Here is a 144,179-nt window from a genome sequence, read left to right as displayed (position 1 = left end):
CTGCAGCTAGCACCTCTCCCACTCTCCCCTCTCCACCGGCTCCAATAGCCAATCCACCTCTCCCCCTGTCTATCATCCCCTATCTCACCGCTCTCTCCACACCCCTATCTCCTCTCCTCGCTCTACCTCCCTGCCTCCCTCTGGCTCCTCTCCCTCGTCCATCTCCTCCATCCTCTCCATCATCATCATCATCTCCCTCTCCCTCCTCCTCATCCGAATCAAAAGCTAGCCTCATCTCATCAGGATCAGATATCCTAGCCACCGCCCACGCAGTAAACAATCGGTCAAACTCATCAGTCATGCTCGCATCCTGAATCTGAGGGGCATAATCCCATATCTGCCCGACCAACCCGACAAACTCCTCCACCGCCACTGCACTATCAATGGTCGGCCCCCGATCCGCTACATCCTGTCGCTGCCATGCATATAGGCACGCTCCCTGTGGAATACCCTGTTGGCACCCAAACTGCCTCAAAACTCAGGGCACCACAAACCTCTCGATCACAAACGGGGTCCTCCCGATCAGGTATCTGGTCATGAAAACAAAGGGCATCTCTAGCCCATCCTCTGCCCACACCTCGCATCTTGTATACAGTCGCCAGGTGACCGTATCTATATCATCAAACACTCTCCTCCAATGCTCTAGTTTGCCCAGCTTGTGCTGGACAACTAGACCCCTGTATCCATATGCATATGCGCATCCCACGGGCCTATCCCTGTCTGCTAGTGGCCTCGCCGCTGGAATGTGCTCCTAGCACCATACCTGTAACAGTGTCACGTCAGCTGACAAACTACTGTAACCAAGGTATACAACCTCATGTAGACCCCTGTATAGATGGGTCAGCATAGCTGATCCCCATGAAAACCGTCGGCCCTGTGTCACCATCTCCTCCAATACCAGCCCCCATCCCACCGAGAATCCCTTTGACCTGCGATCAGGACAAAGGAATCCACCAATAAACCCTGCTAGTACAGATGGAAGTGGTGCATAATCCAGGTCCAAAAACTTCTGCCACGGGATCTCATAGCCACAGACTGTCTCGTCGTGGAAGATACGGCGCAGTGCCTCTGTCCCACCCTCCTCTGACTGCTCATATGGTAGTAGTGCACCTACTACCGGAATCCGCAGAATCCTGTAACAGTCCTTTGGGGTGACTGTCATCTCTCCAGTAGCAAAATGAAAGGTGTTTTTGTCGCTATGCCATCTCTTCGCCAATGCTATCAGTAGCCCTCAGTTCACAGTTAACCGAGGCATATCCAAAAGAGAGGTCAATCCACATCTCTCAATAATATCAAGATCGGCCTGAGACAACCACGGTATCAATCTCCACGGTCTGGGAAATCTCTCTCGCGACTGCACCACACTCAATCGCTCCTGTCAACAAGTAAAACAAATCCAATATCAGTTTCCACATCAAAACAAAGATATCAAAATCAAACTCACATCAACAACATGAAACAATTTGCTCATCTACATCAAGTTCAAAATCCTATCATTTTATATCAACTTGTAACTCAACTCAAGTTATCAAAAACCATATCAAAACTTGTAACACAACTCAAGTCTCCACAATCACAAAAACTTGTAAAACAACTCAAGTTTCCCACCCATATCAGCTTGTAACACAACTTAAGTTTCCAACCCATATCAGCTTGTAACACAAATCAGACTTCACACATTGAACTTGAAACACGGTACGCAAACAAATCATATTTTGATCAAAACACCACATTGATATCTATACATAAATTGAAAAATCGCAAATCAAAACAAGTTATACCGACACTCATATTGGACAAATCCATAAAATCATGACAGACAGACACAACAAATTTACCACTCGGCTCATCTTGCAAAGATTTTTCAGATGCGCTAAAACAGACTCCCACTGCGCTAAACTTTACCCACATGCTAGGTTGTTTTTCCTATGCGCTAATCTATTCACCCTATGCGCTAGACTGACTCTACGCGCTAAATCTTTCCCCCCATGCACCACCTAACCCACCCTATGCGCTAGACTGACTCTACGCGCTAATCTATACCTCCCAGGCGCTACCCGTTTGACCCTATGCCCTAGGTTAGCCCTACGCACTAAACCCCCTTACCCATGTGAACCCCTGTGACCCCTATGTGCTAGGTCTACCCTACGCGCTAACCTGCTGACCTGATGCGCTACCCGACTATCACCATGCGCTATTCTGCGTCTATGCGCTAACCTCTATTTCCTATGCGCTACCCTATGTTATTCTGGATGCACCCCCTAAAATAAACTTGATGCGCTACTTAAAACTTCGTATGCGCTAATCTATGCTTTAGACGCGCTAAAACGCTAAACCCGAGTTCTAAAAATCAAAAAATGACTAAAAACGATCAAATCCGAAATCAAAAGAGGGTCAAAAATGTTAACTTACTGGTGGTCCATACGCTGCAGGTCTCCGGTACCTTCGAACGCGCTCGAAACGGTGTCTGGAATACGGAATACGCATTTTCTCTTCAGACCAAATTCTCTTTCTCCAAAGTCAACAAAGCACAAATGAATCAAATCAAAGCTATTTTCCCCTTTTATAGGAGAAAAATAAAATTAGGGTTAGTCAAACGGACCTGTAATATGGTCGCGGTCTCCCCTATACCTTACACGTTGTACATTATCGGGAGATGAATCAATTTACACACATTTTACATCAACGAAATCCTACACATCACAAGCAACTCATCCAATCAAATCAAAAAATTTCAAAAAAAAATTAAAAAAATTGATTCATCTCCCGAGGGGGCATCACCATCAAATATCGAATCTGGGGCATCACGCATCAAATCAAATCTAGGGCATGACTTGCAAATCAAAAGAACGACACAAAAATTGCATTTGATCATAAATCATGATAAGGCATCATTTTCTTTGAAATAACATGTGCACACACGTCACTTCAAAGAGGGGCAAAATGTAGACGTATAAAAATGACCATATTCCTAAATGAATATTTTATGTTCATTTCTCTATTTAATTAAATCCAATTTAATTAAATTACCCACATTCCTCTGTTTAATTAAGTAAATTACTCAATTTATTTAAATTAAATTCACTATACCCATTTAATAGATAAATCATTTTATTCAATTAAATCCCCCCTATCCACTTTTAATTAAATTCAAATTTAATTAAATAGTTATCCTAAATTGAATAAATTTAATTTATTTAATTTCCCCAAATTGCAACCAAATTGAATTAAATCATTTAAATCAATTAAATCCTATTATCCCTCCATCCACTTGCAAAATCCTACATCTCCCACTTGCCTTCCTAAACCCCTTTCTAAAACCTTCTAGACTCTTCTAATCATTTCTAATTAGCCTAACCCATCTTCTAAACTTTGTCACATCCCTAAGCAAGGGGAAGTCACTTCTCAAAACCTTAAAGTCTTTGATAACCATTAAAGGCTTCAAGCCTTCAACCACTTAATTCCCCAAAGTCTTCATAACCATTAATGGTTAACTCAAACCCTCCTACATGGTTAAAGAATTTCTTTTAACTCAACCTTCATCCAACCCAAGGGTCTCATCAAGCATTTAATGCTTTGACCATGATTATCTCTTAATCATTTGCACAAAGGTTTATCCTTGGATTAACTCTTAATCCAATGGGTAATCCTAACTTAAGCTTGACCCTTACCCTCTAGATAACCCTAAGGTCTTCTCAGGCATTTAATGTCTCCAACCCCTTCTCTCAACCCAACCCTATGTTGACACTTGTCACCATTTCATTGGTGCAAATTGCAAACATGGACCCTCAACTTTCAAACTCAACCCTTGATCAACTCTTTCAATCCTGACCACCCATTACCCTGTTTTTGCTATAAATAGAGCTCTCATTCCTCCATTTTAAACATCCTCCAAATTTGTAGTATCACACTTATGCTCAAATACATTCAAGCTTTCATGTATCATATATGCTCATCATTTAGCCTCTCTTTTAACTAGGATTTAGTATAAATATGCATGTTTAGAATAATTTCTTTATCATTTTAGCTCAATCATAGACTAAATATATCATGTTAGGATAGTATTTATACTAACCTTGTCATCTTATAATCTAGTTTATTGCATTTCTAAGATCATGCATAAATTAGGATGCATCTCATACTAAAATCTATCAAAGCATCCCTCGTTCTTGCATTTGCCATCCCTAAACCATTTTGCTCAGTGATTTGAGAGCAAAAACATTGGTTTGAGGGACATTGTGAGATAGAGAACCATGGGACCCACCTTGGGAAGCTGAGTGATACTTTATTACTCCATAGCTTGCACCAAGAAGTCCTGTGTGTGTGTGTGGACAAGTATCTTTGACAATATTTTCACATATTGAGTTCTATCGACCCGCTTTTCCCGCATACAACTATATATATTAGCAACAAACTCATCTTTGGGAGCCTTGTTGGCACATCATGATGATCAAGGAAAGGAAAGAGCAATCTACTATATAAGTAAAACCTTAATTGGATATGAGCTTAATTACACTCCTATAGAATGAGCATGTCTAGCAGTGATTTTCACATCTCAGAAACTAAGACATTATATGCTGAGTCACAAAGTACAACTCATTGCACACTTTGATCCACTCAAATATTTGTTAAGCAGAGCAACATTGAGTGGAAGATTGGCTAAGTGGGTCATGATTTTAAGTGAGTTTGATATAGAGTATGTGGACAGAAAGGCAATCAAAGGGTAGATTATAGCAGATCAGTTAGCAGAGGCTCCCTTGCAAGGTAGTCACCCACTACTAATAGACTTTCCTGATGAATCGGTGTTTACATTAACAACATCTACCATGTGGAAATTATACTTTGATGGGTCCTATACAAATCATGGAGCTAGAGATGGGATTTTTTTCATCACCCCTCAAGGTGATTCTATCCCTAAATAATTCAGAATAAAGTTTCCCTATATGAACAATATAGTTGAATATGAGGCTCTCATCATAGGACTTCGTATCGTTGTACAGTGGAGGATAAAAGAATCACAAGTCTACGGTGACTCACAATTGATTGTAAATCAAGTCAATCATGACTATAACACAAAAGATGATAAATTGTTGCCTTATAAACAAATGGTAGAAGATTACAAAGAACATTTCAGTAACATCACTTTTGAATAAGTTCCAAGGATGCAGAACAAGGTAGTCGACGTCATGGCTACAGTAGGGTCTCTACTAAATATGCCTAACAATGAAAGTCAGTTTGAGTTTATTATAGAATAATTGATGATACCAGCATATGAGATTCCCTCAACAAAATATGTATGTGCAATTGTGGGTCCTGAATCCCCATGGTATAATGAGATATACACATATTTACATACTCGGTATATGTCTCCTGATTTGTCTAGAAATCAAAAGAAAACTCTTATTCGTCAGGCATCCAGACACACTATTATTGCTGACACATTGTATAGAAAGGGCTTTGATGGAACTCTTCTCCAATTTCTTGATGAAAGAGAAGCACAACTTGCCCTAAAGGAGGTACATGATGGAATTTGTGGGGCGCATCAAAGTGGCCCGCCACTATCAAAGAAATTGTTAAAAATAGGATACTTTTGGCCAACTATGGAAAAGGATGCAAATAAATATGTACAAAAATGTAAACAATGTCAAATTCATGGAGACCTCATTCATGCACCGGCACAAGATCTTCAACCTATTACATCACCATGGCCATTTTCAAAATGGGGGTTAGATTTAGTTGGTAGAGTCAATCCTACTTATTCCAATGGGCACAAATTCATCTTAACAACTACTGAGTATTTTACTAAATGGGTTGAGGCAATTCCCCTTACATACACCACTGGTAAGCAAATAGAAAAATTCATGCTTAATTACATTATCTGTCGATACGGGATTCCAATGTGCATAGTGACAGACAATGAACATCCATTCAAAAATCAAGAAATGAGAGAATTGTGTGAAATTTTTCAGATACAACAGAGATTTGCAACACTATATTATCTTCAAATCAATGGACAAGCAGAGGCAACAAACAAGACAATATTGAAGATCCCAAAGAAAGTTGTCACTAACGCAGGACGGGACTAGCATCTCTAGTTAAATCTCGTTCTTTGGGCTTACAAAATAGGAGTACGCACCCCTACAGGAGCAACACCATATTCCTTGGTCTATGGTACATAAGTGATACTACTTATTGAAATAGAACTACCATCTTTAAGAGTCTCCTTAAAAAACATCATATCAGAGGAAGACTATTGGGTTGCAAGATTACAAGAACTGGAAACGCTCGATGAAAAGAGACAAACTGCTTTAAATCATTTGCAAGGTTACTAGAACAGATTGAGAAGGAGTTACAATAAACGAGTACGCCCAAGGAATTTTGAAGTGGGAGATCTAGTTCTCAAGGAGAACCAAAGGAACCTAGCAGAATGAGAAAAGCCAAGGAAGTTGGAACCTAACTGACTAGGTCCTTTTATCATAACAAGGGTTACAGGAAATGGAGCATACAATTTGGCTACCATGGAGGGAGATCCACTCCCTGGCCCTATAAACAACATGCACCTTAAATGATATTATATATAAGGGTTGGGTTAGTTTAGGTTTTACTTTTTGTATTGCATATCATTTTTCTTCAAAGCACTGCATCGCATATAGTTTCTTTTTCAAATGCATCACATTCAAAAATTTCATGGCATAATTTTTTTGCATTAGCATAAGCAGCATCAATAAAATGAGGCAACTGTCCAAGTTTATCATTTGTTTGCATTCAAGAGAAATAAGGGTTATCACCTTTCTTAAATATTTGAACATGAGATCTTTGAGGTCCTAAGGTCATTCATTTTCAACATTACCCTGTGACGACGCTTTGCTTATGGTTGGGTAGTGATTTCACTATTTGAGACTTGTTAACCCAAAATTTATCAATTGCTATATCTCAAACACATTAACAAAATCTCTAATTCATTCTAGACACCTAGTTGATCATATGACTAGTGAAAAATCTAAAATTCTACTTCAACGTCGTTGTAATTGTCACACCCAAGTAGGTTTCATTACTTACAAGTCAAGGCAAGAAAATAAAAAGAAAAAAAATGCTATGCCAAATATTCATCTCAAGGCAAAATAAAAAATGATATGTAACTGAAATATCATGCATACAAAGTGCGACAAAAAAAATGACTATGGGAACATGCAAGTAACTCCATCAGGGCTATTAACGCCTGTTGGCAATGGAGCAATATTTGAGAAATTATAGTCTATAACCTCGTCGAAGCTCTAAAAGCTTGCTAGTAGTGAGACTCTATTCGGGATGCTTTTGAAGTTAGAATAATCCATGTAGCTAGTCATATAGGATGCTAAGGATCTTTAGCGAACACAACAGCGGGAATTAACTCATTTGCACACACATGGGCGAAATAAGATCAAAGTTTCAAGAACCAATGGGGAAGTTTTCCGCATCACCATTTATAAATCCTAGTCACTAAGTGTGTTAATTTGGATGTTCCAAGAGACCTTAAGGATCGATTGACCGCTTATCTACTAAATGTTTTGTACTTTCGATTCAATTGGTGTATTACAAAATGCTAAACAAACACAGTCATCCTTGTTCAAATAGGAAATGCATCTTCATCATGCATATTGCATTAACATAGGTCATGTCAAAAATTCATTGTCTCCACATGCATTCTGCAAATCATGATGTCATATACGCCTGCACACTAGGGGCATAGCTGAAAAAATCCTAAAAATCATATAATGTCTTGAAAAAAATCCTAAAAAATGTATAAGGTCCTAAAAAATCAAAAACATTAAAATCCAAAAACATCAAAAAATTCAAAATCAAACAAAAACATTGGGAAATCTTTTGAAAATACCAAAAAACATTCAAATATGATCCTGAAAAACTCAACCAAAAAACATTCAGAAAAGGTCTTGAAAAAACTCAATCAAAAATATTCATATAATGTCCTGAAAAAATCAACCAAAAAAATCCAAATATCGATCCACAAAATCTAAAAACAATAAAAAATCAATCAATCAAAAAACTTGCAATAAAATGTCTCGCAAGAATCAAACACCCTAGCAGATATCCAGCAAACACTTCACACGAAGTTATCAAAAGATACGACTATCTAGTCAAACATCTACAATCAATTGATCAAACTGTCTTATCAATCGTATCCTATCCATATCAAGTGATCATTATCTTGTCTTAAACAAAAGAGGATACACTCGAAATTAGATAGGTCAGTCTTAAATGGGGTCCACAACTTTCTAAGATCAGACATTATCAACCATCACATCAAGCAACTGAGAACGAAGGCACAAGGTCAGTATACCTGCTGAATTTTGTCTGGGTCAGTCTTTATCTTTTATCATTTGGCGACAAATCATGTTCCTATGCTACTCAAGGATGTCCACAAGTGACTAGAGGAGCCATGATGGGCATCATCTTTTTCTTTTGTTTGTTGTTTGTGGTGTGAACCAATGAAGTTCTAGAGAAATTGCTCTAGTGGGAGTCTGTGATGTTGGCATATGCACACTCCAATGAGATATTGTATCTGATTGAAGGTTTTATCATTGATGGCAACCTTACAATCCTATGGCACTGGCAAGGAATTACATCGGCAAGGCATTACAACAGCAAGATAGTTCATCAGCATCAACAGATCACACTCTACACCGGCACTCAAACCACCGGCACCGACACAGAGAAAGGAAGTATACCGGCACAAAGGCCGAAAGGATTTTTGTTTTATTATATTTTGTAAAAACTTTGTAAAGCCGACTTGGCAAGTTGTAAAATGACTCTTATATATAAGAGAGATCATTATAGACATTTTAAAAGGAAGAAGTAAGCGAATAAGAAAAGATATAAGGCAGACCTATTATGCGAAATATAGGTTAAAGGTTTTATGTAAAGAACACAACAGAAACCGGTACTGGATCTGGCATTATAGATGCTATTGTAAAGCAATACAAGATATTGGATTTGTATAATCCACATTGTAAGTCAGTGAGACTTCTCATTGAGCAGTGAGCTCTAGGCAGTTGGCCTTCCTGCATGTACAGGCCTCTCTTGTAAGTAATATTCTCTTATTGGCTAGTAAGTGGATATTGTGGGTCACAAATCCCACCGAGGTTTTTCCCACACCAAGTTTCCTCGTTAAATCCTTGTGTTATGGTGTGCTTTTCATGTGGATGCTTTTAATTCTGTTTATTGCTTTATTTCTTACATAGCGGTACTCTGTTATAATATGTTCTGCATGTTTTAAGTTAAGAAATTTTATTCACCGGTTAGATACTAATTCACCCCCCCCTCTCAGTATCTGTGGGATTCCTAACAATTGGTATCAGAGCCTGATCCTCTATTTTCAGAAGCCTAACAGCTTGAGGAAGATCTTGACACTGGTAGATATGGAAAATCTGATGGATCAACTTGAAGGAACTCTCTCAGACTATGATGCAGAAAAATTGAAAAATATCAAACTAGAAGATGATCTAAAGGCAACTCAGGATATCATTCAGGCACTTCAAGAGAATCTTACTGTTGCAAGAAATAAGAGAAGAGAACATTGTGAAAAGATGCAAAGTGAAAATGATGAAAAGGAATCACTTAATGATCAGATAAGCAAGCTGAAACTGGAGAACATGACAACAAAGAATGAGATGCAAGATATGACTATGAGATTTTGTAAAGAAATTGAGGATAGGAAGTAGAATGAAGAAGAATTGACTAGAAGACTAAGTGATGCAGCAAATGAGAACACAAGACTTAGCTATGAAAATGATTTATTGAAGACAAATCTGATACACACTTAGAATGACTCCAATGAACTGATGAGGCAAAAAGAAGTCTTAGAAAGAGAACTAGAAACTGCAAATCAACATAAAGAAAAATTCAAGAAAAGCTCAAAGGAACTTGGCACCTTGCTGAAGAATCAAAAACTTAAGGGTGACACTTCTGGAATTGGCTTTGAAGTTGGGGAAAGCTCCAGTATTGCAAATACTCAGGATCATAGCAAACTGGTAAGACAGCCTAATACTTATAAATTCAATGGAAAATGCTTTAACTGTAATAAGTATGGTCATAGAGAAAATAAATGTAGATCTAGAAATTATCAGAATATCAACACACCCACCGGTCAATCTTCAAAATGCAACAAAGTTGGTCACAACTCTGAAAATTGGAGAATGAATGTGAGATGTTATGTTTGTGGAAGATTTGGACATTTATCTAATCAATGTAGAACACAAACCGACATAGGTTATGGGAAAGCCATGCAGAAGAATAATGTGACTTGTTATGCATGTAACAAGATTGGACATATTGCAAAATTTTGTAGAAGTAAAGGATCACCGGCAGACAACAAAAGTTCTAGCTTGAAAGGGAAAGAAAATTTTGAAGAGGTAAAACAAGAATTCTCAAAACAATGGATTAGAAAAGCTTATCTAAATGTTGGGAATACTCCTCCACTGGTAGAACCAATCAACACTCCACCGGCATAACAGAGTATTACTCCTGTAGACACCCAAAATTGTCCAGTCTAATTAAATAAATATTTTATTTATTTAATTATTTAAGCTTAATTCTTCTATTAATTAAATGAATCTTTATTTATTTAATTAATTCATTTATCCTCTTCTAGCCTTATTTCTCATTTAAATAAATACATTTATTTATTTAAATTATCCTTTTCCTAAATTAAATAAATATCTTATTTATTTAATTGATCCCACTCCTATTAATTAAATAAATCTTTATTTATTTAATTAATTCATTAGCCTTTTCTACCCATGACACATGTCATTCATCTCTTAATTCATACACTACCTACCCCTCTCATTATTTTATTATTTCTTTTACCTACCCTCTAATCATAGCCGACCTCCTTTTACACCTCTCAATCTTATCCCTCCATTTCATATAGTGTCTTCTATATAAGGAGATGCTTCCTTCATTATCAAACCCTAACTACTTGATCAATTGACTACTTGGCATAGGCGATCCTACTTGCAACCACATTCCGTTCTTTGTTGAGCTCTTGTGCACATAAAATCTGAGAGCAAATACATCAAACAAGATCAATGGAGACAGGAAGAATGGAGATCCAAACCCTATTGGACATGTGATGGTATAATATTTGTGATTTCATTTGATTTGCATTGTCTTAGGTAATCTTCATATGTTATGGTGGATCTTTGTTGTTGTTAGGCTAGAGTTTTGTGGTTGAATTCATTTAGCCTTTCAATATCATTATTATTGTTATCCATTTTTACCATATACAACTCCACCGGCAGGACAGAGTATTACTCCACCTGCAGGACAGAACAGTGCTCCACCGGCAAGAAGTTCTTCATCTAATTGAAGAAAGTTTCCTTGAGGGTTTGGCAATCTAAAGATGCATGTGCTATTATTCCCTCAGTTAGAGATGAGAAGTTGGAAATTACTTCTTACCGACAGACAATGTTAAGTGAATACTTAACTGACATGCATTAAATGTGGTAGATGGCAAATAAACACTATAAATTTGTGGTTTTGGCTCCATTTCATTTCACCGTGATTTCAAACATTCAAAGAGCGTGAAATTTGCAGAGCTAAGGGATTTTGAGCAAAGAGGTGAAGCACTTCTGGAAGCTACAAACGAACCAAAGGAAGAAGCATTTGGTAGTGCTGAGACCATAGAAAATCAAATACAATATAAAAAGAGAGTGAAAAAGGTTGAGGCAGTTGTGAGAAGAGGCTCTCGACAGGCAAAAGTTATTAAAGAAGACATATTGAAGCAAACCGGTATCATTGAGGATGAGTTAGCAGCCCCACAGCCTGAAACTCACCTATCACCGGTAGGAAATTCTTCGGAGAGTGACATGCCTGCAACTTTCAAAAGAGTTGTAAGGAAAAGAGATCCTTCACCGGCAACCACACCCTCACCTAGGAGGACAAGACAGAAACAACAAGCAGTGAGATCTCCTGTTAGAAAGACAACTCCAAAGAAAAAGTTGACACCCAAGAAGAAGAAGAGAACAAAATAAAACTTGGCTCCTCTTGACATACTATTAAATGAAATAACAGAGGAAGGAAAACTGAAGAATATAGATAAATTGTATTTGCACACTGACACATTGCATTAATGGTTGGAAGGGTCAATGAGGTGACTGAAGAAACAGAAAATGGATGGGATATATTCCTAGTTGAAAAAGAAAAACAAGAAGAATACAGGAACCCCAAACCAATAAAGGTATATCAGAAGGAAAGAGACAAAGGAAAAGGAAAGGTTGGTGGACCTCTGAGTATTAAAGTAAAAGACAACTTACCCCACCATCTTTTACATCATCGGTAACAACAACTATAGAAGATCAATCGATAGTTGAAAGTATGGATGTAGAGGATGTCAATCCTAATCCTAAAGTCTTATATACAGTAGATGTTGATACACAAAAGATCAACACTGTGGTAGACAAAGATACAACTGGTAAGACTGAAATGGTTAGTGAGCCACCGGTAGCTGAACAAACTGATAACATACGAAAGAAACTGGTAGATGACAAAGGGAAACAGGCAGGAACTCAGACTGAGACAGAGCAACAAGAAGAGCAATAGAAATAGGAATAGGTTCATGAGGAAACAGTGCCACCGGCAACTGGAGAAGTACACAAACCATTACTTAAAGAAATGCAAACACAAACCGACCTACCAAAGGTCACAACAAGCTCGGTTACTTCCCCCACCGGTGGAATTTAGAATGTTGGTTCCTCCTCAGCAGGCCACAAACCAACAAATGTAACTGAAGTACTTTTGGATTCAATCAAAAGGATAACAGATTGTAGTTCACAGGCTTATAAAGCCATAGATGACACAATCCCAATTTTGAAGGTAATTGCTCCTAACTGTAATATAGACAATAAAGATTCTTTAGGACAACTTAATATTTTGTGTAAATACACCACTGAGAACACAGTGACCATTGAGAAAATAAAGGAAGAGACATTGAAGGACAAGGTAGAAATTGAAAAGCAGAAATTCTTTGAAGATCAGATAAAGAAGTGTACTAGGGATTTAAACACACTTCTACTGGAACTGTGTAACTTATTAAAGGAATACAAAACTCTGTACAAAGACACCTACAAAACAAACTTTTTTACAATAGACATAGATAAGAAGATGAGCAAGGTACAGGATGAAATCAATAAACTTGCAGATAATTTTGTTAACTCACCTAATACATTATCAGTTTTTGAATAGAAGATGACAACTTTTGAGGAAGAGTTACTTAAATTAGAAAGAGAAAAGGAGAGAATAGTAAATAAGGCAAAGCATTTGAGACTAAAATTGAGTCCAAGATTGGACTATCTAGCATCATTACGGAAGGAAATATCTGAGGCACTGATACAGGGATGGAAAACACCAGTAGAGCATATGCAACACCTCACCAGTACAGTTAAAAGGACAGAGACAACAAGAAGTTTATGGAGAGTATAAACTTGATTTTGGCAGAGCTTTTTCAAATTGTAACTACCTAGTTACAAGGTTGAAACTACAAACTCTACTGACATCTTGACAACCTTTGTCATTGATGCCAAAGGGGGAGTAGTGGTATGAGAAAATTCAATATCACAGGAATCATATGCTCAGGGGGAGCACACACTTTTGGTAACATTTTTTTTGGACTTCACATTTTTTGATACACTTTTGAAATTTCTCATGAGTGTTGCCATCAATACCAAAGGGGGAGATTGTTGGCATATGCACACTCCAATGAGACATTGTATGTGATTGAAGGTTTTGTCATTGATGGTAACCTTACAATCCTATGGCACCGGTAAGGCATTACACCGACAAGATAGTTCACCAGCATCAACAGATCACACTCTACACCAGCACTCAAACCACCAGCACCGGCACAGAGAAAGGAAGTATACCGGCACAAAGGTCGACAGGATTTTTGTTTTATTATATTTTGTAAAAACTTTGTAAAGCCGACTTGGCAAGTTGTAAAATGACTCTTATATATAAGAGAGATCATTGTAGACATTTTAAAAAGAAGAAGTAAGCGAATAAGAAAAGATATAAGGCAGACCTATTATCCGAAATATAGGTTAAAGGCTTTATGTAAAGAACAGAGAAAAAACCGGTACTGGATCTGGCATTATAGATGCTATTGTAAAGCAATACAAGATATTGGATTTGTATAATCCACATTGTAAGTCAGTGAGACTTCCCATTGAGCAATGAGTTCTAGGCAGTTGGCCTTCTTGCATGTGTAGACCTCTCTTGTAAGTAATATTCTCTTATTGGCCAGTAAGTGGATATTGTGGGTCACAAATCCCACCAATTTTTTTCCCACACCGGGTTTCCTCATTAAATCCTTGTGTTATGGTGTGCTTTTCATGTGGATGCTTTTAATTCTATTTATTGCTTTATTTCTTACATATCGGTACTTTGTTATAATATGTTCTGCATGTTTTAAGTTAAGAAATTCTATTCACCGGTTAGATACTGATTCACCCCCCCCTCTCAGTATCTGTGGGATTGCTAACATGTGATAGGAGCATTCAGCTAGTGAATGCCACACATACCTCGACCCCTAGTGTATTTTCCAGAATGGAGGGGTTCACTCCTTGTCTGCTACGTGTTTGTATCTTCAATGAGATATCTTTACATCTTGGTTCCTTATACCCTGATGTGCTAAGCTTCATTGTTCAATAATAAGGCTTAGTGATGAATATATATTGCACAATAAATAAATGACACGAGTTCATGATTCAATCATTCTCATTCTCATCTCATTTGTTTATTGATAATTTGCTGATTTCTCATCTTCTTTCTAAATCATTTTATTTTCTAACATTATTCTTTCATCAATCTCTCCTTTCTTTTATCTTACTAACATTTCTTCAAGATACATCCGAGTTTAAAGAATATTCTAGCATTATCATCCAAAAACAAAATTGCATCCATATAGTTTAAATTGCATCCATATAGTTTAAATTGCACCCATATAGTTTTAAGTTGCATTAATCTAGTTTAAATTGCATTTAATAACCATTGCATTCATAAGAATTTAATCACCATTGCATTCATAAACATCATTTATAAATCATATAGACATGCATTGCATAACTCATAGCATCATACAACATACATGAAAAACAAAGCATAATGTGTCTGAATACAATAATCATAAACAAGCCTAAAGGCTCAAATAACATGATCTAAATGTCTCAACCGACACTGCCTCTGTGAACATGTGGATCTTGCCCGCTAGATCCTGCCTCAGGATGTCAAGGTGGACCCATGACACCACCACTACTGGTCCTCTGTGTAGAAGTCCTACTAGAACCAGAATGACGTCTAACCTCACTAAAGCCAGGATCTCTTTGTCCCTCAAGTAAAGTGTCATAGTAGAGTTGTCGATAATAAAAAGCCTCATGTGCAACATAGTGGAGTCTATCAGATTGTATGTGTGCATCAGTACCTGGAGCAAAATGTTGATCATAGGCAGTCAACGCTCGTGCTCCCTGCCAACTTCAAACAACCTATAGGCTACTCAAACGATCTCGAAAATGCACAAAACTTCACATGATTTCTCATTATATCGATATCGAAAATATGGTCTCAATTTTTGAATTTTTCGACCACCTTTTTTCGAGGGGGCATATTTACACTATACAGTGGTACCAAGGCATACTGGAGCAAAAAAAATTCATTTTCTTTGAAACAACTGTGAGAGTTGAGAAATACAACACCACAAGAGCCCAAATGATCTCTGCAAGTTGAAATAAACTTGTTACAAGGAGAAGCAAGGAAGCAATAAAGAAAAATCAAATACACAGAAGAATGCTCAAAAAGATGAGAGCTCAATATTCACCAAAAATGTGTAATGTAATAATAATACAAAGAAAAGAAAATTAACCTCTAATAGGTCAAGAAACCCTAAAAGGGAAAACCTAGGCTTGCACATAATAATTAATAAAAGAATTAATTATTATGCACCTAAAGTTAGCTTAAGTGTAAAAGAGATAAAGGGAACTTAAATAATTAAACAAATGTTGTTTAATTAATCAAGTAAAGACCCGATTACTCTAACACCCCCCCTTAAGCTAGACTTAGGGAGAAGCTAAAACCTAGAACAGCTACTGAAAGCAGGAAAGATGGCTCCCGACAACAAGGCTTGATAAGGTACCCAAATACAATGAAATCTCTATGAAACAGAGAAAAAGGAGAAAACCCAATGGGAAAAAACTCCTCTCCAAAAAGAGATAAAAGAACATGCTGAAAGAAATAAGAAGGAAGAAATGCCTCATAAAGACCCCCCAAGGACAACTTCCTTCACCCCAAGCATAGATTGCAACTGAAGATAGCGCGGCGATGCAAAAGGTTTCGTGAAGATGTCTGCAACATGCTCGGCAATGGGAATGTACTCCAGAATGAGAGAATCATCCTGAATCAACTGGTGGATGAAATGCATGTGAAGCTCAATGTGCTTCATCCACTGATGCTCTACCAGGTTGAGAGAAATATGAATAGCACTCTGATTGTCACACAAAAGAATAGTGGGACTATCACGAGGAAAACCAAACTCAGTCATCAACTGTCGAAGCCATAAGATCTCCTGACTGGCGAGCACAATAGCTCGGTACTCAGCCTCTGTAGATGATAATGCATGAGCAGTCTGCTTCTTGTAAGACCATATGATAGGACCAGAGCCAAGATAGAAAACAAAGCCAGAAGTAGACTTCTGATCAGTGACATCACTAGGCCAATCTAAGTCAGTGTAGCCAACAATCTGAGTTTCCCCTGATGTGTAGTGAATGTCATGAGAAATAGTGCCCCGAATGTACCGCAAAATATGTTTGGTAGCTTGCCAATGACTCTCATGAGGATCATGGGATAATCGAGAGACAAGGCCAACCACAAAGGAAAGATCAGGACGAGTGTGCGTCAGGTACAACAAAATGCCAACCAACTGCCTGTAAAGTGTAGAATCTACTGAAGGAGTGGAGCAAGTAGTAATCAAAACAACCCATGAATGAAAAGGAGTGGGAGCAGGCTTGCAATCAAGCATGCCAAAGCACTGAAGCATGTCAAGAGCATACTTCTGCTGGTAAATGTAGATCCCATCAGAAGACCGAATCACTTGAAGACCAAGAAAATAGTGCAGAAGATCGAGATCTGTCATCTCAAATTGGTACATCAAAGCTTGTTGAACATGCTGAATCATAGACGATGAGCTACCCATGATGAGGAGATCATCAACATATAGCACAAGAATCAGGATCTCACCCTCAAGAAGCTGAATGTACACTATGTGATCGGAATGATAGTGGGTGAAACCAGTGGAGAGCAAGAAAAAGTCCATCTTCTCATACCAAGCCCGATGGGCCTGTTTGAGACCATACAATGAACGTCGAAGTTTGCAAACCAAAGAACTATCCTGCATAAATCCCTGAGGCTACTCCATATAGATTTCCTCCTATAGGTCTCCATGCAAGAAGGCACTCTTGACATCCATCTGAAAAACGGGCCAACCCCTAGAAGCTGCAAGGAAGAGTACAAAGCGAATAGAGTTCATCTTAGTGATAGGGGAAAATGTCTCCGAGTAATCAATAGCCTCAACCTGTGAGAAACCCTTTGCAACAAGACATGCTTTGTACTTATCAATCAAACCATCAGCAGCATACTTAGTGCGATACAACCAGCGGCACCGAACCATCTTTCTGCCCTTAGGAAGAGGATAGAGATCCCAAGTATTATTCCTCATCAAAGAAGAATACTCCTCCTCCATAGCACAATCCCACTCAGGGTGTCCTGTAGCCTCTGAAAAACTTTTGAGGATCATCTGAAATGGCATGACTCAAAATACTAGAACCCACATTATGAGAATGGGTGCGACGGGTATCTGAAGAATCATCGGCCATAGATCCTGCCGCCTCAATAGTAAAGCGGGCCCACTTGGGCATCTGAGGTGGAGCAGTAGGTGGAGGCGGGGATGGTGGATCATAAGTAGCATCATCAGAATCATCCTCAAAATAATCCTTAAGATATGTAGTGGGAGGAGTAGGCAGAGGAGTAGACACTGGAGACAGGGTATCCATTGTGGAAAGGCATTCATCAAACTAAACATCTCGTCGAAACAAGACCTCTCTGGAATCAGAATCAAACAACCTGTACGCCTTAACATCCTCATAGTAGCCAACAAAAATGAGGGGTCAGCTCTTCCGCTCCATTTCTTTCCTCTGAGCATCAGGAATAAATGCCCATGCCTCACTTCCAAATACTCAAAAAAAAGAAACATTAGGCTTGTCATGAGACCAAGCCTCCTCAGGAGTCATATGTCAAATCACCTTGTGACGCATTTGATTCTAAATGTAGTTGGCACAATTGACTGCCTCAGCCCAAAAAGATAAATCCATGGACCTGGACTAAATCATACAATTCACCATCTCCCGTAAAGTTATGTTCTTTCGCTCAGCGACACCATTCTGCTGAGGGGTGTAGGGAATAGTAAACTGATGCTGCAAACCATGCTCAGTGCAAAAACTCTGAAAGCCTGATTCACATACTCCCCCCCATTATCTGTACGTATTCGCCGAATACAAAAACTAGACTACTTCTCTACAAATGTCTTGAAGATTCAAAATGAATCAAAGACATCAGACTTGTACTTAAGAAAGTACACCCATGTGTGTCTAGAGAAGTCATCAATAAAAGTAAGTACATACTTGGCCCCAAAAAAAGAGTAGGGAATGACATGAGGTCACTGTGAACAACTCCAAAGGTGCCAAAGCATGAGGGGCTCTTCCCTTCGGAAAGGGATCCCTATGATGCTTGCCAATCACACAACCATGACAAACACCATTAGTACAGGAAATCTGTGGGAGCCCAAGAACAAGTGCCTATGTACTCATCTGCTGAAGATATATGTAATTGGCATGGCCCAAGCGCTCATGCCAAAGCTTACTCACTGAATATGCATGTGCTATAAGAGATGAACCTGCACCCATAGAGGGCTCAAATCCATCAAATCTATAAAGATGAGATGCAGTATCAACACTCACAGTAGCCACAACCAAATCTGAGTCATGGAGGTCCCGAATAACCACATCTTGTGGTGAGAACTCAACTGTCTTACCAGAGCCAAAATGGCAAATCTGATAAATGGACAGGAGGTTTGATGAGATGTCAGGGACAACCAAAACATCCTACAGAGTACCCCCATCCAAAGAGACAGAACTTGAACCCAAGACTAAAAGATGAACTGAGTCACCCACTGCAATCTGTGAAGTACCACAAGAGGCAAGAGAAGTAACCAACTGCTGAGTGTGAGTCATATGGTGAGAAGCTCCAGAATCTAAAATCCAAGTGGACCCATAGGTCAAAGCTGAAGTAGTGAGAGCATGACCTTTTTCTGTGGAAGGAGAAGACGCTTGAGGTGAGGAGATGTGATGTTGTTGCATGGCTTCCTCTAAAGCCTCTAAGCGTTTCCAACACCTGAAAACTAGATGTCCCTCCTTGCCACAAAAATGCAAGTGTCTCCTGATTTCTTCTTAGTCTTGGAGGAAGACTCACCAGACAGTGAAGATTTCCCATGTTTCGAAGGAAATAGTGGTTTAGAATCAGACTTAGGAGGTGGCTTGGAGGAATGTTCACTGCCTGCAGAATTCTTCTTTGGCTTCAATTTCTGCTTTTGCTTCTCCTTAGAGGACTGAGCAACCAATGCTTTGTTCTTGGACCCTGAGAGCATGTCCATCTAAGAAAGGTGAGATTGCTCACGAGACAAACGCTCACAAAACACATCAAAGGTAGGCATGGTCAAACAAGCACCCAATCCATCCATGGTGGAGTAAAAAGCAGAGGCAAAAAACTGAAAATGACCCCGAAGCTTCGAAAGAATCAAGTGAATCAACTCTGTGTCTGTCTTGATCTTTCCACACCCCTGGAGAACAGATCTGGTAGTCTTGAATTTGTTCAAAAAATCCTCAATGGTGGGAAACGAATCAGGTGACAAGGAAACCAACTTTGCCTCAATCTTTAATACCTAGATCTCATTAACCCTCCCGAAGAGAGACTCAAACTTCAACCATATAGCGTGAGGAGTGAGCAACTCAACAAGGTGAAACACAAGACTGTCGGAAACATGTAAAGAGAGCAAACCCATGGCCTCATCCATCTTGTTTCTATGCTGAAGAAGCTCATAAGGACGCTGCAATAGAGGTTGAACCTCATCCAAACAAGACCACAACCCTCATGCCCGGAGAAGCCTCATGATGCGAGGCTTCCAGGTGTGATAGCTGTGTGATGTCAACAACTCAACTGAAGGATATGCCATGAAACTCTGCACCTGCACCTGCTTGTGGTTTTTTTATTATGTGATCTTTCAGAATACACAAAAGATGCAGAAGGGTTTGTTTGTTTACAGAGTTTTGATGTTCTATATTTTTAATATAAATGACAGAAAGCGAGAAAAAAACACCCCCCCACAAGAGATAAACCCAAAACCTAGTACATACTTATGAGAAGGAAGTAGTGCATAAGCAAAAAAACTTTAAACTGAAATCTCATGTACCTGATGAAAAATATTTGAAACAAGATGATATAAATGAATAGAGCATGCTGAGATCTTTCCAATGCCTATTCGTTTTTGAAAAACAGAGTCTGTTTGCCCATTCTACGGCCCCGGAAGTGCAGAAAAGAGACCCCACTTTGACTGACAAAAAGTACAGTCAAACAAAAAAATTGGAAAGAAATTTCAACACCACGAGGTCTGGCTCAGAACTAGATTTCCAACACCTATTCATTTTTGAAAAAATGACTCTGTATGTTCGAGATATGATGAAAAAACAAACCCCCCCTAAAAAGGCAAGAGGGAGGCGGTCTGGTGGTAGGTCCGGGCAGAGGTGGCCCATGGGCGGCGCTCTGGTGGTGGAGCGACGGAGGAGGGTGGTGGTGGGGCGGCGGTGGCCGACGGGCGGAGCTACCGGTGAGCGGGAATGTTGCCGGCAGACAGGGAACGGGAGTCAGCAAGGGCCGGAGGCTGGTAGGCAGGGCCCGCGCTAACAAGGTCGGCGGGGGCCGGACTGTCAAAAAACCCCAAAAAAATCCTTTTTTTTTTAAAAACGTTTTTTTTTTCTCAAAAAACTTTTGAACACCTTTTGATTTTTTTGTGATTTTTGATTTGATTTTTTGCAAAAATCAAATTCCGGCCTACATGCCATAAAAAGGCCAAAAATTAAAAAAAAAATTTAACTTTTTTTTCTCGAATTGCGTGACAGGGTTGTACGGCCTGGTACTGAAGAAAAAATACCCCCAGAGGCTCAGGAGTCAAAAATGGTCAAGTTTTATATGACCATAGGGGTTTTTGGGCCTTCTGAGCATAATGGTAAGGTCCGTTTAGGCCCAAAGTGCTCATAAAAAAGGCCTATCCCTAGGTGCACAAAAAAAAATCTTCTAAAAAACCCCAGATCTGCTTCCAATGCAAAAAACTTAGAACAAGAACAGGTAGTTGCAGATCTGAAGCTCTGATACCATGTGAGAGTTGAGAAATACAACACCACAGGAGCCCAAATGATCTCTGCAAGCTGAAATAAACCTGTTACAAGGAGAAGCAAGGAAGCAATAAAGAAAAACCAAATACACAGAAGAATGCTCAAAAAGATGAGAGCTCAACATTCACCAAAAATGTGTAATGTAATAATAATACAAAGAAAAGAAAATTAAAGGTCAAGAAACCCTAAAAGGGAAAACCTAGGCTTGCACATAATAATTAGTAAAAGAATTAATTATTATGCACCTAAAGTTAGCTTAAGTGTAAAAGAGATAAAGGGAACTTAAATAATTAAACAAATGTTGTTTAATTAATCAAGTAAAGACCCGATTACTCTAACAACAACGTCATTTAGACTTTGTCTCAAAGAGGGGCAAATGTAGACACCTAAAAATGTCTTATTGATCATGTACTAATTATTCCTCTAATCAGTTAAATAATTATTTAATTATTTAATTAAGTTAATTAATCTTATTTTTCTAATTCCATATTTCCTCATCATCTTACTAATTATTCTATTTCCAATTATGTCATCATTTAATCATTTTAACCATTTTTTCTAATGTTAATTAAATATTTATTATTTAATTAATTTTGATTAATTCCCCAATTTAAATAATCTTTATTATTTAAATAAATTAATTTTCAATTTCTATCTCTATTCAATTAATCATTAACCCTTTTCTAAATATTGATTAAATATTTATTGTTTAATTAATTATGATTTTAATCCTTTAATTTAAATAATCTTTATTATTTAATTAAATTCAATTTCTAAATATTTAAATAGTTTCTTTAAAATTATTTAATTAGCTAATTAATTCTATTTCCCAATCCCCAAATTCTAGTTTCATTTAATTTCATAATTCTTCTAATTTCATTTAAGTAATCTTATTCTTCTAATTTCATATTTCTTTGTCATTTTACTAATTATTCCAATTTCAATTCTATCTTCATTTAATCATTTAACCCTTTTCTAAATATTAGTTAAATATTTATTATTTAATTAAATGTGATTTTAATCCCTCAATTTAAATAATCTTTATTAATTAAATAAATTCCATTTTCAATTTCTATCTCTATTCAATTGATCATTTAATCATTAACCATTTTCCAAATATTAATTAAATATTTATTATTTAATTAATTATGATTTTAATCCTTTAATTTAAATAATCTTTATTATTTAATTAAATTCAATTTCTAAATAATTAAATAGTTTCTTTAAATTATTTAATTAACTAATTATTTCTTTTAATTATAATTCTTCTAATTTCATTTAATTTCTAATTCAAATTCTATTTCATTTCATTTCTAATTTCTTCTAATTTCAAATATATGTGCATAATTTCAAAAATCAAATTGAAAATCAAAGTCAAGTTTTAAATATATTCAAATAACCAAATTGAATTTAAAATAAATTCAATATTTTTATTAAATCTCATGCAAAAATCAAATTGAAAATCCAAGTCAAAGTTCAAGCACATGCTAAATTAATTAATTCGATCAATTAATTAATTAAATCAATTATCTCTTCAATTCCTATTTCCATCTTTTAGTTAGCTTTTTCTAAATGAAGCTCTCAATCAGCTTTCAATCAGTTAACTATCTCCTCCTCTTTCCAATCATTCTTTTTCATCTTTCAATCAGCTTTTTCTCAATCAGTTGACTCATTTAATCTATTCAATCTATTATGTTTCACCTTTAAATCAGCAGTTCAACTATCAATCAGCATGTGAGCTCACCTGAGTTCCACCTCTTGATCAATTTGCTCCACCTTTCAATCAATTCTCATCCAATTATCTATAAATTTAGCATTCAATCTTCATTTTCAACAATCACAAACTTTGAATCTTTGTGTCAATTGTAGGTTGCCAGCGCGATATCTGAGAGCCACCATACCGCAAAGAGGAGAAGAGCAATGGAAGTTATACACAGTCTTGGAATAGGCAGAATTGATTGATTTTAATTATATTCTCATTTCTTGCTTATGTGTTATTTCATTGTTTGTTTGTTTGAATTCTAATTAGGATAAGGATTTGTGATTTCCCTGGTATTCCTAGCTTACTTTACATTAGATGAATTTATACATGCAACAACAATTAGTGAACTTACAATAACTTTGGAGTTACCAAATCTTCAACAAGATCAAGATAGATTCTACAATTTCCTTGCAAATTATTTTGTCTTCCACAACCACTTCAAGTTCCACCACCATCTCATTGTTGTCAAGGTACCTAGTTTTCAAAACCCTAGTCACATTTTGTTCAAGCAAATGTGTTTCACCATACATTCAATGCATATATTGCGTATTTTTTACTTAGATTATAATCATTTTTATCCTTTTGTAAACAATTATACTAAAGTTGCCTGATTAATTTCTCTCTTGGTCTCCACATCCTTCTTACTTTCCAAATTTTCATACTATGTTTACACATTTTTTCTTAATTCTGCCTCCTTGCACTTGAAATCTGAAATCTTGTAAATACCTATTTGCACATACTTTTTAGGTTTTTGGACCTCATTGCCTCCTTTAATAAAAAAGACGAAATTGCCTTTAAACTCTTAAAACCAAAACTCTACTTTCACTTATACTTTGAGTTTTTAAAATTTCTAATTTATACATGACTTGTAAATTGATTTTCAAATATCAAAATCTCTAAAATTCTTTTAAATTTTAGATTTCATGTTTCCTTTACACAATATCTAGTATCTTGAAATCTTGTTTGCAAACCTTGAAATCCTATCTATATATAATTTAAAATACTTTTTGAGAATCACTTCATAACTTCTCTACAAAAAGAGTATATAAAATATGAAATTAAAGAACCTACTCAAGTTTCTAATATCTTCTCAAAACTTTCTTAGGTTTCTAATGATTATTTGAATCATGACAATCTCTTCAAATTTCACACTTAAATGAATGGTGCCAACAAGAGAACACCTAGGTGAGTGCTATTGTTGCAAGTGATATTGTACAAACTATTACACTACCCATCTTTGTGCAATCTCTAGACCTTATTCTGGTGATACCGAGAAAACTAGAAGCTTACTAAACTTATTGATATTTCAAATAATGTCCAAGTATACAAAGAAAAATTTTGTAATTCCAAACCATTAAAATATATCGAGACAACCATGGAAATAGGATTTTAAATCACAAATGGCTCAAGGAAGAGAATAGATCTAAACTTCCTAAAACATTGCACAAGGGCAATTATCTAAGGCCTTGTTTATAAAACTGATGATATCATCTATTCTTTACAAAAATCTCTATGAAGAAATAGATAATATCATTACTCTACTAAATAACGTCCTAGGTAATCCTGGTGCCAAATATTTTCACCCTTAGATATCTCATTTCATTACTTCCATTCTTGAAGGCTCACCACTCATTGATTAAGAAACTTTCACAAGCAATAATTTAAATAATTAGTTGTGTAAATTGATATGTTTATCTCGATGTCAGCTCTCTCATGGGGCACTGAAAACCTTGGATTCTCGGAAGCTCCCGCATGTGTTGTTGCAGGTTCATTCTCTAGTGTCAATAATATTTTGAGCACCCCTCCTCATCTGTCCATGGCTTTGGTAGCCATATCTACTTCTTCTAGGTCTCAATCTTCTTCATTGGATCCTCCTTCTAAGCCATTGGGGTTTCGTCATGATCCCTTAGTCATGGATGAGCATTCTCCTGCCATCTCTTTTTAGGGTCCTGGTCCTATGGGGGTCGATGGTGGTGTTACCCCTTGGAGGCCCATCTTTGTTTCTAGTAATATAAGCTTTTCTCTAACTGCAAGTGTTGTTGTTGTTCACCCTCCTAGTGGAAGGCCTCACCCCTTTCCCTGTGCCAAAACCTCCCCTATTGTGGTGTGTGACCAGGAAGTGATGGAGAATGAGGATTTCTATCAACCTTGTGGGTTGATTTGTAGATTATCTAATCTTTGGCCCTCCCTTCTAAGTCTTCATGGTTGGGTGTTGGAATCCTGGTTTCCTTTAGTGTCAAGTAAGATTTAGCTCTTCTCTTGTGCTAAGGGTATTTTTATTGATTCACTTGCATCTTCTAATGATAGAGATCTCGTGTTGAACAATTTGTGCGCTTGGGTTCCCATACCCTCTTGATTAAACCTAGGACAACTTCTTTTGATCCCCTTACCAAACACTCATTGTGTGTCCAATGTGGGTTTTCCTCTCTAAACTTCCCCTCCAATTTTGGGAGGTTTCTTGCTACAAAGCCATTGGCCACTTCCTAAAAAATTGATGATTTCATTTCCTTCATGGGGTATTCCACTTTTGCACACACTTTGGTTGATATTAACAACTCCAAATGCCTTCATGGGAATGTGGTTTTTATGGTAGCGGATAGGTCATAGACTCAATCACTAGATTATGAGAGCCTCTCTTTTTATGTTGTCGTTGCTTCTCAACTAGTCATTTGGCCATAGATTGTACTCTCTTGCATCATAAAATAATTTCTACTTGGTGGAAGGATGATAATGGTGATAGCTTGACTACCCAAGCTTCTTAATCCTCTTCTAATGGATCCTAGGATGATGTTGACTCCTCCCATGATGATGTCGAGTCTCTTATTGTTGGTGTAGCCCCATGTGGCCCTATGGAGCCTAATCTTCTTGTTGCTTTTGTTTTGCTCCAACATTCAATGGATGATATTTCACCTTGTCAACACTTTGCTCCTTGTGTTGATAGACCCTCTATGGGGACCTCTCCTCATGCTTCCCCTTTTATTGATGTTCTAGATGATTTTATTACCTAGACTATTTTTTGTCAAAGGAGGAAAGGTTATTCTTCCTCCTCTTTCTAAACTCTTCCTAGAGTCGTCGGTAATAACTTAACCCAATCTTGATGTGGGATGCTTGTTGTATAGCTAGTGTGTTGTAAGCAGTTTGTTGCAACCATTGTTTTGATGTTAGTGGTCAATTCTTGAACTATTGTAAGTGATTTGTTCTTTTGCCCTTGGGGCTTTTGGTTATTTGGGGTCAGCATCCCTCGTTTTGTTGATCTACTTTATTTTTTGTGTTCTTTGTGTAATAGTTTCAGGACACTTCCTTGCTTCATTGATAAAAAACAAACCAAGAGTGTTTACATGACATCTTATTTGGTGTATTCACCATCTAGAGTGACAATTCTTCCAAGGCTTGAAAATTGGGAGGAGTGGATTTAGAGCCCAATTATAAGAGTTTTTATAATATTACCCACAACTAGAGTTAAAGAAAGTAAGAAACACTTAATAGGGTAAACGATGTTTTAGTTTTCTATGGAATAAGATTACTTGAGAATGACTTGAACAAATACATGTGATTAGATGCAACAACAATAACAATAAAATGGGGGTATTGGTTTATTTAGTTTCCAACATTCGTATACATTAAAATTAGTGGTTTCCTAAAGGCTCCTTGTTAACTACCTAAGTATATTGGGAACAATAGAATTTTGTAGATGAATCATTGATGAGTAATAGCTACTACCAAGAAAACATGGAGAAAGTATACATATCCCCCTGTCTATTGGTTGTTATACATCTAACATTTTTTCTCAAGCCAAAAATGTAGAGGCAAAATATCTTTAGTAAATATGTCCTTGTTTAAAAATAGGATATCATTTGATACCGAAAAGTGTTGAGAAAGGAATTGACCTTATACATAAAGATAAATCATGTCTTGAATGTCTTTGGATAAATTGTGATGATAAACATGTTCATAGATGATATCATCCTAGGCTAACTACTTATCATATCAAAGCATTTGGAACTAGGAAAGCATCTAATGATGGCCACATCCTTTATTTCACATACAATGAACAACACATTTTCAATAAATCAATTGTTAGAATGAATTGGTCATTTCCAGAAATCAAGTATATTTAAGAAAAAAAACAAAAAGTTATAGAAACTTAGTATGGTTGAATTGGAAAGTTAGAGATCTTATAGCAAACAAAAAGAAGATTCCTCTCATAAAATTGAACAATTAGGGAAGAAATGTCTCTTCTACCCAAAGTGAAACTAAACAAGTTCTTGTTGCTAAAAAAATATCTATTAATGAAGAAGAGACTCTTAGAGGTGATGAAAATCTCTTGAGGAAGAAGAAACCTAGAGTCATATTTACCTTCTCTAGGAAAACTCTAAGTAATGAAGAAGCATATCCCTCATAGATCCATTTACAAACAAGAAAATAACCCTCAAGATTCTTGAAATGCCTAACCCTTCATCACCCCAAAGGGATACTCTTCATTCTAAGGAACTCATTAAGAAAATTTATTTCCCTATTTCTTGCATCTAATAGAAAACTCTTCTCCTCCCAAGTAACCATTTCTTGAGCAAGAACAATGAAATACCTGAGATGAGGCTCCCTTGCAAATGGATATTGCTTATTTAAGTATTCATATATGATTGAAACAAGCAATTTAGAAGAGGAAACAGATCATTAAATCATTGTTTTCTAATTACCTGATTAAATCAACATTTACTAACCTAGTGTTATAGCTTAAGAAAGCCAAACTTATCTTGACTATAGTCACAAACTCAAAAAGCATAAGGAGAAATGCACTTTCTATATGATTTTCAAGTTTCATGGGTTGAACTAGAGAAAGAAACTAAAAGAGAAAGAAAGTATAAAGACTACTATGTTCTTTGATTTTACAAAGAATAGAAAATGATAAGGAGACATAGCTCAAACAAAAAGTTGAACAATTAACATATTATGTGCAATATTCACTAGATCTAGTGTAATCCTCCATTGTTCTTGCACCATCACATAACACAATGGCCAATAAAGAAATGTCCACAACTAACAGAAGTATATGTGCAACCAATGTCATTAAGACATGGATAAAGAATTCACTTGCACAAAAGTCTAAGTTAATTGATAAAGTTATCCTACTACATGCAAGATATTTAAAATTTTCTTAAATCATAGTAAGATCAAATTTGACTTCCAATTGTTAACACTAAAATTAAGTTTACCAATAATCAAATAAATAAGAGATTATTATCCTAAAAGCGAAGAATATTGTTGATATTTATAAATGTTATGGAAGCGGAAGCATAAACCCAAAATTATTAAATAATGCAACACAAATTTGTTGCAAAGAAATAATAAGAAAAATGAAATGGAGTAATAGAATAAATAAAAATACCTAGATTTACATAGTAAAAACTCAACAATTTTCCAAGGAAACATCCACGGGGAAAGGTATCGGTATTCTTATTGCTTAGAGAAAACAATGGCAATCTTCATAGTTGTTACTATATCAATTTGCTCTTATAATTCACAATGAAATTGCCTTCAAGATAAAAAAAGATATGTATAATATCTTGTAGTAACAAGCAACACTTAACATACAAAAAACCAACTTTATTCCTTTGAAGAACTAGGAATTTCCTTTCAAATATGAAAAAAAAGTTTTATTTCTAAAAGATGAGATATGATTTATTTTCTTGTTTTTTTCTTGTTTTATTGTTTTCATGTTGTCACAATCCAACAGTCTCCACCTTGACAATAATTTACCTAATACCTACCCAACCCATTCATCACCTTTTATGTAGGCAAAGAGAAGCCAAACTACACCTCAACTTCTTTAACAATAATGGTATTGTAAACATATCTGCACAATTTTCTAGTGTATAAACTTTCTCATGAATAACTCCACCTATATCAATAACTTGTCCTACAAAACGATACTTTATTTCAATATGTTTGGTTACTGTGATAAGCTGGATTTTTAGCTAAATAGATAGCACTTTGTCCATCACAAAATACAATCACTTTGTCTAGCACTTTTCCAAACTCACCCAAAATACCCTTCAACCAAATCGCCTCTTTACATGCATGTGAGATTGTCATACTCTACCTCATTTGTGGATAAAACAATTGTTTATTGAAGCCTTGACATCCAACAAATAGCTTCACCTACAAGAGTAAAGACATAACCCGAAGTAGATCTCCTTTTGTCCAAATCACGTGCAAAATCTAAATCAACATAACCACATACTGGATTACTCTAATGCAGGAGCATCCCCGGTTCACAACAATCTTGCATCAACAAAAAACATTTTCTTTTTGGTTTTGTTTTTTGTTTGCAGTTTAAGTTTTCCTTTCTGTGTGTCCCGGTTTTGGCTCACCGAATCCTATGGAGTTGGATTCTCCTTGAAGACTTGATCATCTTTCCTACTTTCAAACCACATCTCATTTGGATCACTTACCGACAAAATATCACCACCGGTGTCCATGACAATTTCTTGTTACCGGCTGTTCCTTTGTTCCCAGTTGCCTGAGACCTATTCTGGTGATCTACCGGAACCCATTCTGAAGCTTGCGGAGCCTTGACGTTGATCTCAATGTTTCTTGGCGTGTGGTCGACCTTCTATGCTTCATCCTTTGGATTTTTCAGAGGATCTCTTGATGGAGGCCGACCTTATTCACTTTGCACGTTAGGTTTTGTTCTTCGGGTTTTGATCCTTTTGGGCCGACTGGATCCTTTGGATCAATATATATATTTGTAATCATGCTTTAGAATGTAATCAATTAGAATCAATAAAAGTATCAGATAGATAGATTGTGCCTGTTAGTGTATAGATAGCTTCGGTAAGATAAATGATTGAATGAGAGATAAATGAAGTATCTCATTCAATCATTTATCATATCAATTATTAAAATGAATAAACTCAAGCATTCAATAGATAAACATTCCTTTTATATTAACTATTCATTATCATAGTATCCAAATTTGATAATCTATTTGTATTCACCGATTGACAAATCGAGTTAACCCTTGTAAATAAGACTTAATGATTATCAGTTAGACTATCGATTAATATTGAGATTAGTCTATGTTTGCACGGATTAAATATCGGGTGATATATTAAACTCACACCGACTATATCGGGTGTTAAGGATAGTGTTAATATAACATTGTTTGGCATACACTGATTATATCAGGTGTTAAAGATAATGTTAATATAACCATGCACCACCGATAATTATCGGGTGTTTGAATATGCACCGGTTGGTAAATAAAATGCCATGCACCATTATCATGAGGGGGCACGATCAAGTGATGTCTTGATTGGCCATGTCCAAAAGACATGGTCGGTCAAGGCATCGCTTGACCGTACCCAGCCCACTATATATACCAAATGAAATGTGTGAGAATGGACATTGAAATTTATAAATGCTCCTCCTCTCCTACCACATAAAAGAAGACAATCAAATTTATATAATAATTCAGTAATAGATAAAACAAAATATTAAAGTAGAATATAACTTGCATATTGAATGTAAATTGAACATCATTTACATGGTATCAGAGCCAAGTTAAATCGAACCTAAGGTTGTTCAATTTTACGTAAAATTCAAATCAAGTATATATATTCAACATCACAATCCTATCAATGGTTAGCGCTATCATATTTGAAGACAGACTCGCAGGGGGTGACAACTTCTCCGCATGGAAATTCATAATTCAAATGATTCTAAAAGAAAATAGAATTGAATCATTTGTAAAGACTGAAACTAAAGAACCTGAGACTAAACTTGACAAAGCAATTTGGAGAGAAGGAAATGATAAGGCTATCAAAATCATAGTTGATGGGGTAAGGAACAACATTATGCCTATTATAAGGAAACATGAAACAACTTTCAACATGTTCAAAGCACTTGAAGACGCCTTTCAGATATCCAATGCCAGTAGAACCTTGGCTCTAAAAAAGAGATAAATCGCATAGCCATGTTAAAAGGAGAATCAGTCAATGCCTACTTCATGTGAATATCTACCTTAAGGGATGAACTGGAAACCCTTGGATATGAGATCCAAAGCAAAGAATTAACCCTCATTGCTCTAGATGGGTTGCCTAGAATCCGGGAAACATTCATCCAAGGCATTAGTGCAAGGGACAACTTCCCTAAATTCGATAGGCTAAAGGATGACTGTCTCCAAGAGGAATCAAGGCAAAATAAGAAAGGGATCAAACGAAAGAATATAGATGAAGACCTACAAGTTCTAAATATGAACTCAAACAAGAAAGGCAAGCAGAAGCAATTCAGGAAGAAAAAAGGTCGTCACAGCAAGAAATCCTTCAAGAAGGATCTCTCTCAAATTCAATGTTACAGATGTGACAAATTTGGGCACTATGTTGCCAAATGTTCAGAAAGAGATAAACAAGCCACATTTGCCAAAACAAGAAAATCCAAAAGGAAAGAGGACTCCGAGAAGTATATGCTCTATTCAGCACTCACAAATCAAGCATCAAACAAAGTGAACTCCTGGGTAATCAACAGTGGCTCATCTAGACACATCACAGGATTCAAAGAAGTACTAGACTCCATGAAAGAGGATAATGATGAGGAGGTAACCATCGGAGATGACTCTACACACCCTGTCAAAGGAGTTGGAAACTGCACCATCAAACTAAAGTCAGGTGTATCATTACAACTTAGAGGAGTGCTATATGTTCCAAGCATTAAGAGGAATCTATTCTCAATATCAGCACTGGAGGACAATGGATATAGAGTGACCTTCATGGACAACAAAGTATTGGCTTGGTCGAAGAACTCATCCATCAAGAAAGCTAAAATAATTGGTCAAAGACAAGGCTACTTGTATGAGCTATGCACAGAGCCCAACTTAGCCCTAATTCATGAAACTATAGATGCAAATGAAATTTGGCATAGAAGACTAGGCCATCTAAATTGTAAAGCTTTATCATCAATGGGAGACCTTGTCACAGGTCTACCTAAGCTAAAGCAATATCATTCAGAGGCATACACAAGAAGTGCCCTAGGTAAAAATACTAAAGGTGCTTTTCAGAGTAGTACTAGGAAAACAAGTAAAATTTTAGAGTTAGTTCATTCTGATGTATGTGGACCAATGTCGGTAAATTCATTGGGGGGATTTATGTATTATGTAATATTTGTTGATGACTACTCTAGGAAAACCTAGATCTACTTTCTGAAATGTAAAGAATCAGAAGAGATCCTTAATAGGTTTAAAGAATTCAAATCACTAACAGATAACTACTCAAGAAACAAAATTAAAACCCTAAGAACTGATAATGGGGGGCAATACACATCAGAATTATTCAAAGAGTTTTGTAAAAATTCAGGGATTAAGAGGGAGTTAACAATACCTTACAACCCTTAACAAAATGGGATAGCAAAAAGAAAAAATAGGACAATCGTTGAAGCTGCCAAAGCTATGATTCTTGATCAGAATCTAAATATCAATCTTTGGGCAGAAGCAACTAGCACTGTTGTATATATTCAAAACAGATGTCCTCACTCTCATCTTGAAGATAAGACCCTTGAGGAAGTCTTTACTAAATCAAAACCGGATATAAGCCACCTTAGGATTTTTGGATGCCATGTCTATATTCATGTACCTAAGGAGAAAAGATTAAAATTAGAGCCTTCTAGAAAAAGGGGAATCTTTGTAGGATACAGTGAAACCTCCAAAGCCTACAAGATATATATACCTGGTCAAAAGAATATTGAACTAAGTAGGGATGTGATCTTTGAAGAAAACTTAGCCTTCAAAAGAGCCCAAAGCTCTCTAGATCCTGAAGTCTATATGCCCACCCCTAGCTTAGATAGAGATCCTACTCCTGAGCTTCAGAGGGAGAATCCTAAGGAAACTATGAGTGAAACTCAAAGTCCACCTAGAGAAAATCTCAAGAAAAGACCACTATGGGCCACCAAAACTGTAGAAGAAGCTCAAAAATTTGTTGCTCCTTTAGGAACTTTCAGAGAAAGAAAAAGGCCTAATAAATTCACTAGCTATGCTGCCCTTATGAATGATCTCTCTAAAGTCGAACCAAACAATGTATCAGATGCACTTAAACATCAAGTATGGAAGGATGCCATGTCTGAAGAGTATCAGTCCATTATGAAAAATGATGTTTGGGAGATTGTTCCTAGGCCAACTAAGAAATATGTGGTTTCATCTAAATGGCTTTTTAAAATCAAACATGTTGCAGATGGCAGTATTGAAAAACACAAGGCCAGATTTGTAGCTAGAGGGTTCTCACAAAGGGAAGGAATAGATTATGAAGAAACTTTTGCACCTGTTGCCAGATATACATCAGTAAGAGCTGTATTGCAGCAGCAAAGGGGTGGAAGGTACACCAAATGGATGTTAAGACAGCTTTTCTAAATGGTGAGATCTCAGAAGAAGTCTACCTAGAGCAACCTGAAGGTTTTGAAATTCATGATGCAGAGTCTCATGTGTGTAGACTCAAGAAAGCTCTCTATGGGCTCAAACAGGGTCCCAGGGCTTGGTATGAAAGAATTGACACCTATCTCTCAGGGCTAGGCTTCTCCAAAAATGATGCAGATCCTAATCTCTACTACAAAAGAAATAAAGGTGATATGCTAATATTGATTTTATATGTTGATGATTTATTAATCACAGGAAATGATCACCTTATAGATCAATGCAAGAATGATCTATCCAAAGAATTTGATATGAAGGACTTAGGACTCCTTCATTACTTCCTAGGATTGGAAGTATGGCAGAATTCTGACAACATTATACTAAACCAAGGAAAGTACACCTTGGATATTTGGAAGAGATTCAGGATGCTAAACTGTAGACCCATGACCTCTCCTATGGAAACCAATTTACATAAACTTAAGGAAGCAGCAACAGAGTCACCACCCACTAATCCTACTCAATACAGACAAATGATTGGGTCGCTAATGTACATGGTAAATACAAGACCAGATATTTGTTATGCAATTAATACTCTAAGTCAATTTATGTGTAAACCAAAGGAGATACACCTGGTTGCAGTAAAACACATTATGAGATACCTACAAGGTACCCTAAACCTTGGTCTCAAATATGAGAAATTTGATATAGACCTACATGGATTCACAGATTCAGATTGGGCTGGAAGTGTGACAAACAGGAAAAGCACTTAAGGGTGTTGCTTCAGTCTAGGTTCAGCTATGATATCTTGGATCAACAAGAAGTAATCTTCAGTAGCTCAAAGCTCCACTGAGGCAGAATACATCGCAGCTTCTATGGCTGCCCGAGAGGTAGTATGGCTTAGGAAGTTGCTTGTGGGGTTGTTTGGAGAACCTATGAAACCCACAACCATACACTATGACAACCAGAGTTGCATAAAGCTCTCAGTAAATCCAGTGTTTCATGACAGATCCAAGCATATTGAGATTCCATACCACTATGTGCGAGATATGGTAGACAGGAATGCAATCCAACTAGAATATGTTTGTACAGGAGATCAAATTGTAGATATTCTGACCAAACCTCTTTCCAGAGTGAAGGTTGATCACTTCAGAAAAGGTTTAGGTATGATAGAAAGGTAATTTGCTTTGTAATCTGTATTTGCATATCTATAAGATGTTTAATGTGTAAAACTCTTTGTCATGATAGGACATCTCTGGATTTTATCCCCTGGGCTCATATCTAAGAGATGACGATCTCTCAAGATAATGAACACTTGTATGGAGACATCATAAGGTGACAATCTTATAATGTCCAAACCAGTTATCATGTTGGATCTCTGGTGGATCATGGATGAAGCCATGATTGTGTTATGGTAAAACATTCATATGAAGGGTTAGTGCACTTACCATAACTTGGATAAAGGTGAGAATTGAATATTTTCTCATATGATTATCCTTAAGTATTACGTGATTAGGTAATACTGGTATCACGTGTTGAGGTGATATCCTGTCATCACAAGACTAATGTGATAGACATTTTGTATCACGTGGTTAGGTGATACTTCATATCTCGTGAGTAGATGATATGATCCCCTGGAAAATTAAAATATGTAAAGGAATGCTAACCATCAATTGAATTGTGATGCTTGATACACTACTCTTATTTATCTTACCTAGCTAAGAGGGAGTGTTAATGTATAGATAGCTTCGGTAAGATAAATGATTGAATGAGAGATAAATGAAGTCTCTCATTCAATCATTTATCATATCGATTATTAAAATGAATAAACTCAAGAATTCAATTGATAAACATTCCTTTTATATTAACTATGCATTATCATAGTATCCAAATTTGATAATCTATTCGTATTCACCGATTGACAAATTGAGTTAACCCTTGCAAATAAGACTTAATGATTATCGGTTAGACTATCGATTAATATTGAGATTAGTCTATGTTTGCATCGATTAAATATCGGGTGATATATTAAACTCACACCGATTATATCGGGTGTTAAGGATAGTGATAATATAACACCATTTGGCATACAGCGATTATATCGGGTGTTAAAGATAATGTTAATATAACCATGCACCACTGATAATTATCGGGTGTTTGAATATGCACCGGTTGGTAAATAAAACGCCATGCACCATTATCGTGAGGGGGCACAATCAAGTGATGTCTTGATCGGCCATGTCCAAAAGACATGGTCAGTCAAGGCATCGCTTGACCGTACCCAGCCCACTATATATGCCAAATGAAATGTGTGAGAATGGACATTGAAATTTATAAATGCTCCTCCTCTCCTGCCACATAAAAGAAGACAATCAGATTTATATAATAATTCAGTCATAGATAAAACAAAATATTAAAGTAGAATATAACTTGCATATTGAATGTAAATTGAACATCATTTACAGTGCCTAGAAGATAGATCTTTCGATTCAAGGTCTTGGTTGTGACCTATTCTACCAGGCCTGTGTACTGGTATGTTGTAACCCGGTTGTTACCGGTTGGATGTAATCAAGATTCATGCAATAAAACTATCTGTTATGCATTGCCTCCATCATATCTGTGTGTTTTCGTTGTGTTTACTCTTGTTGACGAGTCCAGATTGATCTCCTTGAGGTCCCTCCTCGTCGGTGACTGCTTCAACTATGACCATTATAGGTGATGCAATAATCACTTGTGCCTCTAAGATATTAAAGCACCCATTCCACTCTAGTACAATGTTCTTTACTTGTACTTGTCGTGTACCTACTGAAAACACCAACTACATGTGAAATATCTAGTCTTGTACATAATGTCACATACATTAAACTTCCTACTGCATTAGCATACGATACACGAGACATATAATGATTTTATTCCTTATTACTAGGACATAAACTTGAAGAAAGCTTAAATTGGGAAACTAAAGGGATATTTACTAGTTTCACATTCTGCATGTCAAATCTTATGAGGATCTTCTCCAAATATTTCTAATGTGATAACCAAAGATTCCCATGTTCCTTGTCTGTATGTTTATTCTATGCCCAAATTTGTTTTGTTGCTCCTAGATACTTCATATCAAACGTCCTGGCCAACTAAGCCTTTAGCTTATCAATTTTTGTCATGCTTTTACTTGCTACAAGCATATCATCAACATATAACACCTTTAATGAATAAACCATTTTTCAAACTTTTAAAGTAAACATTGTTGCAAGGTGTGTGCCCTTGGTCTCCTTGTGTTGTGCAGTGCAGTGCTCGGGTTTGTGACATGGCTTAACCGTCTCCCATGGATTCTATAAGTCTAGTGGTTGTATCGGGCATTAACGGGTTGATCTTTTGGTGCAACAACAACTACACTTGTAACAAGTGGTATCAGAGCTTGGTCACAGGTTCAAACTGTTGGAATGATCTGATACCGGCAATAAACTGAGAGGGGGGGTGAATTAGTTTACTCACAAGTACAACAATTAATTCGGTTATGAACATTATACCAAAGCACAACACAATGAAAGATATGTCATGAAAGCACAACACACATAACACCAATATTTTGACGTGGAAAACCTGGAAAGGGAAAAACCACAGTGAGAAACCCTACCCACAATTAGATGAATACTCTACAGTAGTATTATGAATAATTACAATGCGGTCTGCACTTGCAGAAAGGCCAACAACCTAGAGTGCACTACTCATCACAAAGGGAAGTTTCATTGACTTACATAAACATCGGACTACAATCCGGAAAGAAATGAATTGTGAAAGTAGCATCTACTCATGCTTGATACAGTTCTGATTAAGCACTGATGTCTGCTCTGCAATACAAAACCTTTCCAACCTTCACTTGAATGATATGACTTTATTCGTACATAATCTTTTCTCTGATAATGCAAGTATAACCATCCATCCTATCGATATCCAAGTTACATGAATAAGCCACCTATAAATACAGATCATCAACCTTATTGACAAGGTCAATTAAACCCTAAACCCATAAACCCATAATTACAAAAATTACATCACACGATGCCACCGGACCAATGTTATGATTTATATTACATAGCATGGACCTAAATCAAGTATTCAAACAATTATATCCGCCGAAGATTCCGCTAAGACCAAAATCCAACATGCTTCACCAACTAGTAGAAACCCTCAGTGAAATAACAAAAAGTTTAACCGGATCCAAATAGGACCATCATAACAACACGCCATCCAATGCAAAGTCACCAAATACTCAAAACACGATCAAGAAACACCTTCAACATGATAGAGAGCGATTCCATAAGCCGGACCCAAAATCCATTGACCAAGTCACCAAATAATGCATACCGATAAAGCTAACCGGGATAGCAGAGGCAAGTTAGTAAAGCCAGAAACTAGCCAGTACCGGTAAATACCAAAAGCGACAATAGCCAAAGCACCAAATCATGAACCAACAGAATATAGTAAGCATGTAACCAACCAGAATAAGCATCCAAAATCGAATCCAAAGATCTGGTACATGTCTTACCTCTATTAATGTCTTTACAACACCATTAAACATTTTAATCTTAATACTCCCAATCCCAACAGTTTTACATGAAGCATTGTTTCCCAAAAGAACAACACCACCATCAATAGCTTGGTAAATTGAAAACAACTTCTATATGGACACATATGATTAGAAGCACCAAACTCTAATAACCATTCACCATGATGTTGTAAGAAAATATAAATAAATCATACTCCATTGACCATACTTGAACTTGTCTCAACTGGATTCGCTTCCTTTTTGGAGTCGTCATTTTCTTCTTTCCTTTTCCAACAATGATTCTTGAGATGTCTTGATTTATTACAATACCAACATCTTCCATTGCCCTTTTTTCCTTTTGAATTAGATATGAATGTACCTTTCGAATTCTCCCCTTTTTCTATGGATCTACCTCTAGCCACCATTACTTCTAGTGTGACGATTTATGTATTAGATTTATTGTGCACCTCTTCAGACAACAAAGCTCCCACAACATAATCAAATTCAAGGTTGTTAGTTGTGTTAAAGCTAATAGAAGTGACTAAGTAATTCCATCAGTTAGGCAATGAACACAACAGTGTGACTACTTTGTCTTCATCTTCAATTTTTACAACCATACTAGATAATTGACAAAGAAGAGTATTGCAAACATTTAAATGATCTACAATTTGTATACCTACCTTCATTCACAAATTATACAATTGTCTCTTCAAGTAGATTCAGTTTTTCATGATTTTGTCATGTAAGGACTCCATTTTGCTCTATAAGCCTATTGTTGATTCCTCGCTGACAATATTGAAAAGAACCTCATTTGCCAAACACAACCCAATTCTGCTAAGAGCTCTCATATCCAGATCTTCCGATTCCTCAATATACATCTGTAGGTTTCTTTGACTTTCCTACCAATATCTTGTGCAATCTTTCTTGCACTAACAAATCACGCATTTTGAGCTTCCAAAGCTCAAAGTTATTTTTTCCATTAAATTTCTCCACCTCAACCTCACATTCAAACCCTCACCATTTGATGTTGCAAAATCAACACCAAATCCTAACACAATCACTACAAAAATAATCACTCTAATACCACTTGTTATGGAAGTAGAAGCATAAACTTAGAATTATTAAATAATGTAGCACAAATTAGATACAAAGAAGTAATAAGGCAAATAAAATAGAGTAACAAATTAAATGAAAAGAGAGAGATTTACATGGTAACACCTTGACAATTTGCCAAGGAAACTTCCACGAGGCAAGGTATTGGTATTCTTGTTGCTCAAAGAAAACAATTGCAATCTTCACATTTATTGTTATATAAATTTGCTCTTACAATTCACAATGAAATTGCCTTCAAGACAACATAGATATATATAATATCTTCTAGATAACAGCCAACACTTAACATAGAAAAAGTCAGATTTATTCCTTTGAAGCAATTAGGAATTTCCTTTCAAAGATTTTTTTTAAAACACTATTTTATTTCTAAAATATGAGATATGATTTGTTTTCTTGTTTTATTGTTTTTATGTCATCACAATCCAACACTAAATGTCATTTACCAAGTGAATGGTACAAAGCAAGTTATTTGAGAAGTCGAACATTTTTTTTAAATACTATTAAAATATTTCAATGACAATAATTTGATCGATTTTGTTGATGCTTTAAAAGAACCGAGTTTCGATGCCTCATCAGTCAAATCAGTTCAAGATTATGAAGAATTCATTGATTAATTTGGAAAAGCCATTAGGGGAGAGGACCCAATAGTTGAGCACCCTAACTTTGCGCTTCTAAAAATCCTACGTGAAAATTTCAAATCATTCCCAATTTTTACAACTACTTGCTTGGCAAGTCTCGTGCTTATAACTAAGGTTTCAGGGCCACATCATCAAATATGATGCGACATCAACATGCGTTTTGCCAAAGTGTCGAAAACAACCCAAAAAAAAGATGAGACCAATAGTTGTGCATAAGGGGGCCCCATACATGTGCAACTGATGTGGCATCACATGATTGGTTGCTTTTTACAACTAAGGGTACATTTCATTCAATTATGGGTATTAAAGTCACAACTATTGGTACAATGTTGTCAAAAAAATTGGATATTAAATCAACAAGTATGGGTATTAAATCAAAAACTATTGTCACAACAATTGGAACACACTCAACTACTAGGCCCTCTCCCCTAGTCAAATACAAGAATGTACCCTATCAAATTTTAGAAATTTGAACTCAAGATTTTATATTTCATTAAGATGCTATTAAAGAGGTGATGAATAAATGAAGAAAATCAACATCTTCAGGGAAGAGCAAACAAGGTTCCAAATGATGTTGAAGATACTCTCCTTCATGAAAAGAATGTGATGGTTCAACACAAGTCAATGTTAAGTTTGGACATATTGTTTGAATCAATCTAGGGGTTTATTTACCCAAATTTATGGGCTAATGTGGGACCTTTTTAAAAAGTCTCAAATGACGTTGTTAAGCCATTTTGTGAGAGGCAATCATTTTTCCTATAGATTGTAAAGTTACAGATTCAAACTTACGTTTACTTTATACATTTAAAAGCGCTTTTATTTTATAAATTTTGTAAAATATTTCAAAAAACCCCACAATGTAAAAAGTGTTCTATTGAGTTTTGAGGGTGGGGCGACAACTGCAAATACATATAATACTTGAAAAAATAGCTATAAAGATGTGTACAAAATAAGTATAAAAATTATAAACAAAATTTTCTCGATACGTAAAATTTACACTAATAAACATTAAAAACATGAAAATGATTGCATTAAAATTTGAAAATTTACAATGGTGGGCAGAATTTTTGAACTTTGGGAGCAAACCAAGAATAAGTATAAGAATTGCAAATAAAACTTTGGCATACGAAGAAGTCACCCCGTGTAGAAAACATAATTTATTTTTCCCTAGGGTGCGGTCATCCCCGTTGAACATTGAATGTGAACTTATTAAATGTGCAACCTGTAAATATTTTCCACTTTTGACTTTTACTAAAGCAATTTCATTATCTTTGATTTTACTCCAACAACTATTAGTGATCGCACAATGCCAATTTGCTTACTTACAAGTCGTATTATGTATTAAAGTTGTACACTTATGAGTTATATGTAAGTGTTATTGGAAGTATGTGTTGATGTGGTTGTCATTGATGTCAAATTTGTTGTTCCAAATAGTTATTGCTCTGAAAAGTCTATGGTGCAGAGATATCTTCTTGTATTGGTGTTGCAATTATTCTATTATTTGTTTCGGAAGTGTTCGAGCTTAAAAAGTGTTGTTGATGTTGTTTGGTGTTATCTTTTTTGGTTATATTTTTGGCATTATGGATATGTTAGTTTTGTGGTCCAAAAATATCTGTGTTCTCCGAATGTTGTGGTATATTCTATAGTTAGTTGTGATTCTCACCGTAACATGTGGAGATCCGAACAAGAGTAATTTGCATTGGAGAATATATTTTGGCCTGTTAATTGTCTATATGAACACGTTACATGTTGGAATGTTGTGGGTTATGCTTCGATGTTTTTGCGGATCGGTGGATTGAATCTTAGGAAGATGTGTTTTGGTCCCCTCTTTCTCCTGAAGTGGATCAACGTGTGTGCTTTTTGTCTGAAAGGTGTATTTTGTTTTAAACCAACTTGGTTCAAGTTTTTAATGATCTATCTTGTATATAAAGAATGTATGTGATCGAGTTGTGTAAGCATGAGAGTGTGATATGAACATAGTCAACAAAATTCAATGAAGAGCAAAGAAGAAAAGTTGTGTTCAAATGTATGTAAGTAGTTTGAGACTGTGACAAAAGTGTGAGACAAAATGTTGACAGATGAGATTTGAGTTGTGTGTTTTAATGTTTGTCGCTTGATGCAATGTTCAAGGTTGGCTTCATAATCAGGAGATTCTTCTTTTCAGATCATTTTATTGCATCTTACCCAATTATAGTTAGCATCAGGTTTGCAAGTCATTTTTGTTTTTTGTATCTTGCCCTAGGAGCAGTTAGACTTATCAACAAGCCCAGAGCAATGACTTTTCCCTGTTTGAATTTTCCACATAGAAAATCTTAGAATTGATGTGTTGATTTTGTGTTGTTGATTAATTGGTGCGTTAATTTTAATCAAAACTGATTTACCCCCCTCTCAATTGCTGATTAATTGGTTATATGATGTGCATTAATTTTAATCAAAACTGATTTACCCCCCTCTCAGTCCTACCTTAGGTTCAACAAGTGCTTGTCCCCTAACATTTTCTATTTATACTGCTAGTTAACTGCAAATACAAATATCTAGGCATGCATCATGCATCATGCATCCCTCAATATTGTAGTCTCATTCTTGATTTATAAAGTATGAAAGTGGCGCTAATCTATAGCTAAGCACTATTCTTCGTACAATCCACAATAGATATTACAATATGGCGCCAACAAAATGAATCTTACTGCCATTATTCCTTGAGTTTCAAGTATTTTACCACTAATACAAAGAATTTTTTGGACTTCTGTTGTTATGCAGCGCAACAATTCCTACTCATGTACCTTCTCCACAAGCTTGTCCTCTTCTTCTGCTGATTATTAGTACGTGTTAATATGCCAAATTAACAAAAGCAAGTTTTAAAACAGGACGATTTGCTGCATAAACTAAATTAACTAGACATGGACAAAAATCGTTGAAAGATGGCAAATATAATATAAATTCTTAACCAGCACACAGCCCGGGAAATTAAGGAATGCAATCTTTTAAATCATCTAACGGTATGCAATCTTTATTTAGGAAATTGAAAAATAGATGCATTGTGGTGGAATTGAGGAAAAACATGTAATTGAAACAATGCATTTTTTTATGAATCCAACCATTTTTATCTTCATTTTACATGAAAAATTGCTGACAATATTGGTGATTTGCATAAACTACTAATTAGAAATTTGTGGACTTTTTGGAAAATTAACCAATCGGTGAAAAATACCATGTATATAACAGCACTATAAAGGTGTATCCAATAGCTTACGCACATCCATGTAATGCACCCAGAATGAAAAATATTGTTAGACCTTTGTGACAACAAATTATGATACTGAGGCAAAAAATTTGCATTATAAGCAAAACAATTGCTGAATTCACTGACAAGATGATATGTCAGTTCTATATAACTGAAAATTACTCATATTCCAACCTGTCTAAAGTTGAAGCTTATGCAGAGAAGTGCATATGCATTGTTACCTTACTGCTTATAGAACTCCAACATGAGATTGAGAACTTAACTCTTAGAAATCTGACTCTTTCGTTGGTTGGCAAAATTTTGAAATGGGCAAATAAACAGCTTAGAAAGAAAATGCAATGATTTTCAAGATAGATAACTGACCAAATATTAAAGAACAAAATCTTCATTTTCTTTCTAAATATTACTCTTTTACAACCATAAAACATTATTTTTAACTTCATCCGATAAAAATATGAATTCGAGAACAGAAGTTAATTCCACACAAGCTCTCACTCCTATAGCCTGTCAAGATTGTTCCTGGTCGGAGAACCGAGCAGTGCAATTTTCAGTTACAGGCACAACTGATTTTGAAGAAGAAGAAACTGCTTCAATACATGCATTAAGAGCAGATCGCATCCAGGCATGCCTACATTGTTTATCTGCATCTGCAATTGAGAGCTGCAAAGAGAACCTAGTTATACATATATAATGAGCTACAAAAATATAAAAGATAACCATTCAAGCCCATTGTGTAACCTATTTCTTCTCAGCATTACCTATTTTAACATTTGAAACTACCTTGTATCCCTACAATGTAACACGGCAAAATGTAATAAAGCCAAAATCAAGACTTATTGTTTTCCTCTGCTAATCAAAGATTAACCCCCTTATTACTTCTCCAAGTGCCACCATTATCTAAGATCCTGGTACAACTCCTTTATGAAATCAAATTTGAAATGAGAAGCACTCCTGGACTGCAGAAATTTCCAGATATGGAAAAGGTATATAAACACAAAACAAACAATATTCCAGAACACCAAGATTCCAGAGTGGCATACTAACCCACTGACGTTGGCGTTCATTTTGTTCAGGCCATGAGTCCAGCTGCTCAGTGACACACAGTGCAAACATCTCTGCTCTGCAAAGGCCTTCTGGATTGCATTCATTCCGTTCACCTTTGCTCTTGAAGTCCCAAGTTCCCAAGCGTACCTATAAAAAAGCACAAAAACAGTGATGATTTTTTTTCCTACAAACAAAGAGTTCAAATTTCCAATTTCTTTTTATGTTAGTCTGATTAAATGTCAAAAAAAAAGAGACTTGCAAGATAACTCAAAAAAAAAAGAGTTTTGCAAATTTTATATTTTACAAAAAGATAGAGGAAACATGCAAACATATGTAAATGGACTATTATACACCCTGAATATACCACAAATGAAATTTCAAATGAACAAATTTTCTAACTGTTGTGTCTAACAAACAAGTTCATTCAGAAGTCAAAATTTATTTGTTCTGTCTTAACTAATTCAATGTTTTAAGAGAAATAATATACTGAGCTTAGTCAACAGTAAAGTAAAATTGGTCGGAGCCTGAAGCTCACTTTCTGCACATATCAACTTCCAAGAAAAAGGCCTCTTTCAATTTGTCATTGACAATGTGAAATTGTCCTATATATAACCTTAGAATAGTTATTCCTCGTCTATGCTACACACATGCCATCCTCAAATAAATTGAGGTTTCTGACAAAAACACAGACTATCTTAAAGTTAGAAGCAACTATAAAATGTGCCTTAACCCAGAGTCATTTGCCACCAAAACTTAATAGAGTAACAAACTTGAGAAGAATAAATCCACAAATCTCTAATCAAATTTATAACTCGTGCGAATTGCATGCCATTCCTTGTAAGAGAAGCAAAACTATAGTGAATAGTCCTAATTCCCTGCAGGTTCATGGGACAGGATTACACATAGATATAGTCTTGCATGACTAGTTCCTAAGGAAAAGTAAAAGTAAAAGTGGAAACTAATTGTTCATTTAAACACTCCATCAAAATACCTACAATGCTTCTCTCATATTACTGACTAAACCTCATAGTCAAATCCTAGCTAGACTTGTCATGACCCCGAATTAAAAACAAACCATAAACAACCAGTGCTTACGCGTTTAATGGAATAGGTTGACTCAATGTTAGAAGATGAAAACAAAATAAGCAGCAATTACTTATTTTTGTAAATGATCAGATTAAAGAGATGTTCTAGTTCAGATCGCAGCATTTGTTAATAATTAAACATTTCCTAATATTTAGCAAAAACAGTGATTCCTCCAAGAGGCTCGGTTGAAGAGAAATGACTTATCAAAATTAAGGAACGTATCATTTAAATAAGAGTTGTGTCCATTGTCTGTGACTCCTTGACTCATTTTGAGGATTATAAATAGGGAGGACCTGCCTGGGGGATAAGGCATCGAATAGGAATAGGATATAGAAATATAAGAAATGGAAAGAGATCAGATATTCATATATATGTATATATTCAGAAAATTGTCTTATTAATAAGACTTCACAATTTTCTATAATGTTGAAATCAACAGTTATATGAAGGACTTAATCACACCGGTTCCAGGTGTAGATTTTAGACCTTAGGTATGTTAATCAGACTTAGATAATTAACTATGCCCTAGTTTGTAATCAGATTCACAGTATTTTAATAGACCAGCAGAAATTAAATATGCCCTAGATTGTAATCAGATTTGCAGTATTTAACAAGTCAACATAAATCAGAAATAAAACAGTAGACAACAAGCATACCCTGGGAAAACCTCTAATGAGGAAAAACCGAGCATGAAAGACCCACAGGTCAGATTATATATTCTCCTCTTAAAATGCACAATTACAATACTTAGCTCTTTCTATCAGATCTGATCTATTTGTGTAGTAGATCTGCTCTTTCATGTTCTTCAAGATGCACAACATCACCTAGGTTATCTTGCACCAATTCGCATAAGTCTGAATGAGTTCGCCTTCTTCCTTGTCAATTCGCACTTGATAAGCAGAGCTGTTTTCCCATTCACATAGGTGAATAATGAATGAATGTGTGATAACTTGCAATTTGTCACTTATTTATATATGCATCTTTTATTCCTTGAAATGCAAGTCGGCCTCCTTGGGTTTTGGCGCTAATATTAAATGGTGAGTATTTTTGCATAGCGTGGTAATTGTTTGTGCATAAGATAGGGTCACGTTACCCTAGGATAGGACCCGGTCCTAAATGGGGTTCAGATGTTGCCTTAATATCCGAACCCATAAGGCAACATCCGAACCCATATAACCCTAGTTATAATCAACACCAGGCAGCCACGTTTTCATGAAGGGACAGCAATTAATTAAGAAGAGGCACCTCTTTATGAGGAAGGATATCCTTAGCAAGAGTTGTGACCCTATGCCTCCTCTTGAAGGCTATATAAGGCAGAATTTCATTTGGAAGAAAAGGGAATTGGAAATGAGCATCAAGGAATGGGATCAGATCAGTATTGGATACAAGCAATCTGCATTTCAGAAAAAAGCAATCTTGTGTTATAGCAAGTATTGTGGTATGCATGATGAATATGTTGTCTAGCTTATAATATCTTCTGTATTTGGTATAGTTAATGGTGTGAAATGCTAGCCAGGCTAGATTCTTTATTTATTTATTAAGTTTACTTATTCTCCTACAAACAATCATGTAGAGGTTAGTAAGGAAATACAAATAGGGAGGGCAGAGACGGGTTCCACTTCTAAGTAGACCACCCCATGTTGGATGGACATGTTCCTGCCACTTGTGGGCCAAGGGGTGTCGTATCCCTTGGGCTTAGTTGCAGCGAATGTTATAGGGCACCCTATAGTGCTTTCCTCTCCAATCTCTACAATGGTGGGTTGTAGAAGTGAACTAAAGAATGGAAGCAGTCAGATATTGGTTAATAAGGAGACATGAGTAGAGAGGGCAGAAACAGGTTCCCCTTCTAAGTAGACCACCCCATGTTGGATGGACGTGTTCCTGCCACTTGTGGACTAAGGGGTGTTGTACCACACCCTTGGGCTTAGTTGAAGTGAATGTTCCAAGGCACCCTATCGTTCTCTCCTCTTCAACCCCTACTATGGCTGGTTATTGTTTATAAAACTATATATTAGATCTACATATGAAATGTTAGCTTAATTGCTTATTTACATTAAGTTTCAATAGCTATCATTTGTTTTAATTGTAGAATACTATTTGTAAACAAATTTTGTTGTGGAATTGTTACTTTGGCCAAAAATCGGGTATACCCCAATCAGAAGACATTACAAGACTCCACTTCATGTCCCATGACCGCATGTAAATGCAGAAATACTATTAGGAGAATGGTCTACTCACTAACATATTATACCAAAGTTGAAATATCATAGTCAATTCCTTCTTGCCAAAGCAACGACTCAAATAGTCAGTATAGCAAGCATAATTGTATATGAATCCCCAAAAAGGGCCTTTTTAATGACAAAAAGTCATGAATACACAGATAAGCAAGACAAATTTTCCACATGTTTGGAGCATAAAAACACATTCACAGTCAAAAGAATAACAATGTACACATAATGATCAAATATTGCAAAAACCAATAAGCAAGTTTGAACAATAAATCTTTACAAGTTCCTGACTCTTGTTAGTCAAAAACCAAAACACCCATAGGATACAAGTGCTATATAAAAAAAATCAACAATAGAAACAATGAAAAATCACTGCAAAATACAAAAAGTAGGAATCAAATAGAACATCACTTCATGAACATGAGCTAATAGGGTGCTCGTTAATGATAATATTAGCTATTAAACTAGACCCAAAGGCAGCAGTACCTATGGCAGAATTCTACACATGTACCCTAGACGGTTCCACTACATTTAAGTGCTGATCCATCATAGAGAGCATACAGATTCGTACTTTAAAGCATGGTGATAATAGATAATATAGTCTTTTAATGCTTTAATCCATATACTGGTGCACTGAATATACATTGCACTGAGGAGATGACTTTGTAGAAATAATTTGAGCTCTGGTGTGTGATCATTACAGGTGAACTCGTAGAAAGGTTAAAGGAAAAAAAAAAGTTGAAAACCACAAGGCATTTTTACAATCTCTTCAGTTTTCTCTTGTTTTTCAGCCACATGGAGACACTAGTGTATTGTTCCCTAAGTTCCACCTTGTTCGTCTATGGCAGAGTTGAATCATGTGGAATTGGATACCATATCTTTCACTTAAAATCATGTTCTTAATGGTTTAACAAAAAAATTTATTTTAACTTTCTTCTTCTGGTTTTTATGTATCCCATATATTTAGATCAGTGTGCCTTGTTGTCATGCTCATGCCACACACAAGCACATACACAACAGAAGCAGGAGCCTAGGGCACAGTCTGGCTTGTGGTGAGGAAAAAATGTTTTAAATTTAACTTCTCTGCATCAACTGGCATCCACGGATGGTTCTAATTATACTTCTGATTTTAGCATATTGCTTGTATATAATGGAATGACAGCCCCCTGTTATGTCCTCCCTATATGGATTAGGACAATTGACTATCCAAGATAAATATCAGAGCACAAATTTATATATATATACTCCAATTTTCACTGTCAATCCACGGATGGTTGTAATTATACTTCAGATTTTAGCACATTGCTTGTATATAATGAATTGACAGCCCCCTGTTATGTTTTCCCTATATGGATTAGGACAATTGACTATCCAAGATAAATATCAGAGCACAAATTTATATGTATATTTTTGTCTTGTTTAAAATTATCAAATGGTTTAAGTTATTTTAAATTTTTAATTATTAATAAATTACAACTAACTTCATAATATTAATTTGAATTTCAACAAGGGAGAGAAAAAGGTAGTGATGACGAAGACACATTACATAATGCTTGCACATGTAACTACTCCTGAAATACCTCTCACACTCAAAATACAAGCATTTCACCATGAAGTGATGCTGAAGGAATTGTCTGAGTGCAAGCAATACCTCGTCCCTTTGCCATTTATAATTCCCTCCACCTCCTTGAAATTCAAATTCATTCCAACATTACAATTGATAGTCAATCATTCTTCATGATTCAAACAAGTCAACAAATTATTAAATTTAATAAGAAAAAAATTTGTCAAGTAGTTCTATTAAGTATTAAATGTCTACAATAAGTCGAATCAAGGTTATTTATTCTGGGTATTTAACTTTTCTAATACAAGATACTGTACTACATTTGCATCATGAGGTGATTGCAGCAATCCCCATACAGCAAAAACCAACTAAGTAGGGTTTCCTTCAGTAACCTTGGGGTTAAATCAAGAAAGTTTTATTGATGTCACTTTAGACAAAAGAACTCTCTTCCCATAAGACAGGGAAACCTACCACAATAACATTCACTCTTAAACATTAGGTCAGACCCGAAATTTAAAGTTTATACTAACATTTATTAGCTTTCCCCTTCAATCCTCCTCAGCATAGGCTGGGAGTGCATCCTGGGCTACTAGTAGTACTCTTGTTGTTTCTATGTTTGCTCAGGAATGAAAGCAAGGTAGCATGAATCTTACTTTGGTCACTTCTTTATCTCTCTCAGTAAATGTGTTCAGCCTTATTTTGATGCGATGAATATTAGTAATGAAAGCTGAAATCAATGTTACGATAAAAATTGCCTTGTCTTAAGCCTTAAACTAATACATTCTCAACAAAGTCATACCCATGGCCACGGCAGTGTCATGATTCTGAGAGGAAGGGATAGGAGAAGACATTGTGCATGCCAACACAGCACCATATCACAACATGACAAAAAAGGTAACACTTAGCCAACTCCCTTTTCTTTTCTTGCAAGCCTGACAATATACACTCCAGAGAAAAGTAGCATTTACAATAAATTACATTGTATACAGCCAACTCTCTTTTCTTTTCTTGCAAGCATGACAATATACACTCCAAGAGAAAAGTAGCATTTACAATAAATTACATTGTATACACATTTCCTCGTTTATTTCCTTCTTGCTTGCTTGTCAAATTCAACTTTATTCTTTCAAATTTTCACCATATCAGATTACTGTCCTCACCTTGCCTGGTGCAATCTATGCTTGTAGGTTTTTTATTTAGGCTGATTACCTTTGCTTCACTCGTTAGAGCGACATGCACTTAATATATATTTGTTTTTCTGAACATATACAGTAAGTGATCAATGTTTTATCATCAAATTTTGGTTAAAATCCCACCCCAACAGATGTCATATGAAAACCTCTTGAGAGCATAACCCACTCACTAGCTATCAGATGATAAGAATGTTGCAATACTCATATTTGTCAAGGCAGATTACTCTGTTAGTCAACGCAATTGGCATAATCGGTGCACTTGTTCACTGAAAAATACAATACGCAACAGCTGAAGCCCTATAGAAAAGGCTCTCTAACTAGAGTCTAATTCTATCAAAATAGACTTTGATTCTGAGGTTTAAAAACACGACTATCTGATGATAGAAATAAGGTACTATAAAAATATACTTAAGTAGAATTCGGCATCTACTTACAATATCAACTGGAAGGAACTGCTTTCAAAGCGTCATGAACCGAATCACTCATCATCATCCTCTTCATCAGAATATCAATATATAGTATATACTTTGAGTTATAAGAGTTTTAATATTACTAATCTAAATAGGTATAAAATATATACTATAACTGTAATAGCATATAGTTTTTAGGTTGGAAATTTTAAGAAAAAAACAACTAGATAGTCATACTCACAGCATTCTAGTAAATTATTATTTTAGTAGTTACAAACATACACTATAATGATAAAATACATAGTTTTAGCCCCATCAATGGGGTAAGCGTCAAAAACAGTTTGTTAAAAAGTTCTGTATGGTTGAGGCCCCCAAGAAGGATTTGTGGAGATCTAAGGGCAATTTGGGTTTTGCTGGTGCAGGTGTGGTGTTAAGAGAAAAGCAAGGTGGCTTTATTCATGGTGGTTCTTATTTTCTTGGCTGCTGAATGGCTGTGGTTCCTGGGCTTTCTCTAGCTTCATCCCTTGGTTTTAAATAAGTTGTGGTTTAAGGTCACTCTCATAATATCATCAACAATCTTGTAAAGCCTTTGTCCTAATTGAAAACTTCTGCCCTTCCAAAGGGGAGTAAACTCTCTGCTCTTCCTTCAACAGTGTGATTTTCTTCCATTGCTTTCAAGAGCGGAATTTGTCAGTAGAATTTTTAGCCAATTGAAGAGCCTTTGATGGTATTATACAGCATGCATCTTGAATCTTGGTTGGGACTTAGGCAACAGTTGGATTTAAGATACTGTAGTCCACCTTTTCTTCTTGCTTTGGCCACATAGTGGCATCCTAATTTGTACCATTTGCTCTTGTTTTCCTTGGACAGCAGCTCATGTAATTAGTGTGTCTAGAGGGCGACTTGATCGTAAACAGTATTTGAATGAATTTATTGCCTGTTTCTTAATCATTATTTCCAGATGGCACCAGCTTTTCTTCATTGTATTCTTGTCTCTTTAAAACAGGTGTTAGAGGCAATCTTGGCAGGTGGCTGTGTAGCTCAGCATCGCATTTTCCTGCTGTGGGCTTGTGTTTCAAAGGCAGATTTTCATAGCCTCATGATCCTTACTTGCATGATATTTAACTATCATTTGGAAGCAATTTTTCATTGATGGATGCAGTCATGCTTTACTTAATTAAATCTGTGTTGGGAGATGATGGGGTAGGCAACTCTAGTCCTCCAAGGTTGAAGATCTCCACTGGGAAGGATTTCATGCATAAATTTGCTTCTGTTGTGTTGTCAGCAGCAAATAGGGTGTGGTTGCGGCTTCTTCTTCAAGAGCAATTTTGCTGATTCTAGGCTAATTGTGGAGAAATCGAATAAGGATGGGAACAAAGAGGTGGGTCTTTCTATTATGGCATCTATGGTGGATGTCGATTTGGCTAGGAATGAAACACTTATTGCCAATAGGGAGCTTCAAGAGTTATTAAGTGTCTAGCTCTAATTTGGGTAGAGTACTAGACAGCCTCATGGTGACTCATTCTTGTGGGCATCTGCAAGTGTCTAGCACTTCAACATGTTGCCAAGGAGGTGTTCTGTAGTGTAAAGTACCCCACACTTGATGTGCCAGGAAAGGGTGGTGTGGTTGGCTTTAGCTCAACTAGGGAGAATGAGGTGGTGGTACAAGAGGTGGCAAACTAGGATGCTCCTTCTGGGTTCAATGTTGGAGGTCGATGACCTTGTCAATGATTTTTGGTTGTTAACATGTTTATTAGGAGGTGGTCTCTTTTTGTCATGTTTTGTTGTTTGATTGGTTGGTGTCTCATTTTTTGACCTATAATTTGTGACTTTTGTAATATTTTATACTTTGTTTTGGGTGAGGACCCCACTTGATCCCTCATTATATGCTATAGTTTATATTCAAACATTAAAAAAAATAACAAAAGGTCTAGGCCATTGCCCACATCCCTCACTATTCAATCCAAAAAAACCTACATATTTTAGGTTGATATTGAAAAACCAAGCTAATTGTATGTTATAGTTTATCTCCAGCTATTAAAAGAATAGTGAAAGACATTGGCCACCACCCACAAGCTACTAGATGCTGCTCTATTGGTCTTCTCAAACCACAACCAACAAGTATCTAATGCTCTCAACATGTTTAAATTTGTTTCTAAGACATTGATGAGAGCCAAGCAGTGGGAAGAGGTGTTTCATGGTGCAACTTTCACCGCAATTAATGCACCAAGAAAGAGTTGCAGGGTTAGCTTCAACTCAGTTGGGCAAGATGAGATGAAGGTGCAAGAGGTGGCAAACTAGGATGTCCCTTTCTAGATTTAATGTTGATAAATGAGACACATGTACTTGGAAACAATAAAACTGAAAAAAAATGAGGTTGGCTTTAGCTCAGCTGGGCAAGATGAGGTGTTGGTGCAATAGGTGGCAAAAGTGAATACTCCTCCTAGGTTCAATGTTGAAGGTTGGTGACCTTATTTGTGATCTTTTGTTGTATTAAAGTAATTAAGTAATGTTTCTATAATGGTCATTTAGTTAATTAGTTTAGTATATTTCCTTCTCGTAATTTGTTCTGATTTAGAATGTTTGTCTTCTATCTTTTGTCTTTAGTTAGTATGAGGAAGCTTCCATTTTGTCTTTCATATTTCTATTCTCGATTGTTTCCATTATGGAAAGATCCTCTTGTAATCTCTATCAAAGGAGCTTTCATCTCCTTTTGTAATTATCGAATATTGAATCAATCAATTATCATTTCATGGTATCAGAGCAAAGGTATTTTGTTTGGCAAATTTTTAAATAAAAAATCGTAGCATCCTTACCTAGAATTTATTTCCGAAATTTTATTACGATCTTTTATGAGAAATCGTGTAGTTACCTGAAGTATTTTCAGATGTTTTTCAACGGTTTTTTTAAAATAAAATCGTGGTTTTCTCAAGCCGAGGGTTTTTGAAGGTTTTTTTGGTGAATTTTTTCAATAAAATTCTGATGGAGGCTTTTCTAATTTTTTTCCAAAACAAATCATGGCGGGTTTTCTGATTTTTTTTGGGAAAAAAATCAGGGAGGGTTCTTAATTGATGAAAAAATGAAGGTTTTTGCTGATTTTTTCACAAAATCATGTAATTTCAGCATCACATTGTGGGTTTGACAATTTTTTCCACAAAATCGTGGTTTCTTGCAGCTTGTTTTGGGTCACACCTAGGGTTTCTAGGGCAAATAGTGTTGTTCTGCAAAAGCTTTTGCTGGTTTTTTAAACAAAATCTTGGGTGTTGCTTCTTTTGACGATTTTTGGCAAAATCACGTTCTTTTAGACCTATGAAGTTTTTGAGCATCTAATCTCAATTTCTATATCTCTGAATAGTGGGAGGGATAGCTTTGTTACCAACATCATGTTGAAAGGATTGCAATAAACTTGATCATATCCAAAAGTTCTGCAAAACTAGGGAGAGTCTCAGCAAGCTCATGTCGTAAAGCATTCTTAGGAGAAGGCGGCAGCATTCTATGCATTCATGGTCAAATGACCTACATATTATGTCAAGTCTTCTTTAGAGTAGTTAGTAGGATGACCATTAAGGGAGGGTATTAAAGTAATTATGTAATGTTTCTATAATGGTCATTCAGTTAGTTACTTAGAATATTTCCTTTTTGTAGTTTGTTCTTATTTAGATTGTTTCTCTTATGTCTTTCGTCTTTAGTTAGTTTTTAAAGTTTCCTTTCTGTCTTTCATGTTTCTATTCTTGATCATTTCCGTTATGAAAAGATCCTCTTGTAATCTCTATTTAAAGAGCTTTTATCTCCTTTTGTAATTATCGAATATTCAATCAATCAGTTATCAATTCATGTTGTACTCAAGTTTCTTGGGAGATTCTCTTTTTGTGATGTTTTGTTGTTTGGATGCTTGGTGTCTCATTTTCTGACTGACTTTTTTAATTGTTTATACTTTGCTTTGGGTGAGGACCACACACATTCAATATCTCACCATTTAACCCAAAAAACATACATATTTTAAGTTCTAAAAAAAAGGAAATCTTTATGCTATATTTTATATCCAAAAATTAAAAAATAGCAAATAGCTAAGTTAGCAAAGGAGTCTTCAAAGTCCCATCCCTTAACACTCTTATCAATGGGAAAATCTTTTTCTGTAATATCAGAGGCACCATTGGTGTCATAGGATTCTTTCACTAGACATGTTTTAGGTTCATTAAAAAACAAGAAATCTATTTGTTATAGTTTATCTCCAACTGTTAAAAAAATAATGAAAGGTCCCAAATATTGTGTCTCGCACACGCACACACCATTTTGCCTCAGCAAAACAAGGACCCCCTCTTTTTCACTTGCTTTCTTGCTCGTTTTTTTTGTTTTGGGATTTTGATTTTGGGATTTTTACCTTGTGTTTAATTTAGGGATTTTGCCCTTTGTCAAACTTCTAGAGTTGGTCATCCCCACATGACTATAAACAAACTCTGACCCTTATATAGATCAGACTTGGAGTTAGTCACCCCAAAATGACCATAAAAGCATTTCTAAAACCTTGATGTTAGAGATGTGACATCACCCTAACCTACTTAATGGCAATTTTCCCACGCATGCAGCTTGCCTTCAGTTCTTGTTTTGGCTTATTCTTTTTCACTTTGGTTTCATGTTTGTGCATTGTTAGCTTGGAGTGTTTATCCTTGGCTTTGTCGTTAAGTGTCCTCATCTTTTACCGAGTAGGGTCTCTCAAATGGAGCTTGGTCATGTATTTTTATTTTAATTTTTTTTGCTTGTTGTTTGCTTGCATTGTGTGCCATTGTGCAATAGGGCACACATTTTTCGTGTCTTGTTGTTTGCCCTTTGTTTTTGGTTTCTTTGATTTCCCAATTTTGTGTTCGTTTTTTGGTTTTCAATTGTACCCTAGTTGTACGAGTCTTTTTAAAGTATTTTTTTACCTTATCATGTCGTGATGATGTCTTGCAACCATAAGCCCCAATGTTAGATAATGGACTTGCAATCTTGTTCTTGATCATCCTATTCCAAGATGAGTTCCTTCAAAACCCCAAAGCTTAACTCCCACACTTCAAAATTTATTCTTTTCCAACGTTGAGGTATTGAATATCCTCCTACTTGAGTGCATGTTTAGTGTTTACTCCAAAGTCTGACTAACATCCTTAAAGTTTGTCTTGTCCTTTTTAAAATCATAGTTTCAGTCATCCTCACGTCTAGGTACCCATTTCAAGGTGTCAAAATTTTGACTCCCATCCTTGAATTTGTTTTATCCTTTCTAGAGTTGGGGTTTTTGTCATCCTCGTGTTTCTACCCATTTTGTGGTATCCTCAAAGTCCAATACCCAACTATTCTAAGCTATATCATTTATCGAAATCATGAGTTCAAATATTCAATTATTGGGGTACTTATTAAGAGATACTCCTAAACTTCGAGACCTAACTCTTCTACTTGGAATTTATTCTCTTTTTTGGAGTTGGTGTTTCAACATTCCTCACGTTTGCATACTTGTTTATTGGTTTCCTAAAGTCCAATCCCCAACCATTTTACAATGAATTATTTATTGAGATTGCAATTTGTGGGGTGTCCTTACCTGAGTACTCATTTTTTGGTTTCCCCAAAGTCCAAACTCTAACTATTTTACACTATAGCTATTTATTGGCATGGCAATTTTAGGGATGTTCTTATTTGAGTGCTCATTTTATGGTTTCCTTGAGGACAGTGGGGGACGTCACGTCCCCGTCCCCCCCCCTTTTGGGTGTGTCCCCCCGTCAGAAACGTCTCGGGGACGGGGGGACGGGGACGTGACGTCCCCCACCGTCCCGCCACCGCCACCTAAGCGCCGCCGGGACGCGGAGACGTCCGCGTCTCCCAGGGAGATGGGGAGACGTGGAGACGTCTCCTTGGGAGACGTCTGGGCGTCTCCCAAAGAGACATGGAGACGCCTCCACGTCTCCTTGGGAGCACGTCTCTCGAAGGACGGGGAGACGCCCAGACGTCTCCTGTCGCCCACACATATATGCAATATTTAATATTATAATTTTAAAAAAAAGTGACTTTTTAAGTTTTTTGAGGGTTAAGGGGTAACTCTAATTGGACGTGGGCCAAAAGAAAAATAACATCCGACGCCTTTAGAAAATAATAAAAGTATTTTTGGCCCTTGACCCTGCAAGGGGCGATGCCCCTTGACCCCAACTTGGGGGCGCTGCCCCCAAACCCCTGTTGAAAAATATAGGGGGAAACCGCGTCGATAGAAGTAGGGAAAATCTAACCTCCGAGTCTGATTAGGCTCCATATAACAACACAACTTAGAAATCTTGGTATTTAGATTTAGTATTTCAAATTTCCTATAGTCTCATTTGAAATATAATTCTTACACTGTAATACTGTCATACATCTTTTCAAAACTAGTTTTTCAAGTACTATATGTATATGTATAACTATATCAGCACCACCACCCCGCCACCCCCCCCGCCATCGTCCCCCCGCCGTCCCCAAACTTAGGCCCTTGGTCCCCCCGTCCCGGAAACGCGTCCCCGCATCCCCCCGTCCCCCCATCCCCAACGCCCGTGGAACACTGCAATTTCACGATTATTTTTATTGGGTACTAATTTAATGGCTTCCCAAAGTCCGATACCCAACAACTTTACATATTTTATTAGGATCACAACTTCGAGTGTTTGCTTACTCAAATAATCATTTTGTGGTATCTCTCAAGTCCAAACCCCAACTACTTTGCACATCTTTTTATTGAAATTGCAAGTTCGGAGATATTCTTATCAGGGTACCTATTAAGAGGTACTCCCAGGATGCCTTAGGGGGATTAGGAGTGCAAGTGGACAAGTTAGGAGGATGTGACATGAGGAGAGAGAATGAGTGGACGAATATAAAATTGGAGGAAATGATAAGTATGATTAGGGCAGAATTAAGTAGGCTAAGTGATAGGATTAGGAAGGGTGATTTGTAGGAATTCGAGGGTTAGTTAATTAATTGGGATTAATTAACAAAACAAGATTAAGAAGAAATAATGAAGATTGAAGTGATTTTAGAAGAATAAAGAATAATTAATTTTGATAAATTAATTATAAGGGTTGTAGTGATAAAATTAATTATAAGGGCTATAGTGCTTTTCTCCTTTAGGTTTGAGGGTTGTTTTCTTTCGATATAGTGGTTTTTAGATATGATTAAATGGTTTTAGCTCATTAAATGCCATTTTCCCAATTATGGTTTCGAGCATCAAACTTTTGGCATCCTCAATACTCCTAGCATGAATCATGTTAGGATCCCAAACTCCCATTCTCCAACAAGGTTGCATTGAGAACTTTATACTTGGTTTGTGGTAGGCATAGTGGTGTAATTCCGACAATATTTTAAGGCTTGTCTATGCACTATATTTTTATCTAAGTTCTCTCATTACATGTTTGAATGTATGATTTAGTGAGTTAAAAATGAAATGATTATAATTACTAATCATGCTAAGGCGAATGTAATGTATTGTTGCATCCTCTAATGGTATCATGTGTGCTTGGCAATACACGTGCAAGGAAGGTGAAGGAGTAATCACATCTTGCAACAACAGCAATGAGCCAAGCATTCATTTTTATTCTCCTCCACTTTTCTCTTCTTCATTGTGATGTAGTAAACTACTTTCCAATTCAAGTGTGTTCAATTGTAATTCCTTTCTTAGACACACATAATGAAATGTGTAATTTAACTTTGGGGCCTAAGTCTTTCAAAAATAAATGTAACTTGTAAATTTTGGACCAAGAGATCAATTTGAGATCCAAACCAACTACCTCTTGTAGGTGTAGTGTTAAGCACCCAAAATGGTTATGTATATTAGATTTGAAAATATTGTTAAGGGTTAGGACCTTCAAAAAAAAATCAAACTATCAAATTTTTAGCACCGGCAATCTTGCTATAAGTTGTAATTCACCAATTGTAAATCAATCAAAAGATCATGCCTACTTCTTTTGAATCTTCTCTTCCTTGGTGGTGATGTATCTTTGCTTTATTTTCTTTAAGTTGAATCGTTGGTGAAATACTCAAAGTGCTTTAAAGTAGGGTTGGTGTGTAAATTTATCCATGTAATATGGTGGTTTTGTACACCTAGCTCAAATATTTTTATTTAGATTCCTCATAATCTTACACGGTGACAAGGGTGATCTCCAAATGGATTCTCCAAGCTTCGTACAACTTCAGAAATCTGCTCTAACTTCAAGGAATAACCAATCAGCTAATGAGATGCCACCAAAGAAGTTTTAAGACCACCAAAACATTGCAGATTTGAAACCCAACGAACTCCAAATGCCAAGAAAATGAGACAGCCTCCTAGAAGGGCGATCTGATCTATAAAATCAATACTCCTCCAAATCTCACATGTCAGTAGTCAAAAGGTAGCCCCCAGCCATAAGAAATCCATTGAAATCACACCCAAAATTATGTCTAACCTGATCACTGAAATATGAGCATAAAAAATGATGTCCAAGAACTTGAAAAAGCACTCAAAAACTCAGAAATTGCACACCTGCATTCAGAAAACGCTTCTAAACTTCTTAAAACTCATACCACACTCCTAATAAGCACACTCCAAACCAAAAACAAGAAACCCACATCAGAGACTGAATACATCTTCATTTTTCTCAAACCCAAAATCACCAAGAAGCCAAAATCACTGAATATCTTCAACCCTAAAATGCCAACAAGCTAGGGTGGATATTTCACCACTGAAACCAGCTACTCAGATGAGAAATTTCCTTGTCTATCCAACAAAAGATGAACTCCAGAAATCAATCCACCAACATAACGCTAGCACTTGCACAAAAACGAGGTGCAATGATTACACCAATAGTAATTTATACTTTGAATGATATATTGGAGGGTACAAAATCGCAAAATGTAAAAATTGCATTTATTAGTAATAATTTTTTGTAATGTAATCAAATTGATTTTAAAATATAAAAATCTAAATACAAATAAATGCAAGTTAATTCGGAATGTTAGAATTTCTTTTGTTGGTTTTGCATGCCTTTCACTACAACTCTATGTTTCCCTTCTAAGCCCTTTTTTAAGTATTTCAACATTTCTCATCTCGGCATGCCTATTAAATTTGTCATCCATGGCATGCCTTTCCCCCCAACTCAAATTAGAGATCTTACAAATAGAAGGAAGCTTATACCTGTTAGCTACAATCACCTTAAATCCATCGTGCTCTTCAGTATGCAATCCCCTCTTAACTACAAAACTCTCATCAATAAAATTATGTGTAGCTCATATATCAATTAAAGCAACTACTCGCTACCCCTGTATTACACCCCTCACCTTGAATGTGATTACCTTTTGAAAATTAGTGAGTTGTGCAACAGTCCTATCATCCTTGGACTCTTCTTCTGATGTATTTTCCTCTTCACTACTCTTTGAATCAGACTACTGATCTGATTTTTCTGATGCAAATTCCTCAGCAGAATTATACTCCAACTACTTAGCCTTGCTTTCATACTGCACTTATGTGAGGGGTCCCAAGGTTCTCTACAATAAAAGCATAATTTCATCGTAAGTAAATCCTTGTTTTTACACTTATTTCCCTTCATTTAATTTACTTTTTGAAACTTGCGCTGAAATAGTTCCCACAATTCTACATAGTTTTCCTTGAAATTTCACATTTACTACCACTAACTTCAAACTGCTGTTTCCATTTTGTTGTTTGCTGTTTGCAGCTCACACTCATCGCTGGATAATGGTTTCTTTACAAATCCAGATTCAACATCAACACATCTTTTTAAAGAATCATTTCCACCTTCAATGTGGAAAATTCACCTCTATCTAAATTTCAAATGTAACTTCAATCAATGGCAAGCAACTTTCTATGACAAACTCTCGCACAATATTTGTGCCATGTTCAAATGTGAACCATACATTTAGATTTCAAAATATTTATTGCAAAGCTTATACCTAACCTTAACTATATCCCTAGTTCTAAATCTAGCCCTAGCCATACTTTTGATTCCAAGAGACACCCTAATTCTAGCTATAACCCTAACCCTAATCACAATTTCAAGTGTAATTATAACCCTCATACTAAATTTAACCATAATTGTATCTCTAACTTTACTTCAACTCTACAGCTAGCCCTAACACTAACTCTATTTCTAACCCTAAGCTTCATCCTTACCTTAATTCAATGCTAAATAACCTTCATCCTAATCCTAATTTTGATTGTACCCTAATTCTAACTTTAACCCTCATTGTAATCATAATGCTAATTCTAGCACTAAACCTAATTATAAGCTTAACTCTAATGTTTATCATAACTCTAATTGTAAACCTAGCCCTAATTCTAAATGTAATCTAAATTTTAATCTAGCCCAATCCTAACCGTAAGTGTAACCTCAATTCTAACACTAATCATAATTGTAATTATAACCTTCATTGTTACCGTAACCATAATTGTAATTGTAAAACTAATTATAACCCTAATTTCATTCTAGCTCTATGGTTACCCTAAATCTTACCACAATTCTATAACCCTTATTCTATCCCACTTGCAACCCTAATATTTTACCCTAAATCTTACCACAATTCTATAACCCTTATTCTATCCCACTTGCAACCCTAATATTAATTATAACTAACTATATTTTGATCTAACCATAATAATAATTATCTTAATTCTATTTATAGTGCTAATCCTAATTCTAATTGTAAATTTAAATTACTCATAGTAATAATTACTATTATTGTAAACTTTAAGTATTTAAATCAAATTTATGCAAAATTAATTAAAACCTTGATTTTAATTCTAACTCTAATTCTAACCCTAATCTTAACTCTAATACTTGAAATAAATAATAAAATTACTCTTAGACAAAATTGTTAATTATTATTGTAAATTTATATTATTTAAATTAAATTTATGCCAAATTATTTATAGCCTTAACCGTTGTAAATTTATATTGCTTAAAGTAAGTTGGATTGGGGATTGGGGCCACTCATAAATTTAAAATAATTTTATGAATCAATATAAATTATTTTAATATTTTATTAAATATATTTATTTAATTAAAATTCGCATACAAATTAAGGTCTTACAAAGGTTTCAATTGATCCCAAGTATGGTGTGCACAAAAATAGGAAATCATTCATGTAATTATTATCATTGTAAACTTATATCATTTTAATCAAATTTTATCCAAAATTAATTATAGCCTTGATTTTAATTATAGCTCTAATTCTAACCCTAATCTTTACAAATCAAGGTCTTACAAAAGGTTAAAATTCAAATTTTGGTTTTACTTGTAAATTTTCATAGTGTATTGAGAATTCAATTGTAAATAAGTACTAAGTTGCAAAGTTCACCTATGCAAGAGCCTAGTACCGGTCCGGTCCATGTTCGGGTCCTAGTTCGATTCACCTGCGGGTCTGGCCAGGGTTTGTGCCCGAGTGGGTCGGTTCGGTCTAGGCGAACCCAAACAACTGGGCACCTCAAAAGTGAAAACTTTTGCAAAATTTAATAAATTTTTGAAATCCACCACTTGCAAATGAAAAATAAAACCCTAAAAGTGACATTCAAAACACATACTTAGTTCATTTTAAATAATTTGTTTTGCAAACATCAGTTTTTTCATTGTAGGTTGAGCAAAGTTTGGTTTCCAACATCAAATAGGAGTTGACGATCAATTTTTGAAGCTTGAACAAGCGTTGCAGCATCATTTTTCCACATTTGCAAGCTTCCATTGGTTGAGAGAGGTAGATTTTTGTACATTTTTTTCAACCATTTTTGTTTCACAAACATAAAACATTATTTGTTTAGTTTACCTTTTTTTCCATTATTTTGTTTTTGTTTTTGTATGTGTTCATAATAATTTCTTGTCATAGGAACTAGATTGGCATCTACCTCTTCCTCCATCGGCACAAATGAACAACAAAAACAGATATCACATCCAAATTATCTCCTATGGAAGTATCTTGACATTATACAACCACTTCTAGGAGGTGGGGGATTCCGTTAGAAATGCCAAGGATGTGATAAAAAATGTAATAGTTCATATTATTGGGTGGTAGGCCATTTGTGTGGAATACTAGGAGGCGGCACCAAAAAATGCCTTGGAAAAAATGGTGTGCCTATAACACAAGAGATAATGTTAAAATATATTGGGAGCATGAAGAAGAAGAAAAGAGAGAAGCCTATAGATTAAATCAAACCGTTTCAAAAGAAACAAAGAGAATGCAACCCCCATCTAATCCCAATATTGTAGTAGAAAACCACCCATTTTTTTCCACAACTGAGCTTGAAAGTGAAGCACCCATTGCACAGAAAAGATCAATGGGGCCTTAAGAAACTGCATTTCAAAATGAGAGTCAAGACATTGCCGACCAAGATGTAGATGTAGCAAGATGCATACATGCAAATGGGTTGGCGTTCAATGTTGTTCGCTCCCCATATTGGAAAAATATGTTGAAAAGTGTTAATGAAGCTCCAAGAGGGTATAAGGACCCTGGTTATGAGATGGCACGTGGAACCTTGTTGGAAAGAGAGGTGAAGGTGTAAAAGATGCATTGAAGCCCATAAGGGATTCATGAGCTGAGAGGGTATTATGAATTTAATAAGTCAATGTTTATGATTTTGAATTTAATATATTTTAATATTTTACAAGGCAAAATTATTTTTATTATAAATGGGGGGATATGACATAGGCGATGTCACCACTTTACCAGGCAATGATCAAGGGGGTCTCTCATGAACCCATTACCCTCACTTTAGTCATAAAGAGACTTTATAAATGGCGTAAGTGATAAACATCATCAGAACTTGCCAAGGCCAAAACTAGAAAGTATTGCATGAGCTGTGAGAGAATGGAAGCCAAGACAAAGTGCTAAAAATAGCACTTACTAAAAATAGCCATTTGCTAAAAATAGAAAGAGCTACCCAAACCTTGAAACTAAAGATGCTGCACACTAAAGCTAAGAGGAAACTAAAGCTATGAACAGCCGCCAAAAATAGAAATTACACTAAATAATAACTGCTAAAAAATAGTAAGTCAACCAAATCTCCCAACTAACCAATTGGTGTCCAAACTGACGCTAAAATAATAAGTCCCAGACAAGTTCAAAATCACTCCAAAATGTGTCGTTCGTCTCCATTAATTTGTCTGAACACACTAGCAACATCAAAATAAACTTTTGATCCTACTGACACCAACCCAGAAAGCCAACGCCAGCTTCACTACAAGAGAACTTGAAAATTGGGACATTACAAAGGAACATTAATATCAAGACAATTTATTGGTGTCAAAGGAGGATAAATAGAGAGAATAATACTAAGGAGGATTAATCAAAGAAGAAAATATTTAGTGTTTTTTTATCAATTAATAGCAGCAAAGGGGCACCCATTGCATTGATAATAAATATTTTTTTTCATTTGTATATATGATACCACTTCACACCCAGCCCTGGACCAAACCCACACCTAACCAAACAACTACCCCACCCTAATATATTGCATCATCCCACAAACATGGGAGAACCAAAAGTGTGCATCATCCCCTCAGAGGGGAGAGTTCAGATTCACTAGAGCCAACAGTGTTTTTCACTTTATTGGATGACCTTAAAATCATCTTATGTTTAGATTTTGATGGTATGGTTTTCCTCTTTACTTTTGTCCATTCTTGATCTATCTGAGAGGAGGAATCGTGGCTGGACATTACCTTTGTACAATCTTTTGTCAATGAGGCCAGCAAAGAATCCAATAGTTTTGGAGAGGATTCAACATATGTGGAATTTGTGATTAGGGAGGCAATAGATCAATCCTCGACAGAACTCTTGATAGTTGCAACCTTACTTATAGATACATGTGGATCATCCAAAAATGCTAGAAGAGGTATTGAATGGTCTTCAACTTTTCCATTTTGTGTGCTTGATGGAATGACAAGTGTTAGGGCTCAACCCCTACACACAACATGGGCTTACCATTTGGAGCCAAGTTGCCTCACTCTTGGATTTGCAACATCTGACATTGTGATGTGTAATGTTCTAATGGGAAACACTTCCTGCATCAGAAAGCAAGTTTTTCATAGCCTACTAGTTGCTTACAACGGTGATCACCCACCTTAATTCCAATCTCTGTTGGGGGCCCTTTGCAAAGGTCCATTTCCACATAGATTCATGCACAAGTGGAGCTTTGGTAGTTAGCAATTTCATTTGAACTGCAATGGTATTTGCCTAGGTCATTGCCTATTGCATGAAGGGAATCCAATTTCCAGAATTGAAAGGGGCAGTACGGTAAATGCACCCACAAAAAATGCACAGGAAAACAACTTAGATCGCAAATCAAAGGAGGGAAACAAAGGTTTCATGCACAAAAAGTCTCCTTGGAGGTCCCACGAACCGTTTTCCACCACCCATTTTTTGTTTGCAAGGGATTCAAACTCGAGGATAAAAATCACCCTAGTGTATGGGAAAATGCAAATTTCTTCTTCCATGAACTTTTCCAATAATCTGAAATCCAGGCATGCAAGACCCCTAAATTCGGCAATAATTTTGTGAATCTGCATGTTAGGGTATGTTTCTTCAAAAAAGCCTCCCTATCATGACCCAAACTATCAAAACAAATTTTTTGATTCGTAGCACCTCAACTTACCCAAAAGGCAGATCCATGATTGGCAAGGTCAGATCCAAGATTGATTGAGTCATTACCAGCACCAATCTTAGCATTCAAAGCAAACGGATCCTTGTACCCTTGCTTGGGCCACCACTCACCAAGCCCCAACACCTGTGCAAAGTTAGGAAGGTCGTCATTGGACTCGTACATAGCTTGTTTCCCCCCATGCCACAATTGGGATTTAGGGGAGGGCGTTGAACCATCGTTTGCAGCTTTAAACTCCAATGGAGCACTTGAGCCATCACCACCAAAATCTTTGGTAGAAGTGCGAGCAGGAGTTGATTTAGAAGATTGGCAAAACTTTGTTGCTAACTATAAATTATAAAATAATTTTTAAGTAAATAAAATATTTATTGAGTTTTAAATCTAATTATCTGAATTTAATGGGCTAGACGATCCATGTATTATTGGAGCCCATGTTGGTTGATCAATCCTCATCTATTATTACTTTATATAGGCTGACCTCTTTGGAAAATCACCCCTCTTGGGTGAAGAGGCAAAAGGGGAATATTTATTTACTTTTGAATCTAATGAGAGTGACAAATTTTGTTCATTTGGTGGTTGGTGCCTCTCAATAGAAGAGACTGGTGTCTCTTGCTATGTTGGTGCTTAGTAGTGGGGATTAGTGTCTCTAGTAAGTTGGTCCCTACAAAGATTTGTACGAGGATTTCGTTTTGTGGCTAAATTTGGATAGATCATCCAAGCTGTAACGTCCCCATTTGGGATTTGCCTTCATGTAGTCCTGAGACAACAATTTTACTTTAAGTGAGAGTTGTAATATATTAATAAACATAATTTTATCAGAATTGAATACATTTCATTATAATATTGACTTAAAATTGTAAGAATAGTTTAGAGGATAAAAAGTATCTTGATAACTTTCTCTGATTTATATACTTGAAATATATGCTTCACTATTATAAATTGCTGCTGCTCAACTGAGCCTTCAGGTTAGAGTAATAAATTCCTCACAACTTATGCCTTAGTTCTTCCTTTCAACTTGATCTTCAAATCTGCTTATGAAATAATCTCTAACTCCTTATATAAATTTGCTATAAAACTCTTTTATCCTTCTTGTCAAACCTGCAATCTATCTTCTCATATTCTTTTTATCAAATCTGCATTGAGGAACACACTCTTCCTTTTGGATTTACCTAACTCAAATGATCTCCAAATATATCGCATTAATTGAATCATTACTTTTCCTTTATCACATCTGAATCATAAAATCTGTTTAAACTTCACTTGATTGGTTTCTCCTTGAACAACCTACTTATTTCTTCATCATTCATTATTCATTTTACTTCATGTATCTCTTCACTTCTTTTATCGATGTGTCTCTATATATCTACTGTCCTCTTTATGTTTATTCGATTCAATTCATTGCTGCATTGTTATTCTCCTTGGATGATCTTTGGTGTATTGGTTTCTTTTTGTCTTTTTTTAATAGTCACACCCCATAATCTATTAATTGATATATCTTTCCTTTATATCTCTCAATGTAAGGGAGAGGTCACACCTCTTCATCATGTATGCCCTTTGGCAAGAGACACACCCTTTCACCATTAGCCCCCTTTGAAAGGTTGCAACTCTTCATTATTTCTGCCCTTTGAAAGGGACACAACCTTTCACAATCAGAACTGCACTTATTTAAATCCGATCTGCTCTTCTCCTTCCTAAATTATTCCCCTCAAATTAGGTTATCTTCTCCCTTTTATATCTCATGTTTGAGGGAGTCGCGACTTTTCATTTTATGTTTTTTGACCATTCATTAACTTAATTAAAGTTTAATTATATTTAATTATATTCTTTTATATTTTAATATAATTTTATTTATTTATTTGTATTTTAATTTTATTATTATTTATTATTAAATTTATTTCAAAGGGGGGACATTACACAAGCAATCTTTCGTTGTGGTCTTCTACTAAAAGGGTTTCAATGTAAATCTTGTGTCTCTTATTTAGATCTTGTGTGGTTGTTAGATTCTAATTATTAAAAATTTATCTTATGTTGATTCACCCCCCCCCCCCCCCACCTCAAAAAAATTGTGTGCTCATCAATTGGTATCAGAGCAGCTTCCTTCAAATATAGTCTAACCAGTAGAAGGTAGATCAAAAGAACGCGCATGGCTAGTCAATAATGTTTCTCCACAAATAGAGCTCCATTATTTGACAGAACAAACTACGCATTCTAGAGCATAAGAATGCAAACCTATCAAATGGCTCTTGGCTTTGATATTTAGCAATCAGTAGTGAGTGGTTATGTACCTCCAACATCTCCACCAACAAATCAAGTTGAAAAGAAGGCTAAAAAATGAAAAGGCTATGAATGCTATGTGGTCTATCAGAATCAAAGTTTGTCAAGGTGATGCATTGTGAATCAGCAAAAGAAATCTAGGGCAAACTTAAGAACATCTATGAAGGTGATGATAAAGCTAAGAAGGCTAAGCTCAAAACCCATAGAAGACAATTCGAAAGCTTGAAAATGAAAGAGGAAGAAAATATTGCAGTCTACCTCCTTTGTGTGGATGAAATTGTCAAAACCATTAGAGGACTTGGTGAAAGATTCAATGATTGTACGAAAAGTATTAAGTTCTCTCCCCTTGAGATTTGGTGCCAAAGTTCTGCCATTGAAAAAATGAAGGCTCTAGATACATTAACAATGGCAGAACTGCATGGGATCCTAATAGAGCATGAAATGAGGACTGAAAAAGATAAGTCATCAAAGTGAGAAGCAGCCTTTAAAGCTTCAAAGAAGATGAAGAATAAAGAGCTTGAATCAAGCGATAACTTGAGCAATGAATCAAATGCAAAAGAAGCCCATTTTGTGAGAAAGCTTAAGAAGAGATACAATGAGTACAATGGTAAGCTTCTCTTTAAATGCTTTAACTGTGGAAAAGTAGGATATTTTACTGCTAAGTGTCCACATGCAGAAAATGAAAGTAGCAATCATGAAGAAAATCATAGCATAAAGAAAGGGAGCAAACATCATCAATACATAAAGAGCTACAAACAAGGTAAAGATGAAAATAAGAACTTCCATAAGCACAAGAAAAGCCTCTATTCCAAAGGATATAGTAGCTCATCTGAGGAGAGCAATGAAAGTATCTCAAACAGTGATAGAAAAGAAACTCTCTTCCTAACATTAGAAACAAGGAGTGATGTCTTGGAAAGGGAAGACAAAGGAAAAGAAAAAGTTGCCTCAAAAGAGGAAGAAAATATCGAAATTGATGGAGAAGTATCGTGAAGAACTCATTTGTGCCCTCAGCAAAATCAACAAGATTATTAAAAAAAGGAATTTGAAACAAAAATTACAGCTTAATATGAAGACTGTGATTCAAGAGCAAAAATGTCGCAAAGCCTTGAGGAGTTTAAAAAAGATTATCATCAACCTAAAGATTCAATTAGAAGAGGCAAAAAAAAATAGAAGAAGAGGTGAGAATTTAGGTAAAGACAAAGGAAGAAAACTACGAGGAGCTAGAATCTTGAATTGTTTCCTTAATTAAGGAAATGGAAAAAACTACTTAGTTGAACAAAAGCATAAAATTTGACAAGTGAATTGTTTGCTTAATTAAGGAAATGGAAAAAACTACTCAGTTGAACAAAAGCATAAAATTTGACAAGAGCACCGAAATAGTGGATGATATTATCAACTCCAAAGGTCACCATTCATTAAGATTCATCTTGGCTATGAAGAAAATTAAGGGAATAATAAAGAAGATCAAAATCCAAAGGCTACACAATCACCAAGAAGATAAATGAAGAAAAGCCTAAAGGTCGTGCAAATGCACTCAAGAGCTCCATCAATAATGAAAGCAACAAGGAGAAAAATGATGTCCCACAGGAAACCAGCATTTCTCACAAAATCAAAGACAAATCCAAAATATCTTTCCACCCAAGGTAGTCTCACATGACTAGGTTCCAAAATTCTCTTTGGTTATTGTTTTTTTTGTAATCACTTTAGTCATAAAGCAACGGATTGTAGAGCGCATGCAAGAAATAATTTTGGGTTCTTAAATAAAAAAGTACAATACATTTGCTCCTTTATTGCATTACAACATTGTGTTGTAAGTGCAACAACTATGGTCATACAACACACTTCATAAAAGCGGTTTTATAGAACCTATTATTACGGAAACGTAATTGGTAAAAAATCATTGTTGTATTTACGAATGATCATGAAGATCATTATAAAGAATTACAAAAAATCTCAAAATAGAAAGATTCTAATAAGAAACTAAAATTACAATATATTACATTATTGAGCATTAATAACTTAGGAAAATATAATATTAATGCCCTCCCTTACTGCTCAATCTATCAACTACACCAATAGACCACCTGAATTTTACAAACTTATCTGGACTGAGGGGCTTGGTGAGAATATCGGCTTGCTGCTCCGCTGTAGGAACATACAGCAACTGAATGGATCTGTCTTCAACCAACTGGCGAATGTAATGACAATGAAGCTCTCCATGTTTGGTTCTTTCATGGAAGACTGGATTCTTGGCAAGTTTGAGAACTCCCTGATTGTCAGAGAACAAGGGAGTCGGAGCTCCTTGAGATATTTGCATATCCGCAAGCTTCCGGCGAAGCCAAACTGCCTCACAAGCTGCCTTAACTGCTCCCCGATATTCTGCTTTTGTCGAGGACAGAGCCACTGCCTGCTGCTTCTTACTAGTCCAAGTGACTGCACCGGATCCCAAACTGAACACATATCCAGAGGTTGACTTCCTGTCATCAACCGAACCTACCCAATCTATATCTGTGAACCCACTGAGTGTAGGATCATGACTCCTAGTGTAAAGAAGTCCATAATCAGAGGTGCCTTTCACATAACGCAGCACACGCTTTGCTACTACTCAATGATCAGCCTTGGGGGTTGTCATGAAGCGTGAAATGTAGCTCACTGCAAAACTGAGATGAGGTCTAGTAGCAGTAAGATAGATGAGACTGCCCACTAGTTGCCTGAATTGTGGTTCATCTACAAGAGGAGAATTAGACTTGGCTGACAACTTCAAGCCAGTCTCCATAGGTGTGGAAGTAGGTTTGCAATCCTGCATTCAAAACCTGTCAAGCAAGTTCCTAGCATACTTAGGCTAAGAAATAAAAATGCTACCATCAGTCTGCCAAACCTCAACACCTAAACAATAATGGAGAAGCCCCAAATCCGTCATATCAAAATCCTTACACAGATCCTGTTTGATTTCTGTAATCAAATGTGTTGAACTGCCAGCAATGATTAAGTCATCCACATAGACAACAAGAAAGAGAATATCATCACCAAAGTGTTTGATATACAGATTACTGTCTGAAGGGCAACGCTAAAAACCATGAGCAACCAGGTACTGATCAATCTTAATGTACCACGCTCGAGGTGCCTGTTTAAGTCCATAGAGTGCTTTAAAGAGTCTACATACTTGATGTTCTTTGCCGGCAACCTTGAAACCAGGAGGTTGCGTCATGTAGACTTCTTCCTGCAATTCACTGTTGAGGAAGGCACTCTTAACATCCATCTGAAGGGCTTTCCATCGAAACTGAGCTGCAATAGCGAGAAGAAGACGAATGGTACTCATCTTGGCAGTAGGAGCAAATGTCTCCTCATAATCAATGCCCTCCCACTATGTGAATCCTCGAGCAACTAATCTGGCCTTGTATTTATCTAAGGTACCATCTGCATGATATTGACCTTATAGACCCATTTGCAGCTAATGGGTTTCTTCCCTGGAGGAAGATCAGAGAGAACCCAGGTGTTGTTCTTCAGAAGGCTTTGGTATTCAACATCAATTGCCTGTTCCCACTCTGGAATCTCTTTTGCTTCGGTATAAGTCTGAGGCTCATAAATACTATGAAAGTTGGACATGAGAGCAAAGTTAATTGTATTTTGCTGCTTGCCCTTATTTATGGAAGATCTACCCTCAATGAGCTCATCCGGACAAAGATCATTGATTGTCTTAGCCCACTACTTAGGCCGGAGAGTAGATGTGCCAACATTCGATGGAGGAGGAATAACTAGAACTAGAGGTGGAAGAGGATCTACAACTGGTGGAAGATTAGCATCATCCGGAGGAAATTCAGGTAGTGCATCATCAAATACAGAATCTGCATCATCCCTCCCATCAGGTGAACTGAATGGAAGACGAACACCTAAATCAAAAGCCTTCAAAGGCTGATCCTCATAATTTAGCTCAGACGAGGAAAGCTGAAATGGTCCTCGATCTTCATCAAAGACCAGATCGCAACTGAAGATGACACGATCAGTGTCTATATCAATCAGTCGGTAGGCCTTATGGTTGTCACTGTAACCTATAAACATGAGCTTCTGACTCTTGGAATCCAACTTAGAGCGCTTCGCATCTGGAATCCAAACATATGCAAGAGAGCCAAAAACTTTCAAATGGCTGATCCTGGGTTTGCGACAAGTCCAAGCTTCCTCAGAAGTCTTCCCTTTAACAACATGAGTGGGAGACCTATTAAGGAGATAGACTGTAGTAAACATTGCTTCTGCCCAATACTTCTTAGGAACATTTTTGTGTTCCAACATAGACCTGGCCATTTCTGTAACGGTGCGGTTACGACATTCTACATCGTCATTCTACTGAGGGGTGTATGGTGTGGTTAACTAACCTTTTATTCCATGTGTATCACAGAAAGTGGAGAAAGCAGTAGAACAAAACTCCCCCCCATTATCAGACCTAAGAGTAAAAATAGAACAACCAGACTCTTTTTCTACCAAGGCCTTAAATTTTTGAAATACAGGAAACACATCTGATTTCTATCTAAGAAAGTACACCCACATCTTACAACTGTAATCATCAACAAAACGTAGAAATACCTGCACCCAGTAACAGAAATAGTATTCATTGAACCACATACATCAACGTGGACCAACTACAGTACCTTAGAGGCTCGCCATGAGTCACCATCCTTGAACGGTGTCATGTGTTGTTTCCCAGCCTGACAAGCTTCACAAACTCGTTGATTCTGAGTTTGAATTTGAGGTAGGCCATGTACTAAATCTTCCCGAACAAGCTGAGCAAGATAATGAATGTTCAGGTGACCATATCACCGATGCCATAGATGGGAGATAGAGGAGGGTTTTGCTCTGAAGGCGTGCTCAAGAGAATCACATGTATCCACAAGTCTATAATGACCATGATCCTCAATACCAACAACAATTGTAGTGCGTGTCGCACGATCAACAATAGAACACTTATGTGCACTAAAGATGACATCAAGTTGAGGAGAATGCCACATAATCTGACTCACAGAGAGAAGGTTCAATTCCATGCCAGGAACGTAGTAAACATTGAGGAATATGAGATTCCTCCCACCAGATTGTATCTGAACGTTGCCCTTGCCGACAACTGTATACTCCTCACCTCCTCCAAAAATAACTGAATCAGTATAGGGAGAGAATTTTGTAAACCAATCACGCCTGGGAGTGAAATGCCGAAAAGCACCAGAGTCAATATACCAAGCAGAAGATTTCCCATGGTCTACAGGTCTTTTAGCCATGAAGGCGTAAAAGGCAGACTCTTTCTGCTCAGCGATATTGGCTTTAGGTTGAGAACCTCCCTGCTTCTGTTGTTCGGAAGCTATCCGATTGCGACAATCCTTAATCAGATGGCCATATTTGTGACAATAATTGCATTGAACCTTCATCTTTTTCGAGCCTTCCTGTGACTGACTAGAGCCCTGCGACTGAGAGAACTGAGATGACTGAAATTTGCCTTTATCCTTGTGAAAGGATTTGGCTGCAAAGGCTTGCTCGGAGGAGGATGAAGTGGCACCGCTACCAAATTGTTCTTTCCAGCGATCCTGCTGCAAAAGTTTGGTGCATAACTCTAGAAATTTCGGATCAACATTCGTAGACGTAATGTTGAGAGTCTCTATGAAGTGCTCGTAGGATTTTGGTAGACTTTTGAGGGTTATGACTACCATATCCTCTTCCTCCATTTTCCAACCAATAGCGTCGAGTTGATCTCAAATGTCCTTAATCTTCATGAGATGCTCCTGTAAGGACATGCATTCATCCATCATGATGGACAACAACTGGTTCTTCAAGAAGAATGCTCGGCTTTTGTCGGATGTCTCATGCAACTCCTTCAGATGCTTCCAAATTTCTGAGGCTGATTGACCAAAAGGAATCTGAGGTAGCCGGTCATCTGTGACAGAGAGCTTGAGAAGCATGACCGCTTCCCTATTGCGGTCATTAAATTTGTCTTGATCGGCTCCGACTACAGAAGGACGAGATTCTTTTCCCAAGACAAGATCATCATGGCAGCGATATTCGAAGATTGTCAGCATGCGGTGCTTCCAGGTGTTATATTTTTTGCCGTTGAATCGCTGACTACCTTCCAACATCAAGTTGGTCAATGACGCCATCTTGCACGTTTCCCAATGCACGGAAAACAAAAATCAAAGAGGCAATAGAATGGAATACAAAGCACAAATCCCAATGCAGAAAACAAAGGCAGATATAGGTACAGACTTCAAAAAAACAGATGAAGTACTGCTGACACGGATTTCGAGAAAAAAAATTTGGCTAACCTAGAAAAATCCAAAGACCCCAAAAATCCATAAAGAATCTGAAATCGGAATTTAAATCTGCTGGCACGAAATTTGAGGCACGGAAAATGATGCACCTAGAAAATTCTGATGACGATCCAATTGAGCTCTCAAAAAACCCAAAAACAATCTATTGCGTGCTAAAAAAAGGATGAAATCCACAGTCAAAACGCGAAATCGCGTCGGGGATTTGGCCAAAATTGTCAAAAAACCACGTTGCAATTTTTTTTTTTGTGTTGCAGAGAAAAATCGCGAAATAGAGAATAGCGGAAAAGAAACGTCGCGAGTGCTGCAGAAGAAAGCTTTGTCGGGCACAGAAGTCGAACAAAACACAGAGAAATGCCATGCAAAATACACAGAAAAAATGTCAGTCGAAACTTGGAAAATCTCCGTTGCAAACTGCAGAAAAAAATCGCGTAAACAAAAAAAAGAGCCAAATCGAGGGTTGAGGGCTCCAGTCTGCAGAAAATGAAGCCACACAGAGAATGGTGTCACGACTAGCAGGAAAAAAAAATTTCCAATTTTTCAATAACTAAAAAACTTCAACATGAAATCTTTTGAAAAATTTAAGTTTCCCACTCTGATACCATATTACGGAAACGTAATTGGTAAAAAATCATTGTTGTATTTACGAATGATCATGAAGATCATTATAAAGAATTACAAAGAATCTCAAAATAGAAAGATTCTAATAAGAAACTAAAATTACAATATCTTACAATATATTACATTATTGAGCATTAATAACTTTGGAAAATATAATATTAATACTTGTTGGGAAAATGGTGTCTCAAGTTTGCATTTACATAAGGTTACTATTTATAGTAAGTTTACATTTGAGCATGGCATGGATTGGTCCAAAATTGTCCCCAAAGCTATGGATTGGCGAGATAAGCATGTCAATATTTTTTCTTTGCAAGATCATGTCGAAATTTGAAGATATTAAAGTTTCAAAGTCAATTATGAAGGCCTTAGAGGATCCAGATATGCCCAAAAGTGGTCGTAATTGGGTTATAGCTTGATATAGCACTTCACAAGCTTTGCGACGCTTCAAACAGTTCATCAATCCGACTCTCAGATCAAAAATTATAGCCTCTGAAAGTTAGGTCTCCTAAAATGGGAAATATAAAACATGTTGAACACATAAATGAATTGTAAAAGGAGTTACACGTGTTGGTGTGTGTTTTGACACACCATAGGGCATCTTGGATTGGAGATAAGTTGGGTGTCGCTTTTCAATTAGTTTTAGTTCATTGTTTTGTAATATTGTTTGACGGTTTCATGTATATTATCTCTTATATATTCGGTGTGAGAGATGAAGGTTGTCAGAGTCTTATAGTTGTTGAGTGACGTTCAAATCTCTAGTTGGTGATACTCGTGTGAGAAGCTTGCTCTGCAAATATATTGTATTATGTTGTTGATTTCTGAATAATATATTGGATGGCTTTTGGAGTGTGGGGTTTTCCTCCCAAAAGGGTTTTCCCCACGTAAATCACTATGTTGTGGTATGCATGTTATTTATGTTTATTTTGTTGTGTTTTTGTAAATGTTGTAAAGATTTGAAAAAGTTTTTGCATAACCCTCCTCTCAAAATTAGTGTAGGAAGTTGTTCCAGTACCTTAACTCCCTGTCAAAACCTCCTAAACAAAACAAGGTGGATACCCTTGGCAAGCGAAAGGAAGAACCTACAAAAGTTTAGAAGAGGAAGCAACAAGAAAAACAAAAGGAGAAATATGTGCTTGTGCAAACTGCTTTTCATACTCAAAATGAAGGAAATCAATGGAACATTGACAATGGATGTTCAAGCCACATGATAGGGGACAAAAGCGATCTTCTCACTTTGAAAGAAGTAAAATTTGGAGATAAACCTACAACAAGGATTACTAAAAAAGGTACTCTTAATCTTAATAATGGAAAAACAAAAAACAAAAAGAAAACATCTTGTATGTTGAAGGTTTGAAGAAGCATAATCTTTTTAGTGTTAGTCAAATGTGTGATCAACAACACACCCTCACATTTCATGCTCATGATTGCAAGATGAGGAAGGCAAGTCCAAGAAAAATACTTGCAAATGCAAATAGAACAGCAAACAACCTATACATCCTCAATGAGATCAAAGGAAACAAATGTTATGTGGAACAAAAAAAAATGAAAGTCGGTTATGGCATAGAAGAATGGGCCATATGAATTTTACTAATCTAGTGAAGATAAACACCAAACAAGTTGTGAGAGATATACCAAACATTGTGAAAGCTTCAAACACTCTTTGCAAGCAATGTCAGTATGGGAAATAGACAAGAGCAAGCTTCAAGTCAAAGGAGTACTCAACAACAAAGCCATTGGAACTTGTCCATACAGACTTTTGTGAACCTACAAGAACATAGAGGTTGCAAGGCGAAAGTTACTTCTTGGACCTCCATTGAAACTCCTAAACCTAGAAATCACCTCAGCACATTCCCTATACCAAATTACTCCTTTGGTACACCCTTAAGCCACCACTCATTGTTTATGCATTCACTACACACATCACATTATACTAGCATGCCCTAGGTTTCCATTTTTACAACTCTTGCACCTAGCACAACCTCACACTTAGAGATCACAAACTCCCAATATCTATAAAGACACTGAAGCTAAAACATGCCATCCTAAGGGGCAAATTGAGGCAATCTCCTATATCCATCTCCCCCTTTAAATTTAAACAAGTATTACATCTCATGTGAAGATCTCCAAATTCTACACACATGACCATGAAGGTAAAATTTGAGGCAAACATCCAAACGCAAGCACTTGTTGGAAGTTAGAAACACACCCTACCAAACATGAGCACAACCTATCATACACGAGCACCTAATACATTCTTTGAATCTCTTGTGAATCTCCAAATACTTGTTCCAAACCCTATTTTGTTTTTCGCAACCATCAAACTACATCAACCTTTGAATCAAATATGCCTCTTCACCCTCTATTTGTCAATTTCAATTAGTATTTATCAATTCAACTTTTGTATTTGTGTCGACTTAGTTTAAATATAAAAAGCCTATTATTTTGTAGTTTATAAATGAAAACCAAAGTAGCTTAGTTTTACACAAATACATTGTAGACAAGTGAGAAATAAACTACTAGTTTAAAACTTAAATCATATGCATTTATCTAGATTTTGGTGTACCCAACATACTTACATGGTGTTTCTCATAAAAATTTAAGCACTCCTTGTCAGAAACGAGCACTTAATGTATTTTGCAAATCTCTTGCAAATCTCCAGATACTTGTTCCAAACCCTATTTTGTTTTTTGCAACCATCAAACTACAACTTTTGAACCAAGCATGCTTCTTAACCCTCTACTTGTCATTTCAACTAGTATTTATCAATTCAACTTTTGTATTTCTGTAGACTTAGTTAAAATCTAAAAAATTTATTATTTTGTGGTTTATAAATGAAAATTAGATTAGCTTAGTTACATGAATACATTGTAGACAAGTGAGAATTAAACTACTAGTTTAAGACTTAAATCATATCCATTTCATCTACATTTTGGTGTACCCAACATACTTACATTGTATTTCTTTGACTATAGCCAAGAAAACTAAAACATGCACACCTATAACTACATACACATCCCCTCTCACAAAATCTAAATCAACTACTCTTAAAGACACTCTACACTTTCTCTTTCCTCTATTCACACCGTTTTTATTTCCTCTTATGCTCTCCCTCTTCTTACATTCACTCTCCCCTTTCCTACACTCCCTTCTTCGCCTCCCTCTCTCTCTCTCTACCACCTACTCTCTCTTTCTCCCCTCACATTATTCCCCTCTACATCCTACCCTCTCAACTACTTTCTCCCTCCCATATTACTCTCTACCCACACTCCCTCTTATCTTACTTTTGCTCCCAATCCACCCCTTCAATTTCCTTACTCGCACTTCTACCACTACTTTTCCCTCCCTCCACCCATCTTATCCCCTTTCTATAATCCTTTTCTTTATCGTGCCTCTTCCCATCCATCTCAACCTCTATCCTAAGCCCCACTTTGACTTGAAGATGTCCCTCCCAAATCTCCTTGTCATTGACAAAACCAAAACCTTTCCTCCCACTAATGATCATTTTAATCATGACACACAATTTGAGCACATGAAACTCCATATGTATCAGTTTATTGCCCTACTTGCAAATCCATGATGAGGTAGCCATCCTCAAAGATCACGCTAGCCCTTCCTCTTTAGTCAACTTGCTTCCCCACATGCTTATATATGGGTGAAATCACAATACTAGTTTCCACTTTTTGACCAACTTTGACACTTAGATGAACATTTTGAAAAAAACCTTCACTTTCCGACACCTATAACTTTTAAACCGTTAAGAGTTTGAACTTTCCAACACCTATAACTTTTAAACCGTTAAGAATTTGAAGATTATGTAAACTAATTATTTGTAACATCTTGTTTGTAGATTCTAAATATTTTTTTAATTTTTTTTGTTTAATAAAATTTTATTGATTTTTCCATCTCCCTCAAAAACTAGTTTTTTATAGTAAACAACATTTTTTAAGAGTGATGTGCATCCCGAAAGCATAACTTTTTTTCTATAAATGTTTAAAACTTAATTCTTTTGAATTTTGGTTTTTAACGTCAATACCCAAGGCATGCAATTGGTTTGATAGTGATATAGGTGTACGTTTGAACACATAACTTGTTCTATATATATCAAAATTCAATTTTATTTTTTTCGTTAGAAAGAAGACATCGATACCTAGTGCATAGATATTTTTCAGAATTTTTTTGAATTAGTTTACTATTTTTTCCAATGCATTGAACAAAGAAGTTCATGTTCGGTGAAAAACCTACATTCATAAGAAATAAAATAAAAAAATATTAATGAAATTAAATATATTAAAAATTATACTAGTTGGAAAGCTTATAATAAGGATTAAATACTTAAAAAAACAAAACTTCTAAATAAATTCATTTGACCCCCCAAAAGCTAATGTAAAATTGGTTTTTTATCAGCATTTGATAGATGTAAAGGAGACTCCATTACAAGTATGATTTAGAAGTAGAGAGATTATATCCAAGAAATTTTGATCTAAGAGCCTTTGATCTAACTCTCTTCAATTAATTACTTCAAATGGGGCCTCTTAAAGCTTGAATCATTATATTTTCTAAAAAATGTATGATTTCAGCAAAAATCAAGATGTACCAAAAAGTGAGAACCAACATTATGAGTTCACCCATATCAAACATATCGTCCATGACATTCTTTTGTTCTAATCATTCTCCAACATATTAGACATGCTCATAACAAACTCTTATGGATTAGACATTCTCCAACATATTAAACATATTGCCCACGCCACTCACCATTCTTCTCCTCCCTCTTCCATCCTTCTTTCTTATTCCTTCCACTTCTTCCAAACCATTGGTTACTCCCACCTCTACAACCCTTCTCAACTATTCCTTCCCATCCCTAATACCTATTCTTGTGCCTTTTCCCCCTTTTTCTACCACTATTAAGCCACTTGTTCATTCCTCCCACTTCCCTAATCTACATGTTGTCCCTTGTGCCACTTACCTCCCACACTACATTTCTCATTTTATTTCTACCTCTTAATCTGCTTCCTCCTCTTATGATCCTTCTTCCCAACTTTCATTGTACCCTTTACTTTCTTATTACCCCACTTCTTACACTACTCCCTATCCATATCCCTCATTACACAACTTGTCCTATCTTGACCCTCACAACTTTTCTTCCTACTTTTCCTTATAATGTCGTCCTTCTTCTTCTTTATCCTTATCCTCCTACTACCCTAGCCATGCAACATATCACACATCACTTTGATGTAATGTGAACCAAGCTTCTTGCTAGAAGGCCACAATTGATTTACATCATAATCCTTTATTCACTAACATTATTTCCCATCCTTTCCCTCTTGCATTTGTGGCCCCTCACTTTAAGATGTGCAATGGAAAAGGGGACCACATATTGCTTGGGCATTCATTCAATACTCTTATTTGGATTTTGTATATGATAGCTGCCCTTTTGCAAAATTGTTCCCCCACACACTCGAGTTATGCCCCTAAATGATTCTATTTTCTTCCCCACAATTCTTCACAATCCTTGCACATGTTATTGTGCAACATTTTCAAGTCAACACTCACTTGAAGGTTAATTTCATTAATTTGGCACGATGCAAGCAACATACTCATGAGCATAGTTTGCAAACTCTATGAGTACTCTCCAAGTTGCCGAGTATCTATTTTTTTTTAGGCGAGTTTTCACAACATTAACTCCCGCATTTTTATAAACACAAAAAAACATGGGTAAAAATGTCAACGCAAGTAAAAACTGGTTAAAATGCGTTTTTCAAATGTTTTTGCTATAAAACCATGCATTTTCTCTTTCAAGATGTTAATTTTTAGTTGAATAAATTTTACAAAAAAAAAAAGGTTTCTTTAAGAGATTTTAATTTTTAGTACTTTCTAAGTTGCTTCTGGTTTAGATTGTGTGAAGATTTTTGACATCAACGTTTTGGATCAAACTTTCTAAGTTGCCAAGTTAAAAAAATTTGGCTTGCTGAGTGCTCTCCAAGCTTGATCCAGTGAACTATGCTCATGAGCATACAAATCCTTTTGTAACTCGATTCCAATCCTTGCTTTCCAAAATGCATTATCATCTACCTGATCATGAGCTCTAGCATCTCTTTGTCAACAATCTAATAACACCTATTAAAGACAAAGTCCTTTTCAATTATCACGCTTCTTTCTCAAACCTTTGTGCCAATCTTGAAGACTATAAGACCAAGTTTTTGGATGCAGATCTTGTCTTATACTCCACCTTCTTTTGTTTCTCCTCTCGTCCTTCCATTTCTTCTGAACTCCCTTCTAAATTTTCAAACCATCCCTTCAAGAAATAGATGCTAAAACATCCACTTAAAATGGGAACCGAGAATGGAAAACACAATCCCTTTCTTGCCAATGAAAATCAGGTCTTTCATGTATTTGTGCAGCCTTACAAGCCACAAACTAGAACCAAAAATCCAAGCATCCTTTTTTATGTTGATTCTTTGTTTTTCAATTGCTTATTTTGCATGAATTGAGTGGTATAGATTTATTTAGTTTTAAAATAGTGAATACCAGTCATTGAATAGTAGGGCATAGATGTATCAATAAACACAAGAAGCATTCAAAGGAAGGGTTTCAGAAACAAAAAGCAGACACAGTTTATGGGTGCAGTAGAAGGATAATTGCATACAGAAATGCCTGCCACCATAGCAGCTTGGATTTACCCATATGTGCAGCATTCTACTTATGAAGGACAGCTGTATTATCACCAAACTAATTATGACATTATTAGACCCAGTTTCCTGAATATGAACGAAGGCAACAGCCCTACAGCAAGTCTAAGGAAGCATATGAATCTAGTGCAGAGTGTTCTTTAAAGGAAACACAGCGCTTGGTTCATGTATTGAATAAATCTGCACTTATACAGCTGGCAAAATACTTTCCTACACAATAAAATTAAAAATTGCACACAGAAAAAATGAACATTCAAAATAAGAATGAATGTGCTAAAAATATTACAATATAAATCTCCATTTCTTCTACAAACAGATATTCTGAACCATCTGCAACTTCCTCTCCATCCTTCTCCTCCAACCTTTCTCTAATACCATTGTAGGGCCAGGAATGAAAAGCAAAGAAAAGATTGGAAAAATGAAATAGACAAGAAATTAGACAAGAAGAAACTATTCAATGATTATCCTATTCTATTCATCATAAAATGTACACATTTATCAAGATGAACTCACTATTTAATTGATCTTCAAGATGATTGTTCAATTTCTAGTACATCTAGGAAACATAGAATATAAAATATTATCCTACTACACCTAGGATTATGTACAATAGTGATACATGAACAACATTTTGAGCTTTTACATCTTAAATTTTAACTTTTTTTTATGACTTACACTGATTTAAATCAAAGGATTCACACAATTGTCAATAGATACCCCTAGATGATGTTGAGAGACATCCCTGGACCCCCCTCCTGTACCAGAGGCATATTTGCATCTCCAAGATGCATCCTAGGGGTCAGGATATGTCTCCTTGCTAATACGGTTGCAAAAATTGCTCCTCCAAAGTCAACCCCAAGTAAACCAATTACCACAAATTGCTCTTCAGTTCGAAACGAAATTCAAAATCCATACATATCAATATGTCTCCTTGCTACTACGGTTCCAAAAAATGCTCCTCCAAAGTCAACCCCAAGTAAACCAATTACCACAAATTGATCTTTAGTTGGAAACAAAATTCAAAATCCCTACGCTTGACAACAGCTGCAACACTCCTAGTCACATGATCTCAGACATATGGACTTCAAGCCTTGCCCTGAGATCAATGATGCAAACAAGCTCCTAACTATTGATGTTCATACAGAAGAAACTACTCTAGATTAGTAGCAAAATTATCTTTATATGTTTCCATTGACGACAATCAGTTCACCAAAGGGATGAATTCAAAAATAAGGCGAAAAGCAGTTTGTAACCTATTTGCCTAAACTCGTACCAAAATCCATTTCTCTCACACTGCCAAACAATTTCATCAACTATCCAATCAGAATCATTTCTGATGTAACGTAACAGCAACTAAAGCATTTAAGAAGCTCGAGCATACCCTTTGCTGAGAATCAGCCCAATGAGATAAAGGCAGGTATGTTTGATTATATCAAAGGCTTTATAATAATCAAACACGTAATAATTAAGCAAAGTGACTACCCCATGGCAACAGAAACACTTTATATACCAAGACAAATCTACATTATATGTGATGATGAACGTTTTATGCATTGACATAATCACTGAAGCGAAGTAAACACTACATCCTTCATGAGCAACCAACGACAACAATCAACCAATCCTCATCAATTAATTTATATAACAAAATGCAACAGCAAAAGTGCACCTTAAATAGGCTTGTTATTGTTCCATTTTCAAGTTTTCAAAAAAAAAAGACTTCTAACAGAGATGTTGATTCCAAGATTTTGACATATTCTTAATAACAAATTTGTTGCATATGAAAATCAAATTAGAAGTCACTTTATTCTTCAGATTCACACCTGAGGCTCACCTCAGACTCATTAATGACACACGTTAGTCTTCACATGGTGTTTGTTTTGGCACATCAAAGACTTAGCAGTATTTATAAATGTATTTTGAGTGGCCCTCTATAAAGATGCATACATCCAATATTATGACAAAAAAAAATATTCTGCAATTTTCTAGAACTTCTGACAGAAATCATTTTGCATATTGAATGTTGCACTTGTTCGCATATCAATAAATCATCACGTGTAAATGAGGTAAGATTCTAGATGGAGAGTTTGGTTATCTTGCTTTCTCTAAAAAATCATGAGCGCAACATTTCAGACCAACAAGTCACCCTACAATTTTAACCCCTTATATTAATATACTTTAGTTTTCCTGCCTAAACAGTTAGTTGTACCTCCATCCTACATATTTGTGTTCTTACAAATCCATTAGGCATCATATACTAGTAACAAACATTTTGTAATTTGTCTAGCATGTATCGTACAAGATATTCTCATGTATGGGTATGGAATGCATTTTATTCCCTTGAAGATTTATTTTAATCTACCACATACACTCCCATCTATCAAAATTGTTGATGCTTCTAAGGGCATATAATATGTCCTAGCCTATTTAGAAAATCTTTTAATATGCCCTACTCAATAATGGGGAACATATTTGAATAAGAAAATCCTTGAGACAATAAAACTTCAATATTTGTATTTCAAGTCAAGATCACAACCCCCTTCCATATCAAACTAAAAAAAATCAATTTCATAGGAAAAGCATTAAAAGGCTTTACCATTTTCAAGCCAAAAGGCCAACACTACGAAAGCCAAGCATAAGTAAGCATGAATCTAGTTGAGTGCTATACACATCTTCCAACACTGCTCCAAAATTTAAACTACATTAAACTTGGAACAAGAAACATATGTAGCCAGCCAACAGAAAAAAACGATCTCAAGAAACATTACAAATCAGTAACTACTGGGTTCCTAAGAAAATTAGTACCACACAAAACTATCATTGGACTGCTTGGATGAGGTCTTAACTTCCTTGAAAGAGTCCATATGGTGCAATCAAGTGACCGGAATTTCTTAATATTCCAAGCATTTTGATTTCACCAAAAAAAATCACTAGACATCATGCATCTAATGATGAGTGGTTGTTTTTTCAAGGACTTACTAACTTTTAAAAGCAGAATTTATTAAGGGAAAAAAATGTTTACTAAGTTGAAATTTCTATTTTTCATCAAATAAAGTAGTACACACTAAAATTCCTATCATACTTCTAGCGAATTACTTGATACACAGCAAGGTTATAGATCCAATCACATAACCTTCACCATATGGCAACTGTCAAAGGAACCATATGGCAACTGTCAAAGGAGCAAGCCTCATACAAGATGCACGACTAGAAAGAAAATTGGTAATCCACAAGGAAAATGCATGGCAAAGTGAAAAGAGCAGTAATGATTTAATAAATGAAAACAAGATATAACTCAAACAAATAGATATAATAGGAAGTTCTCTTTAATTATTCAAAAATACACTTACCTTAATCTCCCCTCGAACTCCTGCTTCTTCTAGTGCTTCTCGTCTAGCTGCCTCCTCTTTGGTTTCATCTGTTTCCCACCCTCCCTATTTTAGGAGAGCCATTATTCCAAGCATAATCATTAAAGCACTCTAGACATTGCATATTTTTTAAGAAAGTTCTGAATGCTAGACAACATATGCCCAAGGAAACAATGATGCTATTGTACATTTTGGTATGTGTCCTACTTCTCAACAAACCAAGAAAACAATTATGACAATGAACATTTTTGCAAAGAAAAGTAGAAGCTCACAATCTCTGATGAATATAAGGTCATTAAACTATAAATAACCATTAAAATTACTAATAGAGAACATTAAAAAATTCATCTTGAATATCTTGACAGACTAAATGAAAGAACTAAAGGGTAAATGCCAAAGCTAAGGCCCAAGTTCCAAAGTAAAAACTCAACCAATAATAATGTTACTTTTGCAGGCTTTGTACTGTCTCGAATAGTAGAGTAATCATCCAATCTATGTCCTAAAAGGCCCAAACATAAAAATTCAGTTGATCAAAATGATCAGCCAAACTTCTTAACCTATGCTAACAATGAAGTGCATGGAAATTCAAGACATGCTTTCACTAACTCCAAGAAGCAGCATTGGACAAACAGAGTGCAGAAGCATAATAGAGGCAAGGGAAAAGTGCAGGAAGGCTCAGGAATCTCGTGATCCTGGAGCCCACACCACTTGAAGAATTTGCCACAGGTAACAGGTTTGGCTTGGTACAAACCTATGTTGCTGGTTTGGGTATATATTAAATATTAAAAATAAAAAATATAAATATATTAACTATATAATCAATATATAAATATAAAATAAGCTTGACCATAAATAAACAATTACTAAATAAAAAAGCAACATAAATATACTAATGCCTGATCTTAATTGTAAAATAAAATTAATAATGAACAATGTTTATTAAATCGTGATCGTGATAGTATATGAATAATCGTAATCATAATTAAAATATAAATTTGATTATATATATAAAAAAAAACGACTAAAAATCACTATCCAAGAGGCAAAGGAAACTCACATCCAAACAAGATCTTGAATCAATCTCCTTCCTTGCTCATTAGATGAGGGAGATGTTTTGGTACAATCTTGCGAGCAAGAAACAAGGTGACAAGAGGAGAAAAAGCAGCTCAGATAACTCGGCTTTGGAGCAGCGACTAAAGTTCCAGTTCCCATTAAACTGATCATTTCTCATTGTATCACTCTTATCCCATATCAGGAATCCAACTAGAGAGCCCAATTTACCCATTAACACCAGAATGCCCAATGTTTATCATTTTAACAAACCTGTTTTTTTCTAAACTAAAACAGACATTTATTTTTAAATTTGAGGTGCCGAAGGGTTCACCTATGGCATAGCTAGGGTGGACACCTTGGGAATTTGTGCATGGAACCAACCCTAGACTCATTACAGTACAAGGGCCTCCAAGGACAACCCCTACAACTGTTGGCATTATGGATGAATTGATTATGTGTTGCATTGATGTTTTATCATTGATGTCAACACTAGCTATTATGATTGGTTACCGGCAGACAGGTTTTGGTTACTGGTAGAAGATCTAGTGTTACCTGCAGAAGAGACTATCTATTGGACACTTCCGGCATGTTTGGATCAGTGAAATATGTTTGATTTCATGTATTATATGCTCCATGAGCATGTTTTGGTCAGTTGGTATTGGCTTGGTAATCGGATGCTATCATACATGGTAGATGCTATTTCTGGGAGTTCACTCTATTGGATTGTTGTCCATTTATCTTGAGATGGTTGTAGCCTCTCTGTAGTCAATGACTCTTTTGTAATGAGCAGTACGCTCTAGGCAGTGTGTCTTCCTGCATGTGCAGGCCTCTCATTGTATCACATACTTTCTGCAGAAGTATCATCTGACTGTGGGTAGGCTTCCCATCGTGGTTTTTCCCTTTTCGGGTTTTCCACGTACAAATCATGGTGTGATGTGGTACGGTTGTTTTGCATTGATTATCTATTTGATTGTTGAGTTACATTGTTTACCGGTATTTGTGTCTACCAGCATCTACTTCTGCTTACCGGTATTTGAATGTTTATGTGCTCCGGTTTAAGGTTGTATTGTGGATTAAATGTTATAATCTGTTAACAACTGATTCACCCCACCCCCCCCCCCCCCTCTCAGTTATTCAGCGGTTATCCTAACAATTGGTATCAGAGCTTTGGTCCTCTTTTGCAGAAGCTTAACCGCTTGAGGTAGATCCTATGGCAACTAACACTTCTAATCCACCGGCAACTATTTTCAGAAGAGAAATCCCTAAGCTTGATGGAACAAATTATGGGATATAGAAAATTCGAATGGAGACTCATCTTAGATGTCTTGGCAAGGATATTTGGGAAATCACTGAGAAAGGATACACACCTTATGATCCGGCATCTGGCAATCCTGCTCCTGCAGACTTGGATAAGAATATTGAAAATGATTGCAGAGCTAGAGAAGCCCTCTTATGTGCACTTACTGATCAGCAGATCATGGGATGGACTAATAAATCATTGGCAAAGGTTATGTGGGACAAATTGCAAACTTTGAATGAAGGTAACCCTACTGTCAAAATTGCTAAACTTGATGGTTACCAGGTAAGATATGAAAACTTGAAAATGGAAGATAATGAGAGAATTGTTGTATTTATGGAAAGAGTAAATGAGATTGTTATGGGAATTCAATGTTGTGGAGGATTTCTAAGTGAAGATGAAATAGTTTCCAAAGTCTTGAGAGCCCTTCCACCGGCTTACAAGATGAAGGCAGCTGCAATTAATGAGTTAAGAACAATGGCAAACACTTCAATTAACAAAGACATTCTGATTGGGAAATTATCTACTTTTGAGCTTGAAGAATTTGGATCTTCTGGAGTTGTAAAGTTTGAACCTGCTTTTCATGTATCATCATCATCATCATCTATCGGCAAAGGTGATTGGAAAGCCCTACATGCAAAAGAATTGGAAGACATGAGGAAAGAAGATGAAGAACTTGAGCAACTCGAAACCTTATTTGCTAGAAGAGTACCTAAAGGACCAACTGGAAGTAAGTATGATGGAAAAGCACCTTTTAAATGTTTTGCATGTAATAAGATTGGTCATTTTGCATCTAGATGTCCTGAAAGGAATGCAAGGTTTGAGGAAAGAGTTAAGAAATCTTTTAAGCCTAACCAGGATAGATATAGATTCAAGAAAAGTAAACAATACTACATAGGAGATGAGGAACGAGTAACTGATGACTCTGGAGATGAACAGGCAAAAGACTCTGCTAGTGAATCCGGAAATGGAAAGGAATGGGTGTTCTATGCTTTGAAGGAAGATGAACCGGAACCGGCTATCAAGAATGAAGAAAAGGCCCTGGCAGCAAAAGTTGAAGATAAGGATGAATGGGTAATTGATAGTGGATGCTCACATCATATGACTGGAGATAAAGGGAATTTTTTGTCCCTGCAAGAATACAATGGCGGTCAAGTCGGATTTGGAGATGACAAGGCATGTATGATCAAAGGTAGAGGTATTATTTCTTTGGATGGCAAGCATAATACTGATAATGTCTATTATGTAGAAGGTTTAAAGCATAATCTTTTGAGTGTTGGTCAATTGGTTGATAAGGGTTTCCAACTTCGGTTTAAAGATAGAAAATGCAAAATCATTAACAAGACTAGTTTGGAGATTGCAACCGGTAATCAGACATGAAGTAATATCTGCCACTTGAACATTGGTAACAAGACATGCTTAATTGCTCATATTGATGAGAGTTGGCTATGGCATAAGAGGTTGTGTCATGTTAAATTTGATTGTATTGTTAAGATCAGTTCAACTAAGGCAGTTAGAGATATACCTAAGATTATGAAACCTCATAATCCAGTATGTGGGTAAGCAAGTTAGAAGTTCTTTTAAGAGCATACATGATAAATCTAATGATGTACTTGATTTGGTTCATACTGACTTATGTGGTCCAGCAAGGACTAGAAGCTTTCAAGGTGATAGGTATTTCATGTTGATTATTGATGACTATTCTAGAATGATGTGAGTGACTTTTCTAAGGGAGAAGTCTGAAGCTTTTGAGAAATTCAAGATCTTTAAAGCGAAGGTTGAAACTGAAACTGGATTGAAAATCAAATGTCTAAGATCAGATCATAGTGGTGAGTTCACTTCTCATGAATTTAACAGTTATTGTGAGACAAACGGAATCAGAAGACAGCTATCTGCACCTAGGACTCCTCAGTAAAATGGAGTAGTGGAAAGAAAGAACAGAACCATTTTGGATGCAGCAAGATCTATGATGATGGAAGCCAAATTGCCTCATATCTACTAGAGAGAAGCAGTAAGTACAGCAGTCTACACATTCAACAGAGTTCACATCAAAGGTGAAACCGGTAAGACCCCTTATGAACTATGGTTTGGACATACACCTACTGTTAAATATTTCAGAATTTTCAGAAGTAAATGCTATATCAAAAGAGATGATTCAATTCGAAAGTTTGATCCTAGATGTGATGAAGGGATATTTCTTGGTTATTCAATTCAAAGCAAAGCATATAGATGTTATAACAAAAGATTGCAGAAAATTATTGAGAGTGCTAATGTGAAAGTGGATGAGCAATACAGAAATCATTCTATATCATACGGCAGGGAACCGGCAGTGGAAATGATCATAACTGAACCGGCAATGCCTCAACTGGTACCGGAAGCTGAGACAGTTACACCGGCACAATCAGAAAATTCAACTGTGACTGATGATCAGAGCAATGAACCTGAAGTTCAAAAGACACCAAGGTATGTAAGATTAAATCATTCTGAAGATCAAATCATTGGAGATAGGAACAAGGGAGTTATGACTAGAAGGAACTGGCTAATGAAGAGGTATGTCTTATTTCTCAAGTTGAACTGGCAACTGTTATTAAGCTTGTAAGGATAAACATTGGTTAAAGGCTATGGAAGATGAATTAGATCAGATAGAGAAAAATGAGACTTGGTCTTTAGTTCCTCAGCCTTAAAATAAGAATGTTATTGGAACTAAATGGGTTTTTAGGAATAAACTAAATAAGGACGGTCAAGTTGTAAGAAACAAGGCTAGATTGGTTTGTAAAGGATATTCTCAAATGAAAGGAATTGATTATGGTGAGACATTTGCACCTGTAGCTAGAATTGAAGCTGTTAAACTATTTATTGTCTATGCAACTTATAAGAATTATAAGGTTTATCAAATGGATATTAAATGTGCATTTTTGAATGATGAACTTGATGAAGAAATTTACATTGAGCAACTTGATGGGTTTTCACTGACAGATGATAAAGATATGGTTTGTAGATTGAAGAAAGCTTTATATGGATTGAAACAGGCTCCTAGAGCTTGGTATGCAAGGTTGGATAAATATTTTTTGAAGCTTGGTTTTACTAAAGGCAGTGCTGATAGTAATTTATATTATAAGATCACTGATAATGATATTCTGATTATTGAAGTATTTGTTGATGATATCATTTTTGGAGGAGAAGATAAATTGTGCATGGAATTTGCTAACAACATGAAGAATGAATTAGAAATGTCCATGATTGGTGAGATGAGATTTTTCTTAGGTTTGCAGATTACTCAAACTGACAAAGGGATTTTTATCTGTCAAACTAAGTATCTGAGGGAGTTGTTGAAGAAGTTTGGTATGGATAATTCCAAACCGGTAAGTACTCCTATGGTGACAAGTGAGAAATTATCTATCAAGGATACTTCTGCACCGGTAAATCCGACAAGGTATAAGTCTATGATTGGTGGTTTGTTATATCTAACTCAGACTACACCTGATATTATGAATGCAGTAACTATTGTTTCAAGATATCAAAGTAATCCTAAAGAAAATCATGAATGTGCAGTAAAAATAATATTCTGGTATTTGCAAGGAACAACAGAATATGGTTTATGGCATTCTAAAAGTGATGATTTCACTTTATGTGCATATACTGACTCAGATTGGGCAGCAGATACTTATGACAGGTTTAGTACTTCTGGTGGAGCTTTCTTTCTTGGAAAGAATCTGGTTTCTGAATCAGCAAAAAACAGTCATGCATTTCTTTGTCCACTGCACAGCAGCAACTAATTGCACTCAAGTCTTTTGGATGAAGCAAATGTTGAAGGATATCAGAGTAAATTGTAGTGAACCGGTAGTTATCTACTGTGATAACTCTGCAGCTATTGACGTGTCTAAAAATCCGGTATTTCACTCTAAGACTAAGCATATTTCAATAAAGTATAACTTTCTGAAAGACAAGGTAGAAGCAAAAGAAGTCAAATTGGTTTATGTGAACACTAAAGAACAGATTGCAAATATATTCACTAAACCACTGTCTAAGGAATCATTTGAGTATTTGAGAGACAGGTTAGGGGTTTCTGCCCCTCCGACAGAGACTTGATTGATGTAGTTTGTCATCAGTCTGGCATGCATTATCAAAAACATTATTCATTCCGGCACTGATGAGTGGTGCTACTACTCAACGGGAGTAGTCAGCTTTGAGGTTTACATTATTGCTTTGATATTTTTGTCAAATTTTTGGCATTGATGTCAAAGGGGGAGTGATAGTAATGTGAAAAATCATTCAGAACTCTACAGAGACATCATTCACAGGGAGAGAGCTATTGATATTCAGGTGATTGTTGGTTGTCTTCCACAGGGGGAGACTTGTTTGGCACTTTTTGGTACTTAGATGTTTTTCACATCTAGTGTTGCCATCAATGCCAAAGGGGGAGATTGATGGCATTATGGATGAATTGATTATGTGTTGCATTGATGTTTTGTCATTGATGTCAACACTAGCTGTTATCGGCAAAAGAGACTATCTGTTGGACACTTCCGACATGTTTGGATCAGTGAAGTATATTTGATTTCATGTATTATATGCTCCATGAGCATGTTTTGGTCAGTTGGTATTGGCTTGGTAATCGGATGATATCATACACTCTGGTAAACCCTTACCGACATTGGTTTAAGGCTCTACCGATAGAGCTTTCATTGAAGAATCTTGACAAGATGCATAAGTGGTGTTGATGCGGCTTCTAGATGGATTTCAGGATGCTGAAGATGTTCTTTGATCGTGCTTCAACTGCTTGAAGACATTGCTTTGGCGTGGTGGACCCAGAATAGGTATGGTACCTATCTAGGTTATGGACCGGTATCATGCTAACATGTACTCTACACGTTACCAAGATGTTTCGAGATGATTTATGGATTTGTTATTGTTGTTTTGATCTTAAGCCAACATGGCATATCATTGTAATATGGATTTATGTAATATCTTTTAGGTGGCTGACCTAATTGGTTTAGGCCTTAGGGTTTGTATAAAATAATGTAAGATCTCATTTGTAGATCGTGGTATGGAAGTATGTATCGTGGTCATAAATTGTAATATCATATGCAAAGGATCAGGTTGATCATAGGTGATCGAATTGGGATTAAGGAAGAGATCAAAGGCCTCTGGTATTGAGCTTAACCAGGATTGTAATCAGGCATGGTAGATGCTATTTCTGGTAGTTCACTCTATTGGATTGTTGTCCATTTATCTTGAGATGGTTGTAGCCTCTCTGTAGTCAGTGATACTCTTTTGTAATGAGTAGTACGCTCTAGGCAGTGTGCCTCCCTGCATGTGCAGGGCCCTCATTGTATCACATACTTTCTGCAGAAGTATCATCTGACTGTGGGTAGGCTTCCCACCGTGGTTTTTCCCTTTCCGGGTTTTCCACATACAAATCATGGTGTTATGTGGTATGGTCGTTTTGCATTGATTATCTGTTTAATTGTTGAGTTACATTGTTTACCGGTATCTGTGTCTACCGGCATCTGTTTCTGCTTTACCAGTATTTGAATGTTTATGTACTCCGGTTTAAGGTTGTATTGTGAATTAAATGTTATAATATGTTAACAACTGATTCACCCCCCCCCCCCCCCTCAGTTGTTCACCGGTTATCCTAACAACAACATAGTTACAAACTTGTATAACAAGGAGCTACACTTCCTAGAGGGGTTCAACTATAGCCAAACTTGCTCTTTGTGGGACAAAATAGCAAAAACAAGCAACCAAAGGAAAGTTGGGTCAATTTCTCTTCTAACTCTTTAAGTGAGAGGTATCTAGAATCCTTTGTACAACTAGATTGGCTCAACTGTAAGCATAAACATAAGCCTTTAATATCAATGAATATTTAATTCAAGAAATCTTGAGATAGAATATGGTGGTACATGAAAGCAGCAGTCAAGCATGTTGAATACAAAATTATTCCACAACATGGCAAGTTGGTATGTGTTAGAAAAGGGCCCATGAATAATATTGTAAATTTTTGGCAAAGGCCTTATCGGTTATCACAATTTTGTTGGCAATTCATTGGTAAATTCAACATCTAGATTTAAAAAGCCTGATTATTTTGTTAGTTTCCAAAAAGTTATAACTGAGCAATATAACAATTGATGTAAAGCTGGCAATTCAAACATCGTAAAGTTGACAACAATATATACTTACTTATTGTGTTAAAATATTCCTTTTTTAAGTTTTCGAGTGGTAAATGTTAAAAAAATGTAATAATACTCCTTTGATTACTTTTGTCTAATTAGTCACGAGTGTTAAACCCCTTTAACAATATGTCAAGAGTCATTTAAAAGAAATAATAAGCAAAAGGATCTTACAAATGGAACTTACAATATAATTCATGCTGTTGTTCCTTGAAGTAATAATAGCGTGTGCCCATAGCATGTGAACATAGAAGTGGAGGATAAGCAAATTGAAACTAAATTCCTTTCCCATCTAACAATTTGTGTTCACATTCAGGCCCAAAACTGATGTGTCCATATAAGGGGGAGAATTTAGGCAGAACAAATAAGGATGACCAATTCTTTCATGACTGCAGCCATGATAGGAAGATAAGTAGTTTGAATTATCACAAGAATAATGGCAAATACAACAAAGTAAGAAACATGTGCTATTGAATACTAACAAACATGGAGATGTGTGTACATAAATTTCTTTAATTAAATTATGGCAGGAACAATGAAGGTGACGATATTTGTCCAAATTTAATTGCATGTTTTGAGTCAATCTTCATTGACCTGTATTTCATGAGCATTTGTTCACAAGAACTCATATACCATGATCATTAATAATCCACTTAGCACTCATTGCATCTCATTGATGCTCACCAAAGTGAACAACCAAAACTTCTTGAGAGATCATCACCTAGTACTACTCTAGCTCAAATGCACTTAACCTAGTACCTTCAATGCTTGTGCTTTATAAACCATTTGTTATAAAGCTCCATAGCTCATTCAATTTCATATAAATGATGTTTTCACAGCTTATCAAATCATGTGATAATTAATTGCATATTTTAGATCAATCTTATTAGCCCATATTTCATGAATATTTTACATCAAACTTGTTAGCCCATATTTAAGATGATTATTTTCATAGCTTATAAAATCACATGATGGTTTATCAAGATTCAACTGCATAGTTTAGATCAATCTTATCAGCCCATATTTCATGAATATTTTAGATCAATATGTGGTAATTTATCAGGATTCAACTGCATATTTTAGATCAATCTTACTACCCCATATTTCATGAATAATGGTTCACAAGAACCCATCTCTCATGACCATGAATGGTCCAACATTGCACTTCTTGCATCTACATAGGGGTGAACCACCAACATCTTCCAAGAGGTCATCCACCCACTTCTACGTTGTATCAAGCATGCTTGCCCATGGTCTTTCCCTTGCAATCAAGCTTGCTACCACATTTTCAAAACCTTGAATAAGTGTTGTACCTTATTGTGGAAAGGTAAGTGGCCTTGGCTGTCAAAGGAACTCCATGGTTAAATGCACTTGAGCTAAGTAATACTAGGTGTGTGACCTCCTAGGAAGTTCTAGTTCTTCACACCGGTGAACATCACCTAGATGTAATTGGTAATAAGTGAACCATTCATGGTCATGAGAGATGGTTTCTTGTGAACAACTAGTCATGAAATTTACCTCACTGAAGATTGACCCATAATATATAGTTGAATCCCAAAAAATAATCATATAATTTGATACACAACAAAGACACCACTCATATAAAATGGTGAAAATAGATAAGAGGCCACAATCTACCATGAGCATTAAAGAAGTGCTAGTGACTATGAGCATTATATAAGTGCTTGTGAATGCATTTGATGAGAAATGTGCTTGTAAATATTGTCAAATGATAGTTGAGACAATGAGGCATAGCTGAGCTCTTTTAAAACTTTGCAACATTGGGTTCCTTCAAGGTAAATTGGAAATCATTTATGTCTAATTCATAACCCACTCACTTTCATTCCATATAACTTCTTCACTAATTCAAGCACTTATAAATTGGCAAGCTCCTCATGGCTACTAGGTAACAAGGATCGATTCTAGTGAACATGATGAAAGCAAGTATCAATACCACATTTATCTAAAACAACATGTACTTGGAGATAAATACACACACACATAAATCAAGAAAATATTTGATATGTTCATCTCATGGTTAATAATAGATGTGGATTGGTACTTGTATAGATGTAAACAAGTATCGGAATGCCATTTTTCCAAAACAATAGAGACAAGTACTTTAAGATGAATATATAAAAAACACATGTTTCGCTCTATCACCTCTGTGTATTATGCCACTTAGATTGAGTGTCTTTGAAGCACTAATTGACCCCAAGCCTAAACTCCTCAATTTTTTCTATTAAATCCTTCAATATAAAAAACCGTTGACTCAATTCCAAACAATTTTCCCATTTTGAATGTGAGACACACCTGTAGTTCCATCCCCTCGAATGGATCGCTTGTGGTGTTAGAATAATATCTATATTATTAATGGTCAATCTTGTATCATATTAGTTTAGATTCGTTTAGTTCAGTTTAGTGAGAATATTTCTATTTTTGTCGTCTATTTTCCTGAGTTTCTTTAAGAAACTCTGTCAATGTAATTGCCTATAAATTTTTCTCATTCCTCAATAATAAAAGCAATTACCATTGTCTAATTCAGATTTACATGGTATTAGAGCAGGACTCTTTCTAGATAAATTTTGTGGGTTTTTTTAAGCCATAATTCGAAATTTTGTGTTCCCGTGGTTTTTAAAAAAATTCACAGGTCTTTTTGTGAGCCGTTTTCTACTTGATCGAGGTTTTTCTACAGATCTCGTTTTGGTACAGGTCACATTTTGTTTTTCAGAAAAAAGGAAAATTGCGGATCGTGTTTTCTGAAAAATTTTGTGGGCCTGCTGAAGAAAAAAATAGCGACTTTTTCCTGCCCTTTTCTGTGTAGGTGCGAAATGTTTTTCAATAGCATTTTTTACACCTACCTGTGGCGCGATTCTAAGCTAATTTTCCTGATTCTGACAAAAAAAATTATTCACACATTCTTTTGTCGCGATTTCTTGCGAGGCGTTTTCCTCTTGAGCTTGCTTTTTTGTCTGCAACCAAACGTCCTTGCCCTACGACTTCTCTACAAGTCCTGACGTCTATGAGCAACATGTTTTTGAACGGGATTTTTTTCAGCGAATTTTCCTCTGCGGGTTTCGTAGAATTTCTTCAAACGGCTTCTTTTGGGTCGCATTTCTTATGCTCTTTCTGAAGTTTTCTACAAACACGGCTAAGAACTTTGACCTAGGGTTTTATTTAACCCTCAATAATTTCTTAAGAATAAATCAGATGTGTTCAGTACATTTCAGCAGTATAAGGCCTTAGTTGAGAAAGAGTTAGGTTCTCAGATTGTTACTCTAAGGTCAGATAATGGGGGGAAGGGGGGGGTGAATTTTGTTCATCTGATTTCTCCACCTTTTGTGCTACACATGGCATTTACCACACCAAACACCCCTCAGCAAAATGGTGCCATTGAGCGTCAGAACCGCACCATTACTGGAATGGCTCGTTTCTATGTTGGAGCATCAAAGTGTTCCTAAGAAATACCAGGCTGAAGCAGTTTATACTGCAGTCTATCTTCTAAATCGGTCACCTACACAGGCAAACAATCTCAGCCTTCAAGATATGACATTCATTGTCATCTTTGCAAAGTCCTCTATCAAACTCAACCTACATCACACATTTGTTTTTATTGAACATCAACGTATATAGTGATCAACTATTAATATTCATTGCCACCTTTCTTTTTTTTGTTAACTCAACCTAGGGGCCTGACTCAAGGCTAAAAAAGTTTCATACTTCAACAATCGCATAGATTGCTCCAAATAGTGCTCTCTAGCACCACCTCATTTTCCTAACATAGATATCGCCCAAGCAAACACTTTCTATAGGTACTCAACATTAATTCTTTGCATCAAACAAAATGGCACCGTCCAATATCGAAGCACGCCTATCTAGGCACTCAAAATCTCAAATTTTAGTCATCTCAATTCTCTAATCATAGATTCAATATCAAGCTTCAAATTGCAAGTCTGTCACAATATTACAAAAGTCAAAGTTCATATTCATCCGAATTCCAACTAAGAGTTGAATCACTTTCATTTACATTTATCATTTATATTTATTTGTCTCAACAAGTCAACCTCAACTCATTTAATTAATTTAGGGTCTAATGATATAAATTGTTATTTATTGCCTAGACCAATCAATATTAATGTAGGGCAAATTTTAATTCCCCACATTTTGTTGACCTTGTAGCTCCCACAAACCTATTCTTTAGGGAAAAATCTTCTATTTTTCTCAATTTAAAATTTGATTTGAGGTGCTTTATACCATTTTTCCTTTAGAACTATTTTTTTCTTGTGCCTAAAGAGCGTTGTTTAGGGTTTAACACTAAAAAGAAGCTTAGTTACAAAGAATACTTTCTACACTAGTCTATGAGAGGGAAATGTAGAGATAATATAATCACAATTTGAAACACAGAGAAGATGCACAAAACTATTCACAACAATGTAATGTTTATCCTAAAAAAAACCTTTTGGGAAAAAGCCTAGACTCGAAATTTGAACCAATTGTGTTTCCAGCAACACCAAAGAGGTTACAATACAATTGAATGCCCAAGACATCTCATGTGATTACACAAACGTATCTATCCAAAGTGATTTTAACAACATAACAATACCCTACAAATACCCTATGAAACCTCCATCTCAAGCACCGAATAAATAGGAAAAGCAATCCATGCAACCATGAGCAACACATGAGAGGTATGGCACCCAAACCCATTACTAGAATACCAATGCCCCATTCCAAGTCTTGGTCCACCAACTAAAAAACAGCATATTCCTTACACTTGTCATAAGTTGCCATAAGGCATCATAACCACGTCACCAGCTTAAGCACTCTATTTTGGCTCTATTATATCCTCAAAGATGCCCTATGACACATCATAACAAGCAACACAGTCATGTCAACAATATAACTCCCATCTTAAATGCACTTACACGTGTCATAGAAACTCTTACACCTCTTATATGTTCTTGTATTTGAAAAATAAATTGAATGAATGATTCAATAATCGGATGATTACATTGAACGATATACACACGTATATATAGAGGTTACAAGACGATGTTCTATAATTAGAACATAACGTTAAAGTAAAAGATTAAAGAGCTAAACGCTAAATTAAGCGTGAAAGCTAAATTAAGCTTAAAAGCTAATTAACTAAAAAGCTAAATGACCATTAAACAAGGAACTAAATATAGGTGACTAAAATATAATCAAATATTCTAATACCCTCCCTTAATGGTCATGCTATCTATCACACCAAGCTGCCCTCTAAATTTGAGAAACTTTGCCGAGCTCAAGGACTTGGTGAGGATATCTGCAGTCTGATCTTCTATAGGAATGTACTGCAGTATCACTGATCCATCTTCAACATATTGGCGGATGAAATGACAATGAAGCTCCACATGCTTTGTCCGCTCATGGAAGACTGGATTTTTGGCTAATTTTAGAACCCCTTGATTATCACAAAACAAGGGAGTAGCTACTGGTTGAGACATTTGCATGTCTGCAAGCATACTACGTAGCCAAAATGCCTCACATGCTACCTTAACAGTTCCCCGATACTCTGCTTCGATCAAGGAAAGAGCTATTGCCTGTTGCTTCTTGCTGGTCCATGTGACTGCACTTGTACCCAAGCTGAAAACATACCCAGAAGTTGACTTTCTGTCATCAACACAACCTGCACAATCTGAGTCTGTGAAACCAACCAGCCTAGGATCTTTGCTTCTGCTATACAAAATGCCAAAATCAAGAGTGCCCTTTACATATCTAAGCACACGCTTCGCTGCAACCCAATGTTCAACTTTTGGGGCTAACATGAAGCAAGAAATATAGCTCACAGCATAACTGATGTCAGGTCTAGTGGCGGTGAGATAGATGAGGCTGCCCACTAGTTGCCTGAATGAAGACTCATCCACTACAGGTGAATCTGATTTGGCTGATAATTTGAGCCCTATCTCCATAGGTGTAGATGCAAGTTTACAATCTTGCATTTGAAACTTATCTAGTAGGCTCTTGGCATACTTTGACTGAGAAATGAATATGTGGCTATCAGTCTGCCAAACCTCTACATCGAGACAATAATGGAGAAGTCCCAAATCTGTCATATCAAAATGCTGACACAAATTCTATTTGACCTGCATGATCAGATGTGTTGCATTGCCAGTAATGATGAGATCATCAACATAGACTACTAGAAATAGAATATCATCACTAGTACGTTTGACATACAAATTGGGATCTGAAGCACTCCTCTGAAAGCCTTGATCAATCAAGTACTTATCAATTTTGATGTACCATGCACGAGGAGCCTGTTTGAGGCCATAGAGTGCTTTGACTAGTCTACATACATGGTGTTCCTTACCGGCAACCTTGAAACCTGGAGGCTGCATCATGTAGACTTCTTCCTGCAAATCACCATTGAGAAAGGCACTCTTGACATCCATTTGATGGACTTTCCATCCAAATTGAGCTGAGAGAGTGAGGACAAGCCTAATGGTACTCATCTTGGCTGTGGGAGCAAATGTCTCCTCAGAGTCGATGCCCTCCTCCTGTGAAAACCCTTTTGCCACCAACTGAGCCTTGTACTTATCAAGACTTCCATTAGCTTTATACTTGACTTTAAACACCCATTTGCAACCAATGGGCTTCTTTCTTGGAGGAAGATCGGACAATACCCAAGTGTTGTTTTTCAGAAGACTATGTTGCTCCGCTGCCATAGCCTTTTCCCATTCAGGTACACCTTTAGCCTCTGTATATGTTTGAGGCTCATAAATACTGTGAATGTTGGCCATAAGAGCAAAATTAACTGTGTGTTGTTGGCTCTTACCTCTAACAGATCTACCCTCAATGAGCTCATCATCATGAAGATCACCAATGGTCTTGGCCCACCACTTAGGCCGGAAAGTAGAAGTACCAACATCTGCTGCAGGATGAAGAGTGCCTGGAATATCTGGAGCAAGCTCCTCTGGATGTGGATCGAGAAGATCCTGAGGAAAGTCAGGGGTTGCAATGTCATGCCTGGGAGACCCCACAACTTCAGAGTCAACTAAATCCCTCCCATCAGATGGAGCTAAGGGAAGACGAACACCCATACTTACAACCTTTGGAGGGTGATCCTCAGTGCTCAAATCAGGAGAGGAAGGCTGAAAAGGTCCTCTTTCTTCATCAAATACTACATCTCGACTGAATATGAGGTGATTAGTGTCTATATCAACCAGTCGATATGCCTTGTGGTTGTCACTGTAGCCAATGAACATCAATTTCTGACTCTTTGGATCCAGTTTCGTGCGCGTGGCATCTGGAATCCAAACATAAGTTGTAGAGCCAAAAACTTTCAAATGACTAATTTTAGGCTTCCTGCCAGACCAAGCTTCCTCTGGACTCATCTTCTTAACAGCCTTTGTGGGAGACCGGTTCAAAAGGTAGACTGCAGTGAAGACCGCTTCTGCCCAAAAGTGTTTTGGAACATTTCTATGCTCCAACATAGACCGAGCCATCTCACTGATTGTACGGTTCCTGCACTCAACAAGACCATTCTGCTGTGGGGTGTAAGGTGTGGTAAGCTGATGCTTAATGCCATGTGATGCACAAAAGTTGGTGAACTCTATAGAACAAAATTCCCCTCCATTGTCGGGCCGAAGAGTGACTATCTGACAGCTAGACTCTTTTTCCACTAAGGCCTTAAACGTTTGAAACATGGTGAACACCTCTGATTTCTGCTTAAGAAAATAAACCCACATGCGTCTGCTGAAATCATCAACAAATAATAGAAAATACCTGCATCCAGTGACGGATGGAGTGTTCATAGGACCACAGATGTCTGCATGAATGAGCTGCAAGACCTTGGATGCTCTCCAAGCATCTCCATCTGAAAACGGAGTCCTATGCTGCTTTCCAGCTTGACACGCTCCGCAAACTCCATGATTTTGAGTTTGAATCTCAAGTAATCCTACGACTAGATCCTCTCGAACCAACTAAGAGAGATAGTGGACATTGAGATGCCCATATCGCTGATGCCAAAGAGTGTTGATGGAAGTACTCCTAGCTGCCATGGCGAGCTCCTGAGAACCAGTAGAATCAACAAGTCTATAAAGACCATGATCCTCAATACCAACTGCAACTGTAGTGCGAGTCTCCCTATCAACAATGCTGCACTTGTGCAACCCGAAGACGACATACAGCTGTGGTGAAAGCTGCATAATCTGACTGACTAACAGTAGATTGAGCTTCATACCAGGTACAAAGTATACATTGAGGAATATTAAATCCCTCCCACCAAATGAAATCTGAACGTTGCCCTTGCCGACAACAGTATACTCTTCGCCTCCACCAAAGATCACTGAATCAGTGAAAGGCATGTACTCTGTAAACCAATTCCGACGATGTGTGAAATGTCGAGAGGCTCCAAAGTCAATGTACCAGGCTGATGATTGAACATCATCAGAGGAGGTTTGGGCCATGAACGCATAGAAGGCAGATTCCTTCTGATCAGGATGCGTGGCAGAATTGGCTTTCTGCTTGGACCCTCCCTGTTTGGATTGCTGGGATGCTATCAATTTCCGGCAATCTTTCACCAAATGGCCATATATATGACAGTAGGAACACTGTAAGCTCTTCTTTTTGGAAGACTGCTGAGGTTGACCTTGACCTTGTCCTTTCTACTGGAAGGATGGAGCTTTACCCTTGTACTTATGCGAAGCTGAGGCTGTGAAAGCCTGTTCAGTGGATGAACTAGCACTGCTTCCAAACTGCTGCTTCCATCGATCCTGTTGTAGCAGCTTGATGAAAAGATCAGGAAACTTCAAATCAACACTAGTAGAGGAGATATTGAGCGTATCAATGAAATGCTCGTAGGATTTGGGAAGGCTTTTCAGCGTGATCACTACCATATCCTCTTCCACCATGGCTCGGCCTATAGCTCCTAACTGATCACGGATGTCCTTGATCTTCGTAAGATGTGCCTGGATAGATGACTTCTCATCCATCATGATAGAAAACAACATATTCTTTAGAAAGAAAGCTCAGCTCTTGTCGGACGTTTCATGAAGATCCTTCAAAAGATCCCAGATCTCTTTTGTTGTTTTACCTGAAGGCACCTGTGGGAGTTGATCATCTATGACGGAGAGTTTGATAAGCATGACAGCCTCTCGATTCTTCACATCATGTTTGTCTTGATCTTCACCTATTGTTGTAGGACGAGATTCCTTACCCAAAACAAGCTGATCAAGGCAACGATACTCAAAGATGGTAAGCATACGTTGTTTCCAAGTGTTGTAGTTGCGGCCGTTGAACTTCTGACCGTGTTCCAACATGATGTTGGTTAATGATGCCATCACGGAAATCGAGGTTGATCAAGGTCAACTGAGTGAAAGCAAGAGACAGAAGAATCTGATTTTTTTTAAAAATCAGAATAGAAGCAGCTGCTGAAAAAACTAAAACCCTATAGGAGAATTCTGGCATGAATTTCGAGGTTTGGAAGAAACCCAAAAAATTTAAAAAAATTTGCACACTTAAAACAACATAAATCCCAACGTCCACAGAAATAGCAGAAATTGTGAACTGTTTTTAAATTCCAAGGCAAATTTGCTGGCACAAAATTCGAGGTGTGGAAAACGAGGCACCCAGAAAAATATGAGACCAACCTAGAAAATCTCTCGAAAAACCCACCAAGAATTTGAAAACAGTATGCAGATCCGACGGCTCAAAAATTGAGGCACGAAAAACGATGCACCCAAAAAATCTGACGATGACCCAGTTGAGGTCGCAAAAAAACCACCCAAGAATCTGCAACCAGAATAAAATTTCGACTTGAACTGAAGGGTCAAAACCCTAGTCGAAAATTACAGAAACCCTAGGAAAATTTTCAACCTGCAAAAAAAAATCAGACCAGGAAGAGAAAAAAATCTGCTCTTTTTTTAAAAAAAAACAGTTTTAAAAAAAATCTCTTCAATAAAAAACTTCGAAAAATTTTAATAACAAAAAATTTCGAAAATTTTAATTTCCATGCTCTGATACCATGAAAAATAAATTGAATGAATTATTCAATAATCGGATGATTACATTGAACGATATACACACGTAAATATAGAGGTTACAAGACAATGTTCTATAATTAGAACATAACGTTAAAGTAAAAGATTAAAGAGCTAAACGATAAATTAAGCGTGAAAGCTAAATTAAGCTTAAAAGCTAATTAACTAAAAAGAAAAAGCTAAATGCTAAATAAAGCTTAAAAGCTAATTAACTAAAAAGCTAAATGACCATTAAACAAGGAACTAAATATAGGTGACTAAAATATAATTAAATATTCTAATAGTATTGCCATAGATACTCTTACACATCTTACATGACAAGTGATTCTCATACTAATGGATGCACAAGTGGGGTGCCCTTTTCCATGAGAGATCATAATAATTAATAAATGGTATACAAATAATAAATAAATTGAAGAATAGAATTGCAAGGTATATAACACATCTACCCCAACATCTTAACACAATATCTATGTATTACCCTTCATTTGTTACGTATAAATCAACCACATCAAGTCACTTGCTCATCCAACTAACAACAACACCAAATAGGTTAAAGACATAACCACTAGAAGATCTACTATTGACGTCTCCTACCCAATCACAACTCATATATTCATTGGGTGCTACATATCGCCAAAGCCATTTCCTTGAAAACATTAAGACTATTTGGAAGTACCTCACAAATATTGGAAGCGATTCTTCACTGCAACCTTATGATCTTGACCAAGATTAGCCAAAAAAACATTCAAGACACCCACGACTTGGGTAATGTTTGGTCTAGTGCAAGCCATAGCATACATGCTATGACCAACTACACTGACGTAAGGAACATTAGACATCCTCCATCTCACCAAGCGTAGACAACCATTGCTTGATAATTACTATGTTGAAACATTGCAATACAAGATTCCCATACTTAATCTATCCCAGTCAAAGCTTTATGATTTTCCTATCTCTTCTAATCTATGTGCCTAAAATGATCTTTAGCAGTCGTCAAATCATTCACATCAAACTATGCAGAAAGTTGAGACTTCAAGTCCTTAATCACCTCCTTGTTATTACCCAATGTACAACGTGATAACGAGAAATAGATCCCCATCTTGTTTATAATAATAATGATTCAGTTTGAAACTGAAAAATTCTAGTCTCAACACAAAATAACAAAAAAATTAGTACCACGTCCTAAGTGACAATTTGAGACCGTAAAAAAAAATATCAATCTACAAACAATTGGCTACTTATCTTTACAACATAGTGCTCTAGTTGTGCCATTTATTTATTTTCCATGTCACAATACAAAAAAAAAGTTTTCACATCTCCACTATCTCTAGATCAAAATATATTGCAAAAAATAATAAGAAACTAATATAAATGATAGCTTAGCAAACAAAGAACAAAATCTTACCAATGTCTACTCCCTCAACCTAGCAATATCCTTTCACAACCAAAGAATACCCCTTCACAACCAAAATCAATGCACTTTTCAACATTGCAATATAATCAAGAGAGCATTTCTGGATTCGATTGTGTGAAAGATTTTTGCATCAACGTTTCGGATCACACTCCATGATCCATCATCAAGATGAAGAGAGTCAAATAAGATGAAAAGTTGCAGACTTGGGATAAATAGGAAGGATTGGAGAAGGGTGCATGAAAAACGAGAAACCAAGATGGTCAAACCTCAACAAAAGGACCAAAGAGGAAATAAAATAAAAACAAAAGAGAGAAAATAAAGAAAGAGAAAAAATAAAAACCAAATTAATACCAGAAAATATATATATATATATATGTGTGTGTGTGTGTGTGTGTGTGTGTGTGTGTGAATATGAGTGTCTATGTATATGTATGTATAAGTATATACATATACATATACATATATATACATACACATATGTTAAAAATATATATGTATACAAAAGTAATAAAATAAATGAGCAAACAAAAATGTTAAATAAAAATATAAAAAGAAAACACCCACACACACAGACAAAGGAAAGCCAAGAACTTGGTTAATAAACAAAAGGAAAAAATAAACACCAGAACTCTGAGTGTGCATGTGTGTGCGAATAAATATTTAAAAAATAAAACAAATAAACCGACATATATATGAATGTATCTATGTATGCATATATATATATATATATATATATATATATATGCCTATATAAATACCCCCACACTCGAACAAAGAAAAGACAAGACCTCCACTATAAAGCAAACACAAAAAATAGAATAAACTAAACTATGAAACAAGCAAACACAAAGCAATAAATAAATAAAAAATAAATAAAAGATAAAAATAAATACATAAATAATACAAAAAAGCAAGGACAACAACACACGAGGGAAGAAAAGGAAAACGAGAAAGGGACCCAAAGGATAAAAAGAAGAAAAAACCAAAGAGAAAGAAGACAAAAAAAAAGGGGGGGGAGAAACTAGAAGAAGGAAGAGAAGAGACGAGAGGAGGAAACAAAGAGAGGGGGGAAAATTTAAAAGGCTAAGGGGCTAAGAGAGGAAGAAGGGAAAGGAAGAGGACTATCTGAGCTTGGACAACAAGGGGTGCCACGAACCGCTAAGATTCCAGCCATCATCCCAATTGAGGTTGGTGGGATGACTGTAGATTTGAATAGCTTCCATGAGTTTTCTTTTGAAAAAGTTGTCTTCTTTGAACAAGATTTGGGTGCTCTCTAAACAAATATGGTGCTTCGTTGAGAGAGAGTGATCCGCAAGGGCTGACTTGAGTACGCTCATGCTTGATGTCGGCACTGTGCTCTTTAATTCTAGTGCTAAACGAACGACGAGTTTCCCCCCTCTCTTTGTTTCCTCCTCTCGTCTCTTCTCTTCCTTCTTCTAGTTTCTCCCCCCCCACTTTTTTTTTTGTCTTCTTTCTCTTTGGTTTTTTCTTCTTTTTATCCTTTGGGTCCCTTTCTCGTTTTCCTTTTCTTCCCTCGTGTGTTGTTGTCCTTGCTTTTTTGTATTATTTATTTATTTATTTTTATCTTTTATTTATTTTTTATTTATTTATTGCTTTGTGTTTGCTTGTTTCATAGTTTAGTTTTTTCTATTTTTTGTGGTTGCTTTATAGTGGAGGTCTTGTCTTTTCTTTGTTTGTGTGTGGGGTTATTTATATAGGCATACATATATACTTATATATATACATACATATATATATATATATGCATACATAGATACATTCATACATCCCCACATGTATATATATATATATATATATATATATATATATGTCGGTTTATTTGTTTTATTTTTTAAATATTTATTCGCACACACACGCACACTCAAAGTTCTGGTGTTTATTTTTTCCTTTTGTTTATTAACCGAGTTCTTGTCTTTCCTTTGTCTATGTGTGTGGGTGTTTTCTTTTTATATTTTTATTTAACATTTTTGTTTGCTCGTTTATTTTATTACTTTTGTATACATATATATTTTTAACATATTAGTATGTATATATATGTATATGTATATGTATATACTTATACATACATATACATAGACACTCATATTCACATATATATATATATATATATATATATATATATATATATATATATATATATATATATATATATATATATATATATATATATATATATATATATATATATATATATATTTCTGGTATTAATTTGGTTTTTATTTTTTTCCTCTCTTTATTTTCTCTCTTTTGTTTTTATTTTATTTCCTCTTTGGTCCTTCTATTGAGGTTTGACCATCTTGGTTTCTCATTCCTCGTGCACCCTTCTCCAATCCTTCCTATTTATCCCAAGTCTGCAACTTTTCATCTTATTTGACTCTCTTCATCCTGATGATGGATCATGGAGTGTGATCTGAAACGTTGATGCAAAAATCTTTCACACAATCAAATCCAGAAATGCTCTCTTGATTATATGATGGATTGTGGAAATCTCTTAGAACTGATTGCAATTTAAATCAAACTTCCTAAAGACCCACTTACTACCAACAAACTTCCTTTTCTCTAGCAACTAATCCAAGTCCCAAGTCTCATTCTTTTTCAATACAGCCATCTCCTCAACCATGACCAATCTCCAAAACTCACAATCATCTATCTCCATTGCTTCTTCCACAAGTTGAGGTTCACAAGTGTTATTAGCCAAAGCAAAACTACTTCCAAAATCAAGAGGGTTACAACGTACTATTGCCTACTTTGCCAAATGGAATTCCTCAAACGCTAAGGTGGAGTGTAATGTCCCCTTCTCACGCCTAGTCAGTAGTGCTTCATGTTAGCCTAATCTCGGGTTCCCATAGGCTATGTGAAGTTGGTTAAAAAACTCAATGTTTTGAAGAGAGCTCGAGCCTACAATTTCAATGTGTTTTGACAGCATTTCTATTTTTGGTTTATGCTATTTTTAATAAATGCTATTTTGGGTACTTGATCTCAATTTCAATTCCCTCTTCGCATTTGTGTGAAGTGTTCTCGATTTGAGTGCATTGGTAAAGTTTCTAAGGTGCTAGAAATATTTTACATTTTTCAATTAAATGACCAAAAAGTGACTTATTTATAACTTAAGTGATAAATGTTTTATAAAGTAAGCCTCAAAAGGGGACACCTAGGCAAGGTGGGGAGACAAAGTGATTTTTATTTATATTGAGGATCTTTTGAATAAAATAATATTTTAAATTTGTGTTGCCCTAATTTTTCCCTCTAACTCTGTAAATTGGAGTTTGGGCTCTCATTCATTTATTTTGCTTGTGCACACATAATCAAATGTTGTTGGAATGAACTTAGAAAGTTCTTTTGAAGATTGTTGAGGACGAAAACCCTCTACAGTTGCTCTAGTTTTGGTGGTGTAAGATCCACCCTAGCTGGTTGTTGCTTTCAATTTGAGTTTTCTGTGATTTTGTTGAGATTTGGTGATAAGGGTTTGATTAAAAATGAACATTTATCAAGTGTTTTGATTTGCGTATTCAAATTTTGGTGTGTTTAATGTAATGTCCCTTTTTAGTAAAAACCCTAATTTTTGCCCTAAATCACCATTTCCATGTAAAACAATAATAGGATGTGTACCTGATTGAGATCCTGCAATAGGTTAGGAAGCCATTGAAATGTATATAATTAATAATATAAATCTTCTAAGAAAGATGATTCACCATAAATTCTCTATACTTAAGAGTTAGGAACATTAACTTAACCTTAGTTTTTGTCCAATTCCTTATCGAAACTCAGCCATAAGAAAGCCAAAGCAAGGAAGAACAATAATGTGTCCAAGGGACCCTCTACCCTAGGCCCCAGAGCAGAGTGAAAGCTAGAGCCCCCTTGGCCTCATGGGACCATCGATCAACTACCATGAGGTGGTCTACCTAGTGAGGTATCCTATCACCATTCTCCCTCATCACTTCTATCCTTATCCTTCTCTTGTGTCCTGAACGTCCTTCCCCTCTAAGTCCAAGAGCGGTGGACTCTGCCTACACCCCCTTGGCCTCATGGGACCATCGGTCAACTACCATGAGGTGGCGTACCTAGAGGACCTCATCACCGTTCTCCCTCCTTGTACTCCCTTATATTACTATCATGGCAGTTCACTCAATATATATAATTGTTCTTTATGCCAGTTATAATATGAATTGCGTATACCATTCATAATTATGTAATTATAAATAAATTCTTTTAGTATTGTTTATTACCAAGAATGATACACCCAATATAATTGGCCACAAGGTATTGTATAATCTTAATAGACATTCAATCTGCAATTGCATTCTATTATCCTATAAAGTAATGAATAGGGAAGATCATACCAGATCTGCATTAACTGATAGTATGGTTGTAAATTCTGGCTGGTCCTTTATATTTTCAATTTCTCACAGTTCACCTAATGTAGCAGTCTGTTATATATATGTCTTGGCGGTCCACTGTTCTTGATCCATTCAGTTTGCTGATTACTAAAGACGCTTCTCCTTTATCTAAAGGTTGGTATTTATGTTTCCCCTGTGATTCAATAATCTTTGTTGTGTATGCTTCTTCTTTTCCTTTCCTTTATATCTTTCCATGTGAGGGAGAGGTCACGCCTCTTCATCATGCATGCCCTTTGGCAAGAGACACACCCTTTCTACCATTAGCAACCCTTTGAAAGAGTGCAACTCTTCATTATATCTGCCTTTTGAAGGGGACACAACCTTTCATGATCAGATATGCACTTCTGATTACGAAATTATCCCCTTCTCAAATAAGGTTCTCTTCTCCCTTTTATATCTCATGTTTGAGGGAGCCACAACTTTTCATTTTATGCCTTTTGACCATTCATTAACTTAATTAAATTTTAATTATATATAATTATATTCTTTTATAATTTAATTTTAGTTTTATACTTTCATTTTTATTCTTTTGAATTTTAATTTAATTATTATTAAATTCTATTTCAAAGTGGGAACATTACAGTCCGCCCCACTCAAGATTGTTTGTCCTCAAGCAATGATCAAGGAGTTTTCAAAATGACCCAATATGAAATGGCTTTGGAAACACAATGGAATAGACATGTTGGAAACATATCAAGCATGAACCAAGCACAGAGCATACACTCAAATACATGTATTGTTAGATACCTTCTTATTGATTAGAATGATTCATTGATTCATGTTTACCCCGCAGGATGGCAGGATCAAAGCTCTGATACCATTGTAATGTCCCTTTTCAGTAAAAACCCTAATTTTTGCCCTAAATCACCATTTCCATGTAAAACAATAAATGGAATACGATGCATACCGGATTGAGATCCTGCAATAGGTTAGGAAACCATTGAAATGTATATAATTAATAACATAAATCTTCTAAGAAAGATGATTCAGCATAAATTCTCTATACTTAGAGTTAGGAACATTAACTTAACCATAGTTTTTGTCCAATTCCTTATCAAAACTCAACCATAGGAAATTCGGAGTAAGTAAGAACAATAAGGTGTCCAAGGGACCCTCTACCCTAGGCCCAAGAGCAGAGTGAGAGCTAGCCCCCCCTTGGCCTCGTGAGACCATTGATCAACTACCATGAGGTGGCCTACCTAGTGAGGTATCCTATCACCGTTCTCCTTCATCACTTCCATCCTTATCCTTCTCTTGTGGTTAGAATTCCCTTAATTCAAAAAATCAATTGTGACAAAGTTTGGAAAGATGCAATAGGGTGTCCTAAACGTCCTTCCCCTCTAGGTCCAAGAGCGGTGAATTCTGTCTACACCCCCTTGTCCTCATGGGACCACAGGTCAACTAACATGAGGTGGCGTACCTAGAGGAGGACCTCATCACCGTTCTCCCTCCTTGTACTCCCTTATATTACTATCATGGCAGTTCGCTCAATATATATAATTGTCCATCATTGATTGTTCCTTATGCCAGATATAATATGAATTACGTATACCATTCATAATTATGTAATTATAAATAAATTCTTTTAGTATTGTTTATTACCAAGAATGATACGCCAAGTATAATTGGCCGAAAGGTATTGTATAATCTTAATAGACATTCGATCTGCAATCGTATTCTATTATGCTATAAAGTCATGAATAGGGAAGATCATACCAGATCTGCATTAACTGGTAGTATGGTTGTAAATTCTGGCTGTTCCTTTACATTTCCAATTTATCACAGTTCACCTAATGTAGCAGTCTGTTATATATATGTCTTGGTGGTCCACTGTTCTTGATCCCTTCAGTTCGCTGATTGCTAAAGACGCTTCTCCTTTATCTAAAGGTTGTTATTTATGTTTCCCCTGTGATCGAATAATCTTTGCTGTGTATGCTTCTTTTCCTTTCCTTTATATCTTTCCATGTGAGAGATAGGTCAGCCTCTTCATCATGTATGCCCTTTGGCAAGAGACACACCCTTTCTACAATTAGCAACCCTTTGAAAGAGTGCAGCTCTTCATTATATCTGCCTTTTGAAAGGGACACAACCTTTCATGATCAGATCTGCACTTCTGATTCCCAAATTATCCCCTTCTCAAATAAGGTTCTCCTCCCTTTTATATCTCATGTTTGAGGGAGTTACAACTTTTCAAATTTTGTCTTTTGACCATTCATTAACTTAATTAAATTTTATTTATATATAATTATATTCTTTTATATTTTAATTTTAGTTTTATTTTTATTATGTTGAATTTTAATTTTATTATTATTAAATTCTATTTCAAAGTGGGGTCATTACATTTAATTCCTTTATAGAGTGTTGTCCAAGTTTCATGGGGTTTTGAAGACTTTTCCCAATGCTGGTCCTACCATTCCAGCTATGCACAGAAACATCTTTCTGCTCATATCTTCGAAAATAAGCCTTTGCTCATTTTGGGTATTGATCCAATGGATTCTTAGCAACTAGACACCCCATTTCCATGTGTCATATGCAATATTTGGTAAACCACTGATTTTTTAAGTGAAATTGCCCCTCTAGAGAGGAGCTCTTATCTTGCCCTGGCACATGTGGATGCTCCCTGGAGTTCAATCTGCATTTTGATAATTTAAAATCTCCTAGCTAAGGCATTTGGGGTAGGATAAGAAGATACAAGTTTGTAAGGCATTTTGGAGTGAACTTTTACAAGAGATTTCAGATTCTTGTGTTTTGGGACAGTCATACAAAGCTTACCAAACTGCTGTTCATTGTTTGAAGTCTTCATCAATGTCATATTTCCAGATCTTCTTATCGTATTGCGCATCATTTTCAGATTCTACGTATTGTATTGAAGGATTTTATGCTGAACTTATTATTTTAGCATATTGGTATTCAGTCCAATCCATTAAATGTATGCTCTTAATTGGTAAATGAAATCTGAAAACAAACAATCAGCAAACAGTTTATACATTGGCTTTCAAAACTTGCAAACAATTTCAAAAAAAAATATCAGGGCTGGATATTACATTGAGGTTCTTCTTTCTCAAAACTATCTAAGCTCTCAATAGTCACCTCCTCATCTGATCCATCCTAAAACTCTAATTCAGATTCAAGTATAATTGTCTCAATCTTTGACTATAACTAAATTGTAGACTTCACACTTCCATCTAGTTGCTCAACAACAAGCGAAGGCCTAATCTCTTTGAAGATCATATTTTTGTATAGAACTTTACACAACCACAAGATCTCAAAGCTTGTACCTTTTCACACCAACACAATAGCCAAAGAAAATCCATTTCACAACCTTATAATCAAACTTTAACCTCTTCTATTTATGCAAATAAGCATATACGTCCCAACCAAAAAACTCAAAGATAAAGCAAGGACTTTTACCTATTGAAACCTCCATAGAATGCAAATGTAGGAGACCTATTTTTCAATAACATGCAATGCTAAATACCTCTTTCCCAAGATTTTGTTCCAATTCAACACCACTAAGCATACCACCAGTCCTCTCCTCCATCAATGTTCTATTCATGTTTTCTGCAACTTCAATTGTTGACAGGAGTATGGAGCTGTCCTATGCCTTTCAATTTTATTCTCTTTGCAAAATTTGTCAATCTTTGTTGAACAGGATTCCCCACTGCTATTAGTCATCAATATTTTGATCTTTTTACTAGACTAGTTCTTCACAAGAGCATTAAACTCCATGAACCAACTAAAAACCTTAAATTTGCTCCTATGAAAATAAACCCAAGTCCATATGAAAAAATCATCAATAAATGACACATAATACAAAGATTTTGATCAGAACCATACGTTTACAAGACCAAATACATCAAAATTCATAAGATTCAAAATCCTCGAAGAATTTTAACAAATCATGTAAAACTAATAACAATTTGTTTTTCATAAACACAAAGCTCGCAAAAATCAAACTTAAGAGAACAATCAACAAGCCCTCTACAAGACTTTAATTATGCAAGGTCCTTAGCCATTTCTCACCAATTTGGCACATGCATTGGTGCCTTAACATTGCCTTCACTTGCACTCTAAGGTAACCATGCTTAAGTACCCAAAATAAACAACCATTAGAATTGGATATGATGGATCTCTTCGCTACAAATTTCGACATCAAAGATGTAGATTTAGCAAATCTCTTCATTGCATGTACAAAAGAAGTATTGCACCATATGTAAGTGTTGGCATCAAATAGAAAAGAACTACCAACTCAAACCCCCTTCATGAGCACCATAGTTCCTTTAACCATCTTACATCGTCCATTGCCGAAGACAACCTACACACCCACATCATTGATTTAGCAAACAAATAACAAGTGTTGTCACAAACCAAGGATAAGCAAGATTTTAGTAATACCCTTGATCCTCCCATTGGATTATCAAATCTTGCCTCTCACGTGACCAACAATACTAACACAAGATTTGTCATTGAGGTAGAACTTCCAACCATCAAAACTCTTCTAGTTTTTAAACCACTACCAAGAGTCATCTAGAAAGATGCTCTAAAGTCAATCATCCATGCATCCTCATATGCATGTGTAGCCAAGGCTGCAACAAAGCATCACTTGCATTCTCTTGATAAGACTTATCAAAATCATAAGATTCACCTTTGGTTTTCTTCTTTTTCTCCTATTTTAAGTATCTTTTAAAATGACCTATCTTGCCACAATTCCAACATTTTACCTTTAACTTTTTACTTAGAGCCTTAGATCAACCTTTTTCATTCTTGTACTTCTTCTTCCCTTTTCTCCTTTGACCATCCACCAAAAGTTGATGCTTCCTTGGCAAATTCCATAGCCTTTGCATCAAACTCCTCCAAGAATAAAGTAGCCATTACCTCAACAAGCACCAGTTTTGAAACAATAAAATTCAATAATCATCACCAAATTGTCCAAGTTTCACAAAACACAAGATTATGCATTGATCTTGTCTTCCATTTGCACACCAATCAATTGCAACTAGATTACAACCATATCGATCTACATTAGCCATCCTCAAAGTGTAAAACTTCTTCCATAGAAAAGGCTTCTTGACCAAGGATTTTGCTTGGTACAAATTCCCCAACCTTTTCAAAAGGCTCTCTATAGTGAGAGTTCTCCCAAAACATTCAAGAACACCAAATTGGCCAAGCAAAGTTTGATAATACTTCTCACCCTCTTATCCAACAAAAGTTTGTTTCCATATACTGCAACCCACAGATCACAATCTATGAGTAGGCCTTCCATCTTAAGCTTCCAAAGATCAAAATGGGTGTCATTAAATGATTCCATCTCTAGCCTCAACACAATTTCCATCTCCCTAAAACAAAGATCTATCTATGCTCCCATTCAAACCAAGATTAGCTCAAAACAAAGATTTCCTACCACCTAGAGCTAAGTTGATCAAGGTCTAATACCAAATGAAAAAAGTTTAGTTAGTAGAAACGCTTCCTACTTTTATCTATGAGAGAAGAAATGTTCAAAAAATATGATCACAGTTTGCAAGAAAGAAAAGATATACAAAAAGATTCATTTATAGCATCGTGTTTATCCTAGGAAAACTCTTTGGGGAAAAAACCCAACCTCCAAACTTGAACTAATTGTATTTCTACCAACACCAAAGAGGTTACAATATAAATGCAAGCTCAGGCCCTCTCAAGAAATCACATCAATCAATAGCTTTGAATTGATTTTTTACAACATATTTATACCCTAGAAATACATTACGAGAACTCCATCTCTTGCACCAAACAAATAGGAGAAGCAATCCATGTAACCATGTGTAGTAAAACACTAACCATGAGTCAACACATGAAAGGTATGGTGCCCAAACCCACATTACTTAAATTCTAACACCTCATTCTATTCTTATTCCACCAACTAAAAATAGCATAATTCCTTATACCTAATATAAACTATTATAAGGTGTCATTACCACATCACCAACTTGGGCATTCCATTTTGGCTCCATTATCTCCATTCAAAGATGCTCTATGATGAGTCAAAACATGTCTCATAAGTTGATCAACAAGTCAAGTCAACAATGTAACCCCCCTATTACATGCCATTGCATGTCACCAAATTTCTTACACCTTGATGCCATTATCTTGAATCAAAGATGCTCTATGACACCTAATAAAATGTGTAAGTTGATCAACAAGTCAAGTCAACAATGTACCCTCCCTCCTACATGTCCCCCTACGTGTGTCACAAAATATCTTACACCTTGGCTCCATTATCTTCATTCAAAGATGCTCTATGACCCATCGTAACATGTGTCATAAGTTGGTCAACAATGTAACCCCCTATCACATGCACTTGTGCATGCCATTGAAACGATTACACCTTGTACATCTTCTTACATTGTCACAAATAATCTTTACACATCTTACATGACAAAAAATTCTCTTACACACATCGTATCAATGCATACACATGGCAACATGGCCATTGATAGTGGAACACCCTTTTCAATGAGAGATCACAAATAATTAATAAATAATAAATAAATCAGACATTAGAATTGCAAAGTGTGTGACACACTTATCCCAACAAGCACTTGATTGATTGTGGGACCCCACTTGTGCATTTTTTGTTGCTAAATTTTAGTCACAAATTAACATCAACCTTCATCCTTGGCCATTGTGCATGCATGTATCAACAATTTTGACTTGCAATTTGTTATATACTTATATATGATCCCTTGATCCTTGCTGACATCATGTCTTTTTACCCTAAGAATCATGGTGCATGTTCCATGAAAATTATTTCATTGTGAATATGACATTTCATCTTCCAAAAAACTTGTCATTGTTTTAACTTCTATTTTGGATGCTTTCACTTTGCTAGTCCATGAGCTTGATGTTGATTACACTTCTCCTATGACAAGTAATAGTGACTTTCAAAATCTTGATATTGATTATACTTCTCTTATGACTAGTGAGTGATTTTCATGAGCCTAGTGTTGATTATACTCATGTAACCTTCATCACAAGGTTCACCAAATTTCATCTATGAAATTTGATATTCATTGAACTTCAAAAAAATCTTAAAAACTCATGTTCATTTGCCCTAATATTCATACGGGCAAGGACTTACCATTTTAATATTAAAATTTAATTTTTTAGGGCCACTAATATCTCTCATCTGCTCACTATTTGTCTCTTTTTATCCCATCATTGGTGACAAGCGAGTAGAATACCATGGTCAAAGCATACGGAAGGGTTTTGCTTAGCATGTTTGGTCATTTGGTACCTCAAAACAAGAGTCACCGTGTGGAGTTCTATATCTCATCCGAGTTCATTATATTTTGCAATATGAAACTCAATGGGATAAATAAAGCATGTACGATAGAGGATGGCATATAAGAGAAATTTGCCCCATTCCTATTCAAGTATCGATCCACTTTAACCATCAAAGCCTTGTATTAATTAAAGCGATCCTTCCTAGTTCTATATCCTTGTGCTCATGTTATATTTTTGCAATGCAATTTAATATCATTATAGTTTATTTTATAAACAATGTAGATTTGCTTTTTATTCAATATATTAATATTTTGAATTTTAAATATTTAAATTAGATTTTTATTTATAATATGTTATTTAATATATAATTTTAATATATTTATTATTTATGTATTAATAATATTTAAATTAAAAAATGAAAAAGTAGTTATGTTATAATGCTTTTATATTTATTATGATGTATTCAAATTTAACATAATATTGTTTAATTTTTTGGATGTATTACTTTTTTTTTCAAATTTATATAGGGCGAATTTTATCACAAACTTTTTTTGAATTTTTTCTCCTTTTCATCAAAATTTTATTATTGCCGAACACAAACTTGAACCTTGTGACATAGCATAACTAATGATGATGATTTACCCTTGTGCACTTTCCCCTCTTTTCATACTATATCTAATGAAGACAAAGATGTTTGCATTAATGATGTCCATTTTTTATTGTCATCCTTGCATGATGTTATTTTAATCAAAATGATTATACTCCTTGCATGACATGTGATGGTGAATTAGCCCTAAGTCCAAGTTATGTGATGATGTTATAAGAATTTCAATGTGACTACCCCCATATCCTCCTCTTCCATCTTTCAACCAGTTGCTAACAACTAATCTCAAATGTCCCTTTATCTTGGGCAAATTCTCTTGCAAGGATGCTTTCTCATTCATCATAATCAACATTAGCATCTTCCTAAAGAAAAAAGCTTTGCGCTTGTCTGAAGTCTCATGCAACTCTTGCAAATGCTTCCAAATTTCAACTAAAGTCATCCCTATCTACACTTCAAGAAGCATTTCATCAATAACAAACAATTTAATCAACATGACTACTCTATCGCATTCATCAAATTTGTCTTGGTCTTCACCTACAGTCACCAGCCGACTAGAAAACCTCTAGTTGCCTCCCAACATGATGTTCGATAAAGAGAACATTTATACTATTCTTCCCTCCCGCAACTTGAACTCTTCTAATATACAACAAAAACCCTAGCAACTAAACTAAACCACACTACTCACAAAATCTTTCAAAAACAATAAATTATTCAAAAAATAGATGAAAAATGGTCAAATTTTTCCTAAAATAGATCCATTTGTTGGATTTTGCCAAGATCAAAGGCACAATGAAAAGCATAAAAGAGACAATAGAATGACAAGAACAAACTGTATTCTCATCAATATAAAAATGATCAACTGGATTAACCAATACAATGAATAGAGGCCTGCTTATATAGGCAAGGCCATATGGATGTATGAGCACACAAATATGACATGTGGCTCAATGAGAAACAAGGGTAGGTAAGAAATACTAAGGGTAGGTAGGAGAAATAATATAATATTCCACAAGAGGTGGATGACCCACCGAATGTGGAGTGTAATAGCAAAATAAGACCACAAAAGGTGGAATTTCTCCTACAAGCTCTATCCCTATGTGCACACTTCCCTAAGTGTCTCAAATCCAAACTATGAAGAGATGCATTATCCTATGTTAACTTAAGTAAGTGTAATAATATCCAAAATGAATATTTATTTACACCAACACCCCCCCTTAAGTGCAACTTAGGGGAATGAAGACTCAAGTCAACAATGCAAGATGGGTCCCGGCTACTAGGCCATGATAGGTACCCATGTACAATATGCAAATGCAAGCAAAACTATGCAATGAAATCTCTCACAAACGGAGAAAGGGAGAAAACCCAATGGGAAAAAACTACCCCCCAAAAGAGAGATGAATGTACAAAAGACTCTCAAAGAAGAAGGACAAAACCTCAAAGAGGAAAAAGTCCCCCCCATAAGAGAGGAAGGAGAAGTCAGCTGACCCCCCCTAATGCCACATCCCGCACCCCCAAGAGAGCTCACAACTGCTGGAACTTACTCTCGGTGAAAGGTTTGGTGAATATGTCAGCAACCTGCTTTGCTGTAGGACAATACTGCAAATCAATGACCTGCTCCTGGATGAGCTCTCGGATATAGTGCATATGAATCTCGATGTGTTTGGTACGCTGGTGCTGGACCGGGTTCTTCGAAATCGCAATGGCACTCTGATTGTTACAATGTAGAACTGTCGGTCGTGGAGTGGTGAAACCAAACTCTGTGAGAATCTGCTGGAGCCAAATGGTCTCAGTCGCTGCGTTAACAGCGCCTCGATACTCAGCCTCAGTCGAAGAGAGAGCAATAGCATGTTGCTTCTTGCTCTGCCAACAAATGGGGCCCGAACCAAGGTGAAAACTGTAACCAGAAGTAGACTTACGATCAACTAGATCGCCAGCCCAATCGAAGTCTGTGTAACCAACCAAGCGAAGTCCTGTGCCTGCTGCATAGTGAATCCCATAGTGATGTGTACCCTGGATGTAATGTAGAATGCGTTTGGCGGCTTTCCAATGAAGCTCATGTGGTTCCTGCATGAAGCGGGAAACCATGCCAACTGCAAATGAAATATCAGGGCGTGTATGAGTCAAGTAGATGAGACTACCCACAAGCTGAAGATATAAAGTGGCATCAACTGGTGGAGAAGAACAATGAGCCTCAAGCTTGACTCCTGAAAGAAAGGGAGTCAGGGCAGGCCTACAATCAGCCATATGAAAACGTGCAAGTAGATCAAGAGCATACTTGGGCTGCGATAGTGTGATCCCGGAAGGTGACTGTGAAATCTCTATCCCGAGAAAGTAGTGCAAAAGACCCAAGTCAGTCATAGCAAATCTGTCATGCAAAGCAGATTTGACCCTGCTAATGATGGATGAAATACTCCCTGTAATGATCAAGTCATCAACATAGAGCACAAGTATCAAGTGAGAGTCATCCTGTCGCAAAATCTAAACATTCGGATCGGAATGACACCTGGTGAACCCGGCGGAGAGAAGAAAGGAATCCATCTTGGCGTACCAAGCCCTGGGGGCCTGCTTAAGGCCATAGAGAGATTTCCTTAGTCTGCAAACCAAGGAAGTATCCTGGATGAAACCCTATGGCTGCTCCATATAAATCTCCTCATCAAGATCACCATGAAGAAAAGCACTCTTCACATCCATCTGATGTACAGCCCAACCATGAGCTGCAGCAATAGCAAGTGTCAAACGAATGAGTTCATCTTGGCTACGGGTGCAAAGGTCTCAGTATAGTCAACACCTGCAACCTGCGAGAAACCTTTTGCAACAAGCCAAGCCTTATACTTATCCACACTACCATCCGCTGCAAACTTGGTCCGATAGATCCACTTACATCGAACCATCTTTCTCCCCTTAGGGAGATGGACTAAATCCCATGTGTTGTTCCTCATCAAGGAACTATACTCTTCCTCCATAGCTTGGTCCCACTCAGGAACCCCTGATGCTTCCCTAAATGTCTGTGGATCGGAAGCGGTAGTAATGAATGCATGTGGAAGATCCTGATGTTATGATCGAGTTCTCCGTGTATCCAAAGGATCCCCAACAAGAGAACCCGCGGACTCAAGTATCTGTCGAGCCCAACGAGGTCTAGGTGGGGGTGGAGAACGAGGCTCCTCAACTGCTAGTGGACCCTGCGGAGGTGTAACCCTGCGAGTCGGAGTTGAGGGAGTCTCATCATCTGAATCACTAACATCACTATCCACAAAGGAGGAAGGTGGAGGAGGTAGAGAGGCTAAGCTAGGAGAGCTTTCCTCAAAGTGAACACTCCTCTCAATGAATACCTCATGTGTCTCTGGATCTATCAATCTGTATGCCTTAACACCCTCAGGATATCCAACAAATATGCAAGGTCGACTCTGAGGTTCCAATGCCTTGCGTTTCTGTGGAGGTATGCGAGCCCATGCTGGACACCTAAAGACTCTGAAATGTCTCACAATCGGTTTCCTACCAGCCCAAACTTCAAAAGGAGTAATACCTTGCAAAGCTTTATGAGGAACCCGATTCTGGATGTGTGTGGCACAACTGATAGCCTCTGCCCAAAAAGCGGGATCAAGAGAACATGCATGTATCATACAGCTAGCCATTTCTTTGAGAGTTCTATTCTTGCGTTCTGCAACCCCGTTCTGCTGTGGAGTGTATGCAACAGAATGCTGAAGATCAATCCCCTCAAATGTACAAAAATCCTCAAGTCTTTTGTTCACATATTCCCTTCCATTATCTGTGCGAAGAATCTTGACCACTTTCCCTGATTGCTTTTCCACACGAGTCTTGAAGTCCTGAAATCTGTCAAATGCTTCACTCTTATGAATGAGAAAGTAGACCCAAGTGAAGCGGGAGTAGTCATCAATGAAGGTAAGAACATAGCGGGCCTTACTGAATGAAGGTGCTAGAAATGGACCTGCTACATCACTGTGAACAAGTTGAAGAACTTCCAAAGCTCTCCAAGTTTTCTCTTTACCAAACTTCTCTTCGGGATGCTTGCCCATGGAACAACCTGAACATACACCCTCTGAAAAATTGATTCGAAGAAGACCTGTGACCATGTCTTTAGTGCTTAGCTGCTGAAGATAGCGGTGGTTGAGGTGACCAAACCGCTCATGCCATAGCTTACTTTCTGAATTTGAATGAGTAAGCAAGGCCCTAGAAGGTGAACTTGGCACAAAGTGGGAGAATGAATAAAGTCTAGAGTTGTCATTGACTTGTCCCACTGCTACCAAGGCATCATCATCAAGTTCCTTTACCACAACTGAATCTGGGGTAAACTCAACCTTTTTCCCATTCCCATAGTGAGTGATTTGGTAGATGGAGAGAAGGTTGGTAGACAAGTTAGGAACATAGAGAACATTCTCAAATGTTCCATCATCCATGTCAACTGAACCTTTCCCTTCAACCTCTACTTGTGTGTCATCACCTATGTAAATGTGAGGTACCTTAGATGGCTCCAATGAAGAAAACTGCTCCTTTGTAGAACCCATGTGATATGAGGCACTTGAGTCAAGTATCCATTGCTGTGAAGAACCTGTTGTAGCCACAAATGCTTGCCCTTTTCCTTTAGACTGTGAGGAAGAGGAAGGAGTTGAATCCTTCTTTGTGTAGGCGGATGGCAAGTTGATGTTGTTTTTCTTGAGAAGATTGGTTAACTCATCAACTTGCTTTGCGTGGCATCGATGCTCATCATGACCATACTTTTTGCAATATGCACAAGTTCGTTTATCCTTCTTAGGTGGTGTCCCCTTTTTGGAAGAGGATGAAAAATTGCCTTGTGATGGAGAGGATGATTGTCCTTTTTCCTGGTGTGGTTTAGACTTGGATTGCTTCTTCTTCTTGTTGGAATCTTTGCCTTGACTTCCTTGATTTCCTTGATTTGCTACCAAAGCCTTGGACTTTGAAGACTTGAGAAACCCCATGTTCAACAACTTAGATTGTTCCAATATCAACATTTCTGTGAAAGCATCAAAGGAAGGCATAACATAAGTACTCCCCACTGTCAAACGATGAGTTTGGAAGCTAGATACAAATGCTGCATATTCTGGTGCAAGCTTGTCCAACAAGTTGAATATCAATTGAGCATCCTTCTTGTCAATTCCACAATCCTTTAGCTTTGCTCTTAGCTCATTTGCTTTGGTTACATAATCTTGGATTGTATCAAAATTCTTGGGATCTAAGTTGGTGAGCTCATTATCAATCTGATAGCCTCTGATTTCATCAACTTGTCCATACAATTTCTGAAACATATCCCAAGCCTCTTTAATTGTTTTACACTTCTCAATGTGGAAAATGAGGTCATCTGATACATACTTGCATAAGGTTCCAAGAGCCATGCAATTCTTTGTGAGACATTCTAATTGAGCATTTGGATCAGCCTTAGGATCAGGTGGTGTTGTTATTGTTCCATCTATGTAGTGTGTGAGACCCTTTTCCATTAGTTTACTCCATACTTTAATTTTCCATGATGCATAATTATGTGGAGTTAATGGTGGAAACTTATTAGGACTCATTGCAACAAGAATGGAAAGAGCACAAAGAGAGTCACAATCACACAAAACACCCCCCCAAATTCACTCAATCAAAGAACCCCCCCCAAATGTGATGATTTGGCACTTTATAAGTAGTGCATATACAATGGGCCACTTGCAAAATATGGCAAAGTGGACTTCTGATTTACAATTTTACAACTGCCTCAATAAGGCCAAAAGAGTCTCAAACTAATAATGCAAGAGATCTAACTAAGATCCAAACAATTTACAAGTACCTAATAGGCCAAACAAGACCAATATCTAAAAGTACAATTTTCACTCAAAATCTCTGAAATCTGATCATAGATTCTGAAAGTAGACGAAAAAATAAGCACTTTCAAAAAAAACGGCACCTGAAAAGGAGGTCGTATGAGCTCAAACGAGGCCTTTGAAGTTGCAAAATTGAGGATTGGACAGGTACAGCTGAGAGAATCCGAAAATTCCGAAAAACCTGTGCACCAAAATCAAAAAATAACCACACCACTGCGAAGATCACGAAATTTTAGCCCATTTCAAAAAAAATTGCACCAAAAAAGGAGCAAAAATGAGCAAGATATGGCCTTCCAAAGTTGGACTGCAAAACTGAAAAGCCCAATGGAGGGGGGTCAAAAAAAATTCAAAAAGTGTTGACGTGGCGCTGACGTCAACAATTCACTGTGTTAAATTTGACGGCCGTATGACCGTCGCAAAAACTTCGCCTCCCTACTGACTGGGCGTCCGTACTGTACAGACTGCTGACTGTGCAGGCCGTACGGATGACGTGGCACTGTACGGACTGGCTGTGTGGCACATTGACGTGGCAAACGGTACGGTCTATGTGGCATATGGAGGGCTGTTTCGGGCCACATGGCGAGGTCCTGTTGCTGACTGGACGCCTGCGTGGCGGTCGGGTCGACTGGGCGGCGCCGAGGTTCTTTTGCCAGCAGGAGTCTGTGCGTCGCCGGTGCTGGAGGCAGAGGCCGGCGGGGTCGGATCTCGGCGCGGCGGCGGCGGGAGTACCGGCGGGAGGAGAAACCGAGGCGGTGGCGCAACGTTCGGCAGCGATTTGTGGCTGCTCGGAGGTACGGCGCCCTGCAAAACCTGCACACGGCAGGTACTGTGTACGGGGGGGTCTGCGAACCCCCAAACAAAAGCCCTTTTTTTTTTTTGATTTTTTTTTTTTGAAAATTTTTCAATTTTTTTTTTTTTGAAATTTTTCGAAAAAAAATTTTTGAAAAATAAATTTTTTTGTAAAAAAATTTCGAAATCCGTACGAAAATAGCCAAGATGGGAAAAAAAAAATTTCTCGCCAAAATAGGTCGACTTTATCATCAAAATTTATGGAAATGGCCTCCCGGATTCAACGGTGATGTCCAAATCGCTGTATGATGCCCCCAAAAAATGAAGATCCCCAAATCTGAAAGTAGAAGCCTTCCACAATGTCTCCAAAAACTGATCAATGAAGCCCCAAAAGCTCTGATACCATGTTGGATTTTGCCAAGATCAAGGGCACAATGAAAAGCATAAAAGAAACAATAGAATGACAAGAACAAACTGTATTCTCATCAATATAAAAATGATCAACTGGATTAACCAATACAATGAATAGAGGCCTGCTTATATAGGCAAGGCCATATGGATGTATGAGCACACAAATATGACATGTGGCTCAATGAGAAACAAGGGTAGGTAAGAAATACTAAGGGTAGGTAGGAGAAATAATATAATATTCCACAAGAGGTGGATGACCCACCGAATGTGGAGTGTAACAGCAAAATAAGACCACAAAAGGTGGAATTTCTCCTACAAGCTCTATCCCTAAGTGCACACTTCCCTAAGTGTCTCAATTCCAAATTACGATGAGATGCATTATCCTAAGTTAACTTAAGTAAGTGTAATAATATCCAAAATGAATATTTATTTACACCAACACCATTTCTAAAACAAGACAGCAATCAAAATATCCTTTAAAAACATTGATTCTTATACGAAAGTAGGCACAATTTTAAAAAAAGTTGAGTTGTGATTTGCTCACAAATTAAACCATGCGACTTTGTTAAACATCTTGCCAAGATTTCCATTTGCTTTGGCTTGGCCACAAACCACAATTTAACTAATAGAAATCAGCTATTTTGCAAATAATACTTAGTCACGATTTGCATAAATATTAAATATACATTCAAATTAAAATTTTCTACCCACAAATCCATACAAATCTAACATACAACACCTTTGGGCTTTTTCATATGCTACTAGCAATCCTTCAATCAGTCTCTCCCAACAATAATCCCTAGGTCTTCACGCTTTCACCGATCTCAAGCTCCAACTCAGATTGGATACCATATTATAAAAATTAAGCACAAAAAGACTACCAAGGTATTCATTGATAAAATATGATGTGAGAGCTTACTTATATATGTTTACAACGGAGGGCAACAAGCCACTTCATGAATGTGAGAATAAAAAGAATAAACGAATAAAGCAAAAGAATATCCCAAAGTGAAAACAATTATATTTAAAGCCTACAACTAAAAGCTAATTGACCATTACTAAATAAAATGATTAACACATTGTACTTGTTCATAACAGCAAAGAGATGTAGATTTCCATCACATACAAGTCAAAAAATCAGTACTCTTCCTTGTGCTATTGGTTATGAGTAGTAAAAGGTCACATTCTGATAGTATGCATAAAGAGGCATGAAATATAATGCATGAGCATTGTAGATAAGATATGTAGATAAGCATGTACACCATCACATAGCAGATATAAAAATGTAGATTGCAGTCAGAACCGTAGCAAACATCAATTTGCAGCCTTATGTATGTTTTCTTAAGTAGAATAGATCATTGAATTAAAACACAATGAAATGTAAATCTGTGTTGGTGAAAAATTCATTGGAATGCTCAAGTCAATTATGGATCAATAATCCCAAAAAAACAATAATGACCTGTAGACGATGCATTCTTATGTATGTGCCCCAAGGAAAACAAAAACAACAGAAGAACAGTGGAGAAGTAACACACACATTAAATAACAACAAATGGTAAGGCCAAAGGAAATAAATTTGCCATTAAACATAATTTTAATACCTTTGGAAAAAGAAGACCACGTTTATTCTCTTTAGTAATCATAAGAACTTCAATTTTCTGCTTACAATTACCATTGCAATCATCATCAGCCCCTGCATACCGATACGGAATGCACCTGTCCCATTTACAATTGATCATTGACTATCAATGCTGAATCCAATTCAAAATAATTTAACAAGATCAATATTTGACAAAATAAAATTGAAATTTACTAAAAAGTGATGCAAAGATGCATGATCTCCATTTCCATGGTGATATCACAAAACCCTGGTAAAGAACTAATAACAGAAGTGAAGCAGAATACAGTAAAAATCTAAGGCCCATTGGCTCCATCTGGCTATTCAAAACCAAGCTGTGATGAAGCCAATGCTTTCAACCTCCAGAGACAAAAAAGGTGAAGACAAGGATAACATTCATAACTTAGCCCTGAATCATACTTTTTTAATGCAACCAAATTAATTGGCTGCAAGATATGTATAGGGGTGTACACAATTTTTAAGAAAAGTACCTTGCTAAAACGGTTGTGCTTTGTTCATCAGGTAATTCCGGTTCACTTTATGCTGTTTCTATATACAAAGTGCAACTGCATGCTATTCCATTGTTTCAAAATAGCAACCGTCTATGCAGACCAGTTCTACCATTGATATAAACAAATAAAACTCAAACGAGCTAAAGCAGCTCTTTGTCATTGCAGGTTAATGACTATTAATTGCCCAATGCATGCATAGTTGTCCCCATGCTGCATTGGTCATATTTTTCATGTGAAAGTGCTGCAGTGCCTAAAAGGATATTTTGTTCTAAAGTTTAAACAAACCATCCCAAAAAATATCACAGGGTCATAATTGAGTTGCACAAGCTCATTACTGAAAAATTCGCAGGATTGAGAACCTCCCAAACAAATCCTAACTATTTGTCTCAAAGCATTCTTTTGGGGATTTCAAAAAATAAGATATCACAAATTAGGTTTGTCCAATAAGCATCACCAATTCAACAACATACCAGAAAAATGCAAAGCTGGTTATCAAGGAGAACCATCACCAACAACAGAAAAAAATTCAACACTGTACCAGAAAAATTCAAAGCTAGTTATCAAACAGTCAAGGAATTGGAGTAAACTCTCGTTGGGAAACAATCCTAGGTGCATTGCCCAGGTTCAAATACTCCTACCACATGGTGGCCCATGCAATCCCAGAAACAAATACCAATGTTGAGGCACAACAAATGTGGAATATATAGCATTATTTTGTAGTTTAGAAAAAAAGAAAACTTTTGAAGTAGATTTATGAAATAAGCGTCAGCAAATTCTGAAAATAATTCAGCAATATATCAAAAAAATCCATAAGCTATAGATGCCTTTCAAGGAAACATGCAAATGTTCTAAGGGATTGTGATGTAATCCTGCTGGGATATACAAAAAAATGTTACCCAAGTTTAAATTTTGCAATGCATCCTATCTAATCCCAGCAGATGTGGCAAAACCGTACATTTGGTTGTCACTCGTGACCAATTGATGCACTTGAGGGTGAACTGGATTCAAATCTTACACCTGAAACCTAAGCTTTCCCCACATCATGCTGTAACCGTACCAAAGTTATGAAGTTTGAAAAAGGTGGAAAGGATAAGCAAATTGACTTCTACAATGTGATCAAAAATCAAGAATTTAAATTTCAAACTCGACGCAAAAAATAAAAAAGCACTTTATGCCAGTCATTTAGCACAGTTCTCAAAACCGTATTGGACAAAATCATTGTAATTTGAAACATGCATGTAGGAAAAAGACAGAATGATAAAGATTAGTAAAATGTAGGATGCACATTTATACATTAAACATTCCCAATTATCCGAAGTTTCAATCCATCAACTAAGACGAGCTAAATCAAATAAGGATAAAAACTAAATTAAAGATTGATAGTAATCATCCAAATGGTTGCATCCAGCAGACGCGATCTAGTACTACCATCAGACGCGATCTAGTACCACCATGATGGTGACCTGAATGCAATTCCTCCATGATGATCATCCAAGTGCAATCCCTAATGAGTATGCTCTATGGATTAATTCAGTACCAAGTATCGTTACAGAAGATCACTCAGATGAAGCTGGGTGCAAATCGAAGGCAAATTTTGGCATAATGGAATAGAAACCCTTCTGATGTAGCTTCTACATCTAAAGGTGTTCTACACTTGATAGTGCACTTCCCTGTATTAATTGATGGGAATGTTACAAATTTACCTAAAAAAATAATGTCCAAAAGATTGTGGTATGATGGAAGAAACGTGCATTTTAATGAAAACGATCCAGATCAAAATCCCCACAGTGAAAAATGGTGACCTACAGTCTCAGTTCCATGGCCTTGCTTTAAAAAACTTGTAATGAGCCGATATAAGAATTGGTGAAGAGCAATGTAAATTGTACCATTGCACTCGGAGTGTTCATGCAATGACTAAACCAAAATGCCAGACTTCTGCTATGGGTGTACACTTATTCAACATGTTGTAATCAGGTTAATGGCAGAGATGTTGATATGTGTGTAACTCTGTGGTATCCATCAAAAATAAAAGGTACCAGCAGCCTAAACTAAAGACAGAAAGTAACTGTCTAAAGGGTTATCGTGTAACAGTTGAAAGATACATTTGTACGACTGACCTAGGTTTAATACCCCAAACCACAATAAGATGGTCCGCAGTGGTGGAGCTGACCCTAAACGAAGTAAAAGATATCTAAATTATAGATTTAAAGCAATTGTCCGCTACTATAGACTGAATACAATTGTCTACAGCGTCATGGTTACGATAAAGAGCTGCATTTTTAAGAATTAAATGCCCCCGTCACGATATTGAGAATTGGTACAAGCAATTCGCCAGTGGACTCATTTCAAGGTTAAAAAGCAATTGGGCTATCATATCAAAACTTGAAGGAAAAAAATGCCCTTCAGTCATTGCTCCCAAAACCTGGAAAAAAAAAGTGTACCAAGTGTGATGATACAGTGATGAGTTTTGGGAAGATTAGGACAGATTCAACTCCCAAAAACAGCACAACCGACAGCCTAAAACAGGAAAACATAGCGAACAAAACTGAAACAGCATACATCAGAAGAATTTGTGGAAGTGAGAGAATGCAATGTTACCCGGCAACAAGACGATAGCCGCTCTCATAACGCTGCTGATGCCGACCCGTCCGCGCCACCAGGTCAGTCATGCTGACTCAGCCTTCTCACAATTAATTCCCTTCCCCTCCTCTCTCCTCCGCTTCTTCACTACTGAATATTCATCTGCATATTCTTCTATATTCCCTCAATAGACCCCACGCCACCAATTTATGACGAGGGTTTCCCCCTCTGCTATCAATTTCGCCACTAGATCAGTGGAATCCGCACTATCTTTCCAAGAATATAGCTGTAGAGCAGCATCTTGACCGCGAGAAGAAAAACCAAGTTTTGATATTTTTAGGCCAGAACTAATCACAAGTAGGTCGCTTTTTTTAACAGTCGCATTAAATAATATAATTGGCTGTCAAGTACAAAAAAGGCAATCAGTGGCAGAAAGTGCGAGAAAAAAGAATCGATCGAATCGACTCACTAAACAACGAATTCCCCGGACTGATCCCTTCCGCTTAACTCTAATCCTAAACCCTAACCCTAATTAAACCACGTCTGCTTCCATTAACTTCCCTTATTAAATTTAGCCGTTTTGTTGTATAGTAAGATTTTGCCCCCAACGATAAAATTTGTCTCTGCAATTTTATTAAAAAATAGCTTACAATTCCATGGTGCTTGGCTTACAAAAAAAAAATTATTTTTCGCTTTAATCATGGTAGATCTCTGCATGACTGTCACGCGTATGAAAAAATGGGGAGTCTAATTTGACGTGAGGCCTTTGATTACGGCCCATGCAAGTTTTGGCTACTTTTTCCTTTTTCTTACGTGTCTTAATAATTATACTTATACACGTGGAAGAAAATGCTTGGTCGGGAGGCCTCGGAGCCTACTTGCAGTAAAGATTCGTTAGGTTGATTTTAATAATCGAGGTCATTTATAGAAGCTTAGAAGAAGATGGTCCCTACTCCCACGTCCAAAGTGTGGGACTTGAAAGAGTACTTTATAAGGTATCCAACACATACATATAGATGGATGATGACATTTATCCTTGTGTTCGCCAAGTATTTTGGATCTAGTTGTATTATAGAGAATTTTAATGTCAATGTTTTTCCACAATTTATGATTATGTTTAGCTAAAAATTTGACTTGTAGTTAATTGTTTTTGCTGAGAATTTATGATTATGTTTAGCTAAACATTTGACTTGTAGTTAATTGTTTTTGTTGAGTAGCTGGGATGTAATTGTGGAGAAAAATTAGTATCAATATTCACATGTTTGATTTATGATTGTACTTAGTTAAACATTTGAATTGTAAATAGTATTGAATGATTGTCAAGCTTTTTGAAAATCATTACTTGTTTCGAATGTAGCAAAAAATTAGGAAAAGTAAACTAATTCATGATTATATGTTGGTTAGCTAAACATTTGACTTGTAGTTAATTGCTTTTGCTGAGTAGTTGGGATGTAATTGTAGAGAAAAATTAGCATCAATATTCACATGTTTGATTTATGATTGTACGTAGTTAAACATTTGAATTGTAAATAGTATTGAATGATTGTCAAGCTTTTTGAAAATCATTATAACTTGTTTCGAATTAAGCAAAAAATTAGGAAAAGTAAACTAATTCATGAGTACATGTTGGGAAAAATGAAAACACACTATAATTAATTTAAGGATGTTTAATTGGTTAATATAGTAAGTATGGTAAAATCTAAATTAATTGAGGGCTGAAATTGATAAATGTGAATGATGAATTGAGAGGTAAATAGGTCAAAGATGGATATTTTGATGTACATTGTGCTCAATGATTGAGATTGAGATTTTAATTTTGAATTTGCACTATAGATTTATGTCAATCTAATTTAGAAGAGGGTCAATCTTGTGATTTGGACTTTTAGACACCTCATTTCCTGCAAATCTATTATTTACAAATTTGATCTTCGGTCCATCTCGATGTTTAATTGTGTTTGTGTATGAAGGTGGAGTGTTGTTATAATGGATCTACTATGTTCAGAGGGGAGGTTTAGAACTTCCTTGTTAATGAGTCAAATCCCTTTTACTAATAAACAATGAGCATAGACACACATGCAAATATGCAACTTCTTATGATATTGATGCAATTTATTGACGTAATATAAATGAAGGTGCTCTACAATGCTTTACGATTATTTGATATGGGATTTCAATAAAGCCTTTCAATGATCAACTAATGATCTATTATTTTTTATAAAGACAAGATCCTCGATGCTCAACTTGAGGTCTTTGAGCATGCAAGTTGATAGGTAACAATTAGATCTTGAAATGGTTGGCTTCAACAATATGAAAGTTTAGAATTTGAATTAAGGAAACAGGGAATGATGTGGGTCAATCCAAGGGACAAATATGCATCTAGGGTCTATTCTACATTAAATGAAAAATTATGAGGAGGATAATTTTGAACCCTTGGGAGCTAAGAATAGTTGGCTTGTTGATAGGTTTGAGGCTAGGGTCAACTTATGTGCAAAACAAGATAAATTAAAAAAATTAACATAGTATATATGATAGTACAAAAAGTAAACATAAAACAAAGGTTAAAAGGGTAGGGTGTGCACTTTTATCCCTTACATTTTGTCACTACATTATGTATATGTGAACTACATGAATCATGCATGTCAAAGTAATATGCAATAAATAAATGTAGGATACAAGGTAAGGACAATGTCTCATAGTTCTTTTTTGTTCTAGCAAAGTAACAACTTCAACGTTGCATACAAAAGCCATTAGTAGCATCTACTAAAACCACAATATTAGCACAAAGTATATGGTCATAAACCTTTACATTCTTTATGACATGAAAATGATCATGCATAAAAGGTAAGTGTGATGTAAAATAGAATCGTGATAAATTAAATAAACAAGGAGTTAAACCAATGTATCCTTTGTGACAACTATAAGCATGACGCCGTGTAACTATTGGAGCAACCAAGACCACTTGCAAGATACAAAATAATTTCATAAATTGGCAATACGTAACATGAGAATGAATATCATAAGCAACATCAACATGTAAAATACGGGTAGGTGAGTTGGCTTGGGTGGTGGGTTTGCTCCCCATCGGTCTCGGGTTCGACTCCCTCTCGGATTTAAGGGGGAGGACTAGTTGCGGGCTCTGGATTCTCTCCCTAGGGGACTAGTCTCGCCTCAGTTAGCCCCTTCCTGGCCCCAACTTGGCAATAAAAGTAAGCCCAAGGTAAGGCAAGTTGGGTCATTGGACTGGGGCGCGGGGATACCCCTGGCGTACTGAAAAAAAATATATATACAAAAGAGCCTTGCATATAAAATCAAGAGCAAGGGAAACTTTGAATACCCCTCCAAGATTGAAACGTGTATGTAACACTCTATGGACAAGTGTAGGGACACTTGGCGAGTCCACATGAGGTCAAAAAAAATAAAAAAAAGAAGGTCAAATGTCTCCCAAGTGAGTGTAAGAGTAGTGTGAATAGGACTCTCCTAAATAGGCTAAAAGCTAAGTAGATTAGTAATAAATCTTTTCACACTAACAATAACATCTAAATCTAACTCTAAGATGGATTCATAGGGTTGTACTTTAATTGGTCTTAAATGTGTAGATGAAATTATGGTATATATACAGGTGGAACCAATATACAAGTATAATCATCTAAAAATATTTTAATTAAATAGTGATGTGCATGGTTATGATGGTGTTGGAACCACTGTGATTCTCACAATCTATACAAGTATGTGATCATGTAAAAACTAAGTATTGAATTATGATATATAAGATTATCGTGGAGTTAGAATTGATGGCCACCACAACTTATAATGACATAAAATATTATAAAACATATTAGACATTCCATGTCCCCCTCAAATGGAATGTATACATCACCATAGGTCTAATTGCAAGAGAGGAGAAAGAGTGTGATTGAAATGTATAAAAATGTATTAGCCTACTTGGTGTAACTTAAATGATATGATCTTTAAACGTTGTAAAGAGGGAGATAAAATTTGTAATAAATATTTTCATAAATTTTGTAATAAATATTTTCCCAATTTGAGGGTGAGTAAATGATATAGTAAAGTGGTTGTGTGTCATATATCACCATGTGGAGGAAGGTGATATTTTTTACATAACATATGCCCAATAGAAGAAACATGAGTAGGATTGCACAAGACATCATTGTGAGACAAATATATAATGACAATTGTGTGAGATATCATCGTGAATAAATGACATGTAGAATGTGTCATGTGAATATGCTAATTTGTTCAATTGTCATCACAAGTGTGTAGGATTTAATAGTGAGGACACGCACCCCAAGATCACTTGCAACACAAAATATACTTCCACTGGCCAGAGCAAGAGAATATATTGCTATATATGGATGCAACAATGTGCAATGATCAATAATTGATCAATATCCTACATTCTACATAATGTACACGAGGCCTTGCTTATGTAGGTGAGGCAAGGAATAGGATTAGATAAAATTGTGACAAGCGAATCAATCCTATGACATCAGAAAATTAAATATAAGATAAGATAGTATCACGTGAAACCAAGAATTATAGAAAGATTTGTAGAACCCAGAGTAAACATCCCATAAAGATTATGATGGTCTTGTTAAGCAAGAATCATGGGAGCCTCATTGACTGATTATGCACATGGAATCAATGAAGGTGAAGGATCAACATCTATCTCTATAGAAAGAGAAGGAAAAATTAAAGAAACATCATCATCATCATCTTATGAATATTCAAATATTTCCAAAGAAACAAACTTCTAAATAGTATCATAGTCATATGGTATGTTATCTAAATCATCAAGATGTGTAAGACAGTATAAAACAAGATCATCTAGGAATGAATATGCATTAGAATATCCATATATCTCCCCAATTTGGTTCAAAGCGCATAAGGAAACTCAATGTGTGCAATGGTATTCAAGGTCTACAATCCTTTTTGTAATTCCAAACAAACTTCTTACAAGATATACTTAGTTGAGGAATAAGACCATACAAATATGGCAAATGATTAAACCAATGAAGATGTCTCAAGTTGGAATCTCTTCATTGTATTTATTTTCCCCTTTCAAAATGATCAAAGAAGGATGAGAAAAACCCATAATAAACTATGATAGATCTCTAAAAATTTATAAACAAGAACCTTCAACACAAATTAAAAGTTCTCAAATGTGACAAGTGCTAAAAACGAAGCCCCCCAAAAAAATAGAACTTGTCTAGGTGTCAAGATCTCCAAGTAATCAATTAGAGTGTGATTTTTGTAAAAACTAAAATAAATATTGATGCTCTGCAAAATGGACAAGGTTAGTCTAAGATAAACAACATAAGACACACAAGAAAATCGTTAGTGTTATTCAATCAAAAACTAATCTAAACAAGCATATCAAGAGAGACACTAAAATCATGCTAATATATCTAACTAATGAAACAAAGATAATGAAGTATCTCCAAATGCCTCTTAGCATGTTCTTAGCTCCTTCTCCCTTGTTCCTCTCCTCTCCAAGTTCCAAAATAGTGTAGCTCTCAGCAGCTTTTTGCACTATGGATGCTTATGGAGAATTGAGATTGTAGTATTGTGCTCCAAATGTAAAATGAAAAGCTAATATTAAGCTATTGATGCTAAAATGATTTATTTTAACCAAAATGACAATACATGAGTTTGCTATGTTAAATGCTCTCTAAAAATGCTTATAAGTTAAATGCATACCAGTTTTCAGGATCTGAATTATGAAGAAATGGGCTCTATTTATAGGGAAAATGGAGCAATGGATGGTTGAGATTGAGCAATCTCAACAAGGGTCAGGATTGAATGATTTCAAATCCATGTGAGGGCTTTCAACCCAATCCCAGGATGACAAGTGTCAATGTGAGATAGGTTGAGAGGAGAGGGAATAAACATTAAATGCTTGACATGACTTTGGGAGTTAAAGTCAAGGTTGGTTGAATGAATAAACCCTTTATTCAAAGAATAAAACTTTTATCCAATGAATAAATTCTTGTGCAAATGTGAAATAGATGAATATGATTAAAACAATAAATGTTTGGGGAGAAAAGTTTGAAATAACTATAAATGGTTATGTAAGAGTCATAAATGGTCATGTAAGAGCCATTAGTGATCTTGGAAGACTTTGGGGGTTAATTTGTTGAACACACAAAGCATTAAATGCTTTTCAAAGACTTTGGAGTCTTTGAGAAGTGACTCTATTTTGCTTAGGAATGTGACAATAATTAGGGGATGGACTAGGTTAATTAGGAAGGGGTTAGAAGAATCTAGAAGGGGATTAGATTTCGCAAGTGGATTTGGTGGGTGAGGGAAAATAAGATTTTATTTAAAATAAAAATTCATTTATTTCAATAAATGTGTGCAAGTTGCATTTGTAGGAAAATGCAAGTGGGGTGGGGATAATGATTTAAATAAATATTTTATTTAATTTATTTAAAAGAGGAAAAGGGGATTTTATTAAATAAATAGATTTTATTTATTTAATTGATTTGAATTTGATTTAATGAATTAATTAAAATAAATTGAATAATTTATTTAATTAATAGGAGAATATTTGGAGATGAATTAATTAAATATTAATTTAATTAACTAATGGCTAGTGGATTTTTAATCAAATAAATAACGAATATTTATTTAATTAAACTAGACAGATTTGTGTGACTACATTTGCCCCTCTTTGAGACGGTGCAGTTTATCACGTCGTTTCAAAGAAAGAAAAACTGGTGTGAAGAAATGCCCCATAAAATGTAAATTTAATGGGTGGTATGCCCCCCTCGAGAGATGGGCCGCAAAATTTTGAAAAATCGGGCGATCTCTCGAAAAAAATGAAAATTGGCAGGGTGTTAGAAGAGAAGGAGTTAGCCATACGGGTGAAAAATAGAAGAAAACGGGGGGAAAATGGAGAAATAGGGGGCTTGGGAAGTCCACGGCGGTGAGCGGGGGGAAGTTACGGTGACGGCGAAGGGTATAAATGGGGTGAAAGGGATGAAAACAAGATTATTTATGACCGCGACCAGTGTGAAACCAGAGCTCTGATAGGGACATTTTGGAGGAGTGAGCAGCAGTCAGGATGCTGATACCAATTGCAGAGCACAGGTTTGAGCGAGTCCGACGATTCCAGCGCCCAGACGACTACGGACCAGCGGTACGCAAATTCAAAATTTTAATTTTTAGGTATTTTTGAGACGTTTTTAGCTGAGTCCAAGTCGAGTTGGAGCAAAAGCGCTGGAACTACGGTTTTGACGCTTTTGCTCCATGAACTAGCGCTACTGCGCTGCAATGGCGCTATTGCCCCATTGTTTGAGCGCTTTTATTTTTTTGTAGCGCTATTGTATGTGTAGTCACATAAATCTGTCCACTTAATTAAATGAATACTTAGTATTTATTTGATTATTTAACCATCAATTAATATTTAATTAATTCATCTTAACCCTCTTCTCTTATTAATTAAATAAATTATTTGATTTATTTGATTTAATTCACTTAACCAAATTCATACCATTAATTAAATAAATAAATCATATTTGTTTAATTAAATCTTCTCTCACATTTAAATAAATTAATATTTATTTAAATCCCCCAAAATCTCACCTCTCACATTTAAATAAATTAATATTTATTTAAATCCCCCAAAATCCCACCTCTCACATTTAAATAAATAAATCATTTATTTAAATCACCTTCATCCTCCACCCACTTGTATTTTCCTACAAAAGCAAGTTGCACAATTATTTTAAATAAATAATTTATTTAAATCACCTTTATCCTCCACCCACTTGTATTTTCCTACAAAAGCAAGTTGCACAACTATTTTAAATAAATTATTTATTTAAAATCTTATTTATCCTCACCCACTTGAAACCTTAATGGTTTCCCTTAAAGTATTCAAACTTGATGGCTTTAAAGTCTTCAAACTTGATGGCTTCCTTCTATAGTCTTCTTAAGACTTTAATGGTTTTCCTTAAAGTCTTCAAGCCTTTAATGGTTCCCCTCAAAGTCTTCAAGCATTTTAATGCTTTATCTTCCTTTTTCTCATTTAAATAAATTAATATTTATTTGAATATTTATCCAAATACAACTTGCACACATTTATTGAAATAAATGAATTTTTATTTTAATAAAATCATATTTTCCCTCACCCACCAAATCCACTTGCAAAATCTAATCCCCTTCTAGATTCTTCTAACCCCTTCCTAATTGACTTAATCCATCCCCTAATTATTGTCACATTCCTAAGCAAAATGGAGTCACTTCTCAAAGCCTAAAAGTCTTTGATAACCATTAAAGGCTTTCAACCTTTAACCACTAAATGTCTCAAAGTCTTGGATAACCTTTGAAAGCTTCCAACCTTCAACCACTAAATGGCTCAAAGTCTTTGATAACCATTGAAGGCTTTCAACCTTCAACCACTTAATCCCCAAAGTCTCCAATAACCATTAATGGTTACCTCAAACCCTCCCACATGGTTAAAACATTTGTTTTGACTCAACCTCTACCCAACCCAAGGGTCTCATCAAGCCTTTAATGCTTTGACCATGATTATCTCTTAATCATTTGCACAAAGGTTTATCCTTGCATTAACTCCTAATCCAGTGGGTAATTCTAATTTAGGCTTGACCCTTACCTTCTAGATAACCATGAGGTCTCCTCAGGCATTTAATGCCTCCAACCTCTTCTCTCAACCCAATCTTATGTTGACACTTGTCACCATTTCATTGGTGCAAATTGTGCACATGGATCCCCAACTTTCAAGCTTGACCCTTGATTAAACCTTTCAATCCTGGCCATCCATTGCTCCATTTTTCCTATAAATAAAGCTCATTCCTTCATAATCCAGATCCTGAAAACTTGTATGCATTTAGGCTATAGACATTTTTAGAGAGCATTTAGCATAGCATAACTAAAATCTTGTATTTTTGGTAAAATCAATCATTTTAGCATCAATAGCATAGTATTTAGCTTTTCATTTCATATTTGAAGCTTAATATTAAATCTCAATCCTCTATAAGCATCCATAGTGCAAAAAGCTGCTGAGAGCTACACTCATTTGGGACTTGGAGAGGAGAGGAACAAGGGAGGAGCAACTATGAACATCTTGATTAACTATTTTATTCTATGTTTATATGCTTTCTATTTCATGCTTAATATCTCTCTTGATATGCCTGTTTAGGATAATCTTTTGTTGCTAACACTAACGTTTGTTTCTTATGCTCTTGTGTGTGTTGCTATCAAACAGATTTTCTAATCCTTTTTGCAGAGCATCAGTATGCAAGTTTAAGCGTTGTTGATGAATAAGCGCTATTGAGGGAATGTTTGAGCGCTATTGAACTTTACTAGCGCTACTGTGTAGTTGTTTGAGTGCATTTGTAGTTTGAGCACTATGGGATAGCTGATTGAGCGCTTTTGTTAGGGTTGTAGTGCTATTGTTGGGAAACTAGCGCTTTTAATGGTAAAGTAGCGCTTTTGCTTTAGGATAAAGAGATGCTCCAGTTTGGATGAAGAAAATCTCCCGATGCCAATGATTGATGGATGGCGAGGTGAAGTGGGAGTTGTTTTGAACCATAGCAGCCTGATGAAACTTAGGTCATTAAGATAAATGTCTGTTGAAGTTTAGGTTGCCATGATTGCTTACCTGTTGAGACCCGAAGATACTTGATCAAAGTATCTGTTGATAGTCTAGGTTTAAACTTAAAAAAGTTTGAAAACAAAACAACTGATGGTAATTGATGAATGTCCATGTGCAGGAGGAGCTGGGCATGTTGCAGTTACGTGAGCGACATCCTGCGACACAGTGGTTGCGGGATCGATTGACACAGGCGGAGATAGATTACATTGTTGCGACTGGACTATATGAGGTGATGCACATGCTCGTGATTCGTATGAATCACAGATTGATCACAGCATTAGCAGAGCGGTGGCACAGCGAGACGTGCACCTTCCATCTGGCACAAGGGGAGATGACAGTGACCCTAGAGGATGTGTGGCACATCCTGCGGATTCCAATTCGGGGGGAGCTAGTCACATATGACAAATCCTGGGGGACACTTGCAGTACAGAGGATTTTTGATAATGATGTTTTCATTGATGATGGCTCTGTTGCCTGGGAGGAGATAGTGGCGTTATATGAGCCTCTTCCAGCAGTTTTGTCCAGCATTGTGGGAAGATTACTGTGTCCGGATAGGTGCTCGCATGGTTTAGCCGTTGGATGGGGACAGGTGATAGAGATGATGATGACCGAGGGGACCCGATTTGCGTGGGGGTCGTGCGTGTTGGCGCACCTGTACCAGGAGCTCCATGAGGTGGTTTACCGGGAGAGGGGTTCCTTAGCAGTGGGCATGACGTTGCTGCATATTTGGGCCTGGGAGCATCTACCAGTGACTCGACCAGTGAGTCTGAGATTCTGAGCAATAGATCAACCGTACATGTTTATGTATAGCGACATGATGAGTCAGCCCCACCTGGGGAAGTTAGAGTGGTGGCGGCGGGCATTAGATGATCTAGATGCAGTTATATTGCGGCCATACTTGGAGTGTGAGCCATGGGATGATGACGCAGAGGCATTGCCTTATGTTTTTATGACTCGATTCCTCATTGGGAGGACCTCATACCATGTGGAGAGACAGATGCCCAGGAGAGTGCTGAGATAGTTTGGGCGGCAGCAGGGACTGTCCAATGGATCAGGAGAGTATGCTTGAAATATTCGAGAGAGGTACGCATGGGGGCCAATGCTAAAATATGATCAGGCATTGGCAGAGTTTCGGACATTGCAGGCGAGACCGTGGGACATACGATCGAGGGTTGTGGATGCAGGTGTTACAGATGAGTACACGCAGTACCGGGCAGCGCACCCGATCTTACGGATATCTGATCCAGCAGAGCCAATCCCGGATTTTGAGGATGAGAGGGGACGGAGACGGAGGAGGGCAGGAGGTCGAGGACCGAGGGTAGGTGGAGGAGATGGAGGAGGAGGAGGTGGAGGAGGTGGTGGGTTGGGGATGCGGAGTCAGTGGAGAGGGAGAGGTGGACTGCCTCTACAGATATCACGGGGACCATTGATACAGGGAGGAGTTCAGTTGAGTGGGAGGGGGATGGAGAGGGAGATCCCGATGGACAGAGGGGAGGGGACTACTAGAGAGGGTGGTGCAGGGGAGGCAGCTATGGATACCGGGGAGGGAGCCACTGGAGATCTGCGAGATCATATGATAGTATGTTTGCAGACTCGGATAGAGGATTTGGAGGCGGAGGTGGCAGCTAGAGATGTGCAGCTCTTTGCATGGCAGTCAGAGCTGGCGGTGGTGCTGCGGGAGAGGGATAGTGCAGTGGAGAGATTGGCAGAGCTGCAGGAGAGTGCGGGTTGGAGTAGGAGCACAGGGGCCTACAGGGGAGGTGGTGAGGGAGATGCGATAAGCACAGGCGGAGATAGACTACTGGCGGAGTTTATATGAGCAGGTGGTGCCAGTTAGTCAACGAGCTCTTAGCTATTCTCCGATGCGGCAGGCTAGATCAGAGCGATCGCAGAGGGTACAGAGTAGTGGGGGTGTGATGGGTCCTCTGCGAAGGGAGAGATCAGGGGATGCAGGAGGGAGTGGTGGTTCAATGAGGCCTCCATGGAAAGATGGATCAGGTGGTGCAGGCACCAGTGGGAGAGTAGGTGGCGATGGTGGTGGTGGTACAACATCTAGTCAGAGTGGCATTTAAGAGAGCATTTTTGCATATATGTATTGTATCATTGTCTATTTTTTGGACTGTATCTTGGATGGCTCTTGGTAGCCGACTTTGTAGACTTCATTGTACTCTGATATATGAGATGAGATATATGAGGAGATCCCATATTTGGATGATATGCAGTTGATATGTATGGATGTTTATGCAGGATGATGAGTTATTGCTTAGATGGATATGTGTACATGTATGCATTTGATGAGATGTTTCTTATATGCATGTTTTTATGATGATTTATGATGTGAGATACTGACATATGAATGCAGGTATATATGTATGATTTGTTTGATTTTTGATGTAATGCCTTATGTATGTAATGCCATGATGATGAGGTATGCTTATGATGATTTATGAACAGGATTTTGGTGTTTCCTATGCAATGATAATTTATGCGATGATGTTAATGTAATGGTTGAATGAATGATTTTATGTATGAATATGCATCTAGATGTTTTTAGATGAATGTAATATGGATAAACAAAATGTAAAGTACAAATGTTTATATGATAATGTTTAAATGAATGCATATGTATAATGGATATAAAATGTTATGAACCAATGTTTGGAAACAAATGGATTTATGATTCTAAATGCTTAAATATGATTTAAGTAAAAATGATAATGTGATGATACTATAACTTATGGTTTTAATAACTACACCTTAATGCAAAAAAAGAGGATAATGAATGCAATGTGAATGAATCCTAAAATGAGCATAATAAGATACTTAGTAATGGATGAATGAATGCACTTTTTTCACTAATGAATGAATGCAATAATAAATGATAAAGGATGATGAAATGATGATGGATAATTGACACTAAATGAATGCATAGTAAATGGCTTAATATAATCAAAGACAATTTAATCCCACGAATGGATCTATTTATTTATGATTGATGCAATGATGCAAATGTTTTAATGAAAACTAATGTCCAAAATGAACTATATTTAAGTTTAAAAAGGGACATGAATGTTCTTAATGCAAGATGCAACTAAATGTGATGATGAGATGACCTATGAGGAATGCAAGGTTTTTGAGACTTTGCATGATGCATTGATGATGTATCAGAGTACTCGGTCGTGATTGTATCCAAGACCAGTTTTAATGGTCACTTTTGCATATAAAGCCCACATATGAATGGATGAATGAATGGGTGATATGCAACGAAATGCAATATATAAACAGATGAGATGAAATGACGATCCATAGTGCTCTATTTTCATCATTGAGCTTTAAAATGTTGGAAGAAAATACAAGCATCTTGTCATAATGATTCAAGATGACCTAAGTATTCCTTACATGGATTTTATATAGCAAGTTAATACAAATGACTTGATATAAGGGTCAAGTCGACCAGAGTATTGCTTGCGGAACAGACAAGGATTATCTCCATTCATGCATGACTTGGATCGTCCTCCTTGATCTTAAGATGATCATATCCTGAGACAAGTGCATACCGTACTAAGAGATAAAAACCTTTATCCAGTTTAGACGAGGAGGAACCAAAGAAAAAGCATTGTACCTACAAACAAACAGTATATACATAAAGAATAAAGAATAAGGATCCTTGGTAATGGTTCATGCTCATATGGTCGAGGTATACGCTGTAGTTAGCAAGTCGTAATGATCTATAACTGCATTTTTGTTTATGATCACGTAGCTTAGTGAACTTCCCACTTAGACACCATTAGTACATGCCCCAGAACTTCATCGAAAATAATGCGCAAACGATACAAAACAATGCTGAAAGATCTCGATACAGATAAACGAATGATTGTACTCACAAATCAACCAAGTATTTGATAGCTTAACATAATTTCCTTGTCAAAGAAAACGTCACTTTTGTCTTTGTTTTGGTAAGGAAGGATGCATCCTTGTTGAAGACAGTTTCCGATTTTGTTGATGTTGATTGTGTGGTTTGATTGGTAAATGGTCATCATGTGAGTATTATGCCAATGTTTGTTTTGTATCTGCGTCAATGAGTATGTACAAAATGTTGCCATGTTTTTATGTGATTTTCAATGTTTTTTGATGTTTTTGGATTTTGAATTGTTTTGAATGTTTTTGGATTTTGTGAGACATTTTTGAATGTTTTTGGATTTTGTGAGACATTTTTTAATGTTTTACCCAAATGAATCACCAGTAATGTAGAATCCACTTCCATCAACTAGATTGAGAGGTATTGCCCCCAAGTGTAGACATGACTATGATAAAGTGGGATGCCAGACGCATGAAGTACTTTCTTTGATTACAGATCAAATAACAAGCCATGGTTTAGATGGATGGATGTGTGTATGAATGTGATCGCAACGAGCCTGAAAGATACTGGAGCCATTGTTTTTACGAGTGGTGCCTGTTTGCCAGGTTTTCACCATCGCACTTACCCAAGGTGCCACCAGAGTGGTTGTTCACCATTTGGATGCATGATTTTTCTTTACTTTTTGAATGTTTTTGTATTTCTTCAGGACATTTTTTTGAATGTTTTTGGTATTTTTTGGTATGCAGGGGAGCCTGATGCTCTGTACAGCTTAGGTATAAAATCGTTTGAGGTGCATGTTGCTGATTGGATTTGCGAGCGGTTCTCCTTCTGATGTAGCCAACTGATATGCTCCGGACCCGAATACAGCAGTGACAACATATGGACCCAGCCAATTTGATTCAAACTTGCCCTGATGTTCTCTATTTGGTTGGTTGCGAGGATTCTCTCGGAGAACAAGATCACCTACCTCAAATGTACGAGATCTAACTCGGTGATTGTAGCTTCTGCTCATGCGCTGCTGATAGGCTTTGAGATGGTTGTATGCAGCTTGTCGCTTCTCATCAAGTAACTCTAAGTCTTGGAGGCAGGATACTCTGTAGGCTTCATCATCTATTAGATTGTGCAAGGAAACCCGTAGGGATGGTATCTCAACCTCAATAGGTAAGATAGCTTTGGCACCATAGACCGATGAGTAGGGAGTGGCGCCTGTAGGGGTTCGAATGCTAGTTCGATATGCCCATAGTGCTGGATTCAATTAAACGTGCCAATCACGACCGGCATCGTTGACTATCTTCTTGAGGATTCTCAATATGTTTTTATTCGATGCTTCGGCCTGACCATTGCCTTGTGGGTAATAGGGAGTGGAAAAGAGGTGTTGGATATGAAATTTCTCACAAAGTTCGTGGACATGTTGATTTTTGAAAGGAAGATTGTTACCTGTGATGATGGACATGGGCACACCATACTAACAGATGATGTAGTTGAGGATGAATGAGGTGATCTGCTTGTCGGTGACTTGGGTAAGTGGAACAGCTTCGATCCATTTTGTGAAATATTCGGTGGCGGTAATAATGAATTTATGGCCATTAGATGAAGATGGATGAATCTTACCCACAAGTCAAGACCCCATTGACAAAAAGGCCATGGTGTTGTGATTGGTTGCAGTTCCTGGGATGGTGCATGTATCAGGTCGCCATGAACTTGACATTTCTTGCATTTTCTGACAAAGTAGTAGGAATCTTTTTCCATAGATGGCCAATAGTATCCATTGCGCAGGAGTTTCTTGGCTAGTGATGGACCACTCGAGTGAGTCCCGCAAATTCCCTCATGGACTTCTTCCAAGGCCTTTGTTATCTCATCTTGTTCCAGACATCGAAGGAGAGTACCATCAAGACCGTGTCGATATAGGGTTTCGGCAATAATGGTATATCGAGCAGTTTGGCGAATGAAGGTTTTACGTTGGTTATTCGATTGGTTGGAAGGAAGGGTGTGATCGCGGAGATAGGTGTAGAATTCACCATACTAAGGGGATTCAGAACCAACAAGGTGACATAT

The 144,179-nt window shown here is 36.4% G+C and overlaps 1 protein-coding gene across 1 annotated transcript; it reads right to left on the bottom strand.

The window, feature by feature from the left end:
• Nucleotides 1-43,610: 43,610 nt before the first annotated feature.
• On the bottom strand, nt 43,611-129,348 carry LOC131038739 (nudix hydrolase 16, mitochondrial). The gene is made up of 5 exons (XM_057971277.2): nt 128,644-129,348; nt 125,517-125,631; nt 84,617-84,700; nt 44,286-44,432; nt 43,611-43,901 (listed from the first exon to the last, which is right to left on the bottom strand). The coding sequence occupies exons 1-5, from the start codon at nt 128,712-128,714 to the stop codon at nt 43,749-43,751; spliced, it is 570 nt and encodes a 189-aa protein (XP_057827260.1). The 5' UTR covers nt 128,715-129,348; the 3' UTR covers nt 43,611-43,748.
• Between the last annotated feature and the right edge of the window lie 14,831 nt (nt 129,349-144,179).

This window comes from Cryptomeria japonica, chromosome 3 (genome assembly GCF_030272615.1).
Source record: "Cryptomeria japonica chromosome 3, Sugi_1.0, whole genome shotgun sequence".
NCBI lineage: Eukaryota > Viridiplantae > Streptophyta > Pinopsida > Cupressales > Cupressaceae > Cryptomeria > Cryptomeria japonica.
This window is presented reverse-complemented; position numbering and strand designations above follow the sequence as displayed.

Bases quoted from the DNA above. Each gene is read 5' to 3' on its own strand.
- LOC131038739 (XM_057971277.2), bottom strand. From the start codon at position 128,714: ATGACTGACCTGGTGGCGCGGACGGGTCGGCATCAGCAGCGTTATGAG. The intron at 125,632-128,643 runs GTAACATTGCAT...TAAATGGGACAG, and splicing joins GGCTATCGTCTTGTTGCCGG to GTGCATTCCGTATCGGTATG. The intron at 44,433-84,616 runs GTAAGTGTATTT...GCTTTTTTATAG, and splicing joins GAGTTCGAGGGGAGATTAAG to GTACGCTTGGGAACTTGGGA.